This window comes from Rissa tridactyla, chromosome 5, assembly GCF_028500815.1.
Source record: "Rissa tridactyla isolate bRisTri1 chromosome 5, bRisTri1.patW.cur.20221130, whole genome shotgun sequence".
Classification (NCBI taxonomy): Eukaryota; Metazoa; Chordata; class Aves; order Charadriiformes; family Laridae; genus Rissa; species Rissa tridactyla.
Genome location: NC_071470.1, coordinates 41,046,557 through 41,149,733, shown reverse-complemented (window position 1 = coordinate 41,149,733; position 103,177 = coordinate 41,046,557). Strand labels below are relative to the sequence as shown.

General features: G+C 48.3%; 3 protein-coding genes across 5 annotated transcripts; 2 read left to right on the top strand and 1 right to left on the bottom strand.

The window, feature by feature from the left end:
* Positions 1 to 8,291: 8,291 nt before the first annotated feature.
* NAGK (N-acetylglucosamine kinase) lies at positions 8,292 to 11,304 on the top strand. Its single transcript, XM_054202922.1, has 10 exons — positions 8,292 to 8,357; positions 8,880 to 8,964; positions 9,206 to 9,304; positions 9,418 to 9,559; positions 9,639 to 9,749; positions 9,821 to 9,933; positions 10,205 to 10,292; positions 10,649 to 10,746; positions 10,831 to 10,909; positions 10,990 to 11,304. Exons 1-10 carry the CDS (start codon positions 8,329 to 8,331, stop codon positions 11,175 to 11,177), a joined length of 1,032 nt encoding a protein of 343 aa, XP_054058897.1. The 5' UTR covers positions 8,292 to 8,328; the 3' UTR covers positions 11,178 to 11,304.
* A 1,362-nt stretch (positions 11,305 to 12,666) lies between these two features.
* Positions 12,667 to 21,944, bottom strand: PAIP2B (poly(A) binding protein interacting protein 2B). Its single transcript, XM_054202917.1, has 3 exons — positions 21,790 to 21,944; positions 15,726 to 15,902; positions 12,667 to 14,780 (listed from the first exon to the last, which is right to left on the bottom strand). Exons 1-3 carry the CDS (start codon positions 21,934 to 21,936, stop codon positions 14,724 to 14,726), a joined length of 381 nt encoding a protein of 126 aa, XP_054058892.1. The 5' UTR covers positions 21,937 to 21,944; the 3' UTR covers positions 12,667 to 14,723.
* An 11,834-nt stretch (positions 21,945 to 33,778) lies between these two features.
* Positions 33,779 to 102,557, top strand: ZNF638 (zinc finger protein 638). 3 transcript variants are annotated; one of them, XR_008466692.1, is made up of 27 exons: positions 33,779 to 33,888; positions 56,286 to 57,903; positions 64,540 to 64,601; positions 64,890 to 64,928; positions 67,589 to 67,896; positions 69,277 to 69,617; positions 70,498 to 70,644; positions 71,032 to 71,163; positions 71,520 to 71,578; positions 71,749 to 71,792; positions 73,441 to 73,512; positions 76,157 to 76,324; positions 76,422 to 76,481; positions 77,475 to 77,527; positions 78,249 to 78,380; positions 78,540 to 78,668; positions 79,002 to 79,043; positions 80,740 to 80,880; positions 81,870 to 81,995; positions 86,087 to 86,136; positions 89,497 to 90,916; positions 91,527 to 91,592; positions 97,213 to 98,212; positions 100,290 to 100,382; positions 101,256 to 101,374; positions 101,969 to 102,052; positions 102,242 to 102,557. XR_008466692.1 is itself a non-coding variant. In XM_054203456.1 (26 exons), exons 1-26 carry the CDS (start codon positions 33,794 to 33,796, stop codon positions 102,299 to 102,301), a joined length of 6,573 nt encoding a protein of 2,190 aa, XP_054059431.1. In that variant the 5' UTR covers positions 33,779 to 33,793; the 3' UTR covers positions 102,302 to 102,557. The 3 variants fall into 3 exon arrangements, 2 of the variants coding, with proteins under 2 accessions (XP_054059431.1, XP_054059430.1); XM_054203456.1 differs by lacking the exon at positions 101,969 to 102,052 and having other exon boundaries at positions 100,293 to 100,382; XM_054203455.1 differs by lacking the exon at positions 101,969 to 102,052.
* Positions 102,558 to 103,177: the final 620 nt, after the last annotated feature.

The following is a 103,177-nucleotide window of genomic DNA, read 5'->3' as shown; positions in this document are numbered from 1 at the left end:
ATGCCCATGGGGTGGTAGAGGAGCCCAATGTGTCACCATGGGGTTCTAGAGGAGCCCAGTGTGTCCTAATGGGGTGGCAGGCGAGCCTGGCATGTCTCCATGGGGTTCTAAGGGAGCCCAGCACATCCCCATGGGGTGGTACAAGAGGGGCTCCCTGTACCCCTGCCCCACACTGGTCCCATGCAGTGCCACCAAAGTCCCCAGCTCCTCCTGGAGGGACCTCACAAGTGGGCAGAGGAGGTGGCCAAAAGCCTGGCAGGGCTGGCAAGCTGCCACAGGGACCCCCACCCTGGCTGTGCGCTGTGGGGTGCTGGGCCTCGGGGCAGCCCCAGCGAGAGAGCTCAGCCACTTGTTGGGGGGTGCAAGGGGTCTCCCACCATGGCTCCAAGCTCCCCGCTGCCCCATGGTCCCCAGCTTCCCGCGGTGAAAAAATCTGTGGCTTCAGGTGCTCCCCTGGACCTGGGCTGCTCACCTGGATTTAGGGTGGTCCTGGGGGAGGTCCCCATCCCTCACAGACCTCTCTCTCTGCTCCATCTCCTGCCCCTCTCCCCGTCACTCGCAGGGCGTCCATGCCACTCCTCTTGTCCTCGGTGGGGTTTCAGGTGGTCCGTCTCCCCTCAGCTGGCGTTTGGGGGTCCCATCTCCCCTCTGCAGGGCATGCAGCTGCCACTCACTGTCCCAAGCTCTCCCGAGCTTGGACTGCCCTCTAGTTTCCCAGCTGGCAGGGATGCACAGCAGGGAGGTCCTGGGGTGGCTTCTCCACAGGACACCCACGTAGTGGGTGCCCCACTGGTGACACTGCTGAGCCTGGTCCTGGGATGTGGCCCCGGGGCCAGCAAGCCTCAGTGCAGGGACTTGGACACAGTGCCAGGGCATCGTACCCTGCCATCTCTGCTTCGGGTCCCTTCCTCCCCCCAGAGATCCCCATGGGGGTGAGGGGTGCTGGGGTTCATCCTGCACACAGCCCACGGCTCAGCCTCCAGCACCGACGAATGCCCCACACAGCGGGTGGGGGGATGCCCGTGCCCTGGGGGGAGTGTGGCCCCGCAGCCTACAGCGCTGCACCCCCAGGGCACACCCCCACTGTACCCCATTGCACACCCAGGGCATCCCATTGCACATCCATCCCATCCCATTGCACACCCACGGTATCCCCGTGCACAATCGTTGCGTCCCCCTGCGCACACATGGTATCCCATCGCACATCCATCACATCCCAGTGCACCCGCGTCGTGTCCCGTTGCACACACACAGCACCGCACTGCGCACACGCGGCGCCCCGCTGCACCAACACCCCACCCCGCTGCACCCCCGTGGCACATCAGCACCCACACGGTGCCCCACTGCATGCACAACCCCCCCCCCCCCCCACCACCACCGCTTCCACGTGGCGCCCCGCTGCACCAACACAGCACCCCACTGCCCGGCAGCACCCACATGGCACAGCCACACGCCAGCACCCATCCGGCACACCAGCACCCCCATCACAACAGCATCCCCATCACACCAACACCCATCCGACCCACCAGCACCCATCCAGGACACCAGCACCCATCCAACACACCAGAACCCATCTGACCCAGCAGCACCCATCCAGGACACCAGCACCCATCCAACACACCAGAACCCATCTGACCCAGCAGCACCCATCCAGGACACCAGCACCCCCATCACACCATGACCCCCCTGGCAGACCAGCCCCCACCACCTACGCCAGCACCCACCCAGCTCACCAGCACCCAGGGTGCCGACGTGGCACCTCACCACAACCCCACTGCATCCCCCGGCCCTCTCCTCACCCCACGGCACCCCCCTCAGCAGGGCAGGCAGGGGTCTGCAGGAGGACCGGGGCCCCACTGATGACCCCGAATCCCTGTGGGTTACCCCGACCCCTGGGTGCCAGGGCGGTTGTGGCCGGGGGAGGGGGTCCGGTGGCTCCGGCTGCGTCAGCCGGGGATTAGCAGGGCTGGGATCTGCCTGAGCCCCTTATCCTGCTTAGTGCCTGGCCCAGGCGCCTGCCTGGGGCTTAGCGGCCCCTGATGCCACCCGAAGCCGTCACCGGGTCCCCGGCGCCCGGGGGGACATGGGGACACAAAGGGGGGTGGGGTGGCAGAGCTGGCATCACCTGTGAGCTCTGTTCTCCTGGACTGACCCTCAAATCCTCCCCCATGCCAGATGCTGGGGTTTCCCTGCCATGATGGGGGGTGGATTCTCGGGTGGATAGTATGGGGTTGGCACCCTCCTGCCTGCCCTGCCTGGGCTCTGCACCCATTGGAGTAAGAAAAGGCTTTTTTAGGGGACACCCCCCTGCACCACAGCATCGCACCCTGAGACCTCGTCCCCTCCGCCACCTCCAGGCTCAGCCCCAGCTCCCGGTGAGCACCAGGAGGTGCCGGGAGATGCTCACGGACACTTGTGGGTGCACAGACCCCAGCTCTGCCCTGGGGAGCAGGGTGCTGGGAGGACTGGGGACAGCTGTCCCCCCCATCCCTCCCAGCCAGCACCGTGGGGTTCACAGGTACCACCACCTCAGCGGCTCAGCCAGCAGCACCGTACCCAGGGATGTGGTGGGCATCCCGGTGCCGCCAAACCGGTGACTCAAGGCCGGCTCTAAATCCCTCCTGTGAGCTGGAAAAAAACCTCCTTCGGAGTTTATTAACTCATTTTCAGAGCCCGGCCCCGCCGGCTGCCGGCGCGGGAGCTAACTAGGTCAGGCGTGTGCCTCTGCTGCCGGCTAATGCGGCCATGCCGGGCGCCAGCTGCCCTCCTGCCGGACAGGGGCTGCAGGGGGACACGGGGGGACATGGAGGGATGGGGTCACCCCAGAACCCTGCAGCCGGGGTCCCTTTTTGGGCCCGCGGCGCAGGCCGGGGCTACGCAGGTTGCCGGCCACGTGCGGCCCCACGTGCACCTTGCCACACACGTGTGCATGGCGGCGGGCACGCTCCCGCACGCGTGTGTGCGCACACGCGCCTGCCTGCGGATGGGGAAACTGAGGCACGGGGGAGGCAGACGATGCACCGAAGGCGCCCTGCCCCTGGGGTGCCCCTGTCCGGGGGGACCCTGCCCGCCCCCGCACGGCCCCGCCCTGCAATAATATCAATTAGAGATGCACAGATCAGCTTTAATGAGCAGCGTCCGGCAGCTCGGCCGCCCTCTGCCCCCGCTAATGCCCTGCCTCTTGTGAAGCGGCTCCGTGGTCCCCCCCCCTCCCCAGCACCGGGACCCCCACGTTGGGGCTAAGCCGTGGGGGGGGGAAGGGGGGCCGGGGCTGGGAAACGCTGAGTCGGCCAAACCTCTTGGAGGGTGGGAGGAGGGTTTGGTGTGGGAGAGGGGTTGATGGTCGGGCCTGATGGTGACAGGCACCCGCTCTCCATCGGGCTGTTGAAGAGCATCTCCCTACACTCAGGGGGAGCCAGGATCAGTTCCCATCCCTGTCCCCATCCCTGTCTCCATTCCCGGGTTTCTCTCTGCTGCTAACCGAAGGAAATAGGAGCGTGGTGCGCAGTGCGGCGTGGGCAGGCGGGACAGGGTCTGTGGGTGATGGACACAGGTGATGTTCCCTGGTGGACTGACCCCACGCTCAGCCCTGGCCCTTGGAGCCGCCACTGCTCCCCAAAATGTGCTGCAGCCCCCCAGCACGGACCGGTGTCACGGGAGCCACCCTGGGTGTCCCCAGCACTGCGACACCACAGCGGCTGCCCGAGTGCGGTCCCCAACGCTGCCTCCCCCATATCCCCCCATGCCATCTCCCCGTGCACCCGCCATCTCCCTGTGCCCTTCCAGACTTCACCTCCACGTCCCCTCTGCGGATGTCCAGGTGGAAGGTGGCTGGAATAGCACAAGCCCAGATGCCACGGCACCATCCAACGGTGCTGGGCCATGCCAGGGGCCGGCTCCCCAGCGTGGCTGTCATACTATTCCCCCCAGGCACTGGGGACAAACTGCCACTGCAGCCCCAAAACATGCAGGGGGGCTTAGGGCACCCCTACTGCCCCATCCCGCTGGCCCAGGGACAGTTTTGGTTGTCTCTTTCAACCAACACAAGCTCCTTCTAAGGAGGGTGGGTCCAAGGGACCCCCCAGTTGGGTGCTGCCATGGTCTGGCCCGTTGTGGCACCCTGTGCCAAGCACGTCCCCTGGGCAGGCAGAAGAGGCTGGAAATATGGTGCGGTGGAGGGATGAATGGAGGGGCAGGCAGACGGATGGATGGAAGGATGGATGCATGGAAGGATAGATGGATGGATGGATGGATGGATGGATGGATGGATGGATGGATGCAGAGATGGATGCAGAGACGGATGAATGAATGGGTGGGAGGATGGATAGATGGAGGGATGGACGGACGGACGGACGGATGGACGGACAGATGGAGGCTATGGAAATGGGCAGTGGCACAATAAGTACCTACCGCACAGACGCAATTTCTGGGAACGGAGAAGGGTTACAGAGCTGGAAGAAGGCAGATGGTTGTGAGGAAGGACAGACGGATGGCTCCCCTTCACCTGCATGTCCGCAGTTCTGCTCTCCAGAGCTCTCCTGTCTGGTGCCTTGTCCCGCTGCTCCTGGTGCCAGTAGCACAGAGGTGGCCCCGTGCTGTGCCAGATCGGACTGGGATGCACTGCAGTCCCAGGACCGCCACTCCGAGATGGGGACGGGTTCGAGGAGTCGGCTGCTGGGGCTGAGCACTCCCAGGTCACCCCAAATCTGGTCCCAAGTGCTGCCTGGCGGCAGGGCAGCGTCCAGCCCCTCTGCAGCCCCGTAGAGCTGGGCAGCCACCGACCCCATCCCACAGCCGCCCCGAGCCCCATTTCACTTCTCACCAGCTTCTTCCTCGTACAGGGTGTCCCCAGGATGGACCCGGTGTCATCTCCGGCCCCCGGCTCAGCACCGCACCCAGCCCGCCCACCGCCACGGCCCATTTCCCAACCCACCGGCAGCGGTACGGATCTCAGCCCCTCCAAGATCGGCGCTTACCACGTCGGCGCCGAGGGCGGCAGAGCAGAATAAAACCTCTCCCGGCTGCCATGGCAGGGCCTTTCTCCCACCTCTCTCCCTCCTCTGCCTCCCGAGCTGGGTCCTGCATGGCGGTGGGCGACCCCGGCACCCATGGGATGCCCGAACATAAGAAGCGGGGCTCAGGCAAGCTAACGAAGCGGGGCTGAGCCTGAGCTAACGAAGCAGGGCTCAGCCCACGTCCCCACGCGCCAATGTCCTCTCTCCGCCCCAATGCCCTCGCTCGCCCTCCCCACGCCTGTCCGGGACCCACGGTGGCTTCAGGGACAGAGCCTCAGCCGCCCAGGCGTGCCCGGTGTCCAGCAGGATCAGGGGGACCCCTGGAGCATTCCTGCCTCCCACACTCCATCTCTGGGGGGTCTGCAGAGGGGCACAGTGGAGGAACCGGGGGGGACTTGCTGCCTGCTTGCCCACAAACCCAAAATTGCCTTATCTTACCCCGTGCTGGTGCGGGACCCATGCGCCTCCCACGCCCCTTGGCTTTGGTCCGGCCAGTGCCACCTCTTGCCCTGGTCAGATCCGAGATGGGGGAGCCACCGCCACCAGGGTGGGGACAGGCTTGGGGACAGGGTCGGCAGGTCCTGGGGACCTCTGCCCTCCAGTCCCCGTCCCTGAGTGGGGTGGCGGGACGCAGTCGGGGCGCTCCCGGCATCACCCCACCAGCTCCCCGTCACTGAGAATGGCATCCAGCCCACACGGGGACATTGCTGTCCCACCCCACGGGCCTCGTGGGACACCCGCCACTGCCCCACAGACTCACCCACAGCTCCCTCGGCAGCCGCCACTGCTCCGCTCAAACTTTGCCATAAGTTGAGACAAAGGCAGCGGTCTTGTCCCTGTCCCCTGTCCCTGCTGTCCCCAGACAGCCTGGTGCCACCAGGACTTAATGAGGGCACGAGGGCGGTGGGCTCAGGGGCTGCACCACACACACACACACACATACACACACACACACTGCAGCTTAACCCTTCCCCTGCCGCTCCTCTCCACCCCATCTTAGGGGCAGCTGGGGACTTTCTGGGGGCTCCCCTGTGCCCCCTGCACCCAGTGTTAGCCTTCTGGGGTCCTAGCCACAGCCCCCTGAGGTTCCCCACCCTGCAAAATGCTTGGGGAGGACTTGGATGCCCCCAGGCATCTCCCCAAGCATCCTTGTCTCCTGAGCCATGCAGAACAGGGTGACCACGGTCCCCATCCCACTGGGTGCCTCCGCAGCACCCTGGGGTCATGAGGCACCCCCAAGCCCCAGTCCTCTGTATGTCTCACCCTGTGCCCCACGGCGCAGGGGAGCCCTGGAAGGGCTGGAGCTGGCAGGTGGGGGAAACTGACCTCTCCCGGGCTGGCTGCTCTGCTGGTGTCCCCATCCCAGCACCCAGGGACCCGCCCCCAGCAGCAGCGATGTTGACCATGAATGCATGGGATGGCCTGCTCTGTCCTGCCAGGCTGGAACCAACGCCCTGCCTGTGCTGGGCCACCTTTCCCATCTATCCAGTCACTGTCCTGTCATCCCCATCTTGTGACACCCCCTTCCTCACCTCCTCCTGCCTCCTCCATCTTCCTTCACCTCCTCTTTCATCCTGAAATGCCCATCCATCCGTCCGTCCGTCCGTCCATCTGCTCAGCCATCCACCTCTCCATCCTCTCCAGCCACCCCATCATCTTATCCATCCCTCTGCCCTTCTATATTCTCCCTCCCTCCTCTTCATCCATCTGCCCCTCTGTCTTCTCCGTCTGCCCCTCCATCTTATCCATCCATCCATCCATCCATCCATCCATCCATCCCTCTGTCTACTCAGCATTCTAGCTCTCCATCCTCCCCGGCCACCCCATCACCCTCTCCATCTCTCTGCTCCTCTATCTCCTCCATCCATCCATCCCTCCATCCATCCTCTTCATCCATCTGCACCTCTGTCTTCTCCATCTGCCCCTCCATCCACCTGCTCAGCCAGCCAGCTCGCCAGCCTCTCCATCCGTCTGCCTTTCCACTTTGCCCATCCTTCCTTCCTTCCATCCGTCCATCCATGTCCATCCACCTGCATGTCTTCTGCCCCCATCCACCCCTCTATCCTTTGTATCTATCCACCCCTCCATCTTCTCCATCCGTCCATCTGCCTGTTCGGCTACCCCTCCATCTTCTCCACCCACACACATCTCCATCCACCCACGCATTTGACTGTCCCTCTGTCCCCTCCATCCATCTGTCCATCTGTCTGCCCCTCCATCCACCCACCACTGCCCCCATCCTCTCCCTCTATCGCCCCCAGCACAGGGCCAGCGGCGGGGCATGGTGGCTGTCACCCACTGTCACCCGCAGAAGGGGCCGTGGTGCCCGAGGAGGGGCTCAGCTGCATCCATGCCCCCGTCTGCCACTCGGCCAGGCTGCGGCCGATGGGAGCTGACAGCCGCTCCCACGCTCGTTAGTGATGCTCTAATGAGGGGAAGGGGTGTCCACGCACAGGGAGGGGGACCAGAGGCCCCTGCCCCCGTCACCCCCATGGGAGAATGTGGCTTTGGGGACAGAGGAGAACCCTGGTGCCATGGTGGCTCCAACCCCACCGCCGGGACTGGGGGGGTGATGGCTGGGGGGGGGTGGAGTGGAGGACCCCCCCCGTGGGACCCCCCTTTCGCTTGCATCCAAGATCCCAGGGGGTGCCTGGGCGGGGGGATTGTGTGCGTGCGTGGGGTTGTGTCTCAGGGGCTGTGTGTGTGCGTGGGACTGTGTTCTGAGTGTGTGCGTGGTGGTGGTGGGGGGGGCGTCCGTGTCCCGAGTGGGCGCGTGCGTGGGGCTGTGTCCTGCGTCAGCCGTGTGCCGGGGGGTGCGTGCGCAGGGCTGTGTCCTGAGTGTGCGGGTGCGTGGGGCAGCGTCACGGGTGGGCGCGTATGTAGGGCTGTGCCTGGGGTTGGGTGCACGCGTGGGGCTGCGTCCCGCTGGGTGCACGCCTGGGGCTGTATCCGGACTGTGCGGGGCCGTGTCCCCGGTGGGTGCGTGCGGATGGGGCTATATCGCGGAGGGGGCTGCGTTGCGCGGGTGGGTGCGTGGGTCTGCGTCCCGGATGGGTACGCCGGGCTGTGTCCCGCGTGATCCTGTACCCCTGCACGTGTGTCACCCCAGCGGCCCACGGGGAACGAGCTCTCGCCCCCCCCCGCCCCGTCCCCATCCCCACGGGACTCGCCGGGGCGGGGGCAGGACGGGGGAGAGGCACAGGGACCCGGGGGCGGCCGAAAGGGCGGGGCCAGGACCCAGCGTGGGCGTGGCCGGGAGCGGGGCGTGGTCTAGGGTGGGGCGTGGCCAGGAGCGGGGCGTGTCCCGGCGGCGATGGCTTCCCTCTTCGGCGGCGTGGAGGGGTGAGGGGTCGCGCCGCGGTGGGGGGGGGGGTTTCCTCGGGGCTCTGCGTTCCCCCACCACCACCCCGATTCCTCACGGGTACCCCCGGCCCGGGTGGGGGGGCTGCAGCCGGACACCCGCCCCCCCGCAACTCCTCCTGCCCCCCCACGGGTATCCCCAGCCGGGGAGGGGGGGGCAGGAGCCGGTCGGGGGTGGGGGGGCCCGGCTGCAGCCGCCGGCTGCAGCCGGGCCCCCCCACCCCCGACCCCTCCTGCCCCGTGCAGGGTGGGACCAGGGGCTGAGGTCGCTGGGACAGGATGGGAGGGTCAGCAGCCCCCCCACCCCCCCAGGGACCCCCATCCTGGTCCACTCCCCCACACCCCACCCCAGCATCCCCAAGGGCTGTTTTAGGGGCTGCAGGGGCTCCCCAGGCAGATGCAGAGCCGGGGTGGTGGGGGCGGACCGAGGGTCTACCCCCCACTGGGGAATGGGGGGGACGTGGGGTAGTGCTGGCAGTGTCGTCCCCCCACTTCTCTCCGCAGCGGAGGCACCCACTCCAGGGTGGTGCTGGTCTCCGGAGATGGCCAGATCCTGGCTGAGACAGAGGGACCCTGCACAAACCACTGGGTGAGCCGTGGGACGCCCCCCCCCAGCCCCACCGGGAGGGGGGAAGCGTGGCGGGGGGCTGGCCCTGCTTGTCCTCAAGCTCCCAGGGCACTTGGGTGGGATGAAGTCACCGGAGAAGGTGATGGGACGTTGCCGGCAGCTTGTGGCCAGCAGCAAAGATTTTGGCTGTGCGAAACTCCCCAGGGATGGAGCCTGGGGTGAGGGTGGGAGGCTTTAGCGCATCCCCCCCCTTGGCTCTCAGCTCATCGGCTCTGAGAAATGCCTGGAGAGGATCGAGCGGATGGTCAGCGAGGCCAAGAGCAAAGCTGGGGCTGATCCCCATGTCCCTCTCCGCTCACTGGTGAGCTCCCCATCCCCCCCACACCATGCTCCCATGGAACCGGCATCCTCCCAAAGGATGCTCCGGCTCCATGTTCCCCTCGGGAGTGACGGGGACCCTCCGGCACGGGGCAGGGGCTGTCCCTCAGCGGGGGTGACCAGAAGGACGCCATTGGCAAGCTGACGGAGGAGCTGCACCAGCGCTTCCCCCACCTGAGCCAGAGTTACTACATCACCACCGATGCTGTCGGGGCCATGGCCACCGCCACCGACCACGGTAGGGGACAGCTTGCCCCGGGGTGACAGCGAGGGGGACGTCCCAGGAATGACCGCTCGTCCCCCCTCTGACCCTGCAGGTGGCATTGTCCTAATCTCGGGTACCGGCTCCAACTGCAAACTCATCAACCCCGACGGGTCAGAGACGGGCTGCGGCGGCTGGGGACACATGATGGGTGACGAAGGCTCAGGTGAGGCCAGTGGGCAGGGGGTGGGGGGGTGCCCCGGGGGGGTCTCAGCCATCTCCGTGCTCCCTTTGCAGCGTACTGGATCGCGCATCAGGCCGTGAAGATGGTGTTCGACTGCATGGACAACCTGGAGGTGCCACCTCATGATGTTGGCTACATCAAGCAGGCCATGTTCGACTACTTCCAGGTGCTGCTGGGGGGGTCTTGGGAGGGATCTCTGGGCTGTGTGCTGGGGTCTGAGGGCAATTCTGGGCTGCACATTGGGATTGGGGGTCCTGGGGGGCTCTGGTGTGCACACCACAGTGGTGGGGTCTGGAGGGGATGCTCCAGGCTGCACACCAGGATGGTGGGGACCCAGGGGCTCTGGGCTGGATGGTGGGGTCCCGAGGGGGGTCCCCTCTGCTGCTGCCGGGATGCAGGGCTCACCGCTGGGATTCTCCTGACTCCCGGTGCTGTAGATCTCCGACAGGATGGGCCTCCTGACGCATCTCTACCGCACCTTTGAGAAGTCCAAGTTTGCGGGATTTTGCCAGAAGCTGGCAGAGGGTAGGGAAGCGCCTTCCCTGGGGGGTGCAGGGGGGAGGGGCTATGGGGGGGAGCGGGCCTTGGGGCAGCCCATCCCCGGGGTGATTGGGGCTGCCTGTCCCTGCCACCCTTAGTTCCCACCTGGGGACTGTCACCTCTTTGCCGTCGCGCTCCGTGACAGCTCCCCGGACCCGATCTCTGCCCCCGGCGCACCCTTCGCCCCGAGCACCCTCCACCCTTGTCATGGGGGGGGACACATCGCTCCCCGCACGCAGTCCAGCCCGGTTTATAGGAGCCGGGTGCGAGCCCCGGTGGGTGCAGGATTGTGGGGGGGTTGTCCCAGGCCCCCTTCCCACTCTCCCCAACCCCGTACCCAGGTGCACAGGCTGGGGACCCGCTTTGCTGTCATGTCTTCAACAAGGCCGGCGAAGTCCTGGCTCGCCACATCGTCGCCGTGCTGCCCAAAATTGACAAGGTGAGAGCTGACGGGGAGCAGGGGTGCATGGGGTGGGGTGGGGGGTCCCGGTGCTGGGTCTCACCCTCTGCTATGCCCCTGCAGAGCCTATTCCTGGGGGAGCTGGGGCTGCCTATCGTCTGCGTGGGCTCTGTCTGGAACAGCTGGGAGAGGATGCAGGCAGGTGAGTGGAGTGATGGGGGATGCTGGTGGGGGTGGTCCTTTGGTCCCCCGTAACCCCAGCCCTGCCTGTTTCCCCCCCAGGGTTCATCCGTGTTCTGGCACAGGCGCGGGAGGAGGCCCCCGACCATGTCTTCTCCCGGTTCAGCCTGCTGAAGCTGAAGCGTTCCTCGGCACTGGGGGGGGCCCGCTTGGGCGCCAGGAACATTGGCCAGGCTCTGCCCTTGGACTACTCTGGCAACGTGGACGTCTTCTACACCCACGTCTTCTAGCGCTGGCCCCCCAGCTCCTGCCCTGTGGCCCCTCAGGATGGAGGGACTCTCCGCACGCGGTGGCGGGGGCTTGGATAAATGGATTTTGTAATTTGGCAATAAAAAGGTTGCACCACCGGAAGGGAAATGGGCTGGGAGCCGGTGCAGGGGTGATGGGGCAGCGAGGAGAGGAACTGGCCCCGGTGCAGCCTTGCTGGGCAGGAAGAGCTCTGAGCCATGGTGGAGCTACTGGAAAATGAAGAAAAATGGACCTTGAAGGTTCCTGTTTTGGTGCCCGAGCAGGATGGGCTGCAGTGGCCGTGGCGCTGGGTCTGGGGACGGGGTGCTGCCCAGGCCTGCCTAGAGGTTGAGCCTGCTGGTGCGGGCAGGGAGGGGGTCTGGCACTCAGGGGGCAGCTGGACCCAAGCAGAAGAGGAGGGAGGAGCTGCTGGGGAGGAGGAGGAAGGAGTTGGGTACCCAAGGTGCACAAAATCAGTGGGGTGGTGGTACCTCCTGCCAGCAGCTGCAGGGACCATGGTGAGGTGTGACCCTGAGCTCAGCCTCAGCGATGGGGAGAAGGGAACGATGCTGCCCCTCGGTGAGCAGGGGAAGGAATATTTTGCTCAGGACAGCATGACCGCATATCCTCCTGGCCCAAGCTGGGGGCTTGCTGAGGGGGCCACCCACTCCCTTTGCAGACTCTCATGATGCTGCTGGGCACTGATGGCAAGCAGCGGCCCCGGCAAAGGGGAAGACTGTGGTTGATCCTGTCTGCGTGACTTCAAGCAGCTTTTTTGGGGCTGGTCTTCATTTAAAAGGAGGGGAGGGGAAAGGAAAGCCCTTTTTGCTTTGTTTGTTTGAAATACGCAGCAAGGGGCTGTGCCTGATCTAAAGCACAAAGGCAAAAGCTGCCTCTTCCTTCCAGGAAGACTGGATGAGAAGCGCAGGCACTGGGACAGGCATGGAACTCACGTACCAAGTGGGGCTGATCCTGCAGGCTCACCCTGCCTTGCCAGGCTGCTCTGTGACCAGCTCTGCCAGCACGGTGTCCTGGCAAAGCTCCTCCACACACCAACATCCTCATCCAGCGGCAGGATGAAGCCATGGGCCTGGGCACTGCAGCCTGCCATACCCTGTGTCCAGCTAGGGGAAGAAGCAGCAAAAGAGGCAGTGGGCTGGATGTTGGGAATCCTCTCCCCTGGGTTTCCAATTTTTTTTTAAATTTTATTTTCCTGGTGCCAAGTTCCTGACCAGGCATAAACCAGAGCTGCTTCCTCCTCCAGCCATTTCAGGCTCTGCCCAGCCAGCTCCAAGGGAGCCCCAGCCTCTGGCAGAGGATGCTGGAAACCAGCACTCCCATGGCCCTGCAGCAGAGCCAAGGGGAGGGAACAGTACCACCATGGGGGTGAGGGAGGAAAATCCTCCAGGAACTTCCTGCCGGGACTGACATCAGAGGAGCTGGTGTTGAATGGAAACCTTAGCCCTTCTCCAGGCAAGACTTCTGCACCGCTCAGTTCCAAAAAAAGTTTATTTTTAATAACGCATTGTCTGAAATTTACAGCACGTCAGAGGGTGGGGATGGGTTGGTTTTTTTTGTAAGAAATCAAATGGAAACCAGAGAAAGGGTGGGAAGGAAAGAACCTGCACTACCGCTACAAAAGAAATTTGCCCAGTGTACAGCTGCCCTTCCCCACACCCCGCCATCACGTCCTGCAAAGCCCTGGGCACAGCCTGCGCTCCGGCCTCGGAGCGGAGGGAGCCTCCAGCAGCTGAAGGTGACCACGCAGGCGCTGAAGGCACGGGTTGTACCGGGAAACAAGAGAACTCAACCCAAACCAACCCACGCCTTTGGGCAGCAATATTTAAGACGGGCACCTTCAACAGGCTGCCGGCTCCAGCTGCAGTAGTGTCAGGGTTTAGTGCTGGTTTTAAGAGTGGCAGCCAGAGATGGGAGATCTGCTGAGTTACGGAACGGACTGTACAGAGAGCAGCTGAGTTCAATCAGCTCAAACCTCCGCTCGCCGGTTAGTGTTTGTGGTCCAATAACCCCGGGCCCTCCTGCTGAGCTTGCCGATGGGCGCCGGCGGCAGGAGCTGCGTCGGCCAGCTTTGTTGTGCCGAGCTAATGGAGACAGACCAAGCTGTCAGCTATTGAGTGGCCATTAGCTTCCATCTCTGCAAACCCTGCAGGGATCTGTAATCCCCCTCCATTAACTACTCTGTTTAAGTAAAGGGAACACTGGAAGTAACTGCACCCGGGAGGTGAGATTTACACGGATGAGCAAAAGCTCACATCCACGTTACTAGAGCCAATAACTATTTAAATTGTTAGGCTACGCCCCTCACCGAGAAGCTTCTGCTTCCTCTGGATACAGATTTTTGACCGTGCCTGTCCAAAGGAGACCAGTAAGCACAGGACTTAAAATACCAGAAGCGCCCAGGGGGATGGTTCGGGGAGCTGAAGCCCAGCCAGCTCCTGCCGACGGGGCAGGAGGTCCCCAAAAGCAAGTTCACCCGACAGAGGCATGGATTCTGCTCACCAACAGCCGCTCCGATGGCTTTGCCTTGAACGCCATCTGCCACCAGAGCCTCGGCAAAGGGGACTGCAGGGACCAGCATAAAGATGCTGCCCATCACCTTCTCTATCTAAGTCTGTGGGTGCTCCTCGGGGCTTAGACTCACCCTGACAGAAGATCCCTCTCCTTTCCTAGGGAGGCTGCTTGACACCAACTCCCCACCACTCCACTCTGCTGAGAAGGGGCTCTATTCAGTTTTTCTTGGATTTGTTCAATGAGAAATGAAGGTACAGATGCTTCCGAGACACAGCCCATAGTGCTGGATAAGCTCAAGTGTTGGGGGGAAAAATTCTTTAAGGAGTTTTGTAGCAGCAGCCCTTCCCTTGGGATGGACGGCTGGGGTGATGTCTGACTGGTGTGGTCTCCCCTAAGAGCTCCTGCAACCTATTAAGCAGGCAGAACTCTTTTCTACCAGCAAAGAAGCACGTAAGTTAGTGTTCAGCACCTATCAGAGAGCTGGGCAGGCTGCTGCTTGGAGGAATTTAGGGTTTACAGTCTTGTTACACTTCACCTTTCCTTTAGCGAAAGAAATCCTGGTTAACGGAAACAGGGAAAGCCACAGCGGCTCCTGGCCCAGGCTCGCTGCATCCAGGGTGGGAGCAGGTGAGCAGGGGGATCCCTACAAATTCTACTTAAACAAGAAAACATGATTTTTCCACTAGCAGGTTTGAAGCACGCATCAAAATGGGCCTCTGAAGCCCCTCTGAAGCATGGGGAGTGCTGGACTCGAGGACAGACCTAAGGGCCACGAGTCCTAGAAAGCAAAAACTGCCAAAATAAGGTGATAGACAATACAAAGGAAGAGTTAAAAAAAAAAAAAAAAAGGAAAACAAAAGAAAAAAAGGTACTTGAAGCGTAGAGCAAGATTTTGCCACGTTGCAGCAACTCTGCTACGGCGCAGAGTCCAGCCGGGGGCCGATCCCCTCCCTCCTTCCCCCCCGCCACCTTCCCCCAGAGCAGGGACACAGTCTTTCCAAAGCCTGCCTTGACGGTCAGTACTTCACGCCGGGCACAAACTCCTTGGCATCTGGATTCAAGTTGCTTTTGCTCTGGAAGAGAAGAGGAAGGGGCGGGGGGGGGCATCAGCAGTCCAAATGCCAGCACCCCCTGACAAAGATCGATCACTCCACGGACCCGCACCCCCAAATCTGCCCCATCCCAGCAGCCGCTTGCCAAGATTGCTGCCATGGACATTCAAACATGCAAAGTGGCTGCCCCGACTCTCATGTCCTTGCAGACACCCACAGCACTCCAGATGCTGCTGAACAAGTGCCACCTCGGAAGTATGTACTCCCAGGCTAAGTTTTTTTTGGGGAAAACACGGGAGAATCTGCTGTCTGTGTCTCTCCCTGTTCTTGCTTTGGCACAGGGCTGCTGGTGGATGTGCTGCGAAGTGCAAGCGTTTTTTTTTTGTCCCCGCCCACAGCAAAGCAGGGAGGTAAAGCAGCTCTGTCTGAGCACAGTCAGCAGGACTGGGCCAGAACAACCCCCACCGTGCTGGCCCACACAGCCCTGCAGCGTATTGCTGCTTTCAGGGGTGAAAACAGGCATCTCCACAACACTGATGCTCTTCCAGCCACCCAGCGGGTTTTCGCCACTCTAAATACCTTTATATGCTCAGGGCACCCAGCACCCCTGGAGCAGACCTGGCTGGTCCTCCTGTACCTCTCCAGCCTGCCAGGACACCCCAACTCTGCCCAAAAGGCAAGAAAGGTCCTGGCTTGCTCTGGGACCACAGTCCAGCTCACAGCCCAGTGGCAGTCCCATTTCCACAGCTTCTGGAGAGCAAGTTCTGCAAAGCTGGATACTTTTGTCTTTAGGATACACGTCTGAAAACGAGTATCCTTGCAGAAAACTCCAAAATCATCAGCACCAGCTCTTGCATCGACACCCCATTACCACTCAGGAAAACCCCCAAGGAAATCCACCCCCCTTCCCAGGACAGGTCTTCTGCTCTTCGCCAGACCTCGCAGGACATCCTCTGAGGTCCTTACCAGGATGTCCTCTGAACTGTGGCCGTCGCCAACAGAGAGCCCGTTCAGCTGCTGCTGCAGCTGCCCCATGCCCTGGGGCAGGTCGCGTGATGGAATGAACCAGTCCTGGTCTTCTTCCTCCAGCATCTCCTGGAAGCAGCGGTCAAGAAACTCCTGCTCCTGCAGCTCCTCCTCCACCTGCCCAAACACACTTGTTAGTCACAGGAACAAACAATGCATCTTGGTGTTTTCCATACGCTGTCCCCACCTGGTAAAAGCAGGGTCTGCAACGTGCCTACCTCACCTCGATATCTGTCCATGCCTCAGAAACACTACAGTAGAGCCAAAGCTATATTTTAAACCTAGATGAACTCATTTTTTTTGACTTGCCTGTAGTCAACCCCAGGAAGTGCAAGAGCACAAAAGCTGGCATCTTTTAGGCAGAGCAAAGACGTGCTCAGGCATCACTTCCCGGATGCTGCAGACTGCTGGGGCAGGGAGATGCAGCCTGCAAGCTCACGGCACCAGGAGAATCCAGAGGGGAACGGGATAGGATTTATGGGATGTCCAGATGCATCAGCACACGCACAGGATATCAGGCTGCCAGGCTCCAGCAGAGCTTGCTGCAAAATGAAAGGGATGGCTAATAAAATCACAGCTGGGAAGCAGTGCTAGAGGTGTGCGTTGTTGCGCGGATTCTCTGCTATGAAACGATGCTGTAGCTCTGCCAGCCTGTATTTTGCTTTCTTGCTTCCCGTGCTTCTCCTGCTTAACACCGTGGCTCTGCTCAGCCCCCTCGGCAGCCCGGTGTTCTGCAAGCACCGACGCAGGGTGGCAGTCGGCTCCCGTCGAGTGCACCATGGATGACGCCATCTCTGCTGCAAGAAAACTCCTCCCGATGCCGAGGAAAGCCACAGGACCTGGCTTGGGCTCCCGGAGCAGAGAGCTGCTCACACAGGGGAGCGCAGGCAAAGCGAGGCAGGAGAGACGGGCAGAAGGGGGGCCTGGGGGTCCTGTCCTTATCCTCGAGCAGGGACGTACCATTAGTGGGTCGCATTAACCAGCTGCTCCCACCTTCCAGGCTGTTTTTCTCTGGATGCTGACTCTAGCAAAGCAAGGGAGGCAGCGAGCTGGACAGCCCGCGCTACTGGAGGCCTCCTGCTAAACAGGCACGTGGTCGCCAGAAAACGAGCAGAGGGGGTGAGAGCCAGAAAACAGCATGATTTTGAGCAGCTGTTATTGAGTCCAAGAGGGCTGAGTGAACCCATGAATCACAAAATGCTCCGAAAAGCTTAAACCCTTACATTTCACAAGAAAGCAGAAACTACAACCAAAACTGCCTTCCTGGGAGGAAAAGGGGAGCTTTGCAACCCACTGCAGCCCCTGAGCTTGGCCAGGCTGGCAGCCCCTGCCGCTGGTGGGCTACTGGGGTCCCACCGCCCCACCATGGTGTTTACAGAGACCTGTCCATCACAAATGGCTTGGGAAGGTAACCCTGGTATCGACTTTCATAGAATCATAGGGTTGGAAGGGACCTCTGGAGATCATCTAGTTCAACCCCCCGGCCAGAGCAGAGTCACCTAGAGCAGGCTGCACAGGAATGCGTCCAGGCGGGTTTTGAATGTCTCCAGAGACGGAGACTCCACCACCTCTCTGGGCAGCCTGTTCCAGTGCTCTGCCACCCTCAAAGTAAAGAAGTTCCTCCTCATGTTTAGGTGGAACTTCCTATGCTCAAGTTTGTGCCCATTACCTCTTGTCCTGTCCCTGGGCACCACTGAAAAGAGCCTGGTCCCATCCTCCTGACACCCACCCTTTAAGTATTTGTAAGTGTTGATAAGGTCCCCCCTCAGCCGTCTTTTTTCCAGACTGAAGAGACACAAATCGCTCAGCCTTTCTTCATAAGAGAGGTGTTCGAGTCCCCTCATCATCTTGGTAGCTCTCTGCTGCACCCTCTCCAGCAGTTCCCTGTCCCTCTTGAACCGGGGAGCCCAGAACTGGACACAGTACTCCAGGTGTGGCCTCACACAAGGCAGAGTAGAGGGGGAGGATGACCTCCCTCGACCTGCTGGCCACGCTCTTCCTGATGCACCCCAGGATGCCATTGGCCTTCTTGGCCACAAGGGCACATTGCTGGCTCATGGTCATCCTGTTGTCCACCAGGACTCCCAGGTCTCTTTCAGCTGAGCTGCTCTCCAGCAGGTCAGCCCCCAACCTGTACTGGTGCATGGGGTTATTCCTCCCCAGGTGCAGCACCCTACACTTGCCCTTGTTGAATTTCATAAGGTTCCTCTCTGCCCAGCTCTCCAGCCTGTCCAGGTCTCTCCGTATGGTGGCACAGCCTTCTGGTGTGTCAGCCACCCCCCCCAGCTTTGTGTCATCGGCAAACTTGCTGAGGGTGCGCTCTATCCCCTCGTCCAGGTCATTGATGAATATATTGAAGGGGACTGGACCCAGTACTGACCCCTGGGGAACACCACTCGTCACTGACCTCCAACTAGACTCTGTGCCCCTAATCATGACCCTCTGAGCTCTGTCTTTCAGGTTATTCACAGCCAGTCCCCACTACATTTTAAATCACATTCAGGAAAACTCCTCGTGAGGGTTGTGAAAAGCTCTCTCATCAGTAACCAAGCCTTGGACGCTGTCTCCAGCCTCAACTACTGGAGAGTTGCTCTCCACCAGCCTTAGAAATCACGCCTGGCCAGGGGAAAATCCCCCTAACTGTTATCAAACCATCCCATTGCTATCCACCACTGTGTTTCCAGAGGCTGTCCTCAAAAACACAGGCCAGCAGTAGCACGTGAAAATGGGATATTAATAAAAAGAAACACCCCAGAACTGCCGGCTCACCCCAGCAGGTGACAACAACTGCCCTGGGACCCTGCACTTCTACAGGACGCTGGACGAAGCAAGCCCAGCTCTGTGCATCTCGCAACACTTCAAACCCAGGCGAATATTCCCTCTTTTCTGAGTCTCGGCGTTGCCGACCATACTCTAACCACAGTTCAGCAGCACTTCATTTCCCTGCCCACACCAGAGCCTTTTCGGTGCACGCAACCGGACACTGGGGCCAAAGCCAGTGCTGGCTGTGAGCCAGGGACACAGTAATGACATGGATCCTGGACCAGGGGACAGGGAGGGGGAGATCCTGAACACACTCACACCTGGAAGAGGCTGCCCAGACAGGTGGTGGAGTCTCCATCTCTAGAGACATTCAAAACACGCCTGGACGCATTCCTGTGCAACCTGCTCTAGGTGACCCTGCTCCGCCAGGGGGGTTGGACTAGATGATCTCCAGAGGTCCCTTCCAACCCTACCATTCTGTGATTCTGTACCTACCTGCTACCCCTCTAGCCCCCTCTATTAGAAACCATCAACTCCTTTGCATTGCATTGTGACAACCAGGGGAGAAAGGGTTTAGTATTCGTTCAGGGCTTCTCTTTGGCTTCCTGCGGTATTTAATGCAGCTCTGTCACCTCCTGCCCCAGGCCCTTCTGCACCAACCTCACCTGCTGTCAGCACAGTTTCTCTCAGCACAAGAGCCCACCACTCCCTTTTTGCCCTCCGGGATGTGCTGGCTCCATGGGAAAAGGAACGTCGCTAGCATAAATAAGGGAGGACCTTGCCAAGAAGCTTGTGGGTTTCTGAAAACACCTGCTTGTTCCTCTTGCTCAGTGCCTGGATGGTGGAAACCCTTGCGTGTGGGAGAGAAGGAGGTGAGGGGGCGAGGAAGCAGCGTAGCTTCAGAAAGATGTGGAAGATGGAAGAGAAAGTGGGTTTGGGGCAAGATTCAGCACCAGATCTTAGAGCAGCCCTAAGCCACCGGGGCTTGCATGCGAAGGCAGCAGAAGCCACCATCACCACTGAAAGGGACGTGCCTGCTGTTCCCCACCCCGAGCCCCCATCACCTGCATCTCATCCTTTCCCAGAGACACTCAGGAGAGACTCTGGTCAGGGAGCAGAACAGAGCCAAACAAGAGGCACAGCATCTGATGAGTACCCGTGCCAGCCTGAGGACGATTTCTTCCAGGAGTGCTGCCTTCTGACAGACAGAGGTCCTGGTGCAGGACAGCTGTCCTTACCTCCCCGGTGCCCCACCAGCAGACACATTGATTTCAAAGCCCTTAAAGATTGACTTCAAAGCCCTTAAAGACTGACTTCAGCTTCTGTACGAACCATTTTTCCCAAAGCAGTGTTTCACCAGGAGCTAGACAAATGGCTGAGCTGCCAGGGTGTCGCTCAGGAGCTGAAGTGCAGAAGCGAGGGCTAGCAGGCCAGGACAGCATGGGCGAGTATCTTGGTGACACAGTGCCCAACACAGGGAAGCCCTAAGGTCTTGGCTCCATTTTCCTCTCTCCTCCATCTGTGCATGCTTTCCTCTGCCTTGCTCCTCCACCCCTGGACACTCCCTCCAGCGTGGAGCTGCAGTATGGTTTGCTTTGCACTTTGCCTTCATTGGGCTTTTAATCAAGACAGCGCTTTACAAACATTAACTAATTAATCTCACACATTTCAATCAGCACAGCTGCTTTGTGGGGGCCCCCCCAGCTGCTGCCTAATCACGTCATTAAATAAAACAAAAGCTTTGAGTCACAGCTCACTAACAATTGCTAACGTGACGCGGGGCGGCACACGGCAGCTGCTGCACACTCACCAGGAGTTACTGTCAGCAGGCGGCTGCAGTTTCCTCCTGTGGGAACAAGACTTAACTATTACCATATGGAGATTTTCTGCTGAGAACACCAGTAAAGTTGATGAAATCCTCCTTTGGTGACCAGGGGTGCGGTGGGGACATGAAATGCCTCTGTCCTGTCTGCCCACAGCTCCGGTGGTGCCTCCTGCCAGTCTCCTGACACCCTGGTGATGGGAATCCAGTGCTTGGCCATGCTCATGAGGACGTTTTAGGGAGGGGACAAGTGTCCAGGAGAGTTCAGTTTTTCTGCCTGTAGCACAACTCAGCCAGCTGATGGGGCAAGCTCGTTCCTCACCCAGTTCAAGGTGTCTCCAGCTACTGGGATGATGGCAGGAGGGACCAGCGAATTCTTCCCTGACGCCTCGTGCTGCCCTGGCATTTAGATGAAGGCCCAAAGCAGAAGCACGAGGAGGATGCTGTATGGCTGCTCTCTCTGCTCCGCCTCACAGGGTCGCATCATTATTCCACAAGCAAGAGCTGTTCAAACCCCACCATGATCTACCAGAAGCTCTCAAGAGCTTAGCTGGCCACACAGCATCTAGTGGCCAAGGCTCCTACTGAGTGGTCTGGCTGCTCCAAGCATATTTGGGACTATTTCACTGAAACAGAGACTTCTACCCCTACACGAGAGGTACTAACTGCAGGAACTCGTTGCTGAGATAGCCAGGCTACAAATGCTCTCAAATTTCAAGCACTGATTTTTATGCTGGTCCTCTCCTTCCAGCTGAGCCTGTGGAAGGCCTCTGTTACCACGGCAAAGCACAGAAGATGACAGTGCCATCACTGGCCCTCTGAGAAAGATCTGAGAGGATCAAAGTATGTTTACAAGTACCTAAAGGGTGGGTTTAAGGAGGACGGAGCCAGGCTCTTTTCAATGGTTCCCAGCGACAGGACAAGGGGCAATGGGCACAAGCTAGAACATAGGAAGTTCCGTTCAAATACACGGAAAAACTTCTTTACAGTGAGGGTGACAGAGCACTGGAACAGGCTGCCCAGGCAGGTGGTGGAGTCCCCTTCTCTGGAGATTTTCAAGACCCGCCTGGATGCAGCCCTGAGGGATGTGCTTTAGGCAATCCTGCTCTAGCAGGGGAGTTGGACTAGATGATCTCTAGAGGTCCCTTCCAACTCTGAAGATTCCGTGATTCCGTGAAAGGCATCATGAGGGTTTTTTTCTGGCTTTATCCATCCCATGTCCTTACAGACAGATCCAATATAAACAGGATGACTCTTCCCTCGAGCCGACAGCCACCATCTCCGTGCAGGGCCCGCACCGGCTGTGACTCAGGCACGCTTCATGGTGCCCATCAAAGGACATCTTTCCCTCTCCTCTACCCTTGCGTGTCCATTTTAGCCACAGAAACACAGAGCTGGCAACCACCCTCCTGGTCTTACCTGTCTGTCGAAGTCTTCTTCATTCTCCATCCACATGTACTCTGCAAAGGGGTTGTTTTCCTTTTCATCATGGCCATTCACTACTTGGTCCTCTTTGGATTTGGGACTGGATGCTGTCGTACTGGCGAGGTCAGAGCCATTCATCATTACTGACTCTGGGAAGAAAAACATGGGGGTGAGGGAGCTGCCAGGGACACCCGTGCCCCCCAGCCCACACCAGTCACCCAGCTCCCAGATGCGTGCTTGCCACTGGCCATGCTGATGGGTGACAGCTCAGGCTTCCAGCACAAGAACCTGCTGCTTCCAGGCTGCTTTTTTCATGGCACAGTGCTATTCCCGACTCCTCTTCTCAAAAGTGCTGGAAGCAGCACTACACTTCCCTGTCAGCGGTAGCATATATTTTTCATGGTTTGACCCATCAGGGATAGTCTGAACATACTAGATCTGGACTTAGAGCAAGAGCTGACCTGACTGGCAGATCCCTGAGAAGTTGTGAACAGGGCTTGGAAAGGCACCAGCACCCCAAACCCTGTCCATCCATCACATTTATTTTAAATCTACCACAAAATATATCAAAAGACCACAACTGGGTTATCACTATAGTCAACATACCAACAACCACAGAAGCTGACCGCTCCCTACCCCAAAATACTGAATTTTTTGGCAGAACATACACACGCCAGTTCGTGTCCCTTTATCCCTGCCTAATTTCTTTATTTTTAGAGGGCATTTCACAAAACCCTGTTGGTTTGCAACATGAAGACTGCCTTTTTCTAAGGCAGGCATTCAGAGTCCCAGTAGCACTGCTTGAAGGAAAACAAACCTTACAGAGTCCCAGACCTCAGTTTCTGAAAGGCTCCCAGGAGCAGAAGGAGGGAAGCAGACACAGACAGACAAATGAGCCAATAATTCAATAGCAAAATCCTATGGAATAGTGAAACACGGACCAAGGCCAGCACAACCCTGCTGAAAAACGTCCAAACATCACATAACGACATCCCAGCTGTACGTTTTACTCTCCCCTGGTAAAGGCTTTATCTGCAGCTGAGCTGCATCCAGCTCCAGTGCAGCACTGGGGCACAGGGATGAATTAGAGAGCACCCCACATGAGCAGGGGCTGGAAAACACGACTTCTTGGAACAACTGTCAGGAGCAGGTTGGTTTGGTCTCGAGGAAGATGACAGCCGGGGAGCCCCACGCAACCACCAGTTGTACTATATGATCACCGTGGGTCCCTTCTAACTGAAGTTATCCTATCCTATCCTATTCTCTTTAGGTACAGAAGAAGGTTGCAGAAAAATCAGTCTTTTGCCCTTGTGGATACAGAGGGGTTTTCGGTTTTTGCAGCAGTAGAAATTGGATTTGTAGGGGAGAGTGAGGTCAGGGAGACCACCAGTGATGATGGGAACTAATACCCTTTGCAGGGGGGCAAGCCTCTCCAAAAAGTCTCAGGAAACAGTTAGTGACGGGCACCAGGGTGGTACAGGTATGCCTACTCCTACTTTAGGAACATGACGACAAATTAGACGATCTCTCAGAGTCTCCGTGAGCCCCTACAAGGCTGTGAGAGCAAGTGACATCCCCACCAGAGCCTGGTCTTTTCTGTATCCACCCAGGTCACAGCTGCCATCAGACCTGCATCCCAGCAGCCGCTCCAATCACCTGGAAGCAGGGATCCCACATTACTCATTAAAAGCAGCCTGCTCTACGGGCCAAGCAGATTATCCTCATTTTTGGGAGGAATTCAAAGCACAGTCAGGTACATGACAGCTGTTGCATGTTACTCTCTGAAAAGCATCCCTGTCAATAACAAAGGTGCTCAGACCTTGTGTACCAACACTCTTGGGTCCCCAAAAGTAGCACAGCTTTAACACAGCTGCTCCTGGGCAAAGAAAAAAGGGGAAAAAAAAGGGAAAAGGAAGAGCAGCAAGGTCCTCAGGCTCCCTGCAATCTTGGGGCGCAGCTCGAGGCCACACTGAAGCGGCCTTTGTTATCTGTAGAGAAGCAATAAAGGCTCCGAACCAAGCATGGAAACAGAAAACCGTGCCAAAGCCAACACGGCGGCTCTCCTGTGATCAACGAGACTTATTGACGACCGACAGCTCAAGTCTGGCAGGAGAGAGTCGCAGGGCAGGCGGGAAGGCAAACAGAGCTGCAAAGCAACTAAAAAGGCATGAAAGGTTTGGACAGGGGAGCTCTCCCTCCCTTCCCCCCTCCCTGCCTGCTTCTCTTGCTGCCAGCGCAGATGTTTGCACAGGCAGAGCCCAGAGCTCAAGGACGCAGGAGTTTTGAGGAGCTGGTGGAGTTCACAGCTTATGTACAGTGTCTAGAGCTGGGTCCTCTGTGCAGACAGGCAGGATTGGTGCTGGGTCGAACCAAAAGCCCTCCTGCTACCCTGCTGTAGATCAGGCAGCTGCCATTGAGAGACAAAGCCAGGTGCCTGTGCTGGTCCGGCAGCCCTGTACCAGTCACTGCAGGGAACAGTTTAGTTGGAGAAGCAGCACAAGAGAGGAGGGACGTTTTTTGCAATGTTTAATTTTATGCTTTTTATGTTATATTTAAAAAAAATAAAAAAAAGCTTCCTCTCACTCCTCAAGACACTAACTAGAGACTTAGAGACTCTTAGAGACTCTAACTCAAGACACCCCTAACTAATCGGGCTGCAAAGAGTCCTTGGTCCCATGGTGCTGGCTCTTGGCAGAGCTTTGCAGCTCTCTCTGAACAGCAAAGGGGTTTTTCCGTGAGTGTTTGCTGTGGGTGACCTGGGACCCATGGCATGGCCGTGGGAGGAGGAGAGGCAGAGGAGGGCAGCCGGCCTGACGTGGTGAGGGCGGCATGCTGTGGTTTGGGAGCAGAGACATGAAAGGATGGCTTGTGCCTAGTTTCCCTCCCAGGTTTATAATGCATCAGTAGGACTTTCATCGTGGTTCCCATCGGCAGGACAGGTTTTTCAGGCAGACGGGGAGCAACAAAGGCAGCAGCTCAGCAGAAACAGATCATAACAGCGGGGCGGACCCAAGCATCACCAGCATCCCAACATCCGTGCAAAGCCCACAACCCTTGGTCATCCACACGTCCCACTCCAGTTCCCAGAACAAACCAAAGGGCTCCCACATCCCCAGTCACTGCAGCGGGGCTGGCAGGGTCCCAGTCAAGCTCGGTTTCCCTATTTTGGCTTTCACCATCCCCTAAAGGACAGACAAAGAGCCAGTATCCCTGGGAAGGGACCCTACTGCCCACAGCCCTGGGCACACCATGCACCATCTGCTGCAGTCCCCAGGCTGTGTAAACAGACCTGCTGCTCACCAAAATTAGAGCACAGGAAGCATTTGTACCTCCACATCACAGTCAATGCCACTTGTTTACTCTGTCACCAACAGGTCCATTTTTTTTTTTTTTTTTTTTTTTTTAAACACATAGGTGTCCAAAGACCCATTCCCAGCACCTCTCAGCAGACTCAGAATCCCCCACATTCACTGTGGAAGTTGTATCACTGTGGTTACCATGCATGTTTCCCTACCACACTATTCCCACCTCTTCTGTAAGATTTAAGCTGTCCCAAAGCTTCCTGAGCCATCCACAGTCCTCACTTGCAGCCATGCCGTGCCTGCTGGAGCCAGAGGTTTCTGAACAGCCCCAAGCAAAAAGGGAGCTCCGACATGCCAGCCTGGATGTTTAAGTGTCACAGTCCTGTCAGCAAGACAGGAGCGATGCCCCTGCGCTTTGCTGGGAAAAACAGCAGGCAGCAAGTGGCAGGCAGGAGAGGCAAGCTGCCCCACAGCGCTGGGACAGCTGCCTGCCATGCAAGCTCATCCTGCCAGGGGGCTGCTCCTGCCTGCACATCCTCTAAGAATATGCCAAGTGAAAAAACTCACCGAACAGGAAGACAGGCACCCAAATCTCCCGTTTGTGTTGACTGGTACAGCACGAAGGGCAGCAGGTACCCAGGGGCAGAGGTACGTGCACAGATGGCGACAGCACAGGAGCAACCTATGTGATGTAGACCTTCAGCAGCCCAAACACGAAAGGGAAAAAAAAAAAAAACACCAAAAAAACCCAACAAACCAACAAAGTGGTTTTTTTATCTCCCATTTTTCACAGCTGTGTCTGAAGGAACCAAGGTCATGGTTTTCCCTTATCGGCCAGCACTCGGAGCATGCCAGCAGTCCCTCACAGCAGCCCTGGCCATGCAGAGCCATCCCTGCCTGGAAAAGTGCCTTCCAAGGGTACATTTTCCAGTCTGCCTGAGCCAGGCTCAATGTAAGTTTTGGTCTGCATGTTATTTATCTGAGTCACCAGAGCAGCGCTGTAACCGTCAGCCTGTTGACGCTCTACCAAGTACGCACAGAGCCAGGGTAATTTTGATATATTGCTGAGACACTGCAGTGAGCTTACTGCTCTGAGCCATGGCTCTCCATTGAAACTAAAATAAGTTAAAAAAAATCTGCTCTCTTATAATGAAGGCTTCTTGGATTTATTTCTCCTTTCGCCTGGAAAATTAAGTAGATTTTAAAAAAAAAAAAAAGAAAAAAAAAAAGTAATCTTCAACCTGGGCACTGAGAGCTCAGAAAGTCCATCCAGAGCACACAAACCACCTCCTCAGAGCTGCACGTCCTGAGCCAGAGCATGGCAAATCCCGAGGAGTTACACCGTGCGGCTGCCTGCAAGGCAGGGAGGCAGCCTGGGAGGTCCCTGCTAGTCTTTACAAACATCTTCATCATACTTAATGCTCCCATACTTGCCTGAGGCTGGAACAGCAGCCCGGCAAGGTAGGTTTTCTTTGGAAAAGGTACTGGACAATGTGAGCTGGGGAAGAGAAATTCAGCCCCCATTTGGTATTTGGGTGATGCTTAAATGCTACAGACTTCAGGGGACCTGACCCCAGCTGGGGCTACGAGGCAGTAGCTGGTAGATTCCATTAGCCTGGAAATAGTCACCGAGGCAAGTTAGCACAAGTGACCAAGACATTCAAGGGCAAACTAATCAGCGTAGCTCACACAGGAAGATGCCAACACAATACCACCATCCCAACACCGATGGCATCTAAAGGAGATGAACTTTTTTTGGAGAAAACATCCATGTTTCTGTGTGGACATGTCTCAGCCTCTGTGCTGCTGCATGAAGACTGCACTGTGCTCCAGGCACAAGGCTGGGCATCGTCTAGCCCTGCTGCTGAGCTCAGCGCAGGGCTGTGAGTGTTACCTGCCCTTCAAAGCCAAGAGGGAGAAGCAGGAGACACAATGCAGGAGCCAGCAGATGTGATGGTGGCTCTGTGCTCCTCCAGAGGCAGGTCTGTTCCCTCTGCCTCCAGCCCCTCACCTGATCCCTTTGGCAGCAGTGGACAGGTACTGCAGCTACCCACACTCTGCCCACCTCCCTGACTCCTCTGCCTGCACTTCTGCAGCTGTGGTCCCATTCCATGTGCACCACACTGGTACAAACCCCGACGCGGTGGTCGGGTTGTGCTATGTGAGACCTGCTGCCCTTGCTTCAGAGCAGAAGCTGCAAGGCCACATGGGCTGCCTTGTCCCACTCTCTCCCGCCCCTTGGAATTACAAAAGCAGAGCAAAAGCCAGGTCCCCTTATCACCATGTTGAGACATTTGACGCAAGAAGGGCAGAAACTTTGTGAATCGACTCTGCAGGAGGTGGGGAAGGACTCCTTAGAGCAGGCAGCACCCACGCATGGCAATAAAAGGGGGCAGCTGACCCTGAGGGAGACAAGGCTGAGACAGAGGAGCAAGAGGACAGCAAGCACAAAGGCATAGGTATCCGCCATGCTGCAAGAGGAGCACAGGAGGCGAGAGCCTGATGCAGAGAAGGAGATAACGCAGGACGATGCGGTCGAGGTGGCAGGCAAGCAAACTGATCTCGCAGGCAAGCATTTTTCCAGCGGCGAGCCACATATGGAAGGAAGGGCAGGCGGGCAGTGCTGCAAGTCCGCCTTGAGCGGGTCAGGGGGCTGTGGCAGCCAGCAAGATGGCACTGTGGTTGGAATGAGCTGTCCTGTGAGGACAGCGTACACACAGGAACGCTTCAGGCTGCTGCAATGGAGCAGCACAAGGCATGGCGAGTTATTAATAATCTGGATAATGCACTTCAATACCCCAGAATTACACATATGGTTATCCTCTCTTTTCAGGCAGGCCATTAGACTGTTTCCTTACCTAATTCAGGAGGATAACACACAACAGAACAAGCCTGGGAGCCAAGACCCTTCATGAGTCCCACTTCTGGCTCATTTCTGCCCCTATGAGAGCATCCCTTTCTTACACCAAGCGTGGCATGGGCCACGTTTCTCCCCTTCACCCCCAAAGAGTTAACAAGTCAGCACCAGACAGGAGAATTGAGCACAGCTGCGCGCTTGGCTCAAGGAGAGGGACATATGGTCCTCCTTACCCTCCCAGGCTGGCGCGGCCAGAGCCAAAACCTCGGCGGAGGCTGCTTTGGCAGGGAGCGCTGGGTTACGTGATGGAGGAGGCTGGCCGGCCAGGGCTCCCAGCTCTATAAATAGCTTTGGGAATCATTGTGTTTGCAGACGGGCTGGTGGTTCAGCAGGAAAACCCACCCAGTGCAACCCAGACTTCAGAAAAAAAAAAAACCAAGCAAAAAACGAGCCCTTCTTTCTCTGTGCACTTTCACAGCTCCCCTCCTTCCCAACTGCCCTGCTTTGGAGCATGGCTAGATTTGCAAGGGCTGGTACCACGGGGGGAAGGCAAGAGGTTCGTGCTGCATCCCCAAGCCTGTGCTGCTGTGCCTTCATCCCAGCTGCACTTTGGCTTTAACAACACTCAAACTTCAACTTGTAGAGCATTCATAAAAAGAAACCCACTATTTTTCCCCCCCCTCAACCAGTGCAGAAATGCTTCCCACAGAAGAGGCACACTGGAGCATGAGCAAATTGGTTTGAAGTCCTCAACCAGAAGCCCAGGACTGATCCATACTCAGGCAGCACTGGGGCAAGGAGGGGAGGAGGGGGCTGGACATTTTTGCAGGCCACATCTCAGCTCCTCCGAAGCAGCAATTACAGAAGGACAGCTCGTTAGCCTCCTTTCCCAAGAGAGTGGGTTGTCCCATTTCAGCTCACACAGGTGCTTCTCGGACTCCACAGAGTCAGCCCCAGTTCCAACACCCTCACTCTTTCCACTTGCTTCTCCCCCTGCCCACCTGCGCCTTGCGCAGTAAACGTAGAGATTACCTTGCTCTAATCTCTGTTTGCAGAAAAGGTCTCTGCACTTCGGAGTCCCAAGCTGCGCTTTTTATCTCCCAACTGTGTAGATTTTTCCAGTAGCTGTGAGTGTTGCCAGCTGCCCTGCATGGCACTTGTGATGTTCCCCCAGCTCTGCTTCCAGCTGGGTCTCACTGGGGAACCCAGCGTGACTGGGTCTGGCTTTTTCTGCACAACTGCAATCCGGCTCCGGCCCAGCCCACGCTCTATCACCACCCTGACGTCTTTCAAGTATTTTTTCCCCAGGCTTCTCCTTCCTATTATACTGGCACTTCAGGTTTTATTCCCTACCACCGACGCTGAAGCGCTGAGCTGGCGAGCTGCTGCAGACCTGGGGGAGTCACCCACTGCTCCCTGATGTCTTCAGCCCTCTGTAATTACAGGGTGTTAAATTTTCCTGGTTAGTCTGGACTTCTAATGTTAGGCTGGACTCCTGCTACTCCCTTCTCGCGCTGTCTGGGCTACTGGGGGGGTGTGCCAGACCGTGCTCGCAGCCCGCAACAGATGTGGAGCTTTCCATTTATCTCAGTTGCTGAGGAACTGCATCCTATTTCCATCTCCGATCTGGGGGATAATCTCATCCTGCACTATTTTAATCTGCATCCACAAGAACAATCCCCCACTTTGCTCAGGCACAAAAAGAAGCGCCGCCAGATCCCCCGTCATTTTGAAAGCACCAGAAACATCGAACACCGCTCTTGAGCCGAGTCCAAGAAATGCTTAGAAACCTAATTTCAAATTCATCCTAAACGCTGCTCTTCATTGAGCTACTTTTAATCTCAGGCAAAGACAACACGTTCTGCACTTCACAGCTCACAAACGGGTCCTGCTGCTCACCAGGATTAACACTGCAATACACTGCAGCAGTGATATGGCACCACGCATGAGCTCGCCAGCAGCAATATTCTGTAATTTCTTTAAGGGACCTGATAACAGAAATTTTAAAGGCCTCAAAACAGAGCATCCATCAGGCAGCACTTTCCAGCTCCCCAGGCAGTGGTGACCACTTCTGCTTTGGGAGGGGAAAACTGATCAGAGCCAGGAGATGCTTTTCCCACAGATGCACTGCGAGTTTCCCACACAGTGACATTCATGGGGCAAGGCAGGGACAGCGTTCCCTGCCTGCCTGGGTGTGGGCAAAGAGAACTGAGAGCAGAAAAAGCCAGCAGTGCAATGTCTGCAGCAGGAATGGCCGGAGACTGAGACCAAGGAAGCAAACGAAACACTTTTCCAGGGCTCTCCAGATTTGTAGGAGCAGCTTTATCTCTGTTTGTGCCAGAGGCCTGACACAGAGGCACCTTTCCAAGCACCTCACAGTGCGTGCCCTGTACTTACATCGCAGGCTTTGCCCATTCTGGCACTGGACACCTGCCCTCCATGCCATCGCTTTCACTCTGAGCAGGGATAGGGAAACAAAGCACAACGAGGCCAAGAGGGCTAAGGGAGATGTGGCAATTTGACACGCATTTCAGGAGCTCAGGTCTGCACCTTGGCAGCTGGATCGCGCTGCTCCCTCCCTTGGGCATAGGCAGGCTGCGGTAGCACAGTCACAGCTGCTGGGGCTCAGCACCATTCTCCAGGCCACCAAAACCTGATGAAATGTGCCCTGTCAACGCCAAACAAGAGTGGGTGCTGGCCAGGCTGGCTGGCGGCTGCCTTTCAGCAGCCTGGATTTCGGCTGCTGACAACACCGGCATGGATCAAATTAACACTGGTGTAAGGGCCGGTGCGATGACAGCTCCTGAGATGGACGCTGTCCTCACGCAGTTTAGGTCCCCGGGGTGCCATGGACCAGCCAGCCCAGTGGTGATAGATGACCCAGAGGTGAACGGCTGAGGGTCTTGCTTCACACTCCTGTGGCCAGCTGTGAGGGGAAAACAAACTCCTGCTTCAAGGGAACAAGCCTGTTTCTCGCCTTGGCCATTCACTTTCTAGAACAAAAGCCTGAAAGTTTGCATGAAAGTCGAGCTCCCTCTAACAGAGCCCCGGGATACACCGTCCACCTGCATACGGCTAAGTGTTTTCTGCCTGTCTCAAGTAAATACGTGGGGAATCCTGCAAGGACACGCGGGCGTCTTAGATACAGCATGCATGCATGCCTGGCTTTTCCTTACTCAGCCTGGAAAAGGGCTGCCCCATCAGCTTGTCACCCAGGAGCTCTTCAGAGGGAAGAACTGCAGACTTCTTTGCACAGGAAGGAAATGTGGATTTTTTCAACGCAAGATTGTAATGCACATTTTTGTCTTGAGCTATTAGGAACTGCACAAACACAACTGAGGGCTTCACACAGCCTCTTCTGTGGCCTCTATGGCCAAGGTTAACAGACGAACAAGGATCCAGATCAACCATACTCCAAAGTGACACAGAGCCCAGCATGCGTCCCATCAAGCAGTCACTGTGCCAGATGCAGAGAGAAGTTTTCCTACCTGGCCAAGATGCTCCTGTAGCAGTATCTGACATGTCACTGCACGCCAGGCTGAAACCTGAAGAGCCGGCACATAACAAAATATCTGAAGGGCACAAGCCAGGAGCCAGCTACACCACCCCGAGCCTGCTGGTGCCGCATCCCGTCCCCCGTAAACATGGATGGCAGGGGCAGGCCAGCCCAGGCTGGGGAGGGCAATCTCCTCCCAGCCCAAACCCACCCATGTGCTGCATTCCGAGCCTCCGCAGTGCAGGCTGGTCTAGTTTTTTAGGTAAATTTGAGAAACCACCTTCCAGTCACTGCCATCTGCAGACAGCACATTGTGCCACCTGCCTCAGGGTTGGGGGGTCCCTCCAGAGCAACAGCAGCATGCAGGACTGCTGTGCCAGTCTCCTGCATGGTCCGCTGGAGCAGAGATCATGCTGTGGGAGTGGGTCAGAGCGGGCTTAGGAGGAAGAAGCCTGTCTCCCCCTGTCCCGTGCCTTTGCTGAACCCATCCTCTCCCTGCATGGTGGGTCAGCAGGACCAGTGGCACACTCCCCTCACCTCACCCCACCCCATGGGCAGGGGCCCTGGCCCACACAGAGAGGAGCCTGAGGACTGTTTTGGGAGCCTGCTCCCGAGGGGTGCTGGGGGGCCAGAAGAGGATGAGGGACAGGGAGGCAGGAGAGCGCCCAGCTGGAGTCTGGCAGGGCCCCAGCCACCAGCGCTGGTTTCTTTGGTGAAACCAGGCAGGAGGGACTTCTGCCGGTCTCCCCGACCAGGGCACCTTGTTGAACACCTGCTCCCGGGTCTCCTCCACACCCACCTCACCTTCGGGGGATGGAGCTCCTCCGGCAGCCCAAACCCTGCGCTTCCGAGTCTCTGTCTTTACCTGGCCTGCATGTCTCAGGGAAGGAAACTCCCCCAGCAAAACGCGGCCTTTGCAGTTCAATAAAGAGCCAGAACCCGAAGCGTGCTCCCTCACTCCCACCCTAGCCCTCCCCGCCGGGCGCAGGCCGGAGCACGGCAGCGCTCCCGGGACGAGGGCTGCCAGCGACTCGTGGCCGCAATGACAGAGGTGCGAGGCACAGCCGTAGGCGGGCCGAGGCCTGCGAGCGTCGCCCAGCGGGGCTTTAATTCCAGCCGGGCCGGGCCGGGGCCTACCCGGCCTGCGCCCGCCGGCGGCCCGCCAGCCCCAGCCCCCCGCGGTGTTCGCCCCAAGAGGCCGGCGGGCTGTCGGGGCCAGGTCGGGCCCGCGCCCGGGACTCGTCCCGTAGTCCCCTCCCCGTACCTGCCGGCCGGGCCAAGCCGGTGCCGCTCCGCGGGCGCCCGCCCTCCGCTGTCGTTGTCGCTATCGTCGTCCTCGTCGTCGTCGCCGCCGGACCCCGCCGTCGCCCGCCCCCCCGGCCCCGCGCGGCGGGGACACACCCCCCAGCCCCGCCCTAACAGGCCCCGGCACCCTATTGGCCAGACCCGCCACGCGACCCCGCCTCCCCCCACGCTCAGCTCTAAGCCTGGTTGGGTGGAAGGGTACGCGAGCGTGTCGCTATTCCAACAGTCCGCTGCCACTCCGGCTTCTAGTCCCGCCCCCGCTGCCACTACCTGATTGGTTAACCTCCAAGGGTCGGATTGGTTGGGGCGCACGCGTCCCCCACGTGGGGTCAGACGGCGGGGGCGGGGCCGAGGTGGGGCGGGCGTGGCCGGCCACGATGTAAATAACTCCATCACCCCGCCCCCCTCCGCCCTGATCCTGATTGGCAGGGGCGACGCCCAATGGGAAGAGGCGTCGCAAGCCTCCTGCCCCGCCCGCGAAGGAGCGCTGCGAGGTAGCCTCTGATTGGTGGGTCGATGTAAACACAGCGAGGGGGCGGGGGAATCCCCGGGCGCCCGAGCCGGGGGGGGTGGGGGCTGTCACGTGGCGGGCGCGTGGCTGCGGGGTGGGGCGGGGGTGGACCTGAACCCTTGGGGGGGGTGACCCAGCCCCGCACCCCGAGTGATGGGGGGACCGCGGGGGGGACCCAGCCCCATACCTCAGTCCTGGGGCCAGTGCTGGGGGACCCGGCCTGTACCCCCAATTTTGGGGGGGGGGGCACCTCGGTGATGGAGGGGGGGGGCGCGCCTTCACCCCCAGAGTATGGGGGGGGCACCCAGCCCCACACCCTCGAGTGTTGAGGGCACCTCGAGGGGGACCCAGCCCCGCACCCCCGGCTCCCCCAGCGCCGTCCCCGAGGTCCCCCCCCATCTCCCCCCCCGGTTACCCGTGTCCGGTGGCCGCCCCCCAGCCGCGACGAGCCCAGGCCGGCTGCCAGCACCAAGCCCGGGGGCCGCGCCGGGCGGCGCCCGAGGGCACCCGCGCCCCGTCCCCCCGAGATGCCGGCGGGAGGCGGTGGGGGCTCCGCGCCCCGAAAGCGGGGCCCCCAGCGCCCCCCCGCCCCTGGCCCGCTGCCCCTCGACCCGCTCGGACGGTGAGTGCCCCGGCCCCCCGGGGGTTCCCGCAGCCTCCCCGGGGGTCTCCACGCCCGGCTGCCGGCCCCTGCGCACGGAGGGGTTGGAGGGGGGTAGGGGAGGTTGAGCGTTTCCCAGCCCCTCGGTGTCCCCAGCCCTACTCGCCACCCCCGGAGCCCGCACTGGGGTACGGAGGAGCTGGGTGGGAGAAGCAGCCCCACGCCCCGGCACTGGGTCGGGGGTCCAACCCGCAGCTGTGGGGGGGCTCTGGGAGGAGGGTGCCCATGGGACAGGGGTGCATCCCCGTGGGGAGCCCCACATTGGAAGGGGGTGCACCGAAATCTCCTCCCATTGGGGTGACCTCAAAGCCCTTCCACCCCCTAGAGTGGGATTTTGATAAAAGGAAGGGGAGGTTTCAGCCTGGGGAGGTCCCCGTGCCCCTGGCCAGGGGGGTCCCCACACTGTGGGGAGGTGAGGACCCCCCAGCAGGAGGGACCGTCCTGAAGGATACGGGGTTCGGGAGTCAGCCAAGGGATGCTGCGTGGTCCAGGGACCCCCATGGGGCCGGACCCCCCTTGCTTGTACCAGTTTGCCCCCACATGCGTGTGCAACACCCAGACCCCCATCTCGGCAAAGTCCCAGGGTCTCTGCCACTGGTGTCTGGAGTGTCCCTGGGCATGTCACTTTGCTCTCCTGCCTGATGGGAAGGTGTGCACTGAGCAAAATGCAATCAGCTGTGCTGGGGGACAAGGAGAGGGCCGCATCCAGGGCCACTGGCCCTTGTCCCTTAGCCCAGCATCTGGATGGTTGCACCAGCCCCACGGCCACCATGCTCCCATCGATGGCATCGATGGCTGGAGCGGCGAGCTATTTCTAATCGTGTGCCCTCATCCGTCGGGAACCTGCTCATCACCAGGTGCTAATTTGGGGCGAGTTGAGAAATAGGGGCTGGGTATCGGGGGACAAACATCACAAGGTGTCCCCAAGAGGCGAGTGGGATGTCCGCAGTGTCCAGTCTGGCATGTAAGACGAGCAGGTTGCTCCGTTGAGGTGACAATCTCCCCCGGTCGCTGCCGTCCACTTGGGCGACCTGAAATGTGGCACCCTGGGGACAAATTACCACTCCAGGGCGGCTGACTGCTCCTTGTATGGCTGAGGACCGGGCTCTGCCACCAGACGGGATAAAAATAGCCTGTGGCCAAAGGGCCTGATCCAGAGAGGTGCTGGGCACCCCCCTGGCACAAGGGAATGGTGCATTGGCTCTTGCCCATGTGGGTTTTGGGGTGTGGGAGATGCTGATGGAGGTCCGGGGGTGCTGCTGGGCATCTGGCACGGGGAGGGGGTCAGAGCTGGGGCAGCCCCGCTCTGGGGTGGCAGGAACGGCCCCGGGGAGGCAGCACAGGATGGCCCCGGGGTGCTGGGATGTTTGTGCTTACTGCCTGTAATGGGAGACGTTCCCGAGCACAGAAGCCCATAGGTTCCCCAATGCCAGCACGGGTCCGGCCCAGCGCCATGGTCCCATCACGAGGAGCCCCACAGCTCCAGTGGATTTGCCGTTGCCCCCCCAGACCCTCACCTGTGGATCCCCTTTGGCTTTTGGGTGCGCAGGGACACTTGTGGACCCGGAGCTCCCACGCACAGGCACGGTGAGGACCTGAACTGTTGGGGACAGTGGTTTGGGGGCTCCCGGGTCACTTTGGGGTATGAGAGGTCCTGGCACGGACCTGGGCGATGGTGCAAGTGGGCACGGCTCTGCCCTCGTGGGCACTGTTCTGCCCCCAGCTCCATCCCCGGATCCTGTGGGGTTAACAGGACGGGTAACGGGTGAGGGCAGCCCCGCAAGGTCAGTGAAGGCCATCGAGTGCCTGAGAATGCCACCGACGTGTTGTCACACACCGCCCTGGCCCCAGCTGCCGACGCGGGAATGTCAAACACGGCCTCCCTCGGCACCACACGTGGTCCCGGCCACAGGGATGCCTCTGTGGGGACAGGGACATGGGTCTGTATGTCCCCTGCCCTGTCCCCAGCAGGGACACGAGGCTGCACGTCCCCCTGCATTTAACCAGCCTCATCTTCTGGCGCTCGTCCCACCAGCCCCACACCCGTGTCTCCTCATCTGTGCCTGTATGCATCTTTCTGTCCCTTCTCTCCCCCTTTCCCAACCATCTTGCTGCTATTTAGGGGTGGATTTGCATTGCTTTGGGGGTAACACCCAGAATGCCCCGTTTGGGTCCCCTTTTGGAGCCAGACGAGAAAATTCTGGAGCCCTTTGGACTGGGAGGGGAGAGCCTCATGCTGGAGGGTAGGGCATTGGGCATTTTCTGGTTTTTTTCCCCCCATTCGTGTCCACAGGTTGTTCCAACCCAGCCCCAGAAATGTCCCTTCTCCTCCCAAACTGCTCTCCTGCACCAAGGGCCTGCTGGGACACCCCCCCCCCCCCCCCCCCCCCCCGGCATCACCGCTCACCTTGCATGCTGAGAGGCTGGGTGGGCAGGGACCTGGCGGGCTGGGGGGACACATCCTCCTGGGCAGGGGAGCCATGGGAGGTGGCACGGCGGGGAAACTGACTTGCCTGCGGTCCTTGTCATAGCCCTCCAGCCCACCCTGCCCCAGGTTAAATGCAGCCCGGGGGCGGCACTCAGAGGCATGGAAAGGGACTTGGGAAGGAGCAGGATGCAGCCCCAGAGCTCAGCAGTTTCAAGCTACATCAGTTGCTGTGATTTTTAAGCCTGGTGTGACCATGTTGGGGACTGCCAGCACCAGGGCTCCTCATCCTCCCAGTCCTCTCAGCACCCCAGCTCGCAGTTCTCCCGGTGCATCAGCTCACCCGGCCGTAAAGCAGCACCGTGGGGACGCATCCTCCAGAGCTGCGGGCATGCCCCTGAGCTGTTTGGAGGCACGGGTGGGTGGCCAGAGGCTGTCTCCAGCCTCGGCGCCGGTGTCACGCAGTGTGAGCCCCCAACGGTCCCCAGGGGCTGGCAACTGCCATCTGGGGTGAGGGGCTGTCACACACCTGGGGTACAACGCAGGGGAGTGTAGCAAGTCTCCAAGCTTCCTCGCACTTGCTCTGTGCTGCACCACAGCTGCTTAAAATGTCACCCTTGTCAGGCCTTGCTGATGAATTAATAAATTAACTAGGTGACGGTGGGAAAGCAGGTGCTTTGACACGTCCCTGCTCCAGCCCCAAGGCTCTGGCTGGTGAAGGTGCAGCTGGGAATCAGGGGCAGAAAGCAAAGTCCGGAGGTCCCATCCTGTGGCGGAGGAGCAGTAGACGATGGGGAGGTGGTGGCTGCTCCATATCCTTGTCCCTGGCCAGCTGGAGTAGGACTGAGAGGCAGTCCTCTGTTGGCAGAGGATCCAAACATGAAGGATGCTGTGTGCGGCAAAGCGGAGGGTTTCTGGGTCAGCTCTTGCTTGAGCTTTGCAGGAAACAGCCTGAATAAGAGGGTGTTTTATGGGGGTTTCCAGCAGCCCCAGCACTGGCGGGCAGAGCTGCTGCCTTGCTGGGGTTTTGCTCCCACATCCCCTGGCACAGGCAGAGGCCAGAAGGACCCACCGACGAGCCAGCCATGAGAAGGCCGCGTGCTTTGCTCATCTGTTGGGGTGGCCATCCCTGTCCTCTCCTCCATTTCATTCCTGCTCCTTGGAGTCTTGTTGGAAAGAAGCGGAGGGGATCCCACTGCGGCTGGGATCCCTGCAAGATCGCTCTGCCCCGCTCCATGCTGCTGCGAGACGCTGCTCCCGCTCCAAAACTGCCTTTTTAATCTTGCCAAGCTCAGTACTCTCCTTTTATTCTGACAACCTCACTTACATGCGTGGCTTCATCTGTGCACTCGCGATTTCATTGCAGCGATGCAGCCCCGAGTCCATCCCACCTCCCCGGGCCTTGCCCCTACTTTACCACTATTTAAACTGAGCGTTAATAATTCACTCTCACGAGGTTTTTTTTTTTGGAGCTCGGCATCCAGACTGAGCAGAGCATCTGTGGCAGGAGACAGGGAGTTAAACGTGTAGTCGTGGCAAAAATGGATTTTAAAGGGCAGTCCCGGCGTGGGGAGCAGTAATTTCAAGCCCCAGGATCCTGGCTGGGAAGCCAGTCCCCGAAGCAGCCAGCCCGGAGCCGTGCAGGATCCCGGCCCCGCTGCAGCTCTGCCGGCTCAGAGGCACCATCTGCCGGGAGAGCTCCCAGCTCGGCCCGGCGGCTCCAACGGGGATGGATGAGCCGTCAGAGCGTGAAGGAAACATATTCCCCCAGTAAATCCCAGCTCCTTCCGTGTAGAGCAGCAGCTGCAGGGGCTGGGGCAGGCAGCTGCAGAGGGAAGCACAGCGGACAAACATGTCCTTAAGCCTCCAGCATCCATAAACACCCCGTGACAGAGGGACTCGGCTGCACTGCCGCCGCTCGGGTTCTTTTTAATCTGCTTTTAAAACATCTGCTAAGTCCCTGCTTGCAGTCAAACAGGATGTACTTCGAGGGCAAGTGTTTTTTCTGTGTCAGGAGAAACTGTGGTCATTTTTACAGCCCTTTTTGGTGTTTCTGCTCAGCAGGGAGAGTGTGGGGACCTGAAGGAGATGCAAGGGGGAGGTCTGCAGGAGGGCCATGTCCTGGTGCCCCCTTCTCCCCACAGGAGGATGGCACAGTGGGGCACGGATCCAGCATGCTCCAAGGGTATGCACGGTCTTCTCCCGGGAAGCCCAGGGACTTGCTCACATGGGTGATGAGGAAAATGGGGCTGCAGGGTCCGGGTAGGCATGATCCAAAGCTCAGGTCTTCCGAACGCGTAGCATGGCCACCTCTGGCCTCAGCCACAGCAAGACAAAGAGCTGACAAACCAGGTGGAGGTCCAGAGCTCCTCAACATGGGCTCTCCCTGTCACCTGGGGCTTTCACAGCTCCGAGGTGTGTAGCGTCCATTAACAGTGACCTCCTTGTCGCTGTGATTGACAGGAGCACTCCTTGGGTCATTGTGATGTTGCAGAAGATGCCCAAAACTCACCAAGTCATAACACGACTGTGTTTCCAGGCTTCAGCTCTCCCACTCCTCTGACCCCAGTTCTGGCTCTCCCCCCATTTTTTGGGGTGTGACACACCTTTCCTACAAGGTGTAATGGCAAATGACTCACCCAGGATGCTTCAGAGGGAAGTGGCAGACCTGCTACATCTCTTCTATAGGGGCAGTGCCTGAATTCCTACTGCCCCCCTGTAGCGCCACACATTGGGCAGAGGGATCGGACATCAAAGATGTAAAACCAGTTAATTGCAGCCAATCTGTTCCTAGACCCGGCTGTGGGCTGTGACAACCCACACTGTCACGTGGAGCGGCGACAGTTGCCAGATACCAATGTGTCAGGCAAAGAGTATGCAGGGCTCCGCAAGCTGCCAGCCAGGTCCCGGAGTTCACAGCCTAAAGGACTATTAATACCTGTCAGCCTGGGCAGCCTGGAGTGGGACCAAATCGGATGGAAAACACAGACTTTGGGCAAGGCTTGACAATATGATGGGGATGGGACAGCAGCTGGGAGCCAGATAATTTTGTCAAGTAGCCAAAAACCTGCCCGAGTGAAGTCCTTCACATAAGGAGACCCTGGCTGCATCAGCTCCTTCCTGACTCTGTGATTTACATCTCCTCTACAAGATGTAGCCAGCGCCCTGCACTACACGTGTGCCTGCTTTCCCAGCAGCCACTGTCTCAGCTTGAGTCTTCGGTGACCATGTGATTTAAAAGTGGGTTGCAGACCTGAAAAATAATCTCACTTTCTGGCTACACCCCAAGGGCCTTCTCCTCACACCCCACAGCCCCTGTGAAATATGGTGTGGTTTATGGTGAGCTTCAGGGCCAGCACTGGAAAGGGGACTTGGGTTCCTGCCGCTGCAGACCCGTTTCTCCTGCATGCTGAGCTGCTGGGCTGAGATCTCCAGTATCTCCTGGAGTTGTTCTGGCAGCAGGTTTTGTGCTTTGGTCACATATACATCTCTTTTGGGGACCTTCTCTTATTTTGACCCAGAGCGGCACATCTAAGAGCTAAAGACAGTTTGGGTTTACTAAGCACCTTTAGAGAGAGCGAGATTCCTTGCCATGTTCTCACATGGACATCCCGTGTCTGTGTTTTAAATATTCGGAACAAAATTTTATATGCTTGTCATCCATGCCATTTTATGGTTAAAATGATCAAAACCATTTCCAAGAGTGAGGCCTGTCAACGTATCCTTGAGCTACTTAGCATTGCATTTGCAAAGGGCAGCTTCATGACTTCAGCTGTGGCTCCGTGCACCCTACATCAGACCTACAACTGAGTTAGGAGCACAGAAAATTTGGCAAAGAACCAGCAAACACCTAAAACGAGCTGGATTAGAGAGGCCCGTCCAGCAGCCCCTGGGGATTCCTTCACAGGAGCAAGGTTAGGACCTGGCTGTGGCTGAAGCTCTTATGAAACTGTAAGACTTTTATTTCAATCCCCTTGCCTCATGCCCTTTCCATCTCCTGTGTTTTGCAACAAATGAGGCAGAGTCCTGCAGCAAACAGGTCCTCCAGGTGCCAAACCCCACTCCTGCAGCAGAGCTGAGGGGGCTTCAGTCTCGCATCACGTAACCAGAGATCGTGTCAGGATATCAGGATGTGTTGGACAGATCAGGTTTCATGAGCAGCCTAAATGTTTACATTCCCAAAGGTCTTAGTCCTTAATTTGTTTAATTTTACCGTCTTAATGATGCCTTTTAAAACAGCGCTGCTGTAATTGCTACTGGATATTTAGCAAATGAGACTGTGGATGTGATTCCAGCCTTCTTTGCACCTGGACCTCAGTCCGTTTTGACTCAAATTTAATTTCCGATTTTCAACTGTTATGTTTTACAACTGTCAGGGCAGGAGTGCAGAGCACTAGCAATGGGAACAGGATGGCGTTCAAGCTCCACGTAGGCAGAAGGCTCATCTCATCTTTCTTTTACAAAGCCTTTGACCCAAACGATTCTTTCCCAACAAGATGTTAAAGTCTCCACAGGAAGTGCTGGGCACAGTCCACCCTTGGGATGCTCCTAAAACCGCAGTTAACTCTGTCAGAGTCCCGTGGTCTCAACATAAAAGCTGATCCTGTCTTTTAGTTTACAACAGATTTTCCCTTCCAGAATACCTCGTCAGACAAGATCTTTGGGCTGGCCCCAGAATGGCAAAACAGACACAGGCATGTGTCATATAATTTAGCTGCAAGTTTGATTTAGAAGTTTAGGAAACACAGCTTCCAACTCTTCAAAACGATCCTAGCTTCTTACTTTCCCTTGCTATGCTGTGGTGGGAGTAAGGAATGCCTGTGGTCTACAGAAATCATGGGCTGCAGGACTAGATGTCTCTAAGCAGGTTTCAAAAGCCAAGAATATGTGGAAGTCTTAACTTTTAAGGGTTACTAGAGTTTCCAAGACTGCGATGCGCTGGAGAGGAATGGAAACAGGTTTGGAGACAAAGACGAGCAAGCTATTTCTGTGTCAGCCCAGCTTTGTCAGAAAATCCAGCACCAGGGAATCATTTTTTACTGGATTTATACAAAGTGTCTGCGGGATCTCAAACACAACGTGGAAGACAGGCGCCCAGGCAACTTCAAAGCAGTACAGCCGGACAGATCGGAATGGCAGCCAGTCCACTGGCACTGCTCAGCCTACTCCCAGTCTGCTAAAAAAGAAGCTGAGTGGGTGCCTGCTGTCTGCCACATTTGCAGCAAGATGCAGCGCTTTCAGCAGCTCTGAAATATGCTCCACCACGCAAACAAATGGTGTGGTTTGGGGCAAAGCTGGTCACAGGCCTGCTTTATACCATACGTGCTTTGGGGGCAGTCACGACAACACAGCAGCAGTGTTTCTGGCTGACTCTGTGGTTAGGTTTGGCATCCACATTGGTATTTTCAGGAAATAATGTGGCAGCTCTTAAAGGCATCTTCTGTCTCCTCAGAGAGAAGCCTGTGACTCTGCAAAGGTGCTTCACAGGCAAGAGCACAGAGGAGCCCAGAGCAACAGGAGCTCCCTGCACCAAAACCTCATAGGGCCACCCAAGGTGACAGAGCTTTTTAGACTCTCCTCTCCAGGTCATCACCGGCACTGCAGACCACAGTTAATGGGGGAAGACTGCATTTTGCGACACTGACTCACTGCATACCCAAGGAAGTAAGCTCCTTGGAGGTACCAGGTATTAGTAGTATTACTCCAAAAGAAGACATAATTCCAGACAGCAGCATGGACAACCCCTGTAAGTCAGTGCCTCAAAGTCTTAAGCTCCGTGCTAGTTTCCACTGGAAAACTGGGGCAGCCACTGGGTCCCAGTCAAGCCCAGGACTTGAAAATTAACTCTGCAGAATGGATCCACACATTTAACTGGGGCTGTGCATGCGGCTGAACATAGGCTGGAAAAACAAGGTGGGAGCCACCTGAGAGGACAATTCCAGAAGCTCATAGTGTTGCTGAGGGAGGCTCATACAGGGAAGAGAAGGATGGCTGCTCACTACCCTCGCGTCTCTGATTTCCATAACAGCAGGTCAACAACCAGCCGCAGGCAAGGTAGGAAGGGCAGGTGCCCTCGCTGCACACCAGCTGCAGCAGTGCCAGCTTTGGGACAAAGCACAGCCTAGCAGCCACGGCGCGGGCCCACCGCAGACACTGGACCTTCAGCAGAAGAACAAGGAGAGGAAGGCAATGAGGGCCTGGAGAATAAATCTTATGAGGAACGATTGAAGGAGCTGGGACTGTTTAGTTTGAGGAAGAGGAGGCTGAGGGGAGACCTCATCACTCTCTACAGCTACTTGAAAGGACATTGTAGAGAGGTTGGTGCTGGTCTCTTCTCACAGGTAATTAGCAACAGAACAAGAGGGAATGAGTTCAAGCTGCAGCAGGGTAGGTTTAGGCTGGACATTAGGAAAAAATTCTTCACAGAGTGAGTAGCTAGACACTGGAATAGGCTGCCCAGGGAGGTGGTGGAGTAACCATCCCTGGATGTGTTTAAGACTCGTTTAGACGTGGTGTTAGGGGATATGGTGTAAGGGAGAACTTTGTAAAGTGGAGATGATGGTTGGACTCGATGATCCCAAGGGTCCTTTCCAACCTAAATGATTCTGTGACAAAGGCTGATGAGAGACACAGAGGGTGCAACAAAGAGAACAACAGCAGGCCTATGAGAAGTAGAAGGAAACAACGATGCCTCAAGACAGGCGGTGCAAGCACACCCACAAAAGAAAGCCCAGCCGCCCCCGCTGCCGTGAGGGAACGACGGCGGCGGCAGCAATTATATAGGGGCGATCTCCCAGCATGCTCTGCGGCAAGGGCGGGTGGCCCCAGGCAGCGCATGCGCAGTTGCACGCCCGAGGGCAGGCAGGGCGACTGCGCATGCGTACTGCGGGAGCCGTGCCCACACCGAGGCGGCCGACCTCGCGGGGCCCAGTGCGCCTGCGCAGTGGCTCGGCGTCTTCTGCGCATGCGCCCTCCGCGCCGCCGGTCGCGCTCCGCCCCTCCCCTCCGCGCGCAGCCGCAGTGCCTATTGTCTCCCTGCTCGGGGCTGCATCTCCGTGGCCGCCGCGGTGGTGCCCGGCCCGCTCGAAGCCTGGCTCCGCTCGGCTCGGCGCGACGGAGCGGCGGCGGGGAGAAGCGGCAGAGGAAGCGGTGCGAAGGGTGGCTGTGAAGAGCGCGGTGCGGCTGCGCCACGCCGGAGGTAGGAGCTCGGCGCCGGCCGCCCCCCGCCCCTGTGTGGCGCAGCGGGGGCTGAGGGGACGCACAAAATGGCGGCGGGTGGGGGCGGCTGGGGCTCCTGCTGTAGGCCATGGGTATGGCGCCCTCCGTCAGCCGCTACGACGACCCCTCTTTAGGCCTAGCACCGCTCGCCCACCGGACCCCCGGACCGCGGCGGGGCTGGGGAGCAGCGCCGGGGAGCAGCGCGGTGTAGCGGCCTCGCCGCCTTTTTTCCTTGGCTGCTGCGAAGCGCCTCCGCGCAGCCGGTTGATAACGGGGTGCTGCGGCAGGATCTAGGCGCTGCAGCGCGTTTGGGCGAGCGGCTGCCGCCCCTTCGTTGCTTTATTTTGCTGCCGAGGGGGGTTCAGCGCGGCGACGGCAGCAGCGTTGTGTACCGCAGGGGCGGTGGGCACGGAGCGTCTCCCCCCTTCCCCTGCCAGGCGCTGTAGGCACACGGGGGTATGCCCTGCCCCAGCCACCCGGCCTCTGGTTGTAGTTTCTTGCAGCGCGAAGGGCAGGTGAGCAAACATGCGCTTGTGAATCGCAGTAGAACGCTTATCTGCATTGCAGCCGGAGCCTTGGCACGCTGGCAGCGCGCATGTTGATTTAACAAGTTTGATAGTACGGTGTGTGCTTATTCAATCTCAGCTTTTACATGTTTGTTAAGTGAGGGAAATGCACCATTTGCTTTCTGATTCTTACCTATGTTGTGTCTGTGTCCAGCTGTGTTTCAGTGAAAGCGCAGACCTTTAATCGAATCCACTAATTTAGCACATTACCTTGAAATAAAGCTATCTGGCAGTTTGGGAATAGTGGTTTTGGCTTTAAAACTGGCCGTTGAATGAAGTAATGTTCATTCTGGTTAACTGGAGAGGTTGGTTTTCATCACTGTATCCTTCGAGAGCTCAGAATGTAGATGTCTTCTGGTACCTTATAATTCTCGATTGGGGGTAGAAAGGCAGCTTTCCCGTTTCTTCCTTATGCGCTTGGCTTCTTGACTTTGAATAAAATAGTAGTTGATCTGAATTGGTCAAAATAACCAAAACAACAAAAATTCTTTTTGCCCAAGGCAAAGCGTTTTTGTGCCATAGCATAATCCCCTATGCAGGAACCTTATTCATTTGGAGATTTGACCTTTTTTTGACACTTAGACACATACTGCTTTAGTATTTTTGCTCACTTACAATTATTTTAATACAGTAATGTAATATAGGTTGTTAATTTCTTAAAATTTATTTTTCTATATAATTTTTTTAAAAGTATGTAAATAACTGATTAAAATGTATTGTGTTTAAAAAAAAAAAAACAACCACCGACAATCATGCATCCTGGTTTACAGCCCAGAGCTGATGTTGAACATGTGTTCAGTTTTGGGTTAAGCTCTTCTGTCTGCTATGTGATTATTCACTAGTCATTTAGAATATTAAATTCTAACTATGTTGTGAGGTCTTCAAGGGGGTGGATGTAAATCTGAGGTAATTATTTTCCCTATTGACAAGTCACTCCTCAAGGACGAAAAGTATCTTTAATTGCAGTTTTTTCTGCTTTAAAAAAAATACAAATCATCTGCCAGAACTAACAGAACAATCATGCTGGCTTGAAGGGTGGAGGACATAAGGGACTAGACTGATCTCTTCTCCAGCTTCTGTGACAACTGATACAAATGCCTGCTGTTTATCCAAGGGTGGGGCTTCAAGTGGTTACAAAACTTGCTGCTCCCTGCTATACCACTGGTTTCCTTTTCTTCCATTCTGTTTCCCAAGTATCTTGCACTTTGGTTTTGGGGCTTGAGCTCAGTGGAAGCTCAACTGTGTTCGTGTTAGTCCTTACCAAAGAAGGAGCTCTTCAATTTATGAAAGAGGAAGAACATTGAGACCTTTTTTTTTCGGCGTTTCTCATTTGAAAGTAAATACATTTTTTTTCTTATTTGTTTGACATCAAGTTAAGTATTCTGAATGGAGTTTATGTTTATTTAGTAAGTTTTAGGCAGGATTATTAGTATTTACTCTTTGTCTGCTATGCTCTTGGGCACATCTCCACATCAGGTGTGCAGAGCTCCTTGTACCTCAGAGCTGTTGCACGAATGTAAATGTACTTATTAAACAGCATGCTGGATTTGTACAGCTCTAAAGTTTTACATGAAAAGTGAAAATGGAAAAAGGCCAGTAGATTTCTGCTGCTAATATTCCATGAAGGTGCTGAAATGCCCTTTTTGGTCATATTTTAAGAATTACTTGCTGAAAGACTTGTGCTGATTCTTTGTGTGTGTGTGTTTGTATATAAACTTGATGCACTGAAGCCCATGAACACTGGAATGGAATGGAGTCATTTTGGAATACGTGAGTGAATTATGTTACTGAGCGGTACTGGCTCTGTCTGGGATGGAGTTAACTGTTTTTACTGCAGCCTGTGAGCTGTGTTTTGGATTTGTGGCTAAACCAGTGTTGGTCACACCACCAGTGTTTTGTCTTTGCTGAAGGATGCTTGCACAGTGTCAAGGCTTTCCCTCTTGCCACCCCTGAGAGTAGGCAAGAGGTTGTAACGGTACACAGCTCTGACCTGGGTTGGCTAAAGAGATATGCCATACCACGTAATGTCCTGCTCAGCAGTAAAAACAGGGGTAGAAGAAGAACAAAAGGGTGGTTTTTGGCTTCCAAGGTGGCCATTGCTTGGAGCCTGGCTGGGCACTGGTCTGTCTGTGGGAGGCGGTGAGTAATAATTGCCTTTGCTGTGCTTGATCCCTCCCCCCCACCCTTCTTACCTGTTAGATTGTCTTTGTCTTAACCGATGAGTTTTCTCACTTTTGTGCTTCCTTTTCTCCCCAGACCTGCTGGGGTGGGCAGTAAGGGTGAGTGAGTGGCTCTGTGGGTCTTTGGCTGCTGACTGGCATTGACACACCGCAGTCTTTTTCGGAGCTCAGTGAGGGGCGTGAGGGAGATCGAGATATAAAACCAAATTTGATTGGTTTGTGCTAGACTGAATTTATTGCTGTTTAGCTGTAGGGCTTTGAAACAGCAGCTTTCAGCCTTTGCTCTGTTGTTTTGTTTTGCCTGGGAAACCTATGATAAAAGCAGTGCTTTGACTGTGGTCTGGTATTTGGCCTCTGTGTTACTCTCATCCTGGTACTCCGGAACCATCCCCTGGAGAAAAGCGTCAATTACACCTTCCTCCTCCTCTGGAACAGATCCTGCTGACCTTGTTGCAAGGGCATCTTGGTTTCTGGAACATAATCGAAACATTCGTAGTGGTGTGTACTGTGAACTTGGTTTTGACTGTTATTTGTAATGATAACGATTATACTACCACCAGTGCCCTGCACGTGCTACCACCTCATCAGACTCTGAATCCACTGATCCCAATTCAGATCTTGGTGGATCCACCAGTAACCACATGGCTGGGAATGGCAGACGGGAACGTGCCCTACAGCAGCTGGCTCCTGGGTGGCATGGGGTGTGGGAGAATTTGGGCAGGTGCCTAGAGCCATTTTCACCTCTTGATGGCCTGGGATTTTTTGCCTGAACAGGCATATAATCCTGCTGAAATGGAAGACCACCCGAAGGAGGGATGCCTCGTGTATGTGAAAAAGAGAGAGCGGCTTCTAGTGCTGTGTTGGGATCAGGCCTGTGTTCAGCGCTCTCAAAGGAGCTGGAGCGTCACTGGATCTGAGGGTATACAGATGGACACTGGGGCTAAACCAGAGCTCAGTGCAGGCATCTCCTGTTGAAGGTGGGGTATCTGTCAGGGATGATCTAGTAGACGACAGAGGCAAGTGGACCACCTTGTCTGTTATCTGTGGGAAGTGGTGAAGATGATCTGCAGTGACATGGACAGCAGCCAGGTCCCAGAGATCCGAATGACGTCCAGTGCACAGGGCTACGTGTCAGAGGTTACTTTTGGACACGCTGGTGTCATACAGCAGCACCTGGGTGATGGTGGACTAGCCAGAGATATGAAGGCACCGGCTGTGGAGAAACTGTCCCACCAGCTACAGTCGTTCAAAGAGAATCTCTTCCTCCTCACGCCTACAGGCTGGAGTCTCAGTTGTGAAGGATGCCACGCAGAGTCAGCCTTTCCCAGCTCAGAGGAAAGGGACCCACAGGCACATGCCAGGTGCCACCTGCTTATTCCCTCTGTGACCGTGATGAGCACGCATAGTAGTGGGATGGCGTGCCATCTCAGACCTAGATGCTGTGTTTGTGAATTGTGGGGGAAAACAGCTGAAAAGTGTCTGTCTAGGAGGATTGCTCTTCTGCTTGATGTCAAGCAATTCCCCAGATGCAGCAGAAGGACTGAGGGTGCCTCTCCTCCTCCTGATATTGATGAAGGGACGTCTGATGTGCTGTGTCTGGAGTCAGATAATGAGTGCTCTGACCAGGAATAAGGTGGCTTTGTCTCTGACCAGACAGAGGAAAGGGATAATGGGCTCGACTGGATGGTGTGGATTTGATGGCCTGGCACATTGGACCCATGGGAGCACAAGGCTCTGGTGGACTGCACTGTGTACCCCAATACAGGGTATAGGGGCGGAACCTGTCTCGATTTTGGGGGTGACTTCACCTTGTAGTAGTCCCATATGGCAGTGCCAAAGTCTGATGGAGGGTGGAGGCTGAAGGTGGACTGCCATGGTCTGAAGGAGGTCATGCTGCTGTGCGGGACATGGTGTACTATAGCATGAGTGGGAGCCTGAAGCAGCCAGCAGCCAGGAGATGTGGTACAACCAGTGCTGCCTCTGTGTGCCCCATGCCTTGGGCAGCAGAGTGCAGGCCACAGGCTGGTTTCATATGGAGGGGTGTCCGTGCACCAGGAGCTGACTAACCCAGGGTGGAAGCACAGCCCTGCCTTTTGCCATGGACTGATACAGGCAGCACTGGAACAGGGCGAAGCCCCTGCACATTCGCTGTACACTGACAACATCATTGTGTTGGGCAACACAGCGGAGGAAATGTTTGAGAAGGGGAATGAATAATCCGTATCTTTCTGAAGGCTGGTTTTGCTGCAAAATAAAGTGAGACAAGGGACCTGCAAAAGAGGTCTGGTTCTTGGGGCTGAAGTGGAGAGGTGGACATCATCACATCCCTGTGGATATGGTCAATAATATAACAGCCACGTCCCCACCAGCTAACAAAAAAAACCTGGCAGCTTTCCTAGGCGTCGTGGGTTTCTGGAGACTGTGTGCACTGGGTTGCAGTCAGCTTGCATGTTCTCTCTGTTGAGTAACCCGAAAGAAGAACTATTTTGAGTGGAGCCTTGTGGCAGGCCTTCGAACAGGAGATAGTCGATGCGGTTGCCCTTGGGCCAGGCCAGACAGGACCAGCTGCGAGGAGTGTGCTCTGCACCGCAGCCTCCCTGGGAGCCTTGGGCAGAAAAGCCCTGGGGAGACCTGAGACCACCTCCAGGGTTTGGAAATATTTCAGTGAATTGTTACTGTCTCCGGCTGTGATGGAGTGTGGTCCTGTGTTTTGGACCGGTGTAGGTAGGCACCAGTGTTTCGGCTATTGCTGGGCAGTGCTTGCACAGCATCAAGGCTTTCTTCCCCACCTCCCCTTCTCCAAGCGAGCAGGCTGGGTGTGGGCAAGAGGCTGGGAGGGGACACAGCTGGGCCAGCCAACCCAGACTGGCCAAAGAGCTGTTCCATACTGTGTAACGTCTTGCTTGGCAATAAAAACTGGGGTAGAAGAAGGAAAAAAGGGTGGTTTTGACTTCCAAGGTCCTGTGTTTTTTTGAGCCTGGCTGAGCATCCATCTGGCGGTGGGAGGAGGTGAGAGACTGCCTTCACTTTGCTCATGGTTGTTTCCCCCCTGCTTCTGGGGGGTAGGGCATTTAAAGACCTGTTAGATGTATTTATTTTAATCCATGGCTTTTGCTCTTCCTGTCTGGCTAGGGTGGGGAGGTGGTGGGAGTGAGCAAGTGACTGAGTGAGTGCTTGGCCTCTGGCTGGGGTCAGCCCACTGCATAAGTATATATTGTATTTTGTTTACATTTAGGAAACTTTAGCTTCTGGTATTTTTTTCTAGGTGCTTTCATATTTGAGATAGATAGTAGTGGTTCCTGTCAGCGTCTTACTAATGCTTAACAACATTAATTTTACATTTGTCTCAGCGTTGCTCATTTTGTGCATCAGGTTATGTAATGGGTTCATATACTCACATACATAGAGCTCAATTCCAATTTTCACTAGAGTTAGCAGTGGGGCAGAACTCAAAGGCAGTTGCTTTGAATTGGAGCGCTCCGAGTGACCTGTTTTGCGGTGTCTGTGTAGTTTTGAAGGTAGGAAATGGTGCAGTTGTTCTCTGTCACTGAATTCAGCCTGGGCAGCAAGAACAAGTATTACTGACTGCAAGGAGGGTGAGCATTCAATAGTCGCTTTTGTAGCCAGACAGTGGTAGATGTGTTAGTTAACTGTCTTTTAACACTGGCCTGCTCCAGCCCTAGGAGTGTGGGGAAAAAATCATTTTTTTCCAATACTGCCAAAGAGGAAAATATAGAGGCAGAAGTGAATTACAAGTTGGTACTTCAGATTTCTGCAGTCCTGTTCTTGAATTTGTTCTGTTAGTTGATTTTGCATTTTGGGAGGTGCTTGTTTGGTATTGATAGGGCATGTAATAGGATGCACGTAATAAAATTGTATTTGTTTTAAATGGAAGTAGACTGTTTAAGAAGCTTTTGTAGGTTTGAAGAAAAGCAAGGAACAAAACATCTGGTTTGATTTTTTTTTTTTCCAGGCTGTTATAATGTGTGTAGTTGATTTGATCTTTCTAGGGAAGAAGTCTGACTTACATCAAACTTGAATTTCTCATATGTGGGGTCTGGAATTGGTGTTTCTTGTTTCAGTGTAGTTGGATCAGCAGGGATGGAGGGGTCTGGTTTAAATGCAGTTTGTTTAATGCTTAATGTCCTACTGAGCTGGACTTTCAAGGAGATCAGGGTGTTCTGGGCATGACTTGCTTTAGTTTGTTTTTCTTGTGTTGGTGCCTTGCTGCTAACCCTTGCCTTATGCTTCACATTCAGATTGTGTGAAGTAGTTATAATTTTGTACTGGCTCTGGCTAGGGAGGAGCTAACTGTCTTCACTAAACAAGTGTTGGTCACTGGTGTTCTGGCCGCTGGCCAGTGCTTGCACAGTGTCCAGGCTTCTTCTTTTTCCTCATCTGCCCCTCTGCACCCTTGAGAGTAGGCTGGGGTGGGCAAGAGGCTGGGAGGGGCCGCAGCTGGGACAGCCGACCCAACCTGGCGTAAGGGATGTTCCATACCGTGTAATGTCATGCTCAGCCATATAAATGGGGTGGAGGAAGAAAGAATAGGGTTGTAGCTTCCAAGGTGGCTGTTGCTTGGAGCCCGGCTGGGCACTGGTCCGTCTGCAGGAGGTTGTGAGTGATAGCCTTTGCTTGGCTCCCCCCATTTCACTTTTCATACCATCTCTATCTTATCCCCTGAGCTTTATCACTTTTCCTCTCCCTGTCCCGCTGGGGAGGGGGTGTGTGAGTGAGTGGCTCTGTGTGTGCTTGGCTGCTGGCCTCAGCCTTCTGCATGTTTAAAGTCACATGGCTGTCAGGTTTCCGGGCTTGCCATCTTTGTGGCCTGAAAATGTTGGCTGTGGATGAATGTTTGATTACCTATAGTATCCGTCTCTGCAGCATGCCTGGGTTCCCAAAGTGTCATTATATTGAAATGCGGTCTTTACTTGACTGCTCTGCAATTAGCACATATCCAGAAAATTCAATACCATTTATAGAGACAAATCAGCAGAAAATTATTCTTTTCAATGACTGTGCAAGACTGTCTTCAGGTGAAGCCTTCTCTTTTGACTAGAGAAAGCGGCTTCCACATTCTTGTGGGGTCTTATTGCTAAACCTCTAACTTAAGCCTCCTGTTTTATTTGTGATTGATTTTTATATTGCACAGCTGACTTAAAGGTGTTTCTGTTGTTGATAGACAGCTGACCACTGAAACAGTACAGCTTCAACATGTAGGTACCATTTCTTTTTCTTGTCTTCAACACCAAGAGCTTGAACTCAGCGGTATTGCTGGTCAGTGCTGCATTTCTCTTTCTCCACTTGCGGGACTTCTCATATTTGCTTCAAATCGGGTAGTACCCACTGCTTTTGACTGTTATGTGCTGTACCTGTATGAGACAGGAGTTTTCTGCATATTTTTATTGGCTTGCCTTCAGATTGGTTTAGTGAATTGTCAGCTTTGTGAACATCCGTCTCTGGGTCACTTCAGTTAGTTAGCTTTAGCCTTGCACAAGGAGACTCTGTAAGCAGGCTAAAGAGTTTAAAAATGCAAAACAATTATTTATTGTTTAACATGCATGGAGGCTGGTAAAATTTAACAGACTGCTAGTTTAAGCGTTAACATGCCCACTGCTCCCAGCAGGACAACCAAAGGGTATTTGCTGACTAGATGGGCATCGGTAAGAGAAGGCCTTGCCTGCTACCTGAAGGGTTCCTCAGTGCTGTTAGGTTGCTGTCATCTACTGATGTCATCCATCCATCAACACTGCCTCCCTATTTTTTTTCTTTAGGATTTTTTTTTAAGATTCTCGGTTGATGTCTCTCCTATTGAATCCTTCAGCTGCAAATGGCACCTGTCCGTCTTGCCTGTAATCCTGCCTCCCTGCCTTTTTTTAACTCTCACTACAGACTTTATCAGAACTCTTTCCTACAACTCTACTAGTTATCTCAGCAACCCGGCCAAGGTTATGCAGCTGGGCTGCACCAGAATTTGACCCTGGATCCTTGAAACACAACCAGCTGGACCTCTGGGAAGGGAGGAAGTTTATAGGGAGAGAGGGTAAAAGCTTATTCTAGCTGTATCCTCGAACCCAGGAAGGTGCAAGATCATTCTGTATCACCATATTAACAAATGTAGCTGTTAAGGCTCTCCAGTGTTTAAGCAAGTAGCCAGAACCTTTTATTTATCCATCTGTATTGGGAAGCTTGGCAAAATGGACTGATGAAGTTGAACAAAAAGCAAGAAGGGTATAATTTGGCTTTTCTGTGATACTCTGAAATTTTAAGTTTCAAGGACTAAATTTTCCAGGAGTCAGGTAAGCACAATGGTCTTTGGGGAATTCTGTTTTTTCATTCACTTACGATAAAGCATCAGTGAGGTGCATAGTCACTGCTATAAGAGTAGCCAGGATGTCACTGCACCAGAAAAAGCAGTCTAGAGGATCACAGACAAACTCCAAACAAAGCTGCTTTTGAAGAGGAAGGTGAGAATCTAGCCTTAAATGTCCAGACCATTGTTAGCTTAACCTTGGCATCACTTTATCTTTCAACTGTCATTTCCAGCATTTCTTTTGAAAAGGTCAGTCATGAGACTCAGCTGATTAAGGCTTCATTGCACACTTGCTGCTGTACAACACTTCACTGGATGGCAGAAGAGAATTTGAGTGTATACCTTCTACGGGGAGGAATGCAGTTTAAATGTTTTGCCTCTTATTTCCTACGACTTCAGATGTAGATAGGGCCAGGTGGTGAGGAAACTAATGTCTTAGATGTGCTCAAAAGTATTTGCATTATTGTGGGTCTGAGTAAAGTCCTCAATGGTTTACTGCAGATAGGTTTCAGAGTCATTAAGGGTTGTACAGCACAAATATGGATGTCTTTTAAAACCTTGTCTTTAAGGCTACTTTCTACTTCTGTTTTGAATTCTTTCATGAACTAGCCTTTTGATCACAGAAGTAACAAAACTGTCTTTTGTATTTCTGAAGTTATTAATATTGATGGAGAACCTAGTAGTTTTAGTTTGAGAATTTCTTAGTATCTGTTCTCTTATTTTCCTGACTCAGTAAGGTAGTTTTAAATGCTAGTGCCATGTCTCCTCTGCTTACCTGAAGAGACTGTTCTTGGTGTGTGTCTTCCAACACCACAGTGACCGAGAAAGTGCCCTAACAAAAAAGCTGTTTGTTAAGGAGCATCCAATTCTGAGGCTGTTTGTTTTTTTGACATTTTTGGAAGGTAAGTTAGCAGGCCCAGTATTACCATGTCCTGAGCAGATTGCAGCATTTTGCTTGTTGATTCTGAGAAAAGTCTCTGTTTGACTATTTTGCTTAATTAACACATGTTCATGGTAAAATGACATTACAACCTTTAGTCTGTTAACTGAAGACGGTTTCAGGACTTCGGAGAAAGTACATTAAGTTATAGGCATGGTCTCTAGCATCAAGTATTGGTTACTATTGAACACAGGATATTGGACCTCTGTTCTGCTTCAGTAAGGCTATTTTTATATTTTTAGTATTCAGAATGGAAGGTGTTTTTTCCTCATTTTGGAGTACTGTTGCTAAAACAAAGTGGAGGAAAAAGTTATCCTCAATTTTAGTTTAGAATGTTCACTAAAAAGCAAAAGAAATTTAATTGTTTTGCTTATAAATAGTTTATTCCAGTAGTGCACTTTGGCATAAAGTGAGTATATACCCATATTCCCTGTTGAACATGACTGTGTACCTTAGGAGTTTACTGGAGTGATAGCTTTAAAAATTGTCATAGAACAGAAGACATCCCATTGTGGCATTCTGATACTGGACTCACGGTGCAATATGCTGATTGGCTTTTTCTACCTGCTGATTCCCGGATCACCATCTCTGACTAGGCTGATGGTGTGTCAGCTCTGACAAGAGGTTTGTAGAGGCGTGTGACTTGTGGTAGTTGTGGCAGATACTGGTGTGGAGGCATACCTGATCACAGTGCACTGGTGATTGAGGGGTCTGCACTGCCTGGAAATCTCTAATTGAGTGCTAAAAATTCTTCCTGTTGAAGTTCTGGTTTGCTCTTGAATAGATATCCTGGGAGATTCACAATCCACTGAATTAATGTTCAGTTTGCAAACCAGCATGTTTATTTTTAAAACGTGCTCTACTAATGTATTCATACTTGTTCTTGTCATGGGTGGCTTTGATACTGTTCTCTTTCCAGCTACTTTCCAAATTCATGTGCTGAGAGGTTTTCTTTTGCCTTGCAGTGATGAGAGTTCCAGAGAACAACAAAACTGGAAGGCAAGAGATTACTTTGTGTCTATTTGCTTAATAGTCTGTTTTGAAACTATCTTCAACGAACTTGGCCTAACACGCAGTTACCATTTAAATATGATTTAATTTGTTAGAGGGAGCAGGGGTATTGAGTAAGGAGTCCTGGATGAGAGGCCAGAGTTCTGGGATGGTTGTCTGGTGGGAATCTTTTCTTTATTATGGCTTCCTTTGTTTTTGTAATGGAGAAGAGATAGGATTAATGTTTCTGTAGCTACTGTTTCTTCTTGGCCTGACTTCAGTTTGTACTTTGTTAAATAATTGCTAATAGAATTTAAAAAGAATGCTTAACATACAGATAGTAACAAGTTACAGGAATTCAACTGTAAAATCTGAGTCTCCTGCAGCTTGTACAGGGTTCACCTCTCTCAAGCTATAGCTGCATTTTTTTGAGTTGTTCTCAAGCTTCGGAACTTCAGTCCTTACAGATGACAAACATGAGAGAGGCACCTCCATTTACTTGAAAAGCTTTATTTGGAGTCAAATTAAGTGAGATTTGAAAACAAAATCTGTGATGGTGTTGGTGAGACAAGAACCTCAACGCTGCAGAAATGCAGCATACAAGTTCAGAAACAACTAGGAATGTCTGCAAGGCCTATTATAGTTATGCTTAGTGAAAATCTGCTAGTAAAACTCATTCAAACCTAATGTATTGCTGCAAGAAGAATGAAAGCAGCAGGTTATCCAGTTTTGGGAGATGACAGACTGACAAGGGGTGGAGTGAGGACTTCTTGGGATTCTTCTGTCTGTGCTGATTCTGTGGTACTGGAGTGCAGACAGAGCTGGGCAGATGAAGCACTTTGCTTTGAGTATGCTACAAGAATACATTTCCAAAAGTCTGTGGTATTTCATTTTTTGTTACCGTGAACATCACTTTGTCTTATTCTACCTGTATTTGTACATTCTTTTACTACCTTGCAGGATTGAGTTCTCGATGGTTTCAGCTGAAATAAAGAATCACAGTTTCCATTGCCATTGTGGTTTTTTTTTTATGCTTGTATGTAGATTGCTTCAGTTTCTGTATGATTTTACACCTTTCTGTTTAAAGTTGTTTCAATATAAGATCTTGCCCTTAACATCTGGGAAATAGAAATTTTCGAACCACGGAATTCAAGTATTGTCACACCCTTTGAATACTTTCAGGGTATAGTAGTTCACCCATGAGAGTGGTCATGGGTGTGACCCTTCTGAAAACTGTTTTGCTGTCTTCAGATCAGTTCCACAGTGACTTGACATCCAAGTTGTAATTGTTTTGAATTCTCTACGTAATGGTTTCACTTACAATTCATACCTCATAAACATTTGGAGAGGGTTTTAATACTTTGGCTTATTGCTCATAAAATAACTCTAATTGTAAATAAGTCCAAACTATGTTGTCATTACAAACTGAAATACCAAGTTTTAGAAAATGCTCTTGAAAACGTGTCATCAGTAGGTCTGTGACATTGAACTTGTTGGGTAAAGCTCACTTACTTAATTTTCTGTTACCTATTCACTGCATATTAAGATTTTATGCAGTGAAAGAAAATGTTTTTGTTCAACAGAATTTCAAATTCAAAAGTACCATTTAAACTGTCATCAAAATACTGTTTTGTGACTTCAGTTGTTTTTCTCACCGGTTATAGAATCCACTGTGTAAAGTAGGTGAAAAGATAAAATTATCTAATACTTGTCTTTTAACTTTCAGCTTTGTGTTATTCTTGGAAAGTTTCGCACCACTTGTGAATTCCTTGAACCTTGGCATTGCAAGCCCACTTCTGTTGGGCCCTCCTCCTTTACAGCTTGCACAAATTAAGACACAGTTGGCTCTTCAGCAATTGACCTCAGTTGCTACCAACAGTTCTGCACCTCCTTATGCTTGGTTAAATCAAGCATTTCTGAAAAGCGCCATGTTTAGCCCTAGAGGAACTTTACCTCAGAGGCCGAGAGGACCTAATCCATCTGGCACAAAGCCTCCAGGATCCTTTAGGGGCGGAGGTGCAGCAGGTCTTCAGAGAAAGCCTGCACCTGGAACACCTCAAGGAACATCACAAAGATTTTCGGGACAGGAAACATTTCAGTGGACGGGTTCACAGAGGATAAACGTTCGGGTAACTCTGCACAGGGCTGATCCGAGGCAGGTAAAAGCAAAGTCAAACATACACCAGGAGCAGAAGGGAGAGCCTCGTGCAAATCACTGGGATAATAGCCAACGCTCTGCTGGGACAAATGGGCAAAAGCCATCTACCTCAACACGGATCACAGAGCAGAATTCAAATGCCCAGAACCGCTACACGCCAGAAAGCGCTTCCAGTATTTTAGCGAGTTTCGGGCTGTCTAATGAAGATTTGGAGGAACTCAGTCGCTATCCAGATGATCAATTGACACCTGAAAACATGCCACTAATCTTGAGAGAAATACGGATTCGTAAAATGGGTCATTCTTTACCTAGTTTACAGTCTCAGAGCAGAGCAGAAGAAACGGTTGGTGGTACGAGTGGTGCAGCAGTCAAGAGTAAAGTGATTGATTATGGGCACGCAAGCAAATACGGTTACACCGAAGATCCTCTTGAAGTGCGTGCTTATAATCCTGAAGTGCTGACTGAAGAACCTCTCGAAGCACGTGTCTATAATCCTGAAGCATCGAGTGGAGAGAACAGGGAAGACTTCCAACGAGAACAGAATATGTCAATGAGTGTCCCACCATCTAGTGTGACCTGTAATCCAGTGTTTCCAGTTGAAGACTTAATAAAACCGACAGGGTTCCAGAATGATTCATCAAATACTCGATCATTTTTTCCAACTGAGACTCCAGGAAAGGTGTCTGGATTGTGTGCAACACCCCCTGGACTCCCTGTGGTGAAATCTGTTTCCCAGCCTGCAATACCGCCTGTCATGCTACCCATGATGCCACCTATAATGCCACCCTTGTCACAGCCCCTGATGCCACCTGTCATGCCGCCTCTTGTCCAGCAGTCTGTGACACAGCACATAATGCCACCAATGACCCACCCACCCTTTTCAGCTGAACTTATTGCAGTTCTAAGTCAGCAGGACCGAATTCAGCATGAATCTGGGACAAGCCAGTCTAATGCCCAGAGTGGCTCAGGAGCAGGACAGAAGCCCGTACAGACACAGGCTGAGGGGCCAGTTAGATCTCCTTTTGGTATTGTGAAAGCATCGTGGCTTCCCGCATTTCTACAGTCCGATGCCCAGAAGATAAAAAGATTGCCCACTCCGTCAATGATGAATGACTACTATGCTACATCTCCAAGAATATTTCCACATATGTGTTCTCTGTGTAACATTGAATGCACTCGTATGAAGGTGAGTGTCTTTCAAAGATTATTGCATAAACTTGTACTCGGCATCTTACCTGTTGCACTGTTTTATGAACTAATTTTTTACTGTGCATTAAATGAATTGTGATGCTGTTCGACAATTTGAGTGCTTACATGCAAATTTCAGAATGCTAGAAACAGTGCTAGCAAATCATTGTAACTGCTGCACAGTGTGTTCTGTTGCAAATGCGTTTCAAAGTTGCCATACACATTGATTTTTTTTTTTAATTAACAATTATTTACGTCTTGTACAGTGGGTTTCAAATGACAAACCCTTTATCAGTGGAGTAAAATACTAACATCATCTGAGTGACTAAAATGTGTGCAAAAATTGTATGCTGAATCTCGGTAGGGTAGATGAGACGTTCATGTATTCAGCCCCCTTCGTGCAAAGTCTGCATTAAAACAAAGCAGCCTATTTATCTGCAAAAATTTAATCTTCCAAATGTGGTTTGTGTGACACTGACTATTCCAGAGACTGAAGACAAAACAAAATGCTTTCATTCATCTGACTGAGCTTTCAGCTATGAAGCACGTAACAGTTTCAGCTCTTGAGGGAAGGAAGGAACTGGTAAATACTGGGAGAGAGAAAAGCGTTCTGAAAGCTGTGGATTTCTCATGAAAGGCCTAGGCTTGACACGTCAAAAATACAGGAGAACATAACTTAAAAAAATTGAATAATTCATTATTAGTTTCATGTGTTTAAATTTTAAATAGTCTTCAACAAACCTGTGGAAAGCCTGTGGGGGGGGTGCTTTTTTGCAATTTGGCAAAATCATGTGAGATTGCTTGGCCCTATTTATGCTGTGTATTAAAAAAGCAAATGAATAGTTAGGATGGTGACAGCTGCATTTAGGGGCTTCAGAATAAAAATAAATTTTCAAGTTCTTTTACACTGAAGCACTGAAAGCCAGGGAGAAGTGCAGCTGTTTGGGCAGACTTGAAAACTTAAAGGGAAGCTTGATTTAAAATAAAAACGTGTAAAATTGAACAGGGCAACAAATCTGGGTTTGTGTTAATAAATGGACAGAGCACTTTGGAAAAATGAGATCTGTTGAAATGTGAATTATTCAGCTGCTTGCTTACTGTTGCTTTCTAAAATTAAGCAAATGCTTTTACTAAAAATACTTCTTGACAAATTAGCTATGAAGTTTTCTGGGGAGATTAAAGGTTATAACTTCTTGCCCTAAAGGGACTATGGTGTAGCATATGTTCTACAGACATTCTGATCTGACTGCAACTACACAACGTTTTCTCCCTCTCATGGCTGCATCTAGAGCTCTGGCATATATTAACCTTATTCTGAATAGTTTTTTTTTTCTTCATGAACACCTGCTGCTGTATAGACAATTCAGGCTTTTTTGAGACCTCATGGGGCAAGCCATGTTTAGACAAGGGTGTTGCAAAGTAACCAAAAGAGTTAGTTTGGTTTTTTTACTGCAAAAAATAAAAGTTTATGTTAAGAAATGTCAGTCTTGTGTATTTGTGAATTCTGAAGAATTCCTCTTACTTTCAATTTCACAGTTCGGTTTTACAAATAAAGTTTTCATTTTTGTCTCAGCTGCATGGTTAAAGATGACCAAGACATTCAGTTTTTTAGTCTTTAAAGCTGTGCTAAGTGTTAAAGAGGAAGCATATGAAACGGCACCCTCAAACTCAAAGAGAAGTGATGGGGAAATGATACAGTAGAAACTGATAGTCATGTGTGGTATGACTTGCTCTAGGAAATGGTTGTTTCACACAGAGCGTAGATACTGTTTGCCACAATGTTGTGAAATCTTAGTTGAAAAATAACTGAACAAGCTCCTGGAAGAAAATAATGTGGTGGCTATGCAAAGACCCTCTGATGGCTCAAGAAGTCCATGATGAGCAGATGGCTGGAGGTGGCTCTGCCTCCTTATTTACCTCCCTAGCCATCCCCTGTTGCATTCCATGGGAGAAGAAGTGCAAGGTAAGCTAGATGGACCTTTAGTCTCCCCAGCACACCTGTAGATGAACTGGATCTTCAGAGCTGTTTTTAGGTCAAAATGATTAGACATGATGATTCCTGGTGTGTAGTACCAAGTTGTAACAAGCAGTTTAAGAATGCTGTGTTATAAACAGATGTCTTTGTAATGTGGCAAATTGAAAAGAAAGTAGGCAAGCAGAGTGGATAACGTGAAAGAAGAATGGATGAAGATGATGAAAGATACCGAATGAGGAAAACCTTCTCTTTCTCCAGTGCTTGAAGATACTGGATATCTAAAAAAACAAGTTTCAGTGGTGTTAAAATGATGGATTTCAAGTTAAGATTATCATGGCGATGAGCTGTTTTTTTTTTCCATAGATTCTTTTAATCCAGTCTTGTACTGAAGTACAAACTCATCTAGGATTAATTTTCTTGCCAAGGTTGAAGCAGAAGCTGCATTGCCTATCAGAAGAGAATTCAAGTGTGTTACCTGGCATTAGTTTATTAAAATGTCAGGATTATGGCTGGATGTGAGATCCAGCTCTTGCTCCTCGAGAGTCAGTCTGCCACTGAAACTACAGTAACTGTTAGTGGCTAAAGCTTCATATTTGCATCATCTGAACTGTACCCCCTTGTTCTTTCAGCTTTGCTCTCTCATAAACTCAGTGAAACGTTGTCTGAGTTTTTGCTTGGAGTAAAAAAATCATTTTGCTGTTCCCTTAAACATCCAATCAGTTTTCCCCATTGGTCTGTCTTCTTAAGTATCTAACTTGCTTAATTAATGAGGTGGGATGAAATGAAAGCTGAAGATGGCCTTGGGATGTCCAAGGATACCAAAATACAGAGTTCTGAGTTCCATACAGCTAAGCAAATAAATGTATTTTCTAGTTCTTCTGTAATCTGAAAAGAATCCTGAACGCCTCTTCTACAGAGCTATTTTATATATATTTGAAGGTGGTGGTTTTTTTTTTTTTTTTGCTAATACACTGTTCGGAAGTCAAAACTTAAAATATCGTCCATCTGCATGGCATAGCTATTGTAGATCTGTCCATGAAAAATATATACATTTTTTTTTAAGCTTTGAAACTTTTTTGTAAGGTATGTGGCTAATCCTCATGTGCAGTGATAACATGGCAGCAGCATGATAAAATGCCTACAGTCCAGGGCTGAATGTGAAGGATACTTCGGCTGTTTCATGCAGTAGACTTTGGAAAGACTCTCTTCAGCAATTTTTCCTATCAGAGCTGTTCGCTGGATCTTCAGCAGGAGGTGGTGGGAGCCTCGATTATTTGACAGTGCCTCCAGCCACCTCGGTTGGGTCTTGCTGAGACATTTGTTCAGAGGTGAACTGGAGAAGTCCTGCCATTTCAGTCGACACTGTAACTTCATACTTCGCTATCTGTGCTCCTTCAGTCAGGTGTCAACTCTCTAATAGACTATTTAGCTTTCTAAAATGTTGTGGGTTTGTGGTAAATGGTGATTACCATGGACTTGAAAGCGACTTGTTATTGGACCAGCATCAGAAATGTGCAAGATTTATCCTTATTTTTGTCTTGTGTTAGGAAGGTTTTTGTGGCATTATCAGGGTTGGTTGTACATAATAATGTGTTATAAGAAAAGGTATACTCAAGAAAGGTGGGCTTTCTGAGCTTTAAAAAGTTAATTTAGAAAACTAATTGATGCTAAGGTGACATGTTGATCTAGGTGTTCCCAAAAACTTGTGCCTTTGTGTCCTGCAATATTTTTTCACAGGAGAGTGCCCAATTTTGCTCTTTGCTAGATGGAATCTTCCCTCAATGTTGTCTTCTTTCAAATATATTTATAAAACCTTCAACGTACCAAAACATTTTGTGAATATTTCACAGAGCAGTTTCATTTTCTAACTTGAAATGGTGGATTTATTGGAATAATAAAGTGTGATTTCTCTGTCTTCAAACACATGTCACTTTTGGAACGAAGTACACTTGCAGTATTGCCAGCACGAGGGATCGTATTTACTGTGTATGACAATTTTTGTTTTCTAGCTTAAATAGATTTAAAGTGAGGATGATGTCGTCTTGGGCTTTAAATTGTGTGAAGTCATGAGGACTCATTGTTTTCCACAGAGAATTGCACTTGTGATTCCTTTGCTGAAGTAAGGAGACAAAATATGTGTCTACTCCATTTTACTCCTAGTTTTTCTACAGAATACCTTGCTGTGAAACCAGCACAAACAAGCGCAGGTGCTATCCCTGCGTATTGCTTTTCTGCCAATAGTAAGATAACAGTAAGTTTGGAGACTGGAGACACTGTGCTCTGTCAGCTGCTTCTTCAGGACCGTTTTGGTGGTGGTCCACAAGTAGCAGGAGGTTTGCCAGTCGCACAGAATTAGATACCACAGGGATCAAGGTGCTTTTCCCTGGAGGTGTCCCGTTGTGGAGCAGCAGTGCTGCTGCTGGAAGAAACTGGCTGCAAGTTCTTACTCTTACCAGGAGGTGATGGAGTGCTTATGCTGGGAAGGGATCTTGCCCTCTGGGGGGAAGGATCTGTCTTTGAGAACAGACTTAGCAGAGGGAGCGGAATATTTCTGAAGACTGAGAAGGGCAAGGAATTAATCAAAGAGGAGGAATATGCATAAATTGAGACTCCTGTAATTCTGTGGAATGCAAGAGGGCATTGGCATAATGAAGACTTGAAGAGGAGAAGAATGTTGTGTTTGTTAGGGAGGATAATATCTCTTTGTAGGCCTGCCAGTCTCGTTAATGCTCATTGGACCGGTAGCTAAAGACACTTGGAAGCAAAATGGCCTCCCTTGGCCCTCCTAGACACTGTGCATACTTTCTTCGTTTGGGACCACGGAAGTGGGTTACTTGAAGCCCAGTTTCCTTTCATTTCCATAAGCTAATTTCATTTATCCCTTGAGTAATAGTTTTTCCTGTCTAAGTTGCAGTCTCTAGAAAAATGGCATCCTTAAGAATGGGATTGTTTAGTAATGGCATGTTATGAGGAGAAAAAAGTGCGTAAGAGTGAATTGCTTGCTCTTGTGTGCATGCTGTGTATTCACTGTGTATGTAGTTCTACAGCTGCAAGTTGTTTTATCAGTCTGCTCTTCAACTCTTAATATGCTTTTGGTTAACTAGTGAGACTAATGCAAAGGGTCTTCTGAGTAATATTTTTCTGATTTTATTTGAACAGGTAGAATGTTTTTATGAACACAGTTAGCAAATCTTTTCAATGCTTTTCTGAGATTGGTTAACCAGTTTATCTGTTTCTTCAGGAAATTATAAGAAGTCTTGTGCTTAAAATGTAGTTTAATGCCTTTAAAACCCATGGTTTTAATATGTGGAGTATAAATAGTTTGGTTAGCTGTCCTGTAGCACTAAAATTTTAGTATTAATAGGCTGATAGTGTAAGTGCATGGAACAAATGTTCTTGCAGGGTTCTCTGTGTTGCCCAAATGCACAAAACTGTCTGTGCCCTGGTCGCATTAATTCTTCCACCTCAAAGGCTTTGAGTAAACCATCATGAGCTTTTCTTTTAACCAGCATGTTCAGCATTTTTGTCAATAAACAAGAGGGTTTGATACTGCCAACTATGCATTTTATAATCTTTTGTTATAAGCCAGCATGCGCTTAGAAAAAGTGATATGTAGTGTCACGACTGCAAATTAGTTTATGAAGCCTTGCCTGTCAGTTGCATCATTCAGCCATTATTATCTATTTTAAAATATTAAAGCAGCTAGAAGTTGGTTTTTTTAAGGACATATAATGATTATCGTTGATGACATATGATACCTTACGGCTTCAGACCATACAATATCTCTTCTCAATAGCAAACTGACTACAGCAGTTGTTTCCACTAGAAGGTCAGTTTACTTTTGTAATAATAATACTAGAATAAAGTCCTCAGGCATATAGATTCCCGTGCTAGGGACTGATTCTGTGTTTACAGCTAAACCTGTGCCTAAGTATTTTTCAAGATTTAGGCCTTGAATCGTACTTCTGGATTTGTCTCATGCTTAATCCATCAGTTATTCCCAAGTAAAACTTCTGTTAAGATTTTTTTTAATATAAAAAGATAAATATTTTAATAAATTTTAATATAAAAAGATTTTTTTATATATAAAAAATCTGCGTGTGCGTGTTGAAAATGTTGCCAGACTTTTTGATTGACCTTTAGTTGTAACGTTATTAGGAGTGAATGCTCTTGAGCTTAAGGCATGAGAAGTCATGCCTCTGTAGAAATGATATTTGACTTAAAGATACCGTGTTGGGTTCTCTGCTTTATTTAGCTTAATTTGCTGTGTATGTGTTCATCAGTCTGACAATCTGTGAAGACTGCTAATAGTTTTCTTTCTTTTAATATAGCTGCCTATTGGATCAACCTTTTGCCTTAGAAGTGTGGTGACAACAACCCAGTGTGGTGCTGGAAGTAACAGATTCATTTAATATGATGCGTTTTGTTTAACTTCCACTTAGATTCCCTTGTGTTCTTTAAGAGCCTCCGATAGTCATTAAGTATCTTTTGCATAAAGAGTAATGATTTTAAGTGAGAAATATGACCTTGACATAAGATCATTTATTAGGTAAAATTGAATGGAAGGTAAAATACAACAACACATAACTAGAAATTGTGGTCAAATGCTAATGCTTTACATGCTAATCAAACTTCTCTGGATGTCTTTTTTACAATTAGGACTGGATTCTGCATCAGAACACTCCTTCTCACATTGAAAGCTGCCGCCAGTTACGTCAACAGTAAGCAATCTATTTAAAAAGTTCACTTAGTGTAAAAAGTGTTTTCTGTGCATGCACGTAGTCTGTGAAAATGTACTTGTTGGATTTCTTTAATGAAGATTGTTGGTATCTTAGCACTATTCTAAGTTGGCTTTAGACCATTAGGATAAAAGATGAATTGACACTTGGTGCTTCTGGAGTCCTGAACGGGAACATTTATCTGTAAAAGCTACTGCATGTAAGTGAAAATTGTGTTCAGATGGCAAATTTAGCTTTTTCACTGATGGTTGTATTTTTAACATTTAACAGATACCCTGATTGGAACCCCGAGTCTCATTCCTCAAAGAGGTAACTGCTTTTTGATTACAGGTTGTTTTTAATTTGTTGCTATTATAAATGTGTGTTAATTAATTGCATTAATGTTGCTGTTTTGCTCACTGGCAAGCTCTATTAGTGGTGTCTTGTTTTCATTATAAAATTGTGTGGGGTGCTTTTGTGGTTTTTGTCCTAAGTTTGTTTAATAATACAAGTGGCGTAGTATCTAAAATTCTTTCACAAGGAAGAGAGAGTAAAGTCTGTAGAAGAGTCTGGAGACTGATGTTATGAGCAGTCTCCCCTTGAACCTTCTAACTGTGCTTCAGTTAGGTGTAAGTTATTGGATGTGATACAGTAGTACCGGAGTGAGGCTGTGACCAGTGTTAGACCACTGATTAAACTGTGTGAGTGATTTCTGACTTTTAGACTTAATCTTTTTTTCCAATTAAGCCACTCTTGTTTGCAACTTGAAACCTGTTTGACAAAAGGCGTGCTAGTGTTAGCTCTTATTTCACAGACTCTTCAGTCCGTAGATCCCTTGGGAAGCTATGTGATCACAAGTTGAAAAAACACTGGAATTCATGAACTCATGTTCTGTCCTTTAAAATTATGTTATTTACTATTAACTTTTTTAAAAACACAACCTGAGGATTAATTCTATTTGAGTCTCAGCAAGATTGGATTGCTTTGCTGGTTCAACGTGTATATATTTCAACTTGCATACAAATAAGATGATATTACTTTATTTTTTGCTAGATTTTCCATGTGACTTTTTGTTAGTTAGTTTGATATGCTTCCTGGGAAGTGGACTACTCAGTTAAAAAAAAAAAAAAAAAAAAGTGTTAAAAAGCTTAATATGGAGGTCAGTTTAATTTGCAGAGTATATCTGAGGTCTCTACATGTTAATAAACAAGGAGAAATAAGACTTTAAAAAGAGAAATAAATCTACTTTTGAAACTTTCATGAAGAGAATAATTATATTTTAAAACCTCAGACTGAAAATGCTGTCCAGTGCTGCTGATGCTACATGCAACCCAGGCAAAGGAAACTGCTCTTAGCTGGAGGACCCTAATAAATTGGATAAGTGTTTAATAGTGCTTTTTCTGAGTGAGGGATCTTCTTGCTCACAAGAGTTGTATTTTAGGGTGGCACTTTCTTAAATCCTTTCTGATGACAGCATGTCTCCAGCTGGGAGAGTCAGAATACAGCTGTAGGCACTCAGTGATCACAGATATTCAGAGCTGCTGGGTGCAGTCTCAGGGCAAGGTTGATGAGCTTGTTATGTACTGTTACCACTCTGGTAAATCACTTCACAGTGTTTGCTTTTTATAAATTTTGGTGGTTTGTTAATATATCTAAACATTTTTATTGGGCACAGGAGTAATGGGATTTATCTGGATTTCTAATGAAGTTTGAAACTTGCTAATTAAGAAACACTGTGAGACGTTGCTATGTGAGATGGGTTGGAACATCATTTAGGAGACCTGAGGGTTGTTCAGCTGTCCTCGTCTAGCTGCTGGCCAAAAAGGCTGGGCAGCAGCTGCCCCAGTTGCTTGTCATCCCCTTCTCCTGTCTGCCAGTTGTCAGTCCTCTCTCCTGAGCCTGTGTCATCTCAGAAGAACTTAGTCTATTCAAAGTCTTAAACAAGTAACAATAGCGCCTGATGCAGTGATTCATTAAGCACTGATGCTCTAGAGTACCGTTAACAAACTTAGACACTTTGTGAACTTCTGTTCCATGTTGCTGTTAAGAGACTTGTGTATTTTAATTGTCCAGCCTACAGTCTTCCCAGTAAGTCTAGTTGTACTGGGCATACATGCCATGTCAGTTTTTTGCCTGTGTTTCTTTTAGCTTTGCTACTATAATTACTAGTGAGTAAGCTGAACGATATGCTACATCAGTGGCTTCTTCCAGTTTCAGATCTCAAAGGTGCTGTGTCTGCTCTACCCGGTTTTGAGTACTGGTGCAGTGTATTTTTGGTATCAAAGAATTTGGTATGGGCTAAAAAATTGGAAAAGTGTTTGGCTGTGACACACTGGTCTGCCACCTGACAAGCTCATCAAAAATGTTCTGGATATTTAAGCATATGCTCAGTGTGTTTTCCAGGTTTTCCCTTTTATTCATGTGATCTCTCCTGTTAAGGTTTTCCCATGCCCGACTACTTTCCGTGTCTCTAAGAGGGACTATTTCTCTCATGGATTTCTTCACCATTACTTCTTTCCATGTTCTTCATCGATTTGACATCTCTAGGTAGCATAAATATGCAGCAGATGTATATTATCTCTCTTTCAGTCTCAGTCAGTCTTACAGACGTGATTTCTCAAGGTTGGTTACTTCCAAACTAAATTTGAAAGAAGCAAGGAAAGCATCTTAATTCATTACTTTTTCATGTATCCTTTTCCTCTTCCTATTATTTTTTCATAGCACTGCAGATTGTAACTTCAGTTTTCTTTGCAGCTTTCTCTTGTTCTGTGCAGGTTTTTCTCTCCTACTTGCTTCTTTTCAGTTCTGTCTACCTATCCTTAGTTCCTGTATCAAACATGTTACCAGCATGTAAAGTATGTTTGTTAACAAATTAGACTCCAAACTTAGTAAATTTTGGTTCTTTTTTTGTGGAAAGTCTATTTCAACAGACACAGGTTAATTATTCTTTCTGCCTTGTCAAAATTCATTATATGCCTTTCATCTATTAGAAATGCTGGTGACAGGAAAGAAAACCAGACCCCAAAGCGTCGTTCCAACTCTGCCAGTCCTAGTCCTAGACGTTCGAGGGTCGGAGGCTCTGGCTATGTTCTTCGCCGATCACGATCAAGATCCAGAAGCCCTGGACGCTTCAGGCCAACAAGGCCAAGAAGTCGAAGCCCGCGGCAGATGCGACGACTTAGCCCCAGACACAGGTCAAGGTCACCACAGCGATCGAGAAATCCACTGAGAACTGGTCCACGACCTCAGAGGTCTCCCAGTAATGATTGGTCATCAAGGAGGTCAACCCGATCTCAAGGTAAAGGGCGGATACAAATTGCCAAATTAAAACTTCCTTTAATTTCAGGAAAACTGAGTTGATTTCAAGAGGTTTATCTGTCCAGGTGTCGCCTAGGCATTTTTCATAGCAAAATTCTGTTTTTAAAGCACAAGTTTTCACTTTGCTGTTGCTTTGTGAGAAGTACGCTTAGAAGAAAATGGGCATTCTAAAAGGTCTGAAACCTTCCTTACATAGTATTGGGAATTGGTTAATCATATCAAATCGCCGCTGAACAAGTATCTGTTCCAAGTCTGCTCAGTTTTTAAGACGGTAAGCATAGTCAAGAATTGAAAACAACTGAAGGCGGCACTTCATTCAGCATCAAAAAAAGTAGTTCTGTAAAGGCAGTATAGATGAGAAAGAAAAGGCAAGGCTTAGAAACTATGTGTAATGGAGGCGCAACTTACAAAGATAGCATAGTGTTCTGAAATAATTTTGTTGAGATAAGAGCATGGTACATGAAAGGCTTTCAATTAAACATCTTTTGTAACAGTTAAGTTCGTTGCACCATTTTGTGATTCAGTTCAGCTTACTTCCTTCAGTTTGCAGTTCTAGGAGATTTTGTGTAAGATCGGTCAGGCCCATGTAGTTCATTGGAGTTTTTATTTCTTTTTAAATTCTGAAGAGAGAAAAATAGAGGTATTTTAAAAGGTTGATTTTTTTTTTCGCTTTGATCTGCATACTGTGGCTATGTTGTTTGTATGCTTTCAGAAAATTAAGAGGTACTTGTGAAGGGACAGGCAGTTTCAAAGAGATCTTCTTAAGGGTAAAATGCAAAGCATTTTAATGTAGAAGAATGAGGGGAAGATGCAATTAGTAACTAAAATATAAATCTTCCACAGAAAGAAAGCATACAGGAAATTAATGTTGTAGCAGATCATTAAAGAATAATTTAAAACAAAAGTCTGTAGGACAAGGAGCAAGACAGAGAAGGATACAGAATTTAGCAGGACGGCATCAAGATGGTAAGTACTGCTGTGCATCAGTATGTGAGAGAAGGATCAAGGTCTTGAAAACTTCATTTCTTTTCTTACGTTCCCTGCCATACAAAATTGAACAGTCATTCTTCTGCTCCAGCCGTTAGGATTTTTGTAGATGTCATTGCCACAGTCACACTGTCAGTCTAACTAAAAATGTCAAGTTACACAACAACGCTGTGAAAATAGTACAGAGGTTTATTATTATTTATAGACCATCTCTGCTAGAGCGTGATTAAGGTTCTCTAACTTCAGTGAGTCTCAAGATTGCATCAGGAGTGGGTGGTGAGACTGAAACTGTAGAAGACCAAACAGCAATATATGAAGTTTTCTTTTAAAAACAAACAAACAAAACCCAGTTTATTTTCTCTTCCCCTCACAGACAGAAAGGCAGCTCTGGAGGCAGTAGTGAAAAGTTTGGGACCTGGCTTTGTAGCAGAGTTCAATAAACACAAGTCACTTCGAGCAGCTGGGCAAGGGTCTTCGGGATCAGGAAAATCACCACATTCTCATGGACCCTTAGGGAAGATGCCTGGAAATATGAAGAAGCCACTGAAAATAAGTATTTCTGCAAAAGCTTCGAAGAAAGATGTGCCTTCTTTGCCGGGGTCAAGTTCTTCATCTCCTGAAACTGAAGATTTGCCCCAAAACAAGGAAGTGGAAGAGGATGAGGAAGACTTATCCACAGGAACCAGTGGACCATGTCCTACTCCTTATAATAGGGTGAGTCTTTTAATATTTTTCTCTGATTTTAAGAATTCGGTTAGTATCTCATTTCAGGGGGATCACTTGTGGCAAGATTAACCATTCTGTTTGCTGATTCTGTGCCGTCTTAATGTAGAGATTTGCTGGCTGCAAGTAAGTGTGGTAATTTACACTGCAAGGGTTTTTTAAGAGATGTGAAGCAAAACCTCTCCAGTGCACTTTCCAACAGCAGAAAGAAATGTCCATTAAATTTGTATAAACTGAGTGATGAGCTCTGTTTGGAGGATCTTATTGTGTAAATAAAAGTAAAGAACAGGAGGCAGAAAGTGTTCGTTTTGCCCTGTCAAGCAAAAAAGATGAGGCAGAGAAATTTTACTACTGTTGTAAGAAGGATCTGAAGCCAGTGTTGTCTTAGTCCATCATACCGACCCTTTGGATCTCTTAGAAACAGCACCTATAAACCAGATTGTATTTTAGTTGTAGATGCAGTCGTCCCTGGTAGTTTCTAGCCTCTAAATGACAAGCAAAGAGAACATTTCCTAGTGCTGTTGAAGCTAATGGATAGCATTGAAAGGAAGGTAGTGGAGTTGTGCAGCTCCTTACCCATGCAGCCCAGACAACTGGAATTACGTAGATTTATAGTACTCAATAAAAATAAAAAGGTTGTATTGTATAAGTTGGTAAATCCTATGTCATGTCTTCTAATAACCGAAGATTGAGACGGAGTAGTAGAACAACAAAATTGTGTCTCTGTCCTTGTGTTAGAAAGCAAAAAACTTGAAATACCACTGTGAACTAAGCGATATGTCTATTTTGAAGTAATTTTTATTACAGATTCTTTTTTCTTCCTCTTACTGGACTTGACCTGGAAAGTATTTCTTTTCTTTTCAATTCGTAGCTGTTGAGAGAAGAATTGCTGAGTTGTGGGACAGTCCTTCAAATATCTGATTTACCAGATGATGGCTTTTCAGATCAAGATATTAAAAAAATTGTTCAGCCATTTGGCAAAGTTAGTGATCTTCTCGTACTTCGCTCTAGAAATGAGGTAAGCATTCCTGTAAAAAATTCTGTGTCAGAATGCAAAAGAAATTGTCAAGCAATGAAGAAGTGTAGTATTTGGATCCTCAGCTAAACATAGGATAAGGCTTCCTGAACAGTTTGTCATTAAAGATCACATACGTAATCTTGGAATAGCTGGGAATCTTAACTTTATAAATTCAGTCTTGCTTGCTACCCAAGTCTTCAATGTTAGAGGAAGTAGGATGCTTTTTGTATTATGCTGAAATCCAGACGTTTTCATCAAACTCCACACGAACTTAGAGAGAGAAGTACATGCAGTTCTGTCACGAGCAGTTTTGCTAAGGAAAAATTGCAGTGAATTGTATCTTGTGCCTGTAGTATAAACAAAGACTCAAAGTACCATTTATTTTAGGCCTTCTTGGAGATGAACTTCAAAGAAGCCGTAATAGCAGCTGTGAAATACGGTGAAACTGTGCCAGTGCTGGTAAATGGGAAACGGGTGAAAATAAGTGTAGCAGAAAAGCCAAAAGCATCTCCTGGCCAGGTAAGCAGCCTGTTAGTGAACAACATAATATTTTGTGTGTGGCTTGGTATTCTGCTCCAAAACTTGATGTTCTTCAGAAAAACAGATTTAGTTGTTTTAATATATTTTTAATTCCGTTTTCATAAATGGCAGTCTAAACTAAATATGCAAATGCACTTTGTAATTCCATTTTTCTTGTTAAATTTGGTGCTTGTGAATGGTATCAGTTTAATAAGCAGTGAAAGATACAACCTATATTAATATATATACTTAATTACTACTAATAATTATTAATACCATTTTTATATTTGTCTGTATATACATTTATAAATAAAGTATAAATGACATGTAAAAGTTTTTCTTTCTGTCTATTCCAGACCAAAATGAATATTAAAAAACGGCCTCAGAATATTAAAAAAGTTGCACGAAGTACGAAGTAAGTGTTATCATTACATGCATTTAGTGTTAATAATAACGATTGGAAACCAAATGGGTTCATATCTGTTTGACTTCCCGTGTTTTATTGTTTTTGGGCTTTTTTAAGCTGTTTTGATGTTCATTAATTGTCTTTAAAACTGATTTTTCTTTATTTTTTGCTCATAAAAGAAAAGATCAGAACACGACCACTAGGACAACTAAATCTGTTACAGGTAAGGTTTGGTTACCTTGTATCTGATGATACCTCTGTGTCCTGGTTTAACCCTCCCCTGAAGGGTAGGGAGAAGAGGGAGAAAAAAAAACATGTGTGGGTTGAGATAAATACAGTTTAATAGAACAGTAATGGAAAAGGAACATAATAATGGTAAAAGAAAATACAAGACAAGTCACTGTCGTTGCCTGGTGAATTGGTTGCCCAGCCTGACCTGAGCAGAGATTGCGGATTTCCGCCTCCCCTCCCCACCCGGCCAAACCCCATTTATATACTGAGCATGACATCTATGGTATGGAATATTCCATTGTGCATTCTATATTGTTCTGTCTATGCTCCTCCTCAGCTTCTATGGGAAGCTGAAAAAAGTCCTTGACTAGTATAAACATCACTTAGCAACAACTAAAACAATACCCATTATTGATATTCCTTTCATGCCAAATCGGAAAACACAGCAATCACAAGAAAGAAAATTAACTCTTATCTCAGCTGAAACCAGGACACTGTCTTATTGCCCTCCCTCTTTTTTCCCCTTTCTTTGTTTTTGTGTGAGTGATTTGCATAATAGTGACTGAAAGCAAGTTCAGAGAGCTATAAGAAAACGTCTAGTTTATACTTTCAAATGTTTTCCTTTTCATGTGACCCTATCTTTCTTTCTTAAAAAGAAAAACAACTAAACAAAACCCACAAAAAACAACCCTCAAGTGGCAGTAAAGAACCCCTAGCTTGACCTGTGCTTATACTCTGTAATTTTAAATGTTTGTGCATCTGTTGAAGAGAAATGTGGCACTTTGGGCTCCATGAAATAAGTATAATTCTTCAAGCTGACTTTAAGCCTAATATATAACGTATTTAGTGTTCTCTTTCACAGTTATTGTTAGTGCTTCTTGGTGTCTTATGTTTTTTGCATGTTCCAAATGCTTTTAAATTTCTGTCCTGGTCTTCTATTGATCCTGACAGAAATTATTTCAGAAATACTCAGGAATTATTACCTGGTCTGGCAGAAGAACTTGTATGTCATGCTGTTAGAGAAGAACTTTTTTTTTTGGTAGTACTTCAATGAAAACAGGACAAACTGCAGCAAATACATCAAAAGCCAATGAAACTTTACAAAAATTTGATACTATTAAAACATTGGAAGTAACAGCCATATCATTTTTTTGTTGCTTATATTATTGGCTTTCATGAGCATTTTTTTTGAGCAATGTCAAGGACCAGACATTATTTTGTTGGGAAATTGTCTTTTTTAAAGATGTATTGGTCTTGAGTCATTTGTTAGCGTGGTCACTTCTGAATCCAGTTTCCAGAATGGAATTAAGAGTCATGTAACAGTGCGTTTCAAGAGCTGTCTCACAGGTGGAAACTGGGAATTGTTTATAGTCATTTAAGAGAAAGAAAACACCAACTCTCTTTCAGGAGCAAGGTTTTCTCACCAGAATCCTAAACAGATTCACAAAAGATACCTTACTTCATGGCTTTCATTCAGTATTTTGTTGGAATTATGTTTTGGGATTTTTTTCTGTCATGTCTGTTGAATTTTTGCAGATTAAACTATTTTTGTATGTATTTTTATACTGTAACTTTACAAATGTAAGATTAAAGAAATAAGCATCTTTACTGACTTACTTGATTTTGGTTATTTTATGTAGGTAAAAAAGAAAAGACTAAGAAATCATCCATGACAGGAGATAAGAAGATCAAGAAAACTTCAAATACTGTGGGTAAGACAAATGAGAACTTTTACACTTTGCTCAGAAAACATAGGCAGGTGCTTTTCTGTCTCCCTGCTGCCCACTTTCCAAAACAGGTATTTAAGGTAGTGAGTCCAAGCTTTTCACAACTTTTTCTGGGCTTGCCAATGTAGTAGGTTGTTGGACAGGCAAGCGCCCTTCTTGTGCCTTGTGGCTTGGCTAATGCAGTGATTATCAGTGCTGATTGTACATCTAGAATAGCAAAGGACGAGGGAAAGTAGTTGAGTTTGAGGAAGCAGACCCTTTCACATCACCACAGCCACACAGCTGTTTTGCAAAGCTGGAATGAGCTTTTCACGGAATCACGGAATCTTCAGAGTTGGAAGGGACCTCTAGAGATCATCTAGTCCAACTCCCCTGCTAGAGCAGGATTGCCTAAAGCACATCCCTCAGGGCTGCATCCAGGCGGGTCTTGAAAGTCTCCAGAGAAGGGGACTCCACAACCTCCCTGGGCAGCCTGTTCCAGTGCTCTGTCACCCTCACCGTAAAGAAGTTTTTCCGTGTATTTGAACGGAACTTCCTATGTTCTAGCTTGTGCCCATTGCCCCTTGTCCTGTCGCTGGGAACCATTGAAAAGAGCCTGGCTCCGTCCTCCTTAAACCCACCCTTTAGATACTTCTAAACATTAATCAGGTCCCCCCTCAACCTTCTCTTCTCCAGGCTAAAGAGTCCCAGCTCTTTCAGCCTTTCCTCATAAGGGAGGTGCTCCAGTCCCATAATCATCTTGGTTGCCCTACGCTGGACTCGCTCCAGTAGTTCCCTGTCCCTCTTGAACTGGGGAGCCCAAAACTGGACACAGTACTCCAGTTGTGGCCTCACCAGTGCAGAGTAGAGGGGGAGAATGACCTCCCTCGACCTACTGGCCACAGCCTTCCCTATGCAGCCCAGGATGCCATTGGCCTTCTTGGCGACAAGGGCACACTGCTGGCTCATGGATAATTTGCTGTCTACCAGGACCCCCAGGTCCTTCTCCTCAGAGCTGCTTCCCAGCATGTCCGCCCCTAACATATACTGGTGTTTGGCATTCTTCCTTCCCAGGTGCAGGACCCTACTCTTGCTTTTGTTGAACCTCATTAGGTTCTTCTCTGCCCAGCTCTCCAGCCTGTCCAGGTCACGCTGGATGGCAGCACGGCCCTCTGGAGTGTCGGCCACCCCTCCCAGCTTGGTATCATCAGCAAACTTGCTGAGGATACACTCTGTCCCCTCATCTAGGTCATTAATGAATATATTGAACAAAATTGGTCCAAGTATTGACCCCTGAGGGACACCACTCGTTACAGGCCTCCAACTGGACTCTGTGCCGCTGATCACAACCCTCTGGGTTCTGTCACTCAGCCAGCTCTCGATCCACCTCACGGTCACCTCGTCTAGCCCATACTTCCTCAGCTTCCTAATGAGGATGTTATGGGAGACAGTGTCAAAAGCCTTGCTAAGGTCAAGGTAGATGACATCTACGGCTCTCCCCTCATCCAGCCAACCCGTTATAACATCATAGAAAGCTATCAGATTGGTCAGGCATGATTTGCCCTTGGTAAATCCATGCTGACCACTTCCAATAACTTCCTGTTCCTCTATGTGTTTGGAGACGACATCCAGAATGAGTCGCTCCATTACCTTCCCAGGGACAGAGGTGAGACTAACCGGCCTGTAGTTCCCGGGTCCTCCTTCTTGCCTTTTTTGAAGATTGGAGTGACGTTAGCCTTCCTCCAGTCCTCAGGCACCTCTCCTGTTCCCCATGACAAAGACAATGGAGAGTGGTCTAGCGATAACATCTGCCAGCTCTCTCAGCACTCGCGGGTGCATCCCGTCAGGGCCCATGGATTTATGAATGTCCAGCTTGGCCAAGTGGTCTCTGACCCGGTCCTCAACTAAGGGAAAATCTTCCTCTCTCCAGACCTTCCCCCTTGCCTCCAGGGTATGGGATTCGTGAGGGACGGCTTTATGAGTGAAGACCGAAGAAAAGAAGGCATTCAGTAACTCTGCCTTCTCTGTGTCTTCCACCACTAGGGCACCCGTCTCATTCATCAGTGGACCTATATTTTCCCTAGTTTTCCTTTTTCTGTTGATATACTGGAAAAATCTCTTCTTGTTATCTTTAACTGCAGTGGCCAAGCTGAGTTCTGATTGAGCTTTGGCCCTTCTAATCTTCCCCCTGCATAGCTTTGTTATATCTTGATACTCCTCATAAGTTGCTAAGCCCCTTTTCCAGAGAATGTAAGCCTTCCTTTTTTTCCTGAGGTCCAGCCAAAGCTCTCTATTTAGCCAGGCTGGCCTTCTTCCCCATCGGCTCGTCTTTCGGGACATGGGGATGGCCTTCTCCTGTGCTTCTAAGAGCACCTGCTTGAAGTATGACCAGCTTTCCTGGGCACCTTTGCTCTTCAAAACTGCCTCCCAAGGGACACTCTCAACCATGCTCCTAAACAGGCTAAATGTATGCTGCATGTACGATTTCATACAGCTTTTGCTGTATGTAACAAGGAGCAGGAATTTATGTGATAGGAGTTCTCTGAATATCTGGCAGAAAAATGTATAGTGCAGTTCATTCTTCTTTTGCAAATCTATTAGTTTAATATATTGAAATGAAGAGTGCTTTTTTTCTGCTGTTACCTACCAGCAAAATCTGTAGATGAAGACCTTCAGATTTCAACAGAAGCTGAAATGGAAGTTGGGGAAACTAAGCTGTCAGACCCAAAGAACATCACAGAAGGGGGTAGAGTTACAGAGCCTGTGAAGACAGTAGAGACTCCGTCCAAAGGAGTGACTAATCCTGCACCTGTACTAGGTAATTCTGATATGATAATGCCATTTTAAAGTTACTTTGCTAGTTGTAGGTTATGTGAAGCTTAATATTGTGATGTCTTCTCGAATTTATTTTTTAGAGAAACTTGCACAGATGTCTCAGGTGGCGGTGTTGGACTTGGATGAGTTTAATGACCAAGGTAAATTGCACGCTGACAAGTTTTTTCTCATTTCTATCCTAAACCTCTCTGTTACTGTGAACTAAATGAGGATACTTTTGAGGCCGGGGAATTAGGATGATCCAGGATATCAGAAAAGAGAATTATTAAAATAAGTTTGCTGACTGAAACATAAAACAGCAGGTTCATGGTGATGGCTGAAGTGCCTAAAAACACTCAAGACTTACATTTTTCAGTGGACATAATATTTTTGACTAGACCTTTTCAGTGCAACATGGGGACTTTTATTTACAACTGATTAGAGCAGAGGATTCAGGTTTTCTGTATGTTCTGTTTACAGCTGCACCACCAATTATTTTAATCTCGGTGCTTTGCATTGCCTGCTGGAGCTGGTTCAATAGGTGCTGTTTTCCCCATATTTTATAACGGCTATGTTTACAACCAAGTCTGTTGCTAATCATAAGTGTATTTTAATTCTTGGTTACCATGCATGTGATATGGCAAGGTTGTAGATGTGAACGTTTTACAGAAGTGATTCTCCGTAACGTGTGCTTGCCTGTCCTGTATGATTGCTGTTTTCCTGTTTCCTGCTGTCTATATTTTCCTGAGCCTCTTCTCATATCACTGTGGAATTGGCCCAGGAAAAGGAAAATAAAAGAAAGATTTTTGTGGGCATGTGGTTGGCACCTTACATGGTCCTGGTGTGCCCACAAGAAAGTCTTGTGGTTGTGGTTATTCAACTGATAAGTCCTTAATGTCAGCAAAGTATTTGCGTGTTAAGTGAGGGATTTTGATTAATTTTCCTTATTCCTACTGGAACTCTGCATGTGTCTCACCAATGTAATTTGTCACTATAAGTTAAATGAAGGCGTATTTCATTTTTCACAATGACTGTGGTGATAAAATGTAATGCAAGAAGTTCTTAAAACTCTCCAGTATTTAAAGAAATCTGTTGAACTAGTAAGCTAACTCTCCCCCCTCTTCCTTTTTTTTTTTTTTTTTTTTTTTTTTTAGAAGCTACAATAACAACTACAAAGAGTGAAGAACCAACAGAACCAGCTAGCAAGGTCAGTGTTTGCATGCTTGGAAGTTGTAAGTACATGGTTGGTGCCAGTTTCCAAGTTCTGGTGTACTGTCTGAAAACCTCTGATTTAAATCCCCCGCCTGTTCATTTCTTGTGAGAAATACTGAATAGTTTATCTTCTCCTTGGTGTTTGTGGTTTGATAGACATCCACTGCTTCACTCTTCTGGTTTTGGTTGTTTGTGTTTTTTTTTTTCTCCTCAGAGTGTGTTCCTTACACCAAAGATCCTTTATGCTCTGATCATCTATATTGCCCTGCTGTGGGTTTTTTCTCTTTAGATGCAGTATTTGCACATACAGTCCTGCAACATTTGACATGTGGGCATGTCATGGGTATAAAATAGTGGCATAATTATATAGGGAGTTTTGATTTGCTTTGAATTTTTCTGAGGTAGCATGAGACAACCTAAGCTTTGTGCAGAATTAGCTTAGATGTAGATACCTCCACTATTAAGTGGTAGTTAAGGTGATTACCTGACATAATTAGAGAAAGTAGCAAAGCATATTAAACGTTTTTTAACCTAAATCCTAAAAAGGTTCAAATGACCTTTGGTTGTGATGTAATTACAAGTATTATAACATGCTTTTAATAAATTTTAACTATTATTTCAGTTTAATAGTAAAAATAAAGCTTCTTTCAGTAATATAACAGTTTTGATTGAGAGATGAAGAAATATCAGTGATATTTACCTTCATTTGTTTACAGGAACTTGATGATATATGTGTGGTTCTTATTTCAAACTTGCCTGAGAGAGGATTTTCTGTTGAGGAAGTTTCCAACCTAGCAAAGCCATTTGGAGGACTGAGGGATGTGCTAATTTTATCATCTCACAAAAAGGTATTCTAATTGGTATTTAGTAATCTTTCTACTTAGAGAAGCAGCAAATGCATTTTAACAAATGCAGATGTGATAACGTAGTGCAGCAAGCATTGATGTGAGATGCTTTTGATAAATTACAATTTTTTTTAAAAAAAATTGTTTTCTTTGTTTTAAAAGGCATATCTTGAAATAAGTAGAAAATCTGCAGATTCCATGGTTAAATTTTACACCTGCTTTCCCATGTCACTGGATGGAAGTCAGCTCTGCATCAACATGGTGCCTCAGTATAAGACTGTAAAAGATGAAGTAAGTAATAAAATATATTTAAATTCTAGGATGTGTGATAACATTTCAGTACGGAGCAGGACTTTGTATTTAAGCTGAGTTTTATACGCTCCCAGTTTTATACATTCTCATGGTTTGTCCTGTTGAAGACTGATTCTATTAAATGTCTTCTTGAGTCCTGGTCTTCTGATATAAGAATAACACAGATGTCCGAAGTGCTGATCTTGTTGATTTTATTAATAAAGCAGAAACTTAAAAGTTGTTGGGAGTCAGTGACTGCCAGTTATCGCCTGTTAGTGAAGCTATATTTTACAGTTCAAATCTTGTAATGCTTTATTTTTATTTTTTTTAAAGGAAGCAATATTTACTGGTATAATCAAAGACTCTGACCCTAAGGTAAGTTGCTAGCAGTTTAACTTTTCCTCCACATCAAAATGCGTTACTTTAAATTGGAATTAGTATCCTTCATACTGAAATACTAGCTAATTGAATTGTTATCTAAGCTTTCTCTTGAATTAAATGCTCGTGTATGTTTTCATGGGTGAATGAGGAGGGAATAAAATGAGTAAATGTTCACTTGGTTTAGCTCCACGATGCATGAAGTGCAAGGAATGAAACATTTAATAGGAGTCCTTTGAGATCCTCCCCTTCTGTTATGTTTATTTCATGTTCTAACAACAAGCTGCTGACCAGTATAGCTTGGAGAATATGCAGTGTTTGCCTGTATATAATGCCACCCGTTTTCCTCAGTGTGTTTTATAGATGCATATTTTGGTTTTAACTATCAAAACTACCTCTCTGCTTTGTCCGGTGTAGTGCGTCTTCCTTATTGTCCCTTCTGTTCTTTCACTGCACACAGTGCAAGCTGGCAATTGATGTACAAAGCATTTTTATACAGTGTAGGTAGGCAGAGGTTAATGAAATTATTGCTTTTATGTCTTCTGAAAAACATTTTCAGGATATTCCTGATAAGAGGGTCAGTCATTTGGTCTGAAGGTGTCTCTGGGCTTAAACAGTTGGCGCAAGAACTTCACAAGAGTGACTTTGTTTAAAAAGCATGTTGCAAAGAGCCCTGCCAACAATAAATCACTTTCCAAGAAACCCCAAAAGGCTCAAACTTTCAGTTGCAAGTGTGTCTGGGCGGGATATCTGCTTTCTCCTTATGATTGTTGTTTGGCACTAAGAGACACGACTGAGTGCTTACTGCCAACACCCCTGCTGCTGCATCCTGCTTAGGCTTCTGATGTGCTTGTGGTGCAATACTTCTTTTCTGCTCCTAGTAAAGTGATCAATAATGGAAGAAAAACATACCAGACCTTGGGGGAGGGGAATTTCTTTAAATACTTGAAAGACTTGTTTAAGATTTGTTTAAGATTTCAGAAGTTTACTAGTACCTTTGGACTTGGTGTCCCAGGGCCCTTCCCTTTGATTGTGCACGAAGTATTTGGTGCCAGGGTTCAGTCTATGGTTCTGCTGGCACTACGTGGCTGATGATGGCTTTCCGTTTGTGGTCAGCCCACTTGTACCTTCTGCACCAGAACCTTTCCTGGTCAGAAGAGACTTATTCGTCTCCTTGGTAGCCTGTCCCCATGGTGGTGGTAAGTCTGTTTGAAAATTGAGAAACACAAGTAATAATATTTGACCAGGGATTTTTATGTTATTACAAAGTGATCAAGTAAACCAAACTCCAACATAAAAAACCAGGATTGGAGTCTTTTGGATAGGTTTCTATGCCTTTACCAATTTATAATCTGATGAGATAGTGTCTGCTTTTCAAAATACCAAATTTTATTTAAACTTCAGCTATATTTTGCAGTGTTCCTTTAAAATAAAACACTCAACTTGATCCTTTTAAGTTTGTTATTCTGTTATATACTTGGAAGTATAGCTGGTTCTTTTGATGTACTGCAGAGAAAATGGAAAAATCTGTGTGAATCTGAAAATATGAACATTGGATGTGTGTGACTGCTGTTTTTCGGTAATACCTGACCGATACAGAAGTCTTCTGTGAGGCTTTTCTTAACCAAGTTCAGTAGTTGCTAACAAAGCATGTTACAAAGTTAAAGCAAGTTTCGTCATCACTTTTCTTTAGGTAAATACTGAAACTATACATAATCAGTTTGTGCATCTCGGGAATTTGCCAGATGATGGATACAGAGAACTTGAGGCAGTTTGTGTGGGACTTCGGTTTGGAAAAGTAGATCATTATGTTGTACTGAAGAATAAAAACAAGGTAAGTATTTTTTTCTATGGTGCACAGTACCATGTTGGGTAAAAAAAAGAATTAAAAAAGTAGGTATTTATTTTTTTTTATCTCCCAGTACCATGAATGTTCTGCTAATGAAAGGTCAAAGTTTTTGACTCTTCTGGAACAAGAAAATAGTTAGTCTTATTTGTTGGGGGCAGTGGGAAAGGGAAAAAAAACCCAACCAAACAAACTTTTGACTGGCCTGAGCAATAGAAGAACAGTTTGGTAAGCTCTGAAAGTAAAACTTCCCAAATAGCCGGGCAAATTATTGACCTTTGCCATTAGAAGTGTAAGTGGAGGGAAAATGAGTTCCCATTTTGTAGGAAACTTGGGGGAAAAAGAATTATGATATGAGCAGTGAAAATGTCAGAATAGCTGAAATTACTTTTTGTTTTGGGAAAATGTAGTGGATTGATTTTCAGTGTTTTTAGATTTGATATTTTAATATTTAATGTTGCTGATTTTGCACCTGACACTGGATTTTTCGTTTATGAACTAGACTTAAGTCACTGTGTGTGTATGTATATTTTAACTATTAAAGTGCAATTGTGCTCCCATTATTATGAGATATTTTAAGTGTCCAACTGCTAATAAAGCATAAAACAGGTGAAGATGCTTTTAGGGAAAAGATAATATTTTTCTGTAGCTGGAAGGTTAGACACCTGTGGGTAGGGAAGCTCCAGGCTCCACTCTTTTTGTCATGCTTTCCTTTTTTAGTGCTAAAGATAATTCCAAACAGGAGAGATTTCTTTCTTCAGCCTCTCAGAAAGAAGACTCCACTGTTCTTCATATGCAAGAACCTAGCATTTAATAAAAAATTGCTGCTTATAGCTAGTTTAAAATGAAGATGTTGAAACCCTTCAGGAATACTGGATATACCATGCTATACCGACTTAATGTATTAAACTTGTTCTTCAGTACAAAAATAAGATGAAGTAACAGTTATTTGAAGTTTGTGCTTTTTTTCCTTTTAGGCAATTCTGCAGCTGGATAGTCCCAAGTCAGCCAGATCAATGTACACCTTTCTGAAGCAATATCCATATATTATGTGTGAGCATACGTTGTCCTGTACATTGTCACCCAATGGAGAGTCTGCTGAGGTAAGGTTTTTTCCTTCTTTTGCAATAATACGTTATTTTTGTGGAATACAACCACCTTTCCATGAAATGCAGCTAATGGTGACAATGTCACTATTTCTTTCACTATTTGCTGTCATTGTGGATGAGAGTGAAAACTGTGCGACAGCTGGGAACTGGATCAACTAGTCTGTTTTCTGGAATGAGGCATAGGTGTTGAAAGTATGTGTTACTGTTTCTTTCTTTTATATCTTTCTCTATTTTACAAACATATACAGAATGTCTTTCATCTCCAACAATGAAGGTGTCTCTTAATAAAAGATAAAGAGAAGAAGGGAGGAAAGCAACTATTTAGTACTGGTTAGAAAAGGATTTAATAGAGGGTTTTTTTCTGATCAAGTTTGATTCATCTTTAGCAGTTTATCTGCCTTAGTCTTCTTGATTCCAGATTCAATTGCTGTCAGCATTGGTCTGTGCACCTACAGCTGCTTCCATCTTCTCTCATAGAAATGAAATCATTTTCAGTATTGAGCAGCTCCTAGTTTTCTTCCGGTGGTTTGCTGAAGGAACAGCAAGCTGCAGCAGCTGAACACCAGAGAGGAAGAAGTTTAGTGCATGTTGCGTTGGATAGATGAAGAGCTTTAAGCAAGAAACGTGAGCATTAGCCACATGCTAATAGCGTTTTGACTTCCAAAGTGGAGAACGTAAATCCAGACGTGGTCTCTCTCACAGCCTGGAGGTAAAGGGCTGTTTACTCTGCAGTCGAACATGAGGATTTTTTTAATTTCACTAGTTCTGCGTGCTCCTGCCTTCTCATAATGAGCTATGTACTGTCAAGACTGAGACCAAAAAGTGTATAGGGTGGTTTCGTTTGCTTTTTTTTTTGGGGGTGTGTGTGTGAGATTATTATTTTTTTAAATTGATTCTCCATGTAAATTTAATTCTTGTAGCTCTTATTCCCTGTGTGTTGCTGTTACTTTTCAGTGGCATGACTTTGGGATACCATTGAAACAACAGAATGTGCCTGGAGGGACAGGGCATCTTAGTTTTCTCCCTTAACTTTTATTCACACAAGAGAAAGTTTAACTTCAGGTTAATGATAACAAAGGCATCAGTCCATTACTTCAACAGGGAGGGAGGGAAAAAAAAGTCATCCAGACATGTACTTAACAACTGACACAGCTGTCAGTATTATTTGTACTGAGCAAAGTGATGAATTTCAACTTTTTTTAAAGATTAGGTTGTATACTGTTCTTGGCTTGTGTCGTAGTTTGTTCTCTATTGTATTGGCAATTTCTTCTGTTTTATTGAAAAGCATCCTTATTTATGGAATCTGTAAGGTAGCTGTACAGTGTTTAGGATTCACATTTTTAAAAATATACTGCGTCAGTAGAGATTTTAGGTGTATGTTTTTGGGTGGGGGTCTCCTGGAATCGTTGTCAAGTTGCATCTGTGATGGTTTAGAACATATGGTGATATACAGCCAGATGTGATTTGGGCACATGTGTTTTTCGAGCAGATTCATCATGCCCCTTTCCAAGTAAATCAGCAGTTACCGTGCATGCGGAGAGCCCAGCCTGTGTAAAATCAGTTAGGTTTTTTTACCTTTCTGTGAGTGTGACTCTTTGAAACATCTGCAGAGATTAAGTGACCAGCCTGCCTTCCCAGCTCTTCCAGCCCTGTTGTTCTGTGCCTTCATCTGTGGCTGAAGTTTGTTCATTAGGGAGTGATCTGCCTGTTAAAGTTTCTGTTAGCCTAGAGTCAATATAATAACACTGAAAATGCTTTTTGATTACATACCTGATTCAGAGAACTCGTTTAACTTTCCTTATGAACACTGTGTCTCTACCAGATGAGTGTGGTGGTGTGGTACTGTTGGTGTGGCAGGGGTAGGGTAAGGTGGGCTGGCATGTGTCCCTCGGGGCCTCTGATGCAGGGTGGGGACCCACTCCAGGTGAAGTGCTGATAGCTAAAATCTGGTGAGCGTGGGTGCGTAGGGTGCTCTTTTCTATTCTGCTAGACGCCAGAGCCTGGATTAGATGTTCCAAAAGTTTTTTTTGCCTCCTCTTCCCCATTGCGGGGATGAATCTCCCCATTACTGACTCTCTTAGTGTGGGACAAAATAATGCCCTTCTTCCAAGACACTTTATTTTGTATTTCAGTTTATATGGTGAACTTTAGCTCATTTTAAAGAACATAAATTAGAATTGTGTTAGGTGATGTCAGGTGCATTTAAGAGTTAAATCTTTTATTAGACTAACTTTGTAGCTGAAGAAAATAACCAAATTTTCAGACTTACGATCTTTTTCTCAAGTCTTAAAAAATGTAAGTAATGAGCTCCCTTCGCACTGAAAAATAAGCGAAATATCATTCATTAAGTGCTTTAGCTCAGGAATGTTTTTCAAGGATGTATGGTGGGAACACTGTGTGATTCAAATCTGCTTTTTATAGCTGTTCCCTATATTTTGTGTAGCAACAGAATAACGTGCCTTTGTCACTATAAATGCTTCATCAGAGCTTAGTTCAATGCCAACAAACAGTGGCATTCACACTCTGTTTTCAAAATAATATTTCTTTCCAGCTGCACGCTTTGGGTGATACAGAGTGCTTGTCTGATTTAGAGAGGTTGATCAGCCAGATAGCAGTAACTGATGCCAATGGTATAGTAACAGCAGTAATGTAAGTGCTTGCTTAATCACGTTATAGTTTTGTTTCTGTAATTTTGCTGATAATGTCTGAATTGAGTACTGCTGAAATAACAAGAATATGGGGAAAGTCCTGTATCAGTGAAGGAAGATGTGCGCCTGGAATCATAAAGCATAGCTGCAATTAGTGTCATTCCAGTCTTTGTCAATGCGACTGTCGCAGCTTTTGCACAAATGTTAAAATAATCGGTACTTTGGAGATATGCTCCTAAGCTTTATTTTTATCTATATCTGAGGTGGAGACAAAATGCCTGGTCATACTGATAAGAGGGAAAACTGAGGTTTTTTCCGTCTGTTGTTCTCCACTGCATTTTGAGTATGTTACCTCTTGTCCATGTTCTCAGTTATTTTTCTAGAACCTGTATTATATGCCTAAGTACCATAAGAATGTTGTAGCTCCATTTGCCCTAAGCTGTTTTCTCTAGAAGCCTTTGAATTAGAAGCTAGGCTGAAGGAAAACCAAAATAATTTTTAATTCATTATAACATGTTGAAATTACTTTTGGCACTTATCCCCGGAATAAGTGTTTTTGGAAAGGGAAAACTGAAGGCTTTGTAATTATGTGCATAAATAAAAGATTAAAGTGAATTCTACGTGCATTGACTTGATCTGACGTTCTTTCTAATAGTTTTCAAATTAGTTTGTAGAATACCTTCAGAAAAGAGATTGAGATTTGAACATTGAGTTTTTAAAGTTCTTTTGGATTGCTTGGACCTACACTACTAAATGTGATAGCTGCAGAGCTTGAATGGTTTGTGGTTACCTTTTTTTTCAGAAGATGTTATTCTATTTAACATACCACAAGTTTATTCTATATAACAGAAAGCTGTAGTCATCCTACAAGAAATGAATGCTGTATTAGAAGGTTTTAAGGAATAGAAACTGGCCTTGGGTTTTCTGTAGGTAATTGCTTGACTTGGAATACAATTTATCTTTAGAAAAGGTATGCCACTTTTTTCTGTATAATATTTACTTGTCAGGCCAACTGTATTCACCCTGAGCTCTGCAGCTGTAGCATCCTCACCAGTACAGGAGAGAAGGTGATATCTGGGAAAAGATGTGTTTAACATCCCTCTCCTCCAAATATATCACAGACCAAAAGCTAATTCTTCTCAAAAACATGACAGCTTTGAAGATGAGATGAACAAAACAGTAACTGGTGTGCTGCATGTTCTGTCTAGCAAACTCTAAGTAAAATCTCTTCTGCTGCCATGCAGCAGCAGAGTTTGTCATCGTAGGAAATACATGTTCTGTGGGGAACAGTTTTAGAACAGTTTACTGTCATTTGATCTTTCAGGTGATACATGCCTAAATTTGGGTTTATGGTGTTATTAGTTAGCTGGGTTATGCAAATTCTGTGATGATGCTTCTAAAAGTCGTAGATACTGAACCCTGATTTTTGCCTTTCAGGCTGAAGTTGTGAAGAAAGAAGTGAAGAAAGAGGAGCCAAGCAAAGGAAGGTATGCCTTTCAAGTATTTAAGGTGGTTTTTTTTTTATTTATCTGTACTGTTCATGGAATGCATATCCAAGATTAAGCAGACTGCTGAGCCATCTCTCTAACTAAGCTTGATGAAAAGGCCCGCTGTGAGATCCATCAGCTGTTACCTGCTGTTACTTCTTTCAAGCTTTTGTGTGTTCTGTGTGTGCAGGACGTGTAGTGTATTGCTGTAGAGCTGTAATGTTTGTGATTTCTTTGAAATCTGGGGCTTTCAAAGAACATGAACAAATGGGGTGAAATCCTGTTTTCTGTGTAGTTCATTGAGTTGTTATTGTTTTACTAATTTGGCCAGGATTTTACCATAGGTCCTGGAAAGTATGTTTGGATATACATGTTGGTAAGACAATTTTTTATTGTATTTAACCAGGAAATGATTGCTTTATTTCATCCTACAGTGCTTTCCTCTGTCAGAGCACCTGGCTCTATTGTTTCTGTTTCCAAATGCTAAATATAAACTGAAACTTCCGTGTTTAGCTTATTAACATTAACTTCATGCTGTGGTACAGGTCCCTGAATTGATTTAAAAAAATGTTTAGATGCTGTATTAACAATCAGAACCTAGAAATGAGAAATGGTGGTTTTGGTATGTTCTATTTAAAATTGTTTCATGGACATTGCCTGTAGTAAAATTTCTGTTGAGTAACTATTTGTTGGTTTTAGAGTCTTGATTATTGTTTTCTTTTTTTTAATAAATGGATAGATCATTATAAGAGTTCTTGTTAACAAATACGACGTAAAACATCTTCTGTGACTCAAGTCCATATTTCTGGATAAGTTTTATCATTAAAACAAACAAACAAAAAACTGTGTAATAATGGTCCTAAACTTCAATTTTAAGTAATGCCATTATAGTATCATGGACTATTAACTATATTTTCAAAACCTGTTTCTTTCAAAAGTAAAGTTGGACTTCTAATTTCATGAAACTTCTACTCAGGCCCTAGACAATTTTGGAAGCATTTAGTTTCTAAACTGTCTCCGACTCACACGTCAGTAACGCATAGGTAACATTTTTGATTCCAGATCGGTGGGCTTTAGCTAGTGGTGGTAATTAATCAAAATAACTGACTCTTACATGAATCCCAGCTACTGCCCAGCATCCTGCTGTGGCTCTTGAACAGATGGTAAAACTGACATTTTTCCCTGCGAATAACACTACAAACATTCTCCTTGTCTGAGACAACTGTCTTCTTGTAAGCCTTTGTGACTTGGCTGGTTTTGGGTTTTTTTAAGTTGCATTTCATAAGAAGCAGAAAATATCTTAAATATTATTTTATATATATATATGAAGACCTTCTCACATGTTTCTGGGGAGGGAAGGAGTAGCCAAATTTGGGAAGCAGAAGGGACTGCCCTCTCAGTTGCCTGGGTTGATGAGGTGGTCTTGAAAAAAAACCTTTGGAATGCATCTGGAAGCTTGGTGGTTGTCCAGCCTGGGTAGGTAGTTCATCTAACCTTGCAGCTGAGGTGACTGACGTGCTTATGTGAATGCCTCTGCTCTTTTCAAGGATGCTGATGCGTTTTGTGGGGATCTGTTTTCCTCAGCTAAAACAGAGGAGACTTTACTTGGCCAGGCTAAGAATCAAGGACTATCCTACTACTCCTGACAGCTGAAATACTCATGAGGCACACTTACCCCAAAGCATTTGCAAGTAACCAGTTTAAACTGACTACAGGTCGAAGAAGCCTGTTAAAGATGAGCATGATGTTGGAATGAGCGAGGTTGCTTTTCTTTCGTAAGACTTCAGTCACTGTGAGTTGAGCCGCTCGGGCTCTCCAGGAGATTTCCAGTGTTTTGCGGGGCACTGTTGGGAGCACGCACACTCCATTGCTCCTGCCAGCGCTGCCTGCCAAGCTGCAAAATGCTGTGGGTCTGCCACTTAGCTAGGGGAGGAGTGCCCTGTAGCATGTTGCAAATGTCCATCTGATCCATCGTCATGGCGTGTTACAGCTATGCCAATTTTAAATTGGTGGTGTGAAAGATTTTGAAGCAGAATTTTATCCCTTCTTATCTCTCCTCTCACATTTTGTAGCAGCAGAGGACCAGTCCCCTGGGGTCCAGAGGAAATCTTCAAGATTGCTGTTTTTGTTGTGCTTGCATAGCACAGATGTTAACTGAGTTTGCCTGTTTTCATCTTTCTGTTGATTCCATGTATTGTGTCTTCGTCTTGTTAACCCTCGCATCTGGCCGCTTCAAGACAGCATTTTCATCAGCGCTGAATTCCATTTGATATAGCCTTCCATTTTCTTGCTGACGTCATGCTAGGAGTATTAACAAAATGGCAGCCTTCTCGTCTCTCTTTATTTTCATGAGGGTTTATACAAATGTGCATATTTGTATTTATTCATATACATAGGTTCTGAGAAACCATGGCTCAGGCTGCTCCATTGTGCATAACCACTGATTAATTATGTGTATTTGCTGCTTCTGTGTTTGTTTTGACACTTAGCAAGATTTGTCAGCATTGGTATTTCGGCACCTTTCCATCTAGAGATGCATGAGGTATTGGGATGCTCGTTTTCTCGAGCTTTGTGGGAAAAGGGGTACAGACATCACTATTTTCAGTGCCTCCCAACATCTTCTACGGAGGATTCTTTCAGAGAAGAATAATGCACTTACTGTAACTGAAGTTCTCTGAAAAGCACTGTCCTCTGCATTGTCATCTTGGGCTTTATTATCCTGGGAGCTGACAGTGGGATTATACAGTGAAAACAGAGCCTAGCCAAAAGGAGCCTCTGTGCCTCATGTATTGTGTTCCCTGCTATTGTGCGAGGTCAATGCAGTTTAAAAACAAAGCAACCTCTCCCTCCCCCCAAACCTGAACCAAAAAAAAATGAACAAACTTCAAACTCCTAGCTACTGGAAGAGTTTTCTAGGTTGGTGACTGCAGAGTCTGCTGTCTTCAAACATGAAACTGTGGTAAATCCTTTATACAGGGAGACTGAAGCTTCATTTTTGCTGTATATATGCTTTCACAGTCTGCCTTGCATCAGGGGATCTAAGTTTTAGGAGTTCCATGTCAACGCTGAGGTCACAGGGGCACATCCGTAGTGAATGTACTACCTTGAGAGGTCTGACTACAAATAATGTGATTCAAGGTGTGACAGGCTTGCGGTATTGAGGTGGATTAAACAGAAGCATAAAACTAATCACCTATTCGGCTCAATATTTTTAACCATTTTAACACTGATAGGCTAGATTTCCAAATGCTAAGCACTAATGCATCAGGAAAACCCCCACCATTGGCGTCAAGAGGTTACTGGTAACTGTAGAATTCTCAACATAGTTTGATTTCTTCTGTTTTTTTTAAATGCATTTAGCTCTGGCTTGAAAAAATATCCAGAGGGATCAGGAGTGGTGCAAACAGCAGCTGCTAATCCTCCAGTAGAGCCTAGTGTGGCAAAGAAAGGACCCATTTCCATCTCAAATGTCAAAGACGAGATGTCAGCAGTACAGATAGAGCCCTCTGAGTCCCATCTTGAAAGAGCAGTAAGGGAGTCTGCTCCAAGACTGGCAGAAGCATCTGTGGAGAAAGTGGACGTTGGAGTTGAAGCTACTGTGGCATCTATCAAATCTGCTGATATCAAATCATCTGAAGCAAAGTCAGAAAAGATGCTGCTGCCGCCTTCCGGTGTGGAGAAAGAAGAGGCAGTTAAAGATAATATTGAACCAGACCTGTTTGAATTTACTGTTGTATCTGCCTCAGAGAAGGAAGTTAAAGCCGAAGAGTTGTCTGCTTCTGCCACTGAACCACCAGAAGAACTGTCCGATGTGGGCAAGGCTGAAGATGTCCCATCAGATTGTACTGCGAAGCTGGCAGCAGGGGAATCGACAGGGGCTGTCCCTGAAGCGGTGCCCCCTGATTCTGATGCAGCTTCACTGGAGATGGTGTCATCTGTTGTCACACACACAAGCAACAACTTGGATGCTCCTGAAAAAAATCCTGTTTCTGATGCTGTGAAAATGGAACATGAGATGCCTGTAGCTCAGACAGCAGAGAAGAAACCTGTACTTAAAACTGGAGTGACCATGGAGAAAAAACTGGATGCAGCTGGAGCAGCCACAGAGGTGAAACCAGAAGAGTCTGTGCTCAAAGTTGGAAGAACTTCAGAGGAGAACCCTGAAAAGTTTTTGGTTAAGACTGGGGCAGAGACAGAGAAGAAACTTGAAAAATCTGTGGGCAAGGTTGGTGCTGCTGTGGAAAATGCTGCAAATGCTGTCAATGAAAATAATGAGGGAAGTTTAATCAAAGCATACCAGAATAAAGGAACAGGACCAGCAAAAACTGATGAAACCTGCAAAGCAGTTACATTAAGCTCTTCTTTATCTGTCAAGGAATCTTCATCTGTTGGTAAAACGATTTTAAAGGCAATGGTGTCTCTTCCGGATATATCAAAGTCAAGGGTTCCAGTACGGAGAAATGAGCCTTCCGTGTGCCAAGGAGGGGAGCAGAAAGCTCCCTCGAAACCTGAGACCCGTGGCCAAACAGTGGTGGTGAAGAAAATCACATCAAAAGAAGAGTGTCATCCACAACCTGATAGCAGCCAATCAAGCCTGGGAGATGGCAGCAGCAAATGTAAAGTGAGCAGAAGTTCTGTTGTTGATGGAAAGGGAGGCAATGGGAGGAATTCATCTCAGCAAGAGAAGGACTCACGAGTGGAATCTAGGGGTAGTTCAAAACAGTCTCAAGAGGGAGAGAGTAGATCATCCAGCATGAAGAAAGAAAACAGCAGCAATAAGGTGAGGAGGGCAGGAAGGCTGGTTCAGTGTGCCTGATCAGTAACTAACTCCATGCTTCTCTCAGATGTTGAGTATGGGACAATGAGATTATGTTCCCCTTCCCTTTTCCGTAAACCACTGAGCTGGTTTGGGCCAACAGACAAGTTGGAATAGTGAGATGGCGGGCAACCAGTTGCTTTTAGATGCAGTGTGTGCAACGCAAGTATGTAACTGGTTTGAAAATGGTACTTGGAAAAAAATGCAGGAAGGTATTTTTGAAGCGAATCTTTGAGTGTGATAACTTTATGTTCTTGGATTAGTTCTGAATGGGAATTAATAAGCTTTCTGTCCTTTTGTGAGCTGATATTTGCTTTGTCAAGTCCTGCACAGACACTGGTTACTGTAAAGAGGCTACTAAGTGAGGTATTACCTGTGACTTGTTGCTAGAGACTGTATGCCTGGACTCTACTACTGATGCTGGCTTAGTTCTGTATTTGCCAAGTATGTGATCAGAAGCAGCAATCTGGACTACTTAAAGTTCATTAAGGGAAAAAAAGCTGGATTTTTTTTTTCTTGTGGACAAGTTAGTTGGTTTAACTGATTTCATGTGAACTTTTGTCTAATTTTTCAGGCTTCTGTTGGCGGCAATACTAAAACTTCAAAAAGTGACACCTGCAGCAGTCCAAAACAAAAGGAGGTAAGGATATAACCACAACTGAACTTGAAGTACAGATTATCTCGAAAGTGTGTGTGTACTAAGAATCTTTAGCATCCTTCCATAGGGAATTTTTTGTATTACTAGTTCTTACAGACTATGGGCATAAAGCTGTAAAGTCAAGACATCTGGAAGAGAAACTTAATTCAAGAAGTGAGTGTTAAAAAGAGGTATTTTTTGGTCTCTGATGTTACTTGTTTGAGAAAGAATTAATTGGATCCCTAATTGCCTGCGTGAGATCTTTATTTGTCATCACACTTGTGAGAAGAGAAAGAAAGGCTGAAGTCTTCTAAATCTTCAAAAATTATTTTGTAAAACAGGAGGTCGTCAGAACATTTCCATCTATGGTACCTCTTCCATGCAAAGTTATTCCCAGTGCATTGTTCTGTAAAAGCAAGGATTACTGGACAATTTCGGTTCATGTTGGTTTGAAGAGGAGCTTGGGAGCATATAGGCTGAACTGCTCAGTCTGCATGTTTACAGGAGGGTGAAAAGAGATACCCTCTCTCTCTCAGATAGCTTAGGCTTTGGGAAAGAAAAGTAGAAAGAAGGTAATAAAAATCCATATTGATGAGTTTGTAGAAGTAGCATTACAGGATCAAATCAAAGATCTACCACGTAAGTAGGTGGGCCCTTATGGAAAAAGGGTTTTCTGAGATAAAGCTGGAGACCTGAAAGCTTATATTAATCTTAATCCATACGAACTTCTTGCATCACCAGCACAGTGTGTTTGTGTTAATCCCCAAGAGGAAATTCTGCACCCTTTGAAAAAAGGTTTTGTAATGGCAGTTATTTTTTACTGCGTTGTTCTTCACTGTTATACAGCTGCTAAGAACCAAGATCTGTGTTCTCCTTTTCATGTAAGAAAGAATACAGTAACATTTGATTTCAGTGGAAATAAAACCAAATATTTTCACAGAATCACAGAATGGTTCGAGTTGGAAGGGACCTTAAACAGCATCTAGTTCCAACCCCCTGCCATGGGCAGGGACACCTCCCACTAGGTCAGGCTGCTCAAAGCCTCATCCAGCCTGGCCTTGAACACCTCCAGGGATGTGGCATTGACAACTTCCCTGGGCAACCTGTTCCAGTGCCTCACCACCCTTACGGTAAAGAATTTCTTCCTGATATCCAATCTAAATCTACCCGCTTTCAGTTTGAAGCCATTACCCCGTGTCCTATCATAACACTCCCTAATAAAGAGTCCCTCCCCATCCTTCCTGTAGGCTCCCTTTAGGTACTGGAAGGCTGCTATAAGGTCTCCTTGGAGCCTTCTCTTCTCCAGGCTGAACAACCCCAACTCTCTCAGCCTGTCATCATAGCATAGGTGCTCCAGCCCTCTGATCATCTTTGTGGCCCTCTGCTGGACTCGTTCCAACAGGTCCATGTCCTTCTTGTGGCAGAATCACTTCCCTTGATCTACTGACCACGCTTCTTTTAATGTGGCCCAGGATGTGGTTGGCTTTCTAGGCTGCAGTTGCGCATTGCCTGCTCATGTTGAGCTTCTCATCCACCAGCACCCCCAAGTCCTTCTCCTTAGGGTGGCTCTCAAGCCATTCTCCACCCAACCTGTATTTGTGCCTGGGATTGCCACGACCCAGGTGCAGGACTTTGCACTTGGCCTGGTTGAACTTCATGAGGTTCACACAGGCCCACCTCTCTAGCCTGTCAAGGTCCCTCTGGATGGCATCCTTTCCCTACAGCATGTCGACTGTGCCATACAGCTTGGTGTCGTCAGCAAACTTGCTGAGGGTGCACGGTGCACTCGATTTCACTGTCCATGTCACCAACAAAGATGTTAAACAGCACTGGTCCCAGTACTGACCCCTGAGGAACGCCACTCATTGCCAGTTTCCATGTGGACATTGAGCCATTGACTGCATTGAGTGCGGCCATCTAGCCAGTTCCTTATCCACCAAGTGGTCCATCCATCAAACCCATGCTTTTCCAATTTAGAGGCCATGCGGGACAGTGTTGAATGCTTTGCATAAGTCCAAGTAGATGATGTCAGTTGCTCTCCCATTATCTACCAATGCTGTGGCAACATCATAGAAGGCCACCAAATTTGTCAGGCACGATTTGCCTTTGGTGAAGCCATGTTGGCTGTCACCAATCATCTCCTTATTTTCTATGTGCCTTAGCAGAGTTTCCAGGAGGATCTGCTCCATGATCTTGCCAGGCACAGAGGTGAAACTGACCAGCCTGTAGTTCCCTGGGTCATCCTCTTTTCCCTTTTGGAAAATGGGGGTTATGTTTCCCCTTTTCTTCACCAGACTGCCATGACTTTTCAAATATAACGGAAAGTGGCTTGGTGACTTCACCTGCCAGCTCCCTCAGGACCTGTGGATGGATTTCATCTGGTCCCATGGACTTATGCACCTTCAGGTTCCTCAGATGGTCCCGAACCTGATCTTCTCCTACAGTGGGCGGTTCTTCATTCTCATAGACTTTGCCTTTGCATCCTGAAACTTGGGTGGTGTGATTGGAGCCCTTGCCAGCGAAGACCGAGGCGAAAAAGTCATTCAGCACCTCAGCCTTCTCCATATCCTGGCTGACCAGGTCTCCTGTCTCCTTCCTGAGAGGGCCCACATCTTCCCTAGTCTTGCCTTTACCCCTGATGTACTTACAGAAGTTTTTCTTGTTATCCTTGATGCCCCTAGCCAGATTTTATTCTATCTGGGCTTTAGCTTGCCTAATCTGGTTCCTGGTCGCTCAGACAGTTTCTCTGTACTCCATCCAGTCAATCTGTCCTTGCTTCCACCCTTTGTAGGCCTCCTTTTTGCTTTTGAGCTTGTCCAGGAGCTCTTTATTAATCCATGCAGGCCTCCTGGCATTTTTGCTTGACTTCTTCATTCTTGGGATGCACTGCTCCTGAGCTTGGAGGAGGTGATCCTTGAATATTAACCAGCTCTCTTGGGCCCCTCTTCCCTCCAGTACTTTTTCCCATGTTGCCTTGCCAAGCAGGTCCCTCAAGAGGCCAAAGTCTGCTCTCTTGAAGTCCAGGGTAGTGAGCTTGCTGCGTGCTCTCCTTGCTGCCTGAAGGATCTTGAATTCAACCATTTCATGATCACTGCAGCCAAGGCTACCCTTGAGCTTAAGACTCACCACCAGCCCCTCCTTGTTGGTAAGGACAAAGTCCAGCATAGTTCCTCTCCGTGTTGGCTCGTCTACCATTTGAAGAAAAAAGTTGTCATCAGCACATTCCAAGAACTTCCTGGATTTCTTGTGCCCCTCTGTGTTGTTCTTCCAACAGATATCAGGGTAGTTGAAGTCCCCCATGATGACCAGGGTCTGTGAATGTGATGCCGCTCCTATCTGTCTGTGGAGGGCCTCATCCGCTCTGTCGTCCTTATCATGTGGCCTGTAGCAAACCCCTACTGAGATGTCCCCTTGCCCCTGTATTCCCTTTAATCTTGACCCATAAGCTCTCTGTTGGGTCTGCATCCATCCCCAGGTGGAACTCCATGGACTCCGGCTGTTCATTGACATAGAGGGCAACACCCCCTCCTCGTCTTCCCAGCCTGTCCTTCCTGAAGAGTCGGTATCCGTCCATTCCAACGCTCCAATCATAAGAGCCGTCCCACCATGTCTCTGTGATGCCAATAAGATCGTAGTCCTGGAGGTGTGCGCACATCTCCAACTCTTGCTTATTTCCCATGCTGCGTGCATTTGTGTAAAGGCATTTCAGCTGGGCGCCCAATGAAGCTGTCTCACTGGTTGGAATGTTCGCTTTTCCTTCATGCTGCTCTTCAGGTGGTCTTCCTCTGGGGTGTTTTATCTGTGACTCCCCGGTTCCTATCTCCTCAGGGGCCCCTGGCTCGTCCCCATAAGACTTCGAGTTTGCTGCAGCGTACCTAGCACATCTCAGAGCAACAGGTTGAGGGCCTTCACTAGAAAACCACCCCTCTAACCTTGGAGCATCGACCCTTGGCTTGTCACAAGCAATCCGGGTAGCATCCCCCTCCCCCAATGAGCCTAGTTTAAAGCCTGGTTTTCTTTCTTTGTGTTCACTGTGCCCACCTTGTGTTAAATATTCCTTAAGTTGCTGCATCAGAATGTGTCTGGAAGCACACATTATTCCTACTATTTGTTAGCTTTTTAAAAAGGAAAGGGAAGAGGAGGCATGTAGCCTTTGAATTTCAGATTACTTTTTCTACTGGAGGACTGTTTTTAGTAATTCTTAGCTGCAGTCTTACTCTCTAACAGATGATGTTTCATCTTGGTTTGGCCTTCAAGTTCTGCTTTGACAGGTTTTTTTGGATTTTTTTTTTTCACTCTTCCTGTGCTAGGTACAGAGCAGTATTTGATGGTAGGATGGAATATTTTGCAAAAAACACCAAAATAATCAGAATTGTTAATTGAAAAAATTGGATACGTAATTTGGGGTGCAGTGGATATTTGGTTGTGTTTTAATGTTTACAATTAATTTATTAATTGACTTAAGTACTCATCCACCTTATCCTACCATCCTGATTATAAAAGCATAGCTGTTTTGCAGTGGAAAAAAGTATAATAATCTGTTCCAAAAACGTGACTGCTGTCTATTCAAATAACCTAAAAATAATTCAACTTAATTAACTATTTTATTAAATTCAACATTTATCCATATATCCTTCTTCAGATGTTCATTACATATGACATTAAATTGCTGGTAGGTTTTTCCAGTGGTCCTAGAATAAATTGTGTGAGCCCTGACGGAAGCTGGCATGGTCAGACTGCAGGGTAGGAGGAGTTTTAGATGCAAGACGTGCACCAGTAAGAGCATGCCACTGAGTGAGGAGGAATGGAAAGGGTTATCTTAAAGATACAAATGCAGTAAGGCATTCGACAGAAAGCTGGAGCTTGCGTCCTGGTCCCTAATGAAATATGGCTGTCACAGGAGGAGCAGCAGGTCTGATAGAGCATCTGTGGGGCTAGTCAGGTCTTAAGAGAATGGAGAAAATTGTCTTCTTGTACGTGTTTGTTATAGAGAAACAAAGGGAGGTTCCAGTACTGGGAGCCCTTTCCTGGGCCGAAGCATAGGGCCATCGGGGAACCTCTTGGAAACAGATGTTTGTTAAGAGATTGAAACCAACAAGGCAAGATAAAACAGTTTGTAGTCATCAGGACACGAATGACTGCTGCACCGCAGCATCTAATGTAGTCTCCTGTTCTGTAGCAGCAGCCAACAGCATATGCTTAGGGAAGAGAATGAGGTATGACACAAGATAATATTTTTGAAGAATACTCTGGAGCTATTCAGATTTTCAGTAGTCTTCCTGCAAGTGAGTACAAAAATATACATGAGTATTCAGGGCATCGGCTCAGTTCTTATAATAGACATAAAATTTTGTCTGTTCATCAGCTGTGTTTTTGAAAAATTATTTGGGTTTCTGAATTAAATCTGCTTACTTAACACAAATGCTGATAATGAAAATTCTTCCACATGAGACTGAAGGCCTGAAAATTTTTTTCTACCCTTAAGTCAAGTTGCTTTTTTCTTTTTTCCCTTCAGCCAGCTTCAGCTTGTGAATATTTTTCATTAGGCATTCTGTGGATGGAGGTGTTTGTGTCACTGGGTGAATGTTAAACTTTGTTATATTCACATCTTTACACGTCTTAGGAAGAAGAGCTGTTTCCATTTAACTTGGATGAATTTGTTACTGTGGATGAGGTCGTAGAGGAAATCGAGTCTCCTGTTAAAACATGTCGAAATCCACTGAGGGGAAAGAGGAAAGACGGTGCTAAAAACAACTCCTTTTCTGAGCCTAGTTCCAAGAGAAGGAAAGGGAAGAGCTCCGTGGCATGCATTACTGAAAGTGAACTGTCTTTTGTCACTTTGGATGAAATCGGTGAGGAGGAGGATGTGACTGCACAGCTAATGGGAGTTGCTAATTTAGAAGCACTCAGTGACCCGCAGGGCCTGGTCGTAGTGGATGAAGTGATTGAAGAGGAAGAACTTACGTCAGAAACAGTAAAGGATCCACAGTCACTTGTTACTTTGGATGAGATATCTGAACAGGAGGACCTTAGTTCTCATAAAGACATCCCTAGGTCAGTTTTTGAGGAGCAGGATTTGAAAGCTGAACCCTTGGTAACTGTAGATGAAATTGGCGAAGTAGAAGAGCTGCCTCTGAACGAGCCTACAGACTTGAATATTGAGGATGTGCTGAAACAGAAGGAGGATGATAAAGCGACTGCTGAGGATATTGGAGATTGTGCTTCTTCTCAGGTGCCTGATGATCCCAGTGCTTTAGTGACAGTAGATGAAATACAAGAGGACAATGAAGATAACCCTCTAGTGACTTTGGATGAAGTTAACGAAGATGAAGATGATTTTCTGGCTGATTTCAATCGTCTAAAAGAGGAGCTAAACTTTGTTACGGTAGATGAAGTTGGAGAGGAGGATGAGGAAGAAGAAAATGCTTTCCCAGGGAAAAATCTGAATGGGAATGAAGACGATGAAGATATTGTTGCTGTTGCAGGACCGGAAGAAAAAGAAATTGCTGCCGTTGCAGGATCAGAAGAGGAGGATATTGTTGCTGTTGCAGGACCAGAAGAAATGGAAATTCTAGGAGATGTGAGTCCAGAAGAAGAAATTACTTCAACTTCAAAGTCAAAAGGTAAGGAACCTATAGAAAATAAGATGCTTGTATCAGTGCCACACACAAAGAGATCCTTGCGGCAAACACGGGAAACTGAAAATCCCCAAATCTTTGACAAAGTTAATGAAAGAGGTTCTGGGAAAAAAAACAGAGACACAGTGAGCAGCAGCCTGAAGGTATTTTATTAATGTATTTTACAATGCATCTTTCTTTTGATGTAAAATTAAGTGGCATGTTGATTTAAAGTGTTCATTTGGTGTTGATGGCTAAAATTAGGGAAAATAGTTTCTTTTCTTGCCTTTAACGCAAGGCCTGGCAAACTGCCTAACACTGTACAGATTATTTATAGCTTTCAATTATGGGGACAAACTTTAAAACAGGTGGATCAAATGAAATAGACACACAGATGCAAAGTTGTAACAGCTTCCAAGCTGAATCTAGAGGAAAAAATGTTGAATGACATCTGTAGCATGGAATTAGCAAAGGGTCAAGAAAGTCTAAGACAGCAAAGTAGGGAGAGCTATATATAACCAACACACGAGAAGAGTTTGGGCCAAAGCGTGGGCGAAGGCTCTGTGTGATGCAGTCCGCTAGTCTCGAGTTTTCTTTCTGTCTCTGCTGATGTAGCTGAACACTGACATAGCACCTTTTGTTCTCATGTTTTGGAAAAGCTTTTCTCTGGTTTCACTCTGATTGCGCATCAGAGGCAACCTGAGTAGTGCAGATATGGAGGAGCTGCAGCAGCAGCAATCTTGCTTAAAACAGAGTATTTTGAACTTCAGTTTCTATAAGCAGTAGAAAAGGAATTAGTTGACTCTGTACACCCCCAAAAATATTTAAATGTTATATATTGTTTTAATCTTGTTAACATTATAGAACATAAGCTTATCTGTGATTAACAAAAGCATTTACTGAAAATGCAAAATATTTTCCTTGTTCTGTTAGAAAGTTAGCTGTAAAAAGGCCTCTTAAAATATCCAAGCCCTTGAGTTGATTTCTCATCTAACTGGTAGGGACAAATTATAATAAATGTATTTGATACACAGTAAACAAATTATTTTAATTCCTCTCTGTAGAGTAAAAACCTCAGGCAAAAGAGGTAGGCTTAGGAAAAGTCTACTTCCTGAGTTCGAGAAGCGGTACAAGAAAACTGGGAAGGAGAGGGTAAATCAAGTAGAACCATGTTGCTCAAGTCTTAAAATCTGATTCCAGCAGCAAAATAGGAAACAGTTTATTGATTGCCTGTGGCCAACAGTTCAAAGGCTGACAGCCAGACTGTGGCTGGTAAAGAGCCACGTGGCAAATCTGAAACTTTGTGTGTTGTTGACATGGTGAGATACTCACAATCTGCTGAAACATCTAGGGGATGCAAGAGTGCTGCGGTTTGTTGTGTTCCTTCAACAGCTTCCTTTCGTTATTAAGGGAAAGGATTTATTGTGTTAACCTTGTTTAGGACGTACTGGTATCTAGATTATTTGAACATAGAATTAAAAAGAAAACAAGTATTTTTGATGTGCACCTGCCAGTTGGAGTACTTGGATAGTCTAAAAAACAAGCACCTTGTTTATCTTGTAATAGAGGAGATTCTGTTAAACTCCTTGTCTCCAGAAAAATCTTAAAATGTTGATTTTCATCTTTCCTTAGAGCTGGTTAATTCAATAACATATTTAATAGGCTTTCACTGGTTCTGTAACTAAGCTAAATACCGCTGTTGGACCTCAAGTTACATGGATTCAAGAAAGCTTGGAAACTTTTATTATGAAGGAATTGAGAGTTTAGTGATCATAATCACAAACTTGATTTGAAGCTGCTACTAAGAGCTGTAGAGGAAGGCAGCTGAGTGCGGCGGCGGTACCTCTGTGATGTGTGCTGTGTGGTCAAGAGTGCTTTTGGAGTCATTAGAAGTCTTGCCTGCAGGATCGATGTCAGGAGTTCCTGAAAATTGCTCTATGGAAAGACCAAACCAAATAGTGTAGAAAACAGCAAGACCTGTACATGTGGTGTTTGTTTCAAGCAGTAACAGGGCATTACAGGTGGATATAGAATACCTTTAAACTAGTGGATACCTTTGTTTAATATACATTATGGCTTCCAGTAGATCAGCTGGGATCAGGAGATAAAGAACCAGAGTCTAAGCGGAAGAAGGTGGCTTCTTCAGATGTATCAAAGACACAGAGCACTCCAAAAGGTGAGACCAAAGAAACCCACCTCAAATGCTCCATACTTGTTTTGCTGGAGGACAGCTTTCTTGCTCGTTTGAAAATGCCTCCTTTGCCTCATTACCACATTTAACTTTGAAGTCATGGCCCATAACCTCTGTTTTTATCTCTGCTCCTACAAATGCATGTTTAACAAGTTTCTGCTGTTGGCTGAATAGCAGCAGTAAAATGGAAGGTTCTTTTTTCCTAAAATTTACAAATATAGGCTAATTTATTTATAATTAGCACAGTGCAGTGTTAATTTCTACTTACTGTTCTAATCCTGTTACGAGGTTTATTACCTACTTTCAATGTATAGGAACGAGGGAACTGCTTACATCGTTTAAAAAATGCACCTGCGCATGTGTGTATATATAAATATCGATTTACCAAGATCCTCATCTAAAATACTTTTCTGTAAAACTGCTGTTAACGCTTGAACTGCAGAAGAAGTTGCTAGGAAAATATGGATCCTTGCCTGATGGCTTGTGTAATGTTCTTTGTGACAGAAAATGCTTGCATAACACACTGCAGGACAGAGGTTAAACTTGGCAAGTGAGTTGCATATAGAATACTTTTAAGGTCAAAAGACGCTGAGGTAGCTGCAGTGAGCTTCAGATCCAGAAGGTCAGTTGTTCTATTCGCAGAAAAGAATGTGTCCTCCTCTGTTTATTGAAATGGGGCAGGTGACCAACTCGGAGTACAATTCTAATTTTTTGAATACTGAAAAAAATTAACTGACTTCCCTCCAGTAATAACAGATTCCACAGGTTTGGCTAAGGGAATTTAAAGCTGTGGTTTTTTTAATGGAATGTTTTAAAGTTGTGTTTTGTTGATGTTAGTGTTGTGTGCTGTCTCTTCAGATTTGGATTACCTAGTTCCAAAGGCTGGCTTTTTCTGTCAGATCTGCTCGCTGTTCTACGCAGATGAAACATCTGTGAAAAATCACTGCAAGACACCGCTTCATCAGCAGAACATGGAGGTAATGCTGAAGCTTTTCCATATACACGGGTGAAACAAAGATCGTTCTAAAAATGTTTGCTTTAACGAGTGCTAACAATTTTGTAGTGGCATAGGGAGCTCATATTAATACTTGAGGGCTTTTAAGTTTTAAACTCAGATGCAGATATTGTTTAATTAACTCAAGCTCATCACCTACATAAAACCTTCCTTACCTAGGAGGGCGTGGGGATAACTGTTGGCTTCCCTCCATTTTTAAGAAGTGCAATGTTGTGTCAGAAAGCATGATTTTGTCAGATTTCCTGGCTTGCTGAAACTGCAGGCTGGCTAAAATATCTTGCAGATATAAAATGACCAAAAGGTCCGTTTGGCAGCCAGAAAACCGAAGTTTGGGGTCAAAACTGCCCCCTCCCCTCAGCAGTACGTCTCTCTGGTGCACCTGGCTGTCAGGGACACAGCGTGTACCCAGCTGGGGGAAGAGGCAGCCCCTTCCTGTGGTCATGTGAGGGGTAGAAAACTGGGAAGATATTTATCAATGTAGACTTTTGTAGGGTGGGTGTAATGAACACACAGCCCATGGTGAATATTGAATAACTGTTTTATATTTCATGACCAGACACAGGTGCCTGTCATCATGTGAACTCCTGATACCTAATATTTTGACACATTCCTCTGAGGAGCTTCACCACTTGGTGACTCCGTGCGTGTCAGTTTGTGAGCAAAACTTTTGAGTGTTTTTTGGTATGGATCACACAGTACCAGTGTCAGTAGTAGGCTGACTTTTGGCCAATGTGTTTATGAAACCTGCACTGTTTTTAGAGCGTGATCTTTTTGTGGAATGAGGAATAATATAGCGCTATCTTTTCATTGTCTACCCTTATTTCTGTAGAAGTTCATGGCCAAGCAGAAGGATGTGCATAACGATGGGGAAGAGCAGAGTTCAAGGTGATCGGAGGAAAGAAGATTTCTTTCAGTGAACTAAACTTAGGGTCCAGTCAATTTTGTGTATTTTGTTCTGATTTAATTTGTAATCTTGTTTCAGAAACAAGCATTCATGTTGTACAAATTTGAGCTCAGTATAGACATTAAAAAAACAAACACGCGTATGGTGGCTTTGATTTGTATATTAAATCATCAGACTTGGAAAAGACTTCTTTTACAAGTGTTGACATGAAATAAATGTTCTTACTGTATAGTTAACACTAGGGGATTGTGTTTGGTGTGATTTATTGTGTTCTGTTAACTCTGGATCACAGTAGAGACTACGAGGGAATTCATTCCAGGATCTCTCCCTGGTGCCTGTGTACAGAGCTCTCAGCAGGTGAAATTTCACATGCCACATATGCTCTGTACTGCCCCAAAGCAGGTGACTCTCGTGGTAAAGACTTCGGTGATCTTGTGGATTGTTACGCTCCCTTGAGCCTTCTTTTTCCTGTGGCCTGTGAAGTCTCATGATAGTCTCAGGAAGATAAAATCGAGGCCATCAGGGGGAGCAAAGCCTGTCCCAGCACTGCGTTAGCGTGCCTGTCCTTACAGCAGTCAGCCAGGGAGGTCACTGTCCCTTGCTCTTTCTCCTTGGTGACCGAGTTTGCTTGTTTATTTTGGGTTGCTTTACCCTAGTTTGTTCCAGCCTGTAGCTCGAAGCCTGGGGAGCACTCAGCAGCGTGTCTGAACTTTGTAATCTGCTCTTGAACGTTGCTCACTTCTAAGTCGGGGTCCCTGGCTGGCATGCTCATAACCATGGGTCGCAGTCTGAATGATGACTGATTTCGCTTTGAGCTTTTATTTTTCAGCTGGCCACCTTACATTTATTTAAAACGCTGTT

Bases quoted from the DNA above. Each gene is read 5' to 3' on its own strand.
- NAGK (XM_054202922.1), top strand. From the start codon at position 8,329: ATGGCTTCCCTCTTCGGCGGCGTGGAGGG. The intron at 9,750-9,820 runs GTGAGGCCAGTG...CTCCCTTTGCAG, and splicing joins GATGGGTGACGAAGGCTCAG to CGTACTGGATCGCGCATCAG. The intron at 10,910-10,989 runs GTGAGTGGAGTG...TTTCCCCCCCAG, and splicing joins CTGGGAGAGGATGCAGGCAG to GGTTCATCCGTGTTCTGGCA.
- PAIP2B (XM_054202917.1), bottom strand. From the start codon at position 21,936: ATGATGAATGGCTCTGACCTCGCCAGTACGACAGCATCCAGTCCCAAA. The intron at 15,903-21,789 runs GTAAGACCAGGA...GTGTTTGGGCAG, and splicing joins AAGAAGACTTCGACAGACAG to GTGGAGGAGGAGCTGCAGGA. The intron at 14,781-15,725 runs GTAAGGACCTCA...CTTCTCTTCCAG, and splicing joins ACAGTTCAGAGGACATCCTG to AGCAAAAGCAACTTGAATCC.
- ZNF638 (XM_054203455.1), top strand. From the start codon at position 33,794: ATGCCGGCGGGAGGCGGTGGGGGCTCCGCGCCCCGAAAGCGGGGCCCC. The intron at 77,528-78,248 runs GTCAGTGTTTGC...ATTTGTTTACAG, and splicing joins CAACAGAACCAGCTAGCAAG to GAACTTGATGATATATGTGT. The intron at 101,375-102,241 runs GTAATGCTGAAG...TTATTTCTGTAG, and splicing joins TTCATCAGCAGAACATGGAG to AAGTTCATGGCCAAGCAGAA.